The following is a 131058-nucleotide window of genomic DNA, read 5'->3' on the forward strand; positions in this document are numbered from 1 at the left end:
TCCGCCTGCACGCTGGCTGCTTATTGGTCATTCGGCGAAGATTCAGAAGTGAGTGACAGAACGCTTCAACAGTTCCGTTTCCGCTCCCAGCCGACAAGCTCGCCTCACGGCGGCGGGTGGCGGCCAAGCTAAAAGAACGAATCATTTCATAAACTGATTCGGTTTTGTTCGTTCACTAAAAAGATTCATTCATCTGAACGAAACATTCGCGAATAAAACAACTTGTGCGCCGCATTGCAAACATGCAGAGAATTAGACAAATACCATTTTATAGAATTGGATTAAGCATCAAGTGGTTGCAAAGGTTTTCTTCATAAATTAAGATAAGATAAAGAAGCGAGGCAGCACAGTGAACAAGAGATTAGCGTGTGCTGTTCCACAGTTCTGAGGTTTTGGATTTGAATCCCTGGTCCCACATTCCAAAACCATGCATATTATTACATTTGACGATTTACAGCGAAAGACCAGAAAATATATATTAACATATATTTTATTCAGGGTCACTGATGGTGTTGTGGTACACTCGCCTGACTTTGGTGCGGGTGGGCGTGGGCTCAGTTCCCACTCAGTGACCGTGTGGGTGTAAATGTGAGTGCGAATGGTTGTCCGTGTCTATATGTGCCCTGCGACTGACTGGCGACCAGTTCAGGGTGTAGTCCGCCTTTCGCCCCAAGTCAGCTGGGATAGGCTCCCGTGACCCAAACCAGGATAAGCGGTGTTGAAAATGGGATGGATATCTTTTATTCATATTGAATTTCTTTTACAATATTTGGTGTTGGAGTGATCCAAAAGTAATTAAGTTACATTACTTTAATATTGTGGTACTTGGATTACGTTTCTGACTACCTTTTTTAACAGGTAACAAGTAACTGTATTTGAATACATTTTTAAAGTAACCCTCCCAACCCTGTAAATTTGTTACCGAAACCTTGACGCTTTACTCGAGAAATTCCCGTGATGTTTAAAAGGGCCATTTTCAGATTTTTCAATGGCGGCGTCCACTCGAGCCATCTCATTCCTAACCACGCCGAGAACTAATCTTAAGAATTACAGCAAACTTCACAGAAAACAAGAATAACAATAGTTCATCACATCAATAAACTTGGGACAGGTGGCAAAAAGACTGAGTAAGTTGAGGGATGCTCATCAAACACCTGTTTGGAACATCCCACAGGTGAACAGGCTCATTGGGAACAGGCGGGCGCCATGATTGGGTAGAAAAGGAGCTTCCCTGAATTGCTCAGCCATTCACAAGCAAAGATGGGGCGAGGTTTTTTTACCTCTTTGTGAACAAGTGTGTGAGAAAATAGTCGAACAGTTTCAGGACAATGTTCCACAATGTACCATTGCAAGGAATTTATGGATTTCATCATCTACGGTCCATAATATCATCAAAAGGTTCAGAGAATCTGGAGAAATCACTGCATGTAAGCGGCAAGGCCGAAAACCAACATTGAATGCCCGTGACCTTCGATCCCTCAGGCGGCACTGCATCAAAAACCAACATCAATGTGGAAAGGGTATCACCACATGGGCTCAGGAACACTTCAGAAAACCAATGTCAGTAAATACAGTTCGGCGCTACATCCGTAAGTGCAACTTAAAACTCTACTATGCAAAGCAAAAGCCATTTATCAACAATGGGCCCGAGCTCATCTAAGATGGACTGATGCAAAGTGGAAAAGTGTTCTGTAGTCCGACGAGTCCACATTTCAAATTGTTTTTGGAAATTGTGGACGTCGTGTCCTCCGGGCCAAAGAGGAAAAGAACCCTCCGGACTGTTATGGACGCAAAGTTCTAAAGTCAGCATCTGTGATGGTATGGGGCCGTGTTAGTGCCAATGGCACGGGTAACTTACATATCTGCGAAGGCACCATTAATGCTGCAAGGTACATACAGGTTTTAGAGAAACATATGCGGCCATCCTATAAAGCTTCAACAATTAGTATCCTCAGTTCCAAAACGTTTATTGAATGTTGTTAAAAGAAATGGTGATGTAACACAGTAGTAAAAATGACTCTGTCCCAGCTTTTTTGGAACATGTTGCAGCCATAAAATTCTAAGTTAATGATTATTTTGCTAAAACCAATCAACTTTATCAGTTTGAACATTAAATATCTTGTCTTTGTAGTGTATTCAATTTAATACAGGTTGAAGATGATTTGCAAAACATTGTATTCTGTTTTTATTTATGTTTAACACAACGTCCCAACTTCATTCGAATTGGGGTCGTACAAGAGAATAATAATAATATCAACACATTTTATTTGAAAGCACCTTTTGAGGCCATCAAGGACACTACATAAATGCAACAATGAAAACAGAATTTACAGAAAATAAAAATAGGCGGCAGTGTGGATAAAGTGAGTTGGTGTTACTCAATAAGTAATGACTTCTTGCGAGTATATCAGCTTTGTGTTCAGTTAAACGAGCCAAGATTTCACACTAAATCTATTTGTGAGTAAATTAAGACGAGATAATCATCATTTCAGTATTCTTACTTTTTGTGATATTTTTGTTTGGTATTGGTCTTTGATTTAAAACAAATGTATCTAAAATGTATCCTTGGCTCAATAAAGGTTGGGAAACAAGTAAACTTTTACAATATTACCATGTATTACATTTTTAAATCTCACTGCATCACATCGCATATTATTTTACATTTAAATTAAAATTTGACATTTAAAACAGCTTTTTTTTTTTTTTTTATGTTATGCCATTACCTTGAAGAAAGTGAACTGTGCTCAAATGTCGCATTGAGAGGCAGAGTAAAGTTGCACTCAGTAAAAGTCACAGTACCCTGTTAACCAAAAGGTCAAAGATATGGTCAAAACAAACGAGTGTGGTGATATATAAACTGCAGACACCGGCATGTGATGTAGCACTTTGCTGGCAGGGGTTTATAGGCCATGTTATTTTTGTCATGACATCTTCATCTTCAAATATTCTGCGTGCTTTGTTATTGCTGCCGTTTGGATGTTTCTAGTTCACTGTCCCCATAGACGGAGACCGGAACATTATGTTTGCCGATTTCGGGTCCGAAACAAGAGTACAGGATGTGGGAGGAAACCGGAGTGCCCGGAGAAAACTTGTTCAAATGTTTCAAACAAACAAAAAAATCGAAGTTTGACACTTTCCCTGAAGCTGCACACGCTCAAGACTGGAGAGATGATCGTGGACTTCAGGAGGCATCCTTTCCCACAGTTGCCCCTCAAGCTGTCCAACCGCCCCATGTCAACCTGTCGAGAACTTCCAAGTTCTGGAAATTACAGTCTCTCAGGACCTGAAGTGGGAGATCAACATCAACTCCATCCTCAAAAAGGCCCAGCAGAGGATGTACTTCCTGTGGCTTCCGAGGAAGCACGGCCTGCCACATCAAAAAAATTGTACCAGCATTGCCACATTACTGGCAACCTTTTATTGCTCAGTGACTGATATTTTTTTTAATGTCTCAAACGTATTCTCTGTCAATTGACTGTCTGTTGTCGTACTAGAGCGGCTCCAACTACCGGAAACGAATTCCTTGTGCGTTTCTGACAGACTTGGCAAATAAAGATGATTCTGATTCAGCGTCAACAACTGATGTTGCTATGTTTCAAAAAATAGAAATTAAATCAACCAGTTCTACCTGTTAAAGGTTGAGTTTAAACCTACTCCAGAGATTCCCAGTCTATGTGACAAAGTAACATCTCACTGCAGACTCAACCAAAAGGTCACACAGCACACTGCCAGTTCCTTCAGGGAGCTTTTCATGACACTGTGGGGTTTCACTTGAATATTTTAACTTGCTGGTCACAGAAATAACTCATGGGGCCAAACCAGTGGCGCACTTCTCATGTTACAGTGAAGCATTTCTACATACAGTAAATATTGCATCCACCCTACAGTAGATTTCCAAAGACTTTTAGAATCTGTGCCATAAGACATTGAATAAAAGTACAGGTAATCCTTGACTGGTTCCTGGTATTCCTGGAAAATGGATGCATGGATACGTCTGTCCAAGCCTGTGGTTTTCCTCAATCTTATAAAATCCCTTTTACACGCTAGGAATATTTAATCTCGTGCAAGGCCAGCTCTACTTTGCAGGTCTTAATGCCAGTTTCAATTAAGTAACGATTCACATCTGATTTATCTGACAGGTGCATAGGTTTGATGAACACTAAAAAGAACCCCCATGCCCACACACACCCCCAAACACACCAAAATAAACAACCTCACATGACACAGAAATGGAAATGACAACTATATGAGCATCTTAGTATTTAAGTAAATGAAAATTATATGAAACCTTTCTGAATTTTGAATGGCCCTAAGTGACTCTTCCCCATAACCTCAAAAGAAATTTGAGCCATTTTCCCTCTTAAAAGAAACTTTTTCTGAACCTTTGGTTTATTTTGGTAACTGTGTATAGAGACATTACTTTGTTATCATATTTTAATTATGCCTGGCTTACAATTACAGGATTTGGCAAATGAGTCTACTTTAACTTGTCATCCATATCATCCATCCGTCCATTCTCGACACCGCTTATCCTATTCAGGGTCACGGGGCGCTGGAGGCTGTCCTAGCTTACTTCGGGCGATAGGCAGACCACACTCCGAACTGGTCGCCAGTCAGTCACAGGGCACATACAGAGACAGACAACCATTCAGACTCACATTCGCACCGTAACTGAGTGGGAACTGAACCCACGCTGCCTGTAGCGAAGTCACGCGACTGTACCACTACACGATCACTTGTCATTCATATTACGATCTTTTAAATGGGACAGACCCCATTCATGACAAAAAAATAAAAAATAAAAGAAATCACCATGTGTCTTCTCACTGCTCTTATAGTGTGGGGAGCACCCCAACACAGCACCCCACACACATAACCATCTCTCCAGTCGACAATTGTAATACCAGCACCTGGAGTATGTGAGCGGCAGCCAGATAAGAAACCGTAGTATTGGTCGTAATCATTTATGAGTTGTAGGCAGGGGCAATTCTAGGATCAGATGTTTTTATGACACTCCGCGTCCCTAGAGCCAGCTTTTGTAGCCGGGGGTCGGATCGCCAAGGTCCCCGCCTTCGGCCACCGCCCAGCTCACATTGCACCTGACCCCTATGGCCCCTCCCACAGGTGGTGAGCCCATGGGAAGGGGGACCCACCTTACCCTTTCGGGCCAACTACAGGGGGATCACACTCCTCAGCCTCCCTGGTAAGGTCTATTCAGGGGTGCTGGAGAGGAGGGTCCGTCGGGAAGTTGAATCTCAGATTCAGGAGGATCAGTGGGGTTTTCGTCCTGGCCGTGGAACAGTGGACCAGCTCTTCACCCTCAGCAGGGTCCTTGAGGGTGCATGGGAGTTCGCCCTACATGTGTTTTGTGGACTTGGAGAAGGCGTGTCCCTCGGGGAGTCCTGTGGTGGGTGCTTCTGGAGTATGGGGTACCAAACTTCCTGATACAGGCTGATCGGTGTCAAAGCTTGGTCCTCATTGCCGGCAGTAAGTCGGACTCATTTCTGGTGAGGGTTGGACTCCGCCAAGGCTGCTCTTTGTCACTGATTCTGTTCATACCTTTTATGGACAGAAATTCTAGGCGCAGCCGAGGCGTAGAGGGGGTCCGGTTGGGTGGCCTCAGTATTGCATGTCTGCTTTTTGCAGATGATGTGGTTCTGTTGGCTTCATCAACCCATGAAACACTGACCTGAGATTACATGCCACATAAATGAGGACTGGTAATGATAATAATGTGTTGTTATTGACGGGTTGATTTTCTTTTGTGATTACCATTATTAGCAGTTAAATTGATATGCTTTGAAAAAGTATTTACCCCCTTTTCAAAGTCTTACAAAACTCAGCCCGGGAATTTAAATGGAGAGGCCCCTGGTGCGTACACCACTGAAGACCGTTTTGTTCCTCCTGTCTTGCAACAAAGCCCCAAATACTAACCAATGAGAGGTGACCATGATTTAAGGTATCATCATTTTTACTGTATACACTGTATGCATAATCCAATTGCCTACCCAGTATGGCAGCCTTACACACGGCATCTCTACCGGTCTGGTTATTGCGGCTTCCTGTTCCATTCTCTTCCTTCCCCCCCATTAAGACCTCCTCCTCCACCTCCTTCCCCAAGGCCAGCATCACCTCCTCACTGCCACCATGGCGCCACCCAGTTCCTCTAAAACCCTCTGCTCGTGACCTTCACCCCTGATGCTGCTGCTGCGAATAATAATAACAATAATAATCATAACAAGACTTCTGTTCGTAATACACAAAGGTAATCCATGTAAGACAATGCCATAAATCACACACACGCATGCACACACACACACACACACACACACACGCTCACTCTGTTGGAGGGTTTACGCTTTCTTACTGTACATCACAGTACTCACGGTCATTTATTCACATATCAAACAATATGTAAGTATCCCTTAATTGCTTAAAGTGTAAATTACAAAGTCAGGTCACAGAGACTTGATCATTTTCTGATGGTGAGCAACGACAGGAAACAATGACGCTTGCAATACATAAGAACTAAAGTATTTAATAATTTTAAATACAAAATCAGGCGGCACGGTGAGCGACTGGTTAGCACATCTGCCTCACAGTTCTGAGGACCGGGGTTTAAATCCCGGCCCCGCCTGTGTGGAGTTTGCATGTTCTCCCCGTGCCTGCGTGGGTTTTCTCCGGGCACTCTGGTTTCCTCCCACATTCCAAAAACATGCACGGTAGGTTGATTGAAGACTCTAAATTGCCCATAGGTGTGAATGTGAGTGCTGATGGTGCCTTGCGTTTGACTGGCGACCAGTTCAGGGTGTACCCCGTCTCTCGCCCGAAGATAGCTGGGATAGACTGCAGCACGCCAGCGACCCTAGTGAGGATAAGCAGTACAGAAAATTCTTCTTCAAGATTTTCTGGTAAACACCAGAATTAATGGCTCCACCAATCACAGCAAGTCATCCAGGTCCTGATTGGGCAAAACAGCCAGACCAGACCATTACACTACCACCACCATGTTGTTGTTGATGTTGATTGTTGGTATGATGTTCTTTTTCAGAAATATTGCGTTTTATGCCAGATTTAACGAGACACACCTTCCAATAAGTTCAACTTTCGGCTTGTCAGACCATACAATATTCTCCCAAAAGTCTTGGGAAACATTGAGATGTTTTTTTTAATGTGTCTTTTTTTTTTTCTAAATTAAGATGAGCCTTTATGTTGTTTTTCGTCAGCAATGGTTTTCGCCTTGGAACTCCGCCATGGATGCCATTTTTGCCCAGTCTCTCCCTTATTGTTGCGTCATGAACACTGACCTGAACTGAGGCAAGGCAGTTCTTTAGTTCTCCTGGGTTTCTTTCGGACCTCCTGGATGAGTTGTCAGTGTGTTCTTGGGGCCAATTTTGTAGGCTGGCTCCTCTTGGGAAGGTTCACCACTGTTACATGTTTTCCCCAGTTGTGGATAATGGTTCTCACAGTGATTCGCTGGAGTCCTAAAGGTTTAAAAATGCTTTGTAACCCTTTCCGCACTGATAGATGTCAAATACTTTATTTGTCATCTGTTCTTGAATTTCTTTGGCTCATTCCGTTTTGTTGCAGCTTTTTGAGATCTTTTGGCCGAATTCATTTTGTCAGACAGGTTCCATTAAAGCGGTTTGTTGATTGAACAGGTCTGGATGTAATCAGGCTTGGGTGTGGTCATTGAAAATGAACTCAGCTTTCCAAAAAATGTGATTAGCCAGTTAATTTATGATTTGACAATGGGGGCAATTACCTTTTCACACAGGGCCAAGTGGTTTTATTTTTCCTTAATCAATAAAATCAGCATTTAAAAAGTGCATATTATGTTTACTTGGGTTGTCTTTGTCTGATATTTACATCTGTTTGATGATCTTAAAGATTAAAGCGGGGAACCGCAAAAAAAAAAAAAAAAAAAAAAAAAATATATATATATATATATATAGAGAGAGAGAGAGAGAGAGAGAGAGAGAGAGAGAGAGAGAGAGATTTTTTCTCACTTAATTGTATGTGTGTAAGTTTTGTACAATAATTATTCATCACATAAACGTTAGTACTCTCTATTCAGAAAACCCACATTTCACATAGACATTTCTGGATTTGGTTATTGGAAACAGATGAAATATTTAATATTTAAATCTCTATCATCACAGTAACAGTGTTACATACACTGGTTGCTTTAAACGCCACTGGTGTGCAGTGACGGCATACAAGGCCTTCTCTGCTGGTGTAAACGCTATCAGAAGCACTGACCTATATTTAAAAGTTAAATGAAATTGTATTAATTTATATTATCCCCATTCCATAGCCATTTTCTTGGTTGCCCAGCTTCCCGTAATCTAGTGTGTATGTTCGATATATATTTTTTTTAATATAATGACACACTCTTACCAGCTTCAGCCAGCATCTTCACAAAGTCTTTTACTTTTGGTCTTGGGTTGATATGCAAATTTAGGACCAAAGCGCCGACATCACCGGGACACAAATCTGCTTCCTGAGGAGTATGATGGATTGAAATTTCCAAGGTGTTTATACTTGAGTATAATTGTTTGAACAGATAAAAGTGGCACCATTAGGGATCTGGAAATTGCACCCAAGGATGACCCAGACTTGTGTAAGTCCACAATTCTCGTCCCGATATCTTGGTTGATTTAAAAAAAAAAAATAATTTTTTGACTTTCCCATGATGTTACACAAAGAAGCAGTGTGTTGAAGGTATATCTAGTTCAAATAAATCAATAGGTGTGTCTCTAATTGAGTCAGATGTTGTCAATAACCCTATCAGAACCTTCCAAAGAAATGACATCATCATCTGGGTTTTCTAAAATTGTTTAAAGGCATAGTAATCCTACTGTATGTAAACTTCTGACTTCGAAGAAAGTACCCTTACACAGTAAATATCCCTCATTTCCGCTCAAATGGACTCCGGCAACCCCCACCTCACCGAATCCCCCGTGAGTATTCCTCCCGAACCTCCTGCCTTCAACCCCCCCCCCCCCCCCTTCCCCCCTTACAAGTAACCTCACGTTCCCCCTGCCGAACCGTTCTCTGGGGATTTAACCTTTGTTAGAGAGAGTGAGAAGGAGAGACCTGATCCAAGCACCCTCTGCGGGCACAAACCCCACACCAAACCTGCTGTCTACAGAAGTCCCAGCAGACAACTCATCACCCCCCCACTGGACGCAATGCAATTGGGTAAGACCCGTCTGGACCCTCTGGAGCGTCAGCGCCGCCTTAGTCACAGGCTCTGTATAAACTGTGGACAGCCAGGCCATTTCATCGTCTCCTGTCCACAGAAGCCAGAAGACCGGAATCCCCATGGGCTGAGAGCGCCGTGGTGAGCCAAGCCAGTTCCATACCCAGCTCTCCCTCTCGCATGACCATTCCTGTTTGTATCCTTGGACACCACCCTCATCGACTCCGGAGCAGACGACAGTTTCATTCATGAGGGTTTGGCATGCCAACTCTGGCTGCTTCTCGAACCCCTCCCTTTCCCCAAAAAGGTTACTGCCTAAGATGGGGGCCTCATATCCTCTGTGAATCATCAGACAGCTCCTATCATCCTCTTCATCTCTGGCAACCACCGTGAAACTCTCCAATTGTTCATCATCCCCTCTCCAGAAACCCCATTAGTCGTTGGACTTCCCTGGCTAAAAAGACACAATCCCACTATCGACTGGACCCACCTTTCAATGACAGGTTGGAGCCATTATTGCCACTATTATTGTCTTTGCTCTGCAATCCCAGCCTCCAGTGAACCTCAGCCACTCGCATCATCACTCGATCTCTCCCTGGTTCCCGAAGAGTACCACGATTTCTCCCCGGTTTTCTGCAAGGATTTGGCCATATCTCATCCCCTCCACCGCCCTTATGACTGCGCTATCGACCTCCTTCCTGGAGCCGCTCTCCCCTCCCGTCGCCTCTACAACCTTTCCTGCCCTGACAAAAATTGCCATGGAGAATTACATCCGTGAATCCCTAGCCTTTGGAGTCATCCGGCCCTCCTCTTCCCCCTTGGGGGCATGTTTTGGGGGCATGTTTTCTTCTTTGTTGAGAAAAAAGATTCCACTCTCCACCATTGCATTGACTTCCGTGGATTCAACGACATCACCCCTCATCGACCCCTCATTTGAACCCCTCTGCAACGCTCAGATCTTCACCAAGTTGGACCTGAGCAACACCTAATCACCTCATCTGCATTAAGGAGGGGGATGAGTGGAAAACAGCATTCAATACCCCCGTTGGACATTTCAAATAGCTTGTCATGCCCTTTTGGATTAACCAACACCCCCGCTATTTTTCAAATATTAATCAACAACGTCCTCCGAGATATACTTAACCGGTTCGTCTTCATCTACTTAGACGACATCCTAATTTTCTCCCGCTCACTGGAGGAACATCGACAACATGTCCGCCAAGTACTCCAGAAAATCGCCTCTATGTCAAACCCGAAAAGTGTGCATTCCATCTCACCTCTGTACAGTTTTTGGAATACATCATTGCTAAGGGACAACTACAAACAGACCCATCCAAAATCGAGGCAGTCGCCTACTGGCCCAAACGCTCCACCCGCAAAGAGCTGCAATGCTTCCTGGGTTACGCAAACGTCTACCACAGATTCATCAGGGACTACAGCAAAGTGGCCGAAGTTTCCCTCACTAGCCTTACCTCGACCAACTCCCCATTTCAATGGGCACCTGCTGCTTCTCAAGCTTTCAACTGCCTCAAAGAACTGTTCACCAGTGCCCCTATCCTGGAACACCCTGACCCCTCCCTCCAGTTCATGGTTGACGTTGACGCCTCAGGCACTGGAGCTGGAACAGTCCTTTCCCAGTGGGACCCCAAGACCCAGAAACTCCACCGCTGTGCCTTCTTTTCCAGTCGCCTGTCACCCGCCGAATGTAACTATGACTTTAGTCATCGTGAATTGTTGGTAATTGTATGGGTCTTGGAGGAATGGAGGCACTGGTTGGAGGGTTCCGGAACTCCTTTCATTATTTGGACAGATCACAACCTGATCTCCCTACGCACTGCAAAGCGCCTAAACCCCCGCCAAGCTCGCTGGGCACTATTCCTCAGCCGCTCCAATTTCAACCTCTCTTTTATTTGGAGGGACGTCAGGGCAGCTCTCACTCATTTGGCTGAAAGAAACAAGCGGTTGGCGGATCTTCATCGTTCCCGAATACAAGGTGGGCCACCTTGTATTCATCGAATACAAGGTGGGCCAGATGGTGTGGCTCTCCTCCCATGACCTCCCTCTCTGAACTGAATAAAGTAAACTCGCACCACGCTTCATTGGGCTTTTTTTTTTTTTTTTTTTACAAATTACAAAAAAAAATGATTTATTTACAAAAACTGGCAAATAAGGCACATGGAATAATCTAACTAAACAAGGTCCCAAAACTAACAATAAAAGTAACAACACGGGAAACAAGAACTGACTGGAGATATACTGATCGCAACAACTGACATCGACATATGACGATGAACCGTCAAGCATTGAAAGAAACTAGGGAACCAAAGATAAACAAATTGACGAGACAACGAGGAACACCTGAACGAGACACAAGTGGCTGGAGGGAGCTGATGGGTCGACACAAGGTAGAGGGTTGACGAGAACATGTGGATACAATAACTACCTGAGCACACAAGACATGTACAACATGGGATACAGGAAAACAGGAAACAACACCAAACAAAAACCAAACCAAAACAAAGACCATGACACAAAATGATGCTTACTTTTGTTTAATATTTGGAATCATTTTCATTTCAACCAACTCATCATTCATACTCTGTGCAGTTTGGTTGGGTTCATCTGTTTTTAGTTAAAAAAAAAAGGTGTTATTTTGCTTTGTGTTTGTTGCTAGAGAGTTATACTGGCACGTGTGAGGATGGCAGTAGATGAAAACAGCAGTTGTTGTTTTGGAACGAGACACACCAGCATCAGTAGACACTGAGCTGGCTTGCCCTCCATCCTCTAACAACGCTGTAGGATAGACAGTTAAGCTATCTATGGAGGTTTGTGGCTTCAGAGGCCCATAGTTGACAAAAATCGATGACATTCCCTGGTCTAAACCTCCCAACCGGACTAGGAAAAGGGGGCGGGGAGGAAGACACCCTGAGAAGTCACCCCAGATGGTGTCAACCAGTTCTGCAAAGGATGCTGATCTGGCAACATTTATTACATAATATGGTGCTGTAACAATGTTAGTTAAAACAGCATGAGAGTCTATTTAACGCAAACCTGGGCAAACTACAGACTGATCGGCTTTCACGGCCGTTATGAAGTCAAAAACAGTGTTGACAACTTCGAGATATTGTCGCTGAATTTAGTGACTTCCGCGCATTCGGGCAACTATTTAAAATCAATCAATCAATAAATAACAATAAAATTGTGTCAGAGCGAACTGTGGTCCTCATGTTAGCAACATTCATATTTCCTGCATATATGAATGTTGCGATTGGCTGGCGGCCAGTACAAGGTGTACCCTGCCTCTTACCGCCACTGCAAATAGCGAACCTGACCTTTCTTCGCATCATCAGAAGTAAAGCACCTTGCTTCCTCAGGTGTCATCCCCATGAGAAGCCTTGCGTGCCTGTTGGACTGTACTGGAATCTTCCATCACGCTGCTCTAAGCTGGTAGCCAACGCCATCTGCTACCGGTACCACTAACATGGTGCCTTAGAGGGAACGGGGGGGGGGGAAAAAAGTGCCACCGTTGCGTTCAAGTCGTTTGGACGGAGTTGTCGTCACATTCAAGCTGAGCAGGCTATTGTAAAGCTGGAAAAGAAAACCAAACAAATGAAGAACGTGAAGACAAAGCAAGCGGGTTGCCATCACAGGCAGTATGCGGGTGAAAATATTTCCGGACATTCACACAACTATATAGGCCTATCATAAAGTGTATTGCACAAGAAGTCAAGAGTGATGCTGCGAGCGAAATGATATATTTACAGTAAATGTTTCTGGTCAAAATAGAAGAGGCTAATGGCAAAATATCTTCAAAAACTTTTGCTACAGCTGTTTATCTTTTTGAAGGTCTCCTTCCAACCATAATCCATTTTTTTTCGACTGTTTCATGCACAACATACTGGAGGTCAAAATGTGTCGGTGACAGACTTTAAAGCTGACATCCATGCGGTTTTGTCGTTTGAATGCATAAGCCTTTGAACATAAAAAGGCATAAGCCTTTTTTTTTTTCTGTCAGGTGGAAGCAAGGTGAATTTTTTTTGTCTCGGGTGCCGAGGTGGACAATTGGAGCACATAAAATCTAGACCACATGGGACGAAAGAGTTCAAATTTTCAGGACTTGGCCATCAAATCAAATTCATTTGTGTAACAAATCCGCAGCTGTAGAAATGGGGGTTGCAATAATTTTGGGTCACCCTGTACAACAATCCTTAACTATGTCATTTTGAATGTAACTGCGGTGGATGAAATAGCATCGCATTCATTTTCGCCAGTGATGGTCATCGCGGCCAGTTCAATGCACATACAGTGGGTACGCAAAGTATTCAGACCCCCTTAAAATGTTCGCTCTTTGTTATATTGCAGCCATTTGCTAAAATCTTTATTTTCCTAATTAATGTACACACAGCACCCCATATTGACAGAAAAACTGGAATTAGTATTCATAAGTATAAGTATTCAGACCCTTTGCTCAGTATTTGGTAGAAGCACCCTTTTGAGCTAATACAGCCATGAGTCTTTTTGGGGAATGATGCAACAAGTTTTCCACACCCGGATTTGGGGATCCTTTGCCATTCCTCCTTGCAGATCCTCTCCAGTTCTGTCAGGTTGGATGGTGAACGTCGGGGGACAGCCATTTTCAGGTCTCTCCAGAGATGCTCAATTGGGTTTAAATCAGGGATCTGCCTGGGCCATTCAAAAACAGTCATGGAGTTGTTCTGAAGCCACTCCTTCATTATCTTAGCTGTGTGCTTAGGGTCTCTCTTGTTGGAAGGTGAACCTTCGGCCCAGTCTGAAGAAGGTTTTCGTCCAGGATATCCATGTACTTAGCCGCATTCATCTTTCCTTCGATTGCAACCAGTCGTCCTGTCCCTGCCGCTGAAAAACACCCCCACAGCATGATGCTGCCACCACCCTGCTTCACTGTTTGGATTGTATTGGACAGGTGATGACAGTGCATGGTTTTCTCCACACATACCGCTTAGAATTAAGGCCAAAAGTTTTTTCTTGGTCTCATCAGACCAGAGAATCTTATTTCTCACCGTCTTAGAGTCCTTCAGGTGTTTTTTTTTTTTTTTTTAGCAAACTCCATGTGGGCATTCATGTGTCTTGCACTGAGGAGATAAAGCCCCGACTGGTGGAGGGCTGCAGTGATGGTTGACTTTGTAGAACCTTCTCCAATCTCCTGACTGCATCTCTGGAGCTCAGCCACAGTGATCTTTGGGTTCTTCTTGACCTCTTCTCCCCGATTGCTCAGTTTGGCCGGACGACCAGCTCTAGGAAGGGTTCTGGTCGTCCCAAACAGCTTCCATTTAAGGATTACGGAGGCCACTGTGCTCTTAGGAACCTTAAGTGCAGCAGAATTTTCTTTGTAACCTTGGTCAGATCTGTGCCTTCCCACAATTCTGTCTCTGAGCTCTTCAGGCAGTTCTTTTGACCTCATGATTCTCATTTGCTGTGACATGCACTGTGAGCTGTAAGGTGTGTGGCTTTCCTAATCAAGTCCAATCAAAATAATCAAATACGGCTGGACTCCAGTGAAGGTGTAGAACCATCTCAAGGATGATCAGAAAAAATAGACAGCACCCGAGTTAAATATAAGTGTGTCACAGCAAAGGGTCTGAATACTTATATACGTATGGCTGTGTGATGTTTCAGTTTTTCTTTGTTTAATAAATGTGCTAAAATTGCAACAATTCGGTTTTTGGGGGGGAACATGGGGTACTGTGTGTACATTAATGAGGGAAAAAAAATGAACTTATATAATTTTAGCAAATGGCTGCAATATAACAAAGAGTGAAAAACTTAAGGGGGTCTGAGTGCCCCACCACAGTGCTCTCTGACTGGGCGTGGGACATGCCTCCACCACCTCGGTACTTTCCAGCGGGCCACCTGGGAAGACTGAGATGGAGGAGGCATGTCCTGCGCCTGGCGTAATGAGTCAATCAAACAGTTCGTTTACCGGAAGAGATTTGCTGGATTGATGCCACAGTTGGCTTGTTCAAAAGCTTCTAAAGTTGACTCTGACAACAGATATTTGAAATATGAAAAGAAGGACCAGTACTTTTTGTCATCTTCTGGTTATCTACCGTTGTCTCATGTTGCGAGACCATGGCAGTTGTAAAAAAGGGACAACGTTTCAAACGAAACACGAATCATTCACATCTTCACGCCACAGTACCGGTCTTGAAGAGCACAGGTAAAACCAATATCTCTGTCAACCTGTTAGATATATCTTAGTAGTTATCATTTATTTGCTTAGCTTGCATTAGTATTTTGCATTAGTAGCTTGCATTAGTATTATGGACAATATTTAGATAGAAAGATGTCTCGCCTTCAAGAAGATGACTCAGCAACATTTGATGGAAGGGCGCCTTGACCAAGGACGCGATCGGATGTGGTCGGGGACGGGACAGGTGTCGGCTGGTCCTATGTTTTGTGTTGTGTCTTAATGCTTAGAATATTATGTCTTGTAGAACTCTCCTATTTTCAAATAAATGTAGGAGCGACGGGGGAGATTGTTTAGAGCGTGTTGAGAGGCTGTAACCTGAACAATCTCCCATGCGCCCTCCTCATGAGTAAAATGACCAACGTCTTCATTCCTTTTGTGTTTATTCATAATAATGTTTGGTGAGATAAATCCAACACAACCTCAAAAGGCTAAATGAGGCCGGACTGCTGTAAACTAACTACTTTCATCACACCCTTTGGCTGTTTCAACTCCAAAATGGCTGCCGTTTGGAATCACAAGTGTACCTTCCAGAGGAAGACGATGGAGACCCTCCAAGGTCTTGAAGGGCTTTGAGGTCTTCATGGATGACATCCATGTGTACGGAGTCACAGAAGAGGAACTTGACAACTGCCTGGAGAAGGTAATGCGATGCATAGAGACTCCTGGTTTGTACCTCAACAGAGAGAAGTGCTCCCTGAAACAGTGCAAGCACCTCATTGACAGGTCCGGGATCTGGCCGGACCCGTGCAATGTGGAGGCTATACAGCAGCTGTCATCACCAGCTAATGTGAAGGCGCTGAAGAGGATACGTGAAATTGTGAATTACCTCGGAAGGCACATTCCAAACCTCTTAATAGTGGGACACCAACGCATGAGAGAGAAAATATGAGAATAGGGTTCTAGTCCAAATGATCGATTGCCTATGACATCACCTCCTGGCACGCTGCCAGCACGCGAAGGTCGCAAAGGCAGCTGCGAAGGATTATCGCCTATGGATATTTCTCAGGTCAAACCTACGTTTTTCCAAGGTCATAACCCCACGTCTGCAACGAATTGGGTACTCACGAGGCCTGTGCACGTGACATCGGGTGTCCAAGATGATCTCCGCGGTAAAACAAATTTACAGGTTTGCTTTTCAATGTGTTTGTTGTACATCTCAGATGTGGGACGCACATCAAAACGAGATCTCTCTCTCTCTCTCCCTATATATATATATATATATATATATATATATATACATATATATATATATATATATATATACATATATATATATATATATATATATATACATGTATATATATATATATATATACATATATATATATATATATATATACATATATATATATATATATATATATATATATATATATATATATACATATATATATATATATATATATATACATATATATATATATATATATATATATATATATACATATATATATATACATATGTATATATTTACAGAAGAATACACAAGATTTGAAGACTGCTTGTGTGGAGGAATGGGCCACAATCACACCACAGCAATGCATGCGACTAGTTTCTCCATACTGGAGGTGTCATGAAGCTGTCATTGCAAAAACAAAAGTATGAAATAAATACCAATTGGCGTGTTCAATACTTTTTCTCCGTGCCATTTCACATTATTACTCATAACTAAATTTCGGAGCGTATTTGTTCTTCTTTACTCTCCTTCCCTTGATGTACGGATTACTTGGGTTTTTTTTCCCAGCATCTGGTAAAATGTTCATGTCAGTAGCACCTTTGGAAATATATTTAGTGAGAAGAATGGTGACGTGTTAAATACTTATTTCAGCCGCTGCATTAATCATGATTAATTAATTACCCAAAAGTGCGTGTGTGAAAAATATTGACGCATTTTAATCATAATTTGCTTTTCTTACACTGACGCACAAGTCAGAGTTTGGTGGACCATATCGCTAAACCAAACTTGAGCAAGTGACTGGATTCAAGACCGAAACTAGTAAGGCAACATCAGAGAAAATCAGAGATTGTTCTGGACTGTAGACCACAATTAGTAGTAGAGGACAAAGGATTAGAAAATGTGCTACGTATAGCGACATGCGATCCAAGTTTTCAACTACCATACATAGAAACTATTTCAGGCAGAATTCAACAACTTTATGACACCAAAAAGCAAGTCAAATTGGATGCATTGCAGAAGGCTCAATATTGGCTCTGACTGGGGTTTCTCCTCACTAGGGTCGCGGCCGTGCTGGAGCCTATCCCAGCTATCAACGGGCAGGAGGCGGGGTACATCCTGAACAGGTTGCCAGCCAATCGCAGGGCACATTTAAACATATATATATATATATATATATATATATATATATCCTCCTTGAGCCGTCACCTTATTGTGGTGGAGGGGCTTGTTAGGAGCTAAGTTGGAGCTAAGTTGTCTGGGGCATATCTGGCTGTAAGTCAGACTCGTTTCCGGTGAGGGTTGGACTCCGCCCACAGCTTTTATGGACAGAATTTCTAGGTGCAGCCGAGGCGTAGAGGGGGTCCGGTTTGGTGGCCCCAGTATTGCATCTCTGCATTTTGCAGATGATGTGGTTCTGTTGGCTTCATCAAGTCGTGACCTCCAACTCTCACTGGAGCAGTTCGCAGCCGAGTGGGAAGCGGCTGGGATGAGAATCAGCACCTCCAAATCTGAGACCGTGGTCCTCAGTCGGAAAAGGGTGGCGTGCCCTCTCCGGGTCGGGGATGAGATCCTGCCCCAAGTGGAGGAGTTCAAGTATCTTGGGGTCTTGTTCACGAGTGAGGGAAGCGGATCGGTGCGGCGTCTGCAGTGATGCGGACTTTGTATCGATCCGTTGTGGTAAAGAAGGAGCTAAGCCGAAAGGCGAAGCTATCGATTTACCGGTCGATCTACGTTCCTACCCTCACCTATGGTCACGAGCTGCGGGTCGTGACCCAAAGAACGAGATCCCGGATACAAGCGGCCGAAATGGGTTTCCTCCGCAGGGTGTCATCCGGGAGAATCTCAAAGTAGAGCCGCTGCTCCTCCACATCGAGAGGAGCCAGATGAGGTGGCTGGGGCATGTGATTCGGATGCTTCCCGGACGCCTCTCCGGTGAGGTGTTTCGGGCACGTCCCACCGGGAGGAGACCCCGGGGACGACCCAGGACACGCCGGAGAGACTACATCCTTCGTCTGGCCTGGGAACGCCTCGGGATCCCCCCGGAAGAGATGGATGAAGTGGCTGGGGAGAGGGAAGTCTGGGCGTCGCTGCTAAAGCTACTGCCCCGCGACCCGACCTCGGCTAAGCGGTAGAAAATGGATGGATGGATATATATATATATATATATATATATATATATATATATATATATATATATATATATATATATATATAAATTAACCTACCAGGCATGTTTTTGGGATGGGTGAGGAAACCTGAGTACCTGGATGGATGTGCTAACCAGTTATGTGGGACTCTATTAATAAAGTGTATGAAATGTTTATTTGTGCCAGCAGGCTGTCTGTCGTATAAAACAAAACAAAAAAACGGATTTCATGCGGCCAAGAAACAATATATATATAGTCGTCTACTCTGCAAGAGGCGGCGGAACGTCCCCGTCAGCTCCTGTTGTGCGCGCTGGGTGTGTGCAAGTGATTGACAGACTATTGGGTCACGCCTCCTGTAACTACAAGCTCTGATTGGCTAGTCTTGTCCCACCGTGGCCTGGCAAACGACTCCGCTGACAACCAGCCACCCGGAGGAGCCCACAGGGACCCGATGCCCGTAGGTGCGAATGTGAGTGTGAATGGTTGTTTGTTTACTATATGTGCCCTGCGATTGGCTGGCGACTAGCACCCCGCCTCCTGCGCGAAGATGGCTGGGATAGGCTCCAGCCTGCCCGTGAGCCGAGAGAGGATAAGCGGTACAGAAAATGGATGGATAGATGTTTGTAATGCATGGGGAGAGTGTTTTTTGAGAGTTTGGAGTGTTTCAACAATTCCGTTTTTTTTTCTGTCAATATGGGGTTGCTGTGTGTAAGTTAATGAGGGGGGAAAATAACAATATAACAGAGTGAAAAAGGTAGACGACTGGTTAGAGCGTCTGCCTTGCAGTTCTGAGGAGCGGGGTTCAATCCCCGGCCCCTGCCTGTGTGGAGTTTGCATGTCCTCCCCGTGCCTGCGTGGGTTTTCTCCGGGCGCTCCGGTTTCCTCCCACATCGCAAAAACATGCATGCTAGGTTAAAACTCTAAATTGCCCATAGGTGTGAATGGTTGTTTGTTTATATGTGCCCTGCGATTGGCTGGCAACCAGTTCAGGTAGGTATCTTCCACACAGGGGGCAGGTAACTTTGACTAGTTTTTTTCCCCCCTCATGAAATAAAATCACCATTTAAAAATGCCATTTTATGCTTACTTTGGTTAACTCGAGCTGATATTCAGATTTGTTTGATGATCTAAAGAATTAAAGTGGGGGAAATATGCAAAACAAAGAATTTGAGAAAGGGAAAGTATATTCTTCTGAAAAATACATTCATGGTCATCGACCAACCAATTGATGGCACGTGTTTTAACTCCATATCCTGTCCACACCCTCAAACAGTCAGACTCCAACCTCTCCACCATGGCCAAGACCAGAGAGCTGTCTAAGGACACCAAGGACAAAACTGTAAACCTGTACAAGATTTGGATGAGCTACTCTACAAGACGCAAGCAGCTTGGTGAGAAGAGATAAACCGTTGGCGTAATTATTAAAAGATGGAGGAAATACAGTACAAGATGATTGATACTCTCCCTCGACCTGGGGCTCCATGCAAGATCTCACCTTGTGGGATATCAATGATCTGGACAATGGTGCGAGGATCAACCCACAACTACACGGGGGGACCTGGTTAATGACCTAAAGAGAGCAGGGACCAGTCACAGAGGTTACCATTAGTAACACACTGCGTCGTCATGAATTCAAATCCTGGAGTGGCCGAAAGGTACCCTGGTGAAGCCAGCAGATGTCCAGGCCTGTCTAAAGTTTGCCAGTGACCGCCTGGATGATCCAGAGAAAAATTGGGAGAGTGTCATATGGGACCAAATGGAACTTTTTGGTATTGACTCCACTCGCCGTGCTTGGAAGAAGAATGATGAGTGGCAGTGTGGTTTTCGTCCTGGCAAATGGAACAGTGGACTAGCTCTACACCCTCAGCAGGGTCCTCGAGGGTGCATGGGCGTTCGCCCGACCAGTCCACATCTGTTTTGTGGACTCGGAGAAGGCGTTCGATCGTGTCTCTCGGGGAGTCCTGCGGGGGGGTACTTCGGGACTATGGTCTACCGAAGTCCCCTAATACGGGCTGTTCGGGTGTCTGGGTTCTCGCTTAGCGATAGGGTCAGAAGCTCGGGTCATCCTTCACATTGAGAGGAGCCAGATGAGGTGGCTGGGGCATCTAATAAGGATGCCTCCTGGACGCTTCCCTTGTGAGGTGTTCCGGGCACGTCCCACCGGGAGGAGAGCCTAGGGTCGACCCAGGAAACACCTATGTCTCCTGGTTGGCCTGGGAACGCCTCGGGATCCCCGTGGAAGAGCTGTCTGGATTGGCTGGAGAGAGGGAAGTCTGGGCTTCCCTGCTAAAGCTGCTGCCCCCGCATCACGGTGGACGACTGGTTAGCACATCTGCCTCACAGTTCTGAGGACTCGGGATCAAATCCCGGTCTCACCTGTGTGGAGCTTGCATGTTCTTCCTGTGGATGGGTGGGCTTTCCCCGGGTACTCTGGTTTCCTCCCACATCCCAGAAAAACATGTGTGGTAGGTTGATTGAAGACTCTAAATTGCCCGTAGGTGTAAATGTGAGCGTGAATCGTTGTTTGTTTATGTGTCCTGCGATTGGCTGACGACCAGTTAAGGGTGTACCCCGCCTCTTGCCCGAAGATAACTGGTATAGGCTCCAGCATACCCGCGACCCTAATGAGAATAAGTGGTACAAAAAAATGGATGGTTATTCATCTCTGTAAAGACACTGGTCATATTAATGACTCTCCACAATAATGATCAACAAGGAGTTAACAAAGTAGGAAACAGATCAATATTTTAAAAATGCAAATTTATTTTTAACAAATCTCTGCATGTGTTTACATTTTCAAATGATCAGTTCTTTCACATTACTAGGAAGTGAGCAATTTTTAGAACAGGACCGTAGGCTACTCATGTGGTCTTCTTGATCTAAAGGCAATTTTAGAGCCAGTCACCCTTGACTAAACTGCTTTCAACTTTGCATTTCTCGTGTCTGGGTCATTTCATTGGACTGCGACAACTGTCTGGCGCTGGCCTCTCCCAGTGCAGTTTTTCGAGTGGGCTTTCCCAAGTTTTCCACGCAATGACGGAGGATGGGCACCCGAGACAAGTTAAATCAAACAAAGACTTTCTTCTTTTCGGTCATAGAGTTCACCAAAATTACCGGAGCGAGAGATCTTCTTCCACTAGCACTTCCAATTCCATCACTTTGAACTTCATTTTGCACTTGTGGTACTTTCCCACAAACCAATCAGCGCTACCTATAACATAACATCCTCCCCCCATGGTGGTCTCCACCACTTTTACACGTATTACCAACAGTGTACGCAATCTGTTTGTGAGCGAACGTGCAATTTAGCGCCGGCTATATGGGTTCGTAGTAAAAGATCGCAATCTTAGTAGATCGGGTGCAACGATGCCCACTAACAACACGTGCAGCAGAGTGAACACATAACCATTAGAGATCTTATGGAAGAGACTATTTGTTGAAGTTGGTGGACAGATTATTCAAATTCGCTTGTTCAAATGAGTTTAAATGTGTCGAAAGTTCTTTGAGGTTTAGGGGTACCTTTTTTCATGTATATTCACATATGGATTTGTTTTTCCCCCCAACAAAAAATATATCACAATGGATTTGAAATATCGTCCAAAAATATTTCATGCTCAGATAAAATTCACTTTCGATTTGATCTCTGCAAAATAACAACAACTTTGTGGGGGAAAGGTCTCAAGGTTCATTCTGAACAAAGGCGCATCCACAGTTATAAGACGTATTTTTTTCTCTTCCCAATTGACTTGTATTAATGACCGTAATATTTTTGAAATGTTTTATCTCAGTCAGATTTTTTTTTTTTTTAGTGTCACGAAACCTGGAATTTGAGACCGGGCGTGTGAACTTTTCATAACAACTGGACGGTATATAGTATATGAACATGTGACGTTGTTAAATACGGCATTTGTTATCGTTTAAAAAAAAAAAAAAAACAGTTGTGGTTGATTAAAAAAAAAAAAAAAAAAAAAAAAAAAAAAAAAAAAAAAACACCCAGAGGCATGTTAGACACAAACATTACAACAACCACATTATTCTGTTCACATTGATGTACCACAAGATTGAGTAGTTCATTGTGATACTTAACAGTATATGAAACTAATACTTGATGAGTCCTGAACACATCCCTACATCAATCAATAAGGTGAGTATTTGTACAACAGGGTGGGGCTGAGTGGATCTGACTGAAACTAAAAGATTTTAAACATGTTTTCATGAAAAAAAAAATAAAAAAATCAAGTAATTTGTCATCGATAATAATTTTGTTAATGCTACTAACAGAAAGGTCTGTCAAAGTGAGTATACGAAGAATGGAAAAACAGTGTAACATAACATTACACCGCAACTACCAAGTCAAAGATGAGTGCAAGTTTAAACTCTGGATCAGCTGAGTCATGACAAAGCTTCAATTATTAAAAAAAAAATAAAAATGAAAATGACACGGTTCTTGCAGATGTTTTGAAAAGCATTCACATTTAATCACAAATGAAGGGCCTTCTCACATACTGAACACATTTAGTAATTTCTTTAGCTTTTGAACGTTTGTAAATCACTAATAATTTGATTTGGTATTTATGCAGTTCAAATTACGAGCATTATCCGAGGGCACTTTTCACGCAAAGTGAGACTTACATTGCATAGCGGCACATCAAGCAAACAAACTTTTTTCCCGATTTAAACTTCAAACTGGGCTGAACGCGAGCATTGCTGTGACAACAACGTGAGAGACCGCGTGATTTCCAGAGACAAAAACACGGTGCCGCCTCTTATGTAGATCTGGAAGAAAGCAGCTACTACAAGACAAACTTTGTCTTTTTCCTTTTTCAGCTGCGGTTTCTCCCCCTTTTTTTTTTCTCCCCCAGGACTAAATGCTAATTATTCTTTTTGATATTACAATGGCAGCCCCCGTTGATACCTTCACCTCCTAGCTTACCCAGAGGACGTATTGTCCTGCAAACGGTCCCGAGAATGCAATTGCCTTCTTTGAAGTAGGTAGTTCAAAGAGAAAGACCGTTGACGCAATCACTCTCTTACATGCTGTACTGCGAAAACGTCTCAATAAGGTACTCTTAAAAAGATTCTCACCGACAGCTACGTCAACGCAAACCCATCTGTCGTGGAGAATCCCAGTTCCTGCACTCAGCAGCCGCTGATGAGGAGGAAGACAGATTCATCTAGCTCGACAGAAGATCTTCTCGGTCCACTAGAAAACTAGAAACACAGGCCACGCTCCGATCAAACATGATGTCAACGACAGGGGAATTAAAAACTCTCAGGTTGGAATATAAAATCAGGAAAGAAACCACGCTGGACATCCACGTGGCATGCACGACAATCTCATTTCCTCAGGCATTCCGGAAAATGCACCGGAAGACCTCGAGGCGCAGATTAAAAAGTTCATCGTGTCCATGCTCAAGATACAGCAAGATACAGTCGACAAGATTACCTTTTACCGTATTCATTGATTAGAAGGCTCCCGTTGAGGAAACCGACCACATCCCATTCATAGCAAAGTCTGAAGACGTCCAACAAAAATCTTTTGTGAAAACAAAAGATCGTGAGCTCAAAGGGACATGCTTCGGAATGAACGACCAGTTCCCCAAGGAAATCAACGAGAGGCGTAAGATTTTGTTGAAGAGCAACCGTGAGAAAGGCAAACGAGCGTAGTTGTCGACAAGCTGTTTGTCGACGGTCAACTGTTTCGTGATGCTAACGTCACCCCGTGGCTCTTCGAGAAAAGTACTTTTGTTTCCCTTTTTCCTTTTGCTTGGACAAACAAAAGAACGGAACCACACATCCCACCAGCATGTATCCTCACTCCTTTCTGTCTGATTCTCTGCTCTTCTTCTTCTCAGAAGGACGAGAGCCTATCCCAGCCATCTTCTCGCAGGAGGCGAGGTACACCCTTAACTGGTCGCCAGCCAATCGCAGGGAACATACAGTAAACAAACAACCATTCACACTCACATTCACACCTAAGGGCATTGAGACCCTGGAGCCTCCTCCGGCTGGCTGGTTTTCAGGGCGCCTCGGTGGGGCCGGTGGACTGCCCTGGGTCCCTCAGTGCGGGACGTGTCCCATCCACCGGGCTGCTCTCGGGCGGACTCCTGGGCCCGACCCCGCCTCTCAATTGATTGGGTGGGGTCTTCTGCCTCCGCCGTGCAGGCACAGCAATTACAGAACACTTCTGTCAGTCATTGTGCATGCAAAACAGTGTCAATTTACTTGCATGTGTCCACAGACACACACCCCCGAGACTTATTTTCTGGGTGTGGGGCCACTCACTGATTGCGACAAATACGAAAATATGCGAAATGCTTGGGTATCCTCTCAGTCACACTCTGGTTCTACAGACATTTATACAGTAATTTACAGAGCCACTCCCAGCACACTTCAGTTGTCCAGCCAGGTTCACGACCCTGGTCCTGCATATTTCCCCTCCTGTCCTTGTCCTGCTGTATCATGTCCTGTCCTTCCCTCACAGGGTGTAAGCACAACTGCACCATGCAAAGCTCATATCTAACGTGTCATTGTTCTAGGTATATAATGATTTAGTTTAATCTGTTTTGATAAATGACGTATTTTACAATTGTTATAGCAGCTTCCACGCATCGTCAAGCAACCCAGACCAAAAAGAAATGGAAATCTTTTATTAACGATCTAAACATTCCTCAATTAAACATAGAAACTAAATACAGTCTTTATGCTCCTTTAATTATCACAGCACTACATAATGGATTCCAAAAATATGCAATCAGGAAGAGTGCCTGGCCCGGACGGACACTTGTCTCATTTATACGTCGGATAGCGGGATTATACAACTCGCCAAAAGCGACAGTCACCACATCGCAACGTTTTACTCTACAAAGAGGAACCAGAGAAGGGTGTGTCCACTTTCACCAATGCTATTTGCCATATTCATCGAACCTCTAGCTACCGCCACACGCCAGAGTATTAATAATATAAAAGTATCTGCTCGCCAGTGACAGAACACAAAATCTTCTTTATTTACAGGAACCCGAGTCATCTCTTCAAGCAGTCTTCAATCTCATTAAAACATTTTCACAATTATCAGATGACTCTATCAAATTGGACAAAATCAACCATACTCCCAATAACAGAAAACCCGTGGAATCCTGCAGATCAAATCCCAGATGACCCCATTGCTATCGGAAATATTAAGTATTTAGGTATTAATATTTTGCCAGAGCTAACCAATCTAAATTACTGGTACACACCACTTCTGGAATAACCTCCCTATGTCACTACTTGGGAAAAATAGCCACAATCAAAATGAAAACATGACATCAAATGAATTACTCGCAACGATTCCATTTAAGACCACATTAAAAATGGTTCCAACCCTTTTATTCTGCCATAATACATTTTGATGAAAAAAATACAAAAACTCGAATTAGTTGATCCACTGTTTAGAAAAGTGAACACGAGGGAGGCCTAAATGCTACCAACTCTAAGCACAATTATTTAGCTAACCCACTACGGGTTAGCTAAATCATCAAATGAATACACCACACTCTTGGCTAGAATTGGAACACACAGACTGCAACAACATCAAACTCTCAAAACTCCGATTTATTTCTACAAGTCTTAAACGCTATAAGTGTTTCAAAAACTCCAATAATCGCATCCACGTTAACGGCTTGGTGGAGAAAGTCTTGAAACTACCGAATCTCAATTAGCTCCCAGTATGCTCGCCCCAATCTGGCGCAATCTAGATTTCGAAATTAACACACAAATTCATTACTTTTGGACTTCGGTTATGCAGAAACTCTCGTTGATTTTGAACTGCTGGATTCCACTTTCCCCAAGATTGTGCGTGATTGGTGACTTAAGCAGAATTGACCTCCCAAATAAATATTCACAAAACAATTTTATTAAACTCGGAAAAATAAACCATCTATTAATATTAATCACTGGTTAAATGCGACCATACAGTATATTGCATTCGAAAAAAATATACGCGGAATGAAAAAGAAATCGATGACATAATTACACAAAGAGCTGGTCACCCTTCTTCAACCTGCTGAATCTAGATCTTTTGTCCCTCTGCCAGGGTAGCGTGCCATCTGATAATAACAATACTATATTGTAAATATAAAAGTAAACGGGCCTCACGGGCCAGTCCAGATTTTAATGCACCACTTAGACAAGGGGCCAATGACTGCCAGGTGGGTTCTCACTCGGCTCATGGTGGTGCTCCTGGAGCCAAGCCCCTCTGGCCGGATGGCTGTTTGGTGTGGGGGCCCGGGGTGGCGTTGGGTCCCTGCGGCCTCTTCCGGGTGGCCGGTTTTCGGGGCGCGTTGGTGAGGCCGCTGGACCACCCTGGATCAAATAACAATACAAATGTCTTGTGGATCCCCACACTTACACTCGGGTCCTCCAGATGTTTATCATTTACAAAGCCACTTCTACCACACTTGAGTTGTACAAAAACAATTTGAAATGTGAATACTTTTCCACTTTGGGTCAGTCCATCCTAGATGAGCTCGGGCCCAGAGAAGCCGGCGGCGTTTCTGGGTGTTGTTGACAAATGGCTTTTGCTTTGCATAGTAGAGTTTCAAGTTGCACTTACGGATGTACTGTATACTGACATTGGTTTTCTGAAGTGTTCCTGAGCCCATGTGGTGATATCCTTTACAGATTGATTTCGTTTTTGATGCAGTGCCGCCTGAGGGATCGAAGGTCACGGCCGTTCAATGTTGGTTTTGGGCCTTGCCAGTTACAAACAGTGATTTCTCCAGATTCGCCGAACCATTTGATGATATTATGGACCGTAGATGATGAAATCCCTAAATTCCTTGCAATTGCACGTTGGGGAACATTGTCAAACTGTTCGACTATTTTCTCACGCACTTGTTCACAAAGAGGTGAACCTTGCCCCGTCTCTGCTTGTGAATGACTGAGCAATTCAGGGAAGCTCCTTTTATACCAAATCATGGCACCCACCTGTTCCCAATGAGCCTGTTCACCTGTGGAATGTTGGTGCATCGATGATGCAATCCTGTACCTGCTGGACAAAGCTCACTCTCACCTCGACAGTGGAACTGGTACCGTGACAATGTTTGTGTTGTCTTTAACATTATCAAGCCAATCCTACTGAAAGACTAGCTAAAAAATCCATTTTTTAGCTAGTTTTTAGCATTTACCACAGGGGACAGTGCGCAGCCCCGTCCTGTTCACACGCTAGATACACAATCAGATTTCCGGAATGAGTCTGACGATTCAGAAATACTCAGATGACTCCGTGCTTGTTGGTTCCAAAATAGGTGAAAAGGAGGAGTAGTACAGGATCCTGATGGAGGACTCCTGGGAATGATGCAGGACATACTGTACATCTGCAGCTGAACATCTCCATATCCAACTTCAGGAGGAATATAACCCTTCAGCCCGTACTATCGACTGCATGGAGGTGGTCACCACCTAAATAACCGCGGCTACAGCTCAACAACACAATGGACTGGTCGGACAACACAGACAGCATCCACAGGAAGGGAAAGACACATTGAGACTTCCTGAGGCGAATGGGATTCTTCAACAATGAAATAAGGCTGCTGGATATGTTTTACCACTGATGTTGTCAGCATTCTTTTGCTTTCATGCTGTAGTGTGCTGGGGATGCAGCATTAAAGAGAAGGACACTCTGCGACCGGACAGGCTGGTGGTATCTGTGACGGGTACCGAGATGGACTCCTGGGTCGAGGTGACAGAGCTGACTGTGGATAAGATCCTCTCCATCCTGGACAATACCCAGCGCCATCTACACCGGACTCTGATCAGGCAGAGGAGTACGTTCAGCACCAGGCTTTTGTGACCGCCTCCACAAAACACCTCACAAACACTTTTGTCCCATTGCCATGGCTTGACAGCCAAACTGTGGCTGGCCTGAAGGGGACACAGTCATGATCACAGTCACTTTGTTAGAGGAACTCAAAAGCCAGGTTTACATGCAGACTTGTTTTTTGTTTTTTTTCCCCCAATTCTGATAGAAATCATTCCGATTGAAAATGTCAGGTCAAAGGTTTCACGTGACGTGATCTAGGGTTGGGCGACATGACCTAAAATATATATCACGGTATGAATTGAATCCCCCACGGTAACGGTATATACAGTACAGTGTTCCCTCGTCTTTCGCGGTTAATGGGGACCGGAACCCCCCACGAAAGATGAAAAACCGTGAAGTAGGATTTGCCCCCCACCCCTAAGAATTTTCATGGATGTGGGTACCAGAATGTTTATAAATGTAAGATTACAACAGTACACGTATTTACTTAAATCTTTCATTATAAAACCTTATACAGTAATTAACATTGATTATACAGTAATAAACATTCATCAGCACCTTCTTAAGCCTCTTCATTGTCGTCATCGGGCAAGATTTGGTCGTAGAGAGCTTTGGCCTTTGTCCTGATAATATTTGTAATCTTTTCCCTGCAATCAGCAATCCACAATGCCAACGCAGCTTCCATTTTCACAATTCTCTTATTTTATTCTCTTATTATTATCATACCACACGTTTCGCTTCCTTATTGAAGGTTATTGAAGCAGTTTTGCGGATGTTTGCTTCCTCTTTCTTGATGTACCGCACTGTAGATTCATGCACGCCATAATGGCGTGCCACAGATGCATAACTTCTGCCCTCTATGGCTGTATTTTGATGAATTTTTTGATGACTATTTTGGAAAAACCCGCGAAGTGTTGAAGCCGCAAAACGTGAAGCGCGAAGTGGCAAGGGAACACTGTATATGCTGATATAAATAGTGTAAAAATGATAATGGAAGTATTTCTGAATGGGTTGTACAATAATTTTACAAAGCTAAATTGAAAAAAAACAAAACAACAAAAACAAACACATTTTTATGTAATTTTAATTAATTGCGCAGATCTCAAAACTCAAAATTAAACTTCAGCACGGTGTAGTGCAAACAAACACAATTAACTTTGCTGATATATTAATATTTTATGATATCATATTGATAACATACATTTGACCTTATAGGGTCATCCTCCTAGCTGACGTGTGCTGTAAGTTACTGATCCATTTCGTGATTTCGGACATGTGCGCTTTGCTACCTAGTCCATAGTTAGTTACTCTCCACTGTGATGGGGTTATAGCCACAATTGTGTCAAGCACCGAGTTTGTTTTTTTGCGATTACTCGATAGTTTAGAGGATAGCATGGCTTTTACGTTAATTACTCCTAATCCAACTTTAGTGAGAGCAATATTTTTCAGAAGTGTTGCTTGTTATCTGCCATGGAGGTGAGGCTTAGGGAGTACACCAGCGCAAACTCCCAGACCCTAAGCAGATTTTTTCCAGTCCCACATTCCATTATTTTCTTAACCAGCTTGGAGCTGTTTAATCCATCCATCCATCCATTTTCTCCCGCTTATCTGAGGTCGGTCACGGGGGCAGTCGCTTTAGCAGCAAAGCCCAGACTTCCCTCTCCCTAGCCACTTCGTCCGGCTCTTCCGGGGGATCCCGAGGTGTTCCCAGGCCAGCCGAAGGACGTAGTCTCTCCGGCGTGTCCTGTGTCGTCCCCGGGGTCTCCTCCTGGTGGGACGTGCCCTGAACACCTCACCAGGGAGGCGTCCGGGAGGCATCCGAATCAGATGCCCCAGCCACCTCATCTGGCTCCTTGATGTGGAGGAGCAGCGGCTCTCCTCTGAGCCCCTCCCAAATGACAGAGCTTCTCACCCTCTCTCTCAGGGAGAGCCCGGTCACCCTGCGGAGGATACTCATTTCGGCCGCTTGTATCCGGGATCTTGTTCTTTCGGTCACGACCCACACCTCGTGACCATAGGTGAGGGTGGGAACGTAGATCGACCGGTAAATCGAGAGCTTCGCCTTTCGGCTTAGCTCCTTCTTTACCACAATGGATCGATACAAAGTCCACACCACTGCAGACGCTGTCGATCTCCCGTTCCATTCTTCCCTCACTCGTGAACAAGACCCCAAGATACTTGAACTCCTCCACATGGGGCAGGATCTCATCCCCGACCTACAGAGGGCATGCCACCCTTTTCCGACTGAGGACCATGGTCTCAGATTTGGAGGTGCTGATTCTCATCCCAGCCGCTTCACACTCAGCTGCGAACTGCTCCAGTGAGAGTTGGAGCTCACGGCTTGATGAAGCCAACAGAACCACATCATCTGCAAAAAGCAGAGATGCAATACTGAGGCCACCAAACAGGACCCCCTCTACACCTCGGCTGCGCCTTGATATTCAGTCCATAAAAGTTCTGAACAGAATCGGTGACAAGGGGGAGCCTTGGCGGAGTCCAACCCTCACTGGAAACAAGTCCGACTTACTGCCGGATATGCGGATCAAACTCTGATTCCGATCGTACAGGGACCGAACAGCCCGTATCAGGAGGTTCGGTACCCCATACTCCCGAAGCACCCCCCACAGGATCCCCCAAGGGACACGGTCGAACGCCTGCTCGTAGTCCACACATGTAGACTGGTTGGGCGAACTCCCATGCACCCTCGAGGACCCTGCTGAGGGTGTCGAGCTGGTCCACTGTTCCATGGCCAGGACGAAAACCACACTGCTCCTACTGAATCTGAGATTCGACTTCCCGACGGGCCCTCCTCTCCAGCACCCCTGAATAGACCTTACCAGGTAGACTGAGGAGTGTGATAGTTGGAAGACACCCCCCGGTCCCCCTTCTTAAAAAGGGGGACCACCACCCCAGTCTGCCAATCCAGAGGCACTGTCCCTGATGTTCATGCGATGTTTCAGAGGCGTGTCAACCAGGACAGCCCCACAACATCCAGAGCCTTTAGGAACTGTGGGCGAATCTCATCCACCCCGGGGCTAGACTCTGCTTCCTCATGGGAAGGCGTGTCGGTGGAATTGAGGAGGTCTTCGAAGTATTCTCCCCACCGATTCACAACGTCCCGAGTTGAGGTCAGCAGTGCACCATCAACACCCCACTAAACACAGTGTTGATGGTCCACTGCTTCCCCCTCCTGAGACGTCGGATTGGTGGACCAGAATTTCCTCGAAGCCGTCCGGAGGTCTTTCTCCACGGCCTCACCGAACTCCTCTCATGCCCGAGTTGTTGCCCAGCGACCACCAAAGCTGCATTCTGTTTGGCCAGCCGGTACCAGGTGCCTCAGGAGTCCCACAAGCCAAACAGGCCCGATAGGACTCCTTCTTCAGCTTGACGGCATCCCTCACCGTTGGTGTCCACCAACGGGTTCAGGGATTGCCGCCATGACAGGCACCCGACCACCTTACGGCCACAGCTGCGGTCGTCCGCCTCAGCAATGGAGGCGCGGAACATGGTCCACTCGGACTCGATGTCCCCCGCCACCCCCGGAACATGAGCAAAGTTCTGTCGGAGGTGGGAGTTGAAAATCCTTCTGACCCGGGATTCTGCCAGACGTTCCCAGCACACCCTCACAATACGTTTGGGTCTGCCACGTCGGACCGGCATTTTCCACCACCATTGGAGCCAACTCACCACCAGGTGGTGATCAGTTGACAGCTCCGCCCCTCTCTTCACCAGAGTGTCCAAGACATGCGGCCACAAGTCCGATGACACGGCCACAAACTCGATCATCAAACTGCGACCAAGGGTGTCCTGGTGTCAAGTGCACGTGTGGACACCCTTATGCTTGAACATGGTGTTCGTTATGGACAATCGGTGGTGAGCACAGAAGTCCAATCACAGAACACCGCTCGGGTTCTGATTGGGGGGGGCCGTTCCTCCCAATCACGCCCTTCCAGGTCTCACTGTCATTGCCCACGTGAGCATTGAAGTCCCCCAGCAGAACGATGGAGTTCCCAGCTGGAGCGCTCTCCAGCACCCCATCCAAGAACTCCAAAAAGGGTGGGTACTCTGAACTGCTGTTTGGTGCATAGGCACAAACAACAGTTAGGACCCGTCCCCCCCACCCGAAGGCGGAGGGAGGCTACCCTCTTGTCCACTGGGGTGAACCTCAAGGTAGAGGTGCTGAGCCGGGGGGGGGGGGGAATAAGTATACCCACACCTGCTTGGTGCCTCTCACCACGGGCAACTCCAGAGTGGAAGAGAGTCCAACCCCTCTCGAGAGGACAAGCACCAGAGCCCAAGCTGTGTGTGGAGGCGAGTCCAACTATATCTAATCTGAATTTCTCGACCTCACACACCAGCTCGGGCTCCTTCCCTGCCACAGAGGTGACATTCCACGTCCCTAGAGCCTTCTGTAGCCGGGGATCGGATCGCCAAGGTCCCTGCCTTCGGCCACCGCCCAGCTCGCACTGCACCCTACCCCTATGGCCCTCCCACTGGTGGTGAGCCCATGGGAAGGGGGACCCACGTTACCGGGCAAGGGAACCCTAGATCCATTAATAGTTTTCATCATAGGGGTTACAGCTGTTTTAAAAAAAAAAAACAGTGCTTGGACCTAAGTGATCATACGTGCTTGAGCCATTTTTATACTGAGACAGATGCCATGACGTCATTAACAAGCCTTATAACGATTGGTGGATAAAGTCCAAATCTCTACCTTTGGCTAAATTTGTACCGCCTATCGAGTATACTGTTTATAGCGCACCCCTAACGTGATCTATTCCGGTCTGGTGTTTACGTGTATTCAATCAGAATTGACATTTTACAGACGTGTGACATGAGCAGAATTATGTCAACATCAGGAGCACTCACGGCCGATGGAGGTGCACTCTAAGGTGGCCAGGCAAGCGCGACACACCAGTCCCTTCCTGGATTCCCCCCCCCCCCCCTAACTTTTATTTTTTCCTAAGTCCTCCTTCGGGCCAATTAAAGCAGGCAGTCAGCGCATTCGCGGCCGACCGAGATGGCCAGGGGAGCGAGACGTGCCGATTCCTTCCTGGATTGTGTTTCTTTTCCAATTTGCTTCTAACCGGAATATTAAGCTCCATGTAAACCAGGTGTGACTCTGAATTTGTACTGATTGATTTTTAAAAATGTTTGCAACTTAAATACTACCTGCACTTTAATATCAACGTTTAACATTTTTATTTTCTGACTTGTAAACTTTTTTTTGTAATATAGGCTCCTGTATCCTGGAATTTCTATCGATCTTGAAATATGAACAACTGCAAGAAGCAAGGCTCAATTATAAAATCATACTGTGCTTGGATCTCTACCTTTACGCTCACTCGTATTCACAGTCCTATAGCTTGCGTTCTCCACAGAGGATACTCTGGTAGACATTTTTTGTTAAAGGGATATAGGTGTTCTGGTGATAATCCAACACATAAAGAGGATCTGATATTGTTGAGGGATTAAATCCACTCTGGACCAGCTGGAACTTCTGCTGTTTAAAGGTGCTGGTCATTTCCATTACTACCTGAGGAGAAAGAAAAAAAATACCAATCAGTGTGGCTGGTGGAATTACAATGAATAGCAGATAACGCAATGTGCAAAAGGTCATAGAATGTATCCTTCTGAACATTTAGTTAGAATAGATTTTACATATTATGAGCAGTACTATCAGTCAGGTTGTAAATTGAACCTTGGAGTCTGATGGCACAATGTGGTTTTCATCCTAGTTGTTGTAGACTAGACCAGCTAGCTTCACCTGGGTACTGAAGGGCGCATAGAACTTTGCCCAATCACTCCACATGTTACTTTGTGAATTTCAAACACATATTTGAACACCGTCCCTCAGTGACCTTTGTGGGTTTTCCAGGAGTAAAATCCATTGGTTTGGTTTGTTGGGTTCTGTTGGACTCAAGCTGCAACATTAAGCATTTATTTGGCCAATTCTAGCTAGGTTTGTCAGAATCAGGCTGCTGTTCTATGTCAAAACTGTTGGCTTGCACCCTCGATCCAGTCGAGCTGGCTCTGGCATCTACTGTATTTGCGCTTCTTGGATGCCTCCCTGGTGAGGTGTTTCAGCCAACGCTGGCCGGGGAATAACTCGAGGCCCACAAGTTGAACTTGGAGGAGGCATGGCTAGTGAAATGATCACCTCACATGGACCAATTTAATTTCTAACCATGCAATATTCTGTGAACAACTGAAACTTTATAACAAGACTGTAAAAGATGCCAGAAATGCATATTTCTCCACTATTATCTTAAACATCAATAACCCCAAAGTTTCATTCCCCACTATGAGCCATTTATTTTATTGTGATTTTAACAGCTTCCCGTTAACCCCAACTGACTCTCTGTGATGATTTTGCAGTTCACTTTGGAGGAAAGATTGACACTATCGGATGCAACATTTTATCAAATCAATAAAATAGTTTTAAACACGTCTGAGTGCCTGTCTTTACCTGAGGAAACACTGCACAGTTTTGTCATGATTGATGCTGAGATGGTTGACAAAGTTCTCTCCAGAGTGAAGCCCACCATGTCTTTTAGACCCAATTCCAACATCAATTTTTAAAACATTTCATGGATTTTGTCTGAAAAAAGGTTTTTAAACAATCAAATTGCTCTTCCCTGTGGCCTTCAAAGCAGCAGTGGTAAGGCCCCTTCTGAAGCAGAGCAATTTTGATTTGAATGACTTTAACCACAACTGACCTCTATCTAACTTCAAATTTTCAAGCAAGATTTTAGGGGAAACATTTTTTTTTATTCAACTCCCTGACCTTTTAGAAAACTTTTATATTCTTGAAAATTATCTGTCTGGTTTTAGGTTGAATCACAGCACTGAGACGGCACCGCCTCGAAATTTTAAATGATTTTAGAGTCAATGCTGATAACCGTAAATTAACTGTGTTGGTTCTGTTGGATCTTAAGCGCTGCCTTCGACACAGTAGACCACACTATTCTTTTAAACAGTCTTAAACACCTGGTTGGCCTCTCTGGGACTATACACAAATCGTTCTTATTTTACCTTAGTAACAGAACCTTTATGGTAAGAAATCCATGAAATAACGTGTGAAGCCACTCGTGTCTTGTCCAGGTGTTCCTCATTGTCTCGTCAGTTTGTATTTAGTTGCCTGGTTTCTTTCAGTCGTTGTTGTTTAATTGCCATACGTCATCTGTTGTTGTCAGTTAACTCTCGTCTTGCTTCCTGTTTTTTTTTTTTGGTTGACTCTAAGTGTTTTTTTTGTTACTTTGATGATTAATTTTTGGGACTTTGTAAAGTTAGTCTTTAGATTTTTCCATGTGTTTGGTTGCCTGTTTTAAAATTATTTTTTGGGAGATTCCTGCAGTCCTGCCTTGCCTCCCTGCTTCACTGCAATTGGGTCCTCCACTTTCCTGCCTCCAACACCTCAAAAACCCGAACTTGACACACATGGGCCCTTTTGGGAAATTAATTTGTACAATATCTCGGTCTACTGCCATGTAACAAAACAACCAACTTACTGAAGTAAACCTAGAGTTTCTAGTTTGATGTTGTTGAATGATTCACTCCATGTGATTAAATACAGTATGGTGAAGGAGAAAACAAATTACAAGTGGCAGCATGGAAAATGGCAACTGTTTGACAGGGGTACCTTTGGTGAGGTTCCTTACCTGAAGCCTGATGAAGAGAGGTCGAGCATACGTGGGTAGCTCCATCACCACATGTTCAAAGAATTTGTTCCCATCAAACATGAAGCCTGGTCTTAAGATAATGGAACCCATTGCAGCTCTTCCCTCATGCCCTGTATATATATTAAAAAAAAACATTGTTCAGAGTTGACATATCACTCGCGAGCAGCAAAGTTTTAAGAATCCTGAAAGCATTGAAATATTTTCATTTGATTTCCTTTTTTGTGGGTTCTGTAGATATGACCTATTTGGGAGTACTGAAGAGGCTGATATTTAGATGTATTATGTGCAACCCCAATTCCAATGAAGTTGGGACGTTGTGTTAAACATAAATAAAAACAATACAATGATTTGCAAATTATGCTCAACCTACATTTAATTGAATACACTACAAAGACAAGATATGCAATGTTCAAACTGATAAACTTGATTGTTTTTAGCAAATAATCATTAACTTTGAATTTTATGGCTGCAGCACGTTCCAAAAAGCTGGGTGAAGTGGCAAAAAAGACTGAGAAAGTTGAGGAATGCTCATCAAACACGTGTTTGGAACATCCCACCGGTGAACAGGCTAATTGGGAACAGGTGGGTGCCATGATTGGGTATAAAAGGAGCTTCCCTGAATTGCTCAGTCATTCACAAGCAAAGATGGGGCAAGGTTCACCTCTTTGTGAACAAGTGTGTGAGAAAATTGTCGAACAGTTAAAGGACAATGTTCCTCAATGTAAATTTGCAAGGAATTTAGGGATTTCATCATCTACGGTCCATAATCTCATCAAAAGGTTCAGAGAATCTGGAGAAATCACTGCATGTAAGAGGCGAGGCCGAAAACCAACATTGAATGCCCGTGACCTTCGATCCCTCAGGCAGCACTGCATCAAAAACCGACATCAATGTGTAAAGGATATCACCACATGGGCTCAGGAACACGTCAGAAAACCAATGTTAGTAAATTACAGCGCTACAACCGTAAGTGCAACTTGAAACTCTACTATGCAAAGCAAAAGCCATTTATCAACAACACCCAGAAATGCCGCTGGCTTCTCTGGGCCCAAGCTCATCCAAGATGGACTGATGCAAAGTGGAAAAGTGTTCTGTAGTCCGACGAGTCCACATTTCAAATTGTTTTTGGAAATTGTGGACGTCGTGTCCTCTGAGCCAAAGAGGAAAAGAAATGGAGTTAAAAGAAGAGTTTGCTAAGAATGTCTTGGAGGTGAAAAGAGTATCAGATCGAGTGATGAGGCTGAAACTTGAAATTGAGGGCATTATGTATAATGTGATTAGTGGCTGTGCCCCACAGGTCGGATGTGACCTAGAGGAATTCTGCTGTGCCCCACAGGTCGGATGTGACCTAGAGGAAAGAGAAATTCTGGAAGGAGCTAGACGAAGTAGTTTTGAGCATCCCAGACAGAGAGAGAGTCGTGATTGGTGCAGATTGTAATGGACATGTTGGTGAAGGAAATAGGGGTGATGAAGAAGTGATGGGCAAGTACGGGATCCAGGAAAGGAACTTGGAGGGAGAGATGGTGCTAGACTTTGCAAAAAGGATGCAAATGGCTGTAGTGAACACTTTTTTCCAGAAGAGGCACGAACATAGGGTGACCTACAAGAGCGGAGGTAAAAGCACGCAGGTGGATTACATTTTGTGCCGACGATGTAATCTGAAGGAGGTTACTGACTGCAAGGTAGTGGTAGGGGAGAGTGTGGCTAGACAGCATAGGATGGTGGTGTGTAAAATGACTCTGGTGGTGGGGAGGAAGACTAGGAAGACAAAGGCCGAGCAGAGAACCATGTGGTGGAAGCTGAGACAGGACGAGTGTTGTGCAGCTTTTCGGGAAGAGGTGAAACAGGCTCTCGGTGGACGGGAGAAGCTTCCAGAAGACTGGAGCACTGCAGCGAAGGTGATCAGAGAGACAGGCAGGAGAGTACTTGGTGTACTTTCTGAGAGGAGACTAGATGGCGGAACCTCACAGCACAGGAAATCATAGAAGGAAAGTGGTTAGCTAAGAAGAAAGAAGTGGGACACTGAGAGGATCGAGGAGAGGCGAAAGGAATACATTGAGATGCGACGTAGGGCAAAGGTAGAGGTGGCAAAGGCCAAACAAGAGGCATATGATGACATTTATGGCAGGTTGGACACTAAAGAAGGAGAAAAGGATCTATACAGGTTGGCCAGACAGAGAGATAGAGATGGGAAGGATGTGTAGCAGGTTAGGGTGATTAAGGATAGAGATGGAACTATGTTGACTGGTGCCAGCAGTGTGCTAGCTAGATGGAAAGAATACTTCGAGGAGTTGATGAATGAGGAAAGTGAGAGAGAAGGAAGAGTAGAAGAGGCAAGTGTGGTGGACCAGGAAGTGGCAATGATTAGTAAGGGGGAAGTTAGAAAAGAGGATGAAAAATGGAAAGGCAGTTGGTCCTGATGACATTCCTGTGGAGGTATGGAAGCATCTAGGAGAGGTGGCTGTGGAGGTTTTGACCAGCTTGTTCAATAGAATTATAAAGCGTGAAAAGATGCCTGAGGAAAAGTGTGCTGGTGCCCATTTTTAAGAACAAGGATGATATGCAGAGCTCTGGGAACTATAGAGGAATAAAGTTGATGAGCCACACAATGAAGTTATGGGAAAGAGTAACGGACTCTAGATTCAGGACAGAAGTGAGTATTTGCGAGCAACAGTATGGGTTCATGCTTAGAAAGAGTACCACAGATGCATTATTTGCCTTTTGGATGTTGATGTAAAAGTACAGAGAAGGTCAGAAGGAGCGACATTGTGTCTTTCTAGATCTAGTGAAAGCCTATGACAGAGTACCCAGGGAGGAACTGTGGTACTGCATGCGGAAGTTTTTGGAGTGGCAGAGAAGTATGTTAACAGTGGTGAGGTGTGCTGTAGGTATGACAGACACATTTAAGGTGGAGGTGGGCCTGCATCAGGGATCAGCCCCTGAGCCCCTTCCGGTTTGCAGTCGTGATGGATAGGCTGACAGATGAGGTTAGACTGGAATCCCCGTGGACCATGATGTTTGCAGATGACATTGGATCTGCAGTGAAAGCAGGGAGCAGGTGGAGGAACAGTTAGAAAGGTGGAGGGATGCACTGGAAATTAGAGGAATGAAGAATAGCCGAAGTAAGACAGAATATATGTGTGAGAGGGGTAGTGGGGGAAGAGTGAGGCTACAGGGAGAAGAGATAGCAAGGGTGGAGGACTTCAAATACTTGGGGTCAACCATCCAGAGCAATGGTGAGTGTGGTCAGGAAGTGAAGAAACGGGTCCAAGCAGGTTGGAATGGGTGGAGGAAGGTGTCAGGTGTGTTATGTGACAGAAGAGTCTCTGCTAGGATGAAGGGCAAAGTTCATAAAACAGTGGTGAGGCAAGACATGATGTACGGATTAGATGCAGTGGCACTGAAGAGACAACAGGAAGCAGAGCTGGAGGTGGCAGAAATGAAGATGTTGAGGTTCGCTCTAGGAGTGGACAGATTGGATAAAATTATAAATTAGCTGATCAGAGGGACAGCCAAGGTTCGATGTTTTGGAGACAAAGTTAGAGAGAGCAGACTTCGATGGTTTGGACATGTCCAGAGGAGAGAGAGTCAGTATATAGAAGGATGATGAGGATGTAGCTGCCAGGCAAGAGAGCTAGAGGAAGACCAAAGAGAAGGTTGATGGATGTCGTGAGGGAAGACATGATGGCAGTTGGTGTTCGAGAGGACAATGCAGGAGATAGGCTTACATGCAAAAGGACGCGCTGTGGCGACCCCTAACCAAGAAGAAGTTTGAACATTAAATATCTTGTCTTTGTACTGTATTCAATTAAATATAGGTTGAACATGATTTGCAAATCATTGTATTCTGTTTTTATTTATGTTTAACACAACATCCCAACTTCATTGGAATTGGGCTTGTAGAACTGGTCCATATAAATTCATACCTGGTATTTCCACTCCATACACATTGACTTCTTGGATAAAATCAACTGACCCAAGGGTTTGTGCCACCTCTGTTGTTGCTACATTTTCACCTTTCCATCTGAATCAAAGAAAACATAGAATTAGTCAGAGTTAATAACAGTGCTACTAACACACAGTTTGCAGTGCATAATGACTCGGGATGTCGAAATCCACATTTTTCACTTCTGATCAGACACTGATATTACAGCCTTGAGTTTTGGCCCATACCAATATCAGTCCGATCTGATATCAGCAATAAGCATCCATACTTTACTGATTTGGAGTATGGAATGTTAGAAAAGGCTTGATTAAATGGTATTACTCAGAGAACAATAATCAGCAACAGTAGTTACGAGAAAAACCAACCCATTTATTATTAACCAATGGGTCACATAAATCAGAATCAGAATCATCTTTATTTGCCAAGTATGTCCAAAACACACAAGGAATTTGTCTCCGGTAGTTGGAGCCGCTCTAGTACAACAGACAGTCAATTTACAGAACACTTTGGGGACATCAAGACATTGACAAAAAACAATTGTGCAAAAAGATGCACAGTCCTCTAGCACTTAGAGCAGTTTGAATGACTAATATTGCAATAGTCCGGTGCAATGACCATTGTGCAAAGGGCGCTGAGACTTCAAGGAGTGTATGCGGTTTAAAGTGACGAGTAGTGCGATCATCTGGGACAATGTTGGTTGTGCAAATGTTACAGATACTCCTCAATCAGTGTGCAAATGGAGCAGATGCTAATCTGGCATGAGTGGCCAGTATATGCAAATAGTGCAGCATGGCGAGACAACTACAGTGAGTGCACGAGTAATACATAATTGGCCCCATAGAAATGTGACAACGAACTCAAGTCAAACAATTTCCAGCTTGTTGTAATGGAATTATAGGTTAGGTGTTTAAGAAGTTGATCGCAAAAGGGAAGAAGCTGTCGGAATGTCTACTAGTTCTAGTTTGCGTTGATCGGTAGCGCCTACCTGAGGGAAGGAGCTGGAAGAGCTGGTGACCGGGGTGCAGACGGTCTGAGAGGATTTTGCACGCCCTTGTCTTAGTTCTGGCAGCGTGCAAGTCCTCAATGGTGGGTACCGACAATCCTTTCAGCAGTTTTGATTGTCCGTTGCAGTCGGAGTTTGTCCTTTTTTGTAGCAGCACCAAACCAGACTGTGATGGAAGAACACAGGACTGATTCGATGACCGCTGTGTAGAACTGTCTCAGCAGCTCCTGTGGCAGGCCGTGCTTCCTCAGAAGCCGCAGGAAGTACATCCTCTGCTGGGCCTTTTTGAGGACGGAGTTGATGTTGGTCGCCCAATTCAGGTCCTGAGAGATTGTAATTCCCAGGAACTTGAAGGTCTCGACGGTTGACACAAGGCAGCTGGACAACGTGAGGGGCAGCTGTGGCGAAGGATGCCTCCTGAAGTCCACGATCATCTCTACCGTCTTGAGCGTGTTCAGCTACAGGTTGTGTCAGCCGCACCACAGCTCCAGCCGCTCCGCTTCCTGTCGATATGCAGACTTGTCACCGTCCTTGATGAGGCCGATGACAGTGGTGTCATCTGCAAACTTCAGGAGCTTGGCAGTCGGGTTCGCTGAGTTGCAGTCGTTCGTGTAGAGAGAGAAGAGCAGCGGAGAGAGGACACAACCTTGGGGCGCCCCAGTGGTGATGCTGCGTGTGGATGAGGTGGCCTCCCCCAGCCTGACCTGCTGTGTCCTGCCCGTCAGAAAGCTGTAAATCCACTGGCAGATGGCAGGTGAGACGCTGAGCTGGAGAAGCTTGGTTGAAAGGAGTTCAGGGATGATGGTGTTGAACGCTGAGCTGAAGTCCACGAACAGGATCCTCGCGTAGGTCCCTGCACTGTCGAGGTGTTCTCGGATGAAGTGCAGTCCCATGTTGACTGCATCATCCGCAGACCTGTTCGATTGGTAGGCAAACTGCAGGGGGTCCAGCAGGGGACCTGTGACACTCTTGAGGTGGTCCAGCACGAGACGTTCAAAGGACTTCATGACCACAGATGTCAAAGCGACAGGCCTGTAGTCATTCAGACCAGAGATTGCAGGTTTCTTGGGGACTGGAATGATGGTGGAGCGTTTGAAACAGGATGGAACTTCGCACATTTTTAAAGATCTGTTGAAGATCTGAGTGAAGACTGGAGCGAGCTGGTCCGCGCAGACTTTGAGGTAGGATGGGGACACATGGTCCGGTCCTGCCGCTTTGTTAATCTTCTGTTGTTTGAAGATGCGTCTCACATCCTGTTCATGGATGGTTAACGCAGAAGTCAGGTGTGTGGTTGTGGTCGCGGGTGCGGCCGGGTGGGTGTGTGGAGTGAAACTGTCCTTTTCAAATCTGCAGTAGAAGGTATTCAAGTCGTTGGCTAGTGTGCTATTGTTCTCAGCTTGGGGGGATCGTCGCTTGTAAGTAGTCAGCGATTGGAATGCATGCCAGACTGATTTTGAGTCGTTCGCGCGAAACTGTTTTTCCAACTTTGCTGCATAGATCCTCTTTGCAATGTTAATTTCTTAATTTCTAAGCTGGTTTCTAGCTCGATTATACAGGGCCCTGTCCCCGCTCTGATATGCATCTTCCTTAGCTTGGCGAAGCTGCTTAAGTTTAGCAGTGAACCACGGCTTGTTGTGGTTGAATGTCCGAAATGATTTTGTTGGTACACAAACCTCTTCACAGAAACTGATATAGGATGCGACAGCGTCCGTATATTCATCCAGGCTGCCGGCTGAATCTTCAAAGACACTCCAGTCTGTGCAGTCTAAACAGCTTTGAAGTTCCATCTTGGCTTCATTGGTCCACTTTTTGACTGTTTTCACTGTAGGCTTCGCACATTTAAGTTCTTGCTTGTACGTCGGTATTAAGTGAATTAAGCAGTGATCAGACGAGCCCAGGGCTGCACGAGGTATAGGACGGTATGCGTTTTTTACCGTCGTGTAGCAGTGGTCTAAAGTATTATTTTCCCTGGTAGGACAGTCGATGTGCTGCTTGTATTTAGGGAGTTCGTGGTTGAGTTTAGCTTTGTTAAAGTCCCCGAGAATAATGAGGGGTGAGTCCGGGTGTTTTTTTTCAATTTCGTTGACTTGTTCGGCGAGCGTTAGCAATGCGGCGTTCGTGTTAGCTTGAGGCGTAATATAGACTCCAGCCAGTATGAACGATGCAAACTCACGTGGCGAGTAGAATGGTTTACGGTTCAAAAACAGCAACTCCAAATGCGGGCTGCAGTGTGTGCTGAGCACGGTGACGTCCGTACACCATTTTTCGTTGATATGGAGGCATATCCCGCCGCCCTTCGTTTTCCCCGATGATTCCATGTCGCGGTCCGCTCGATGAATGTTGAAGCCGGGAAGCGCGACGGCGCCATCGGGTACGGCGTCGCAAAGCCGGGTCTCCGTGAAGCGCATGGCCGCGGAACGTCCGAAGTCTTTACTGGTCTTTAACAGAAGATGAAGCTCGTCCATTTTGTTGGTTGGGAGCGTACATTCGCGAGGTGGATCGACGGGAACGCCAATCTGTGTCCTCTCTTGCAGAGTTTCACCTGATTGCCGGCTCGTTTTCCTCTGTGGCGCCGCTTCCGCCTCCGTGCGCCTAAAACCGCGGACGCCGCTCCGGTGAGTAACTTGGGGAAAAAACTGAGCGGATATTCGAAAGTTGGTGACAGAAAGTCCGGAGTAGCCTCCTTGATGGTTAGCAGATCTCCCCTTGTGTAAGTGAGTCGTGTAAGGTCTCCAAAGACGGACGAAAAACACAAACAATACTAGAGAGCGCGTTACCGAGGCGACCACACTGGTAGGCGCTATCTTGGTTAATTAACTTTAAATATAAGACTGTATTACAATTGAATAAAATAAATATTATATTATAAAATCTTGAAAAATAACTTCAATTAAAACCATCAATCCATTTTCTGAGCCGCTTATCCTCACTTGGGTCACGGGCATGCTGGAGCCTATCCCAGCTGTCATCGGGCAGGAGGCGGGGTACACCCTGAACTGGTTGCCAGCCAATCGCAGGGCACATACAAACAGACAACCATTCGCACTCACATGCACACCTACGGGCAATTTAGAGTCTCCAATTTATGCATGTTTTTTGGGATGTGGGAGGAAACTGGAGTGCCCGGAGAAAACCCACGCAGGCACGGGGAGAACATGCAAACTCCACACAGGCAGGGACGGGGATTGAACCCGGGTCCTCAGAACTGTGAGGCTGACGCTCTAGCCAGTCGGCCACCTTGCCGCCTCAATAAAACCAATAACAAAAAATACATTTTTAAATGCACCATAACCACTGCTAAATTCAAACATAATCATATTCTACATTTGAATAGATTAAATTAAAAAAAATAGCAAAACCAAGAAAAATAACCTAAAAAAATTATGTAGACAGGCCTTTGAGATACAGCATCTGAGGTTTAGTCGCAATTCCCAGGCCGACCACTAAGGGACGCGGCTGAGTGGGGAAGTTATCGCTGTGTTTTGTCAGTTTTGCCCCGTGCATCGGTCAAGTTGGCATGGTCCGTCGTTTGTGAATTATTGTTAGAGTGTGCGTCCATATGACAAAACCACAAACACAAACAACACACACACACCAAGTTGGATCTCATAAAGAAGCTGAAAGATCCATCCAGTGTAGACCTTACATTCTCGCTGATGCACACGCCGCGATCACAACACTACTGAACCAGATAGTAAAGTTTCCACAACAAGATTAATAAATACAAATGATACTTTTTAGTTGCAAAAAAATATATTTTTGTTATTTTTTTACTGTCTCCATACGGTTGGAACTGTGCAAATGTGCTTTCTGCACGTGTCGCAATACACTTTTGAACTTCTTGATACAACTGGGGTTTAGTTTTATTGTCATGGCAGACAGGATCCATGCACTGAGGCTCGAGGTGCTTAGGTGTCTCTGTGTGCCTGGTTTGACTTGCTGTGCACGTCTTGACCTCGGAGGGTCAGTGCGGTGCACGCAATGAGATAAACAATTGCGGAAACAAAGAAAGTAGAAGAAGTTGCGATTAAATATTGTTAATATAAATTGTGCTTCACAGTTTAAAGAATATAACCCAGAGAGTATTGTTATATTGCCTGTTTGTACGTGTTTGTGTACCAATATTCATTATTTTGACAGATATGAGTGCGGCAAAGTCCATGGTAATTTTCGTGAGGTCGTCAATGGCGTTTTTCATTTATTGTGTGTTAGCTTTGAGCTAGCAATTTTTGTGAACAAAAATTAAGAAAGAAACTAAGTCTGTGATGTATTTGAACATTCACTAGGTGTTGTAACGTACACGCCATTAAAGTTGATACCCAGCACCTCCAGTCTCATGCCGTTCCGCATACCAGCCTGGAGAGCCTCAACAACAAAGACTTCTCCTTCCTGTTGTGTTCCGTGACACCTGCACATCTGGGCTGGGACAATGGACGGGACACTAGCGACATCCACAGGTGGCGCAAAGCCACTGCAAACCTGGATTAGCTAGACACAGTCTTCACTGGACTTAAATGAGACATGGTTCCCCTTAACTAGATAAAATAGCTTGATTGATAACGCTGTAATTTAAAATGACTCTAAACCGGAAGTAACGCAGGCGTCGCTTCCAACTCATTATTTTCTCCTAAATTAATTACGCTTCCCTCATGCTTGAACATGGTGTTCGTTATGGACAATCCGTGATGTGCACAGAAGTCCAATAACAGAACACCGCTTGGGTTCTGATCGGGGGAGCCGTTCCTCACAATCACGCCCTTCTAGGTCTCACTGTCATTGCCCACGTGAGCATTGAAGTCTCCCAGCACCCCCTCCAAAAAGGGTGGGTACACTGAACTGCTGTTTGGTGCATAGGCACAAACTACAGTCAGGACCTGTCCCCCCACCCGAAGGCGGAGGGAGGCTACCCTCTCGTCCACCGGCGTGAACCCCAATGTACTGGCGTCGAGCCGGGGGGCATTAAGTATACCCACACCAGCTCGACGCCTTTCACCGTGGGCAACTCCAGAGTGGAAGAGAGTCCAACCCCTCTCAAGAGGACTGGTACCAGAGCCCAAGCTGTGTGTAGAGGCGAGTCCAACTATATCTAGTCGGAACTTCTCAACCTCACACACCAGCTCGGGTCCTTCCCTGCCAGAGAGGTGACATTCCACATACCTGGACCCAGCTTCTGTAGCCGGGGATTGGATCGCCAAGGTCCCTGCCTTCGGCCACCGCCCAGTTCGCGCTGCACCCGACCCCTATGGCCCCTCCCACAGGTGGTGAGCCCATGGGAAGAGGGACTCACGCTACCCTTTCGGGCTCTGCCCGGCCGGGCCCCATGGGTGCAGTCCGGGCCACCAGGCGCTCGCCTTCGAGCCCCACCTCTAGGCCTGCCTCCAGAAGGGGGCTACGGTGGCCCGCGTCCGGGCAAGGGAAAACTGAGTCGTTTGTAGTCATCATAAGGGGTCTTTGAGCCGTGCTTTGTCTGGTCCCTCGCCTAGGACCACATGCACTTGGCGCCAGGACACCCTAAGTCGTAGTTCAATGATTGACTTTGTGGTCATGTCATCAGACTTGCGGCCGCATGTCTTGGACACTTGGGTGAAGAGAGGGGCGGAGCTGTCAACTGATCACCACCTGGTGGTGAGTTGGCTCCGATGGTGGGGAAAGATGCTGGTCCGACGTGGCAGGCCCAAGTGTATTGGACGGGTCTGCTGGGAACGTCTTGCAGAATCCCCTGTCAGAAGGCGTTTCAACTCCCACCTCCGACAGAACTTTGCTCATGTTCCGGGCGAGGCGGGAGTCATCGAGTTCGAGTGGACCATGTTCCGTGCCTCCATGGCTGAGGCGGTCAACTAGAGCTGTGTCCGTAAGGTGGTCGGTACCTGTCGTGGCGGCAATATATCGTCAAGCTGAAGAAGGAGTCCTATCGGGCCTGTGGGACTGATAGGACTCCCCATTAGCTGCCTCAGTAGGCAGTTAATGGGTACCGGCTGGCCAAGCGGAATCCAGCTTTGGTGGTCGCTGAAGCAAAAACTCTGGTATGGGAGGAGTTTGGTGAGGCCATGGAGAAAGACCTCCGGATGGCTTCGAGGAAATTCTGGTCCACCATCCGGCGTCTCAGGTGGGGGAAGCAGTCCACCATCAACACTGTGTATAGTGGGAATGGGGCGCTGCTGACCTCACATTAGGACGTTGCGAGTGGGTGGGGAGAATACTTCGAAGACCTCCTCAATTCCACCGACACGCCTTCCCATGAGGAAGCAGAGTCTGGGTTCTCTGAGGCGGGCTCTCCTATCTCTGGGGTTGAGGTCACCCAGGTGGTTAAAAAGCTCCTCGGTGGCTCCAGGATGAGATTCACCCCGAGTTTCTAAATGTTCTGGATGTTGTGGGGCTGTCCTGGTTGACACGCCTCTGCAACATTGCGTGGACATCGGGCAGAGTGCCTCTGGATTGGCAGACTGGGGTGGTGGTCCCCCTTTTTAAGAAGGGGGAGCGGAGGGTGTGTTCCAACTACAGGGGGATCTCACTCCTCAGCCTCCCTGGTAAGGTCTATTCAGGGGTGCTGGAGAGGAGGGTCCATCGGGAAGTCTTATCTCAGATCCAGGAGGGGCAGTGTGGTTTTCGTCCAGGCTGTGGAACAGTGGACCAGCTCTACACCCTCGGCAGGGTCTTCGAGGATGCAGGGGAGTTCGCCCAACCAGTGTACATGTGTTTTGTGGACTTGGAGAAGGCGTTCGACCGTGTCCCTCGGGGAGTCCTGTGTGGGGTGCTTCGGGAGTATGGGGTACGGAACCCCCTGATACAGGCTGTTCGGTCCCTGTACGACCAGAGTCAGAGTTTGGTCCGCATATCCGGCAGTAAGTCAGACCCGTTCCGGGTGAGGGTTGGACTCCGCCAAGGCTGCCCTTTGTCACCGATTCTGTTCATAACCTTTATGGACAGAATTTCAAGGCACAGCCGAGGCATAGAGGGGGTCCGGTTTGGTGGCCTCAGTATTGCATCTCTGCTTTTTGATTATGTCGTTCTGTTGGCTTCATCAAGCCGTGATCACCAACTCTCACTGGAGCAGTTCACAGCAGAGTTTGAAGCGGCTGGGATGAGAAGCAGCACCTCCAAAACTGAGACCATGGTCCTCAATCGGAAAAGGGTGGCGTGCCCTCTCCAGGTCGGGGATGAGATCCTGCCCCAAGTGGAGGAGTTCAAGTATTTTGGGGTCTTGTTCACGAGTGAGGGAAGAATGGAACGGGAGATCGACAGGAGACCCCGGGGATGACCCAGGACACGCTGGAGAGACTATGCCTTTTGGCTGGCCTGGGAACGCCTCGGGATCCCCCCGGAAGAGCTGGATGAAGTGGCTGGGGAGAGGGAAGTCTGGGTGTCCCTGCTAAAGCTACTGCCCCCGCGACCCGACCTCGGATAAGCGGTAGAAAATGGATGGATAATTACATTTTTATTCAACTCATATACGCTACAGGTGTATATCTTTTTTGCGTGTTTAGTTTTAGAGTGAACTTCAACTGGATTGTCAATAAATGACTTTAAGCAAGAAACATTCACTCTTACTCCTTGCTAATATGCTAGCACCTTAGCAACCTGTTGTCGTCATCACATGGGCTCTGCATGGCGTCTGGGCGCTGCTGGATACAAGTGCTGGAGTGGGTCATTGAATGGACTGCTAGTACAAGAGTAAAATTGGAGATTTTAGATCCAGTCTGATCCAATCTGATACTCGTTTTTTTTGCTGACCTTTTAAAAGATCGGACCGGGACACCCCTAATAATGACGATTAGAATTCTCACAATTCTACATTATACCCCACTACAATGAAGTGAAAAAAAACTATTTTAAAAACACTTGCATATCCCACGCGCGTACAGTGGGTACAGAAAGTATTCAGACCCCCTTAAAATTTCCACTCTTTGTTATATTGCAGCCATTTACTAAAATCATTTAAGTTCATTTTCCCCCTCATTAATGTACACAGAGCATCCCATATTGACGGGAAAAAAAATCTGAATTGCTGAAATTTTTGCAGATTTATTAAAAAAGAAATAAAATATCACATAGCTTTAAGTATTCAGACCCTTTGCTCAGGATTTAGTCGACGCACCCTTTTGATATAATACAACCATGAGTCTTTTTGGAGAATGATGCAACAAGTTTTCCTGGATTTTGGGATCCTCTGCACTTCCTCCTTGCAGATTCTCTCCAGTTCTTTCAGGTTGGATGGTGAATGTTGGTGGACAGCCATTTTCAGGTCTCTCTAGAGATCCTCAATTGGCTTTAAGTCAGGGCTCTGGCTGGGCCATTCAAGAACAGTAACGGAGTTGTTCTGAAGCCACCCCTTTGTTATTTTAGCTCTGTGCTTAGGGTCATTGTCTTGTTGGAAGGTGACCCTTCGCCCCAGTCTGAGGTCCTGAGCACTCTGGAGAAGGTTTTCGTCCAGGATATCCCTGTACTTAGTCGCATTCATTTTTCCTTCGATTGCAACCGGTCGTCCTGCCCCTGCAGCTGAAAAACACACCCACACCATGATGCCGCCACCACCATGCTTCACTGTGGGGACTGTATTGGACAGGTGATGAGCAGTGCCTGCTTTTCTCCACACATACCGCTTAGAATTAAAGCCAAAAGTTGTATCTTGGTCTCATCAGACCAGAGAATCTTATTTCTCACCATCTTGGAGTCCTTCAGGTGTTTTTTTTTTTAGCAAACTCCATGCAGGCTTTCATGTGTCTTGCACTGAGGAGGGGCTTCCATCGGCCCACTCTGCCATAAAGTCCCGACTGGGGGAGGGCTGCAGTCATGGTTGACTTTCTCGAACTTTCTTCCATCTCCCAACTGCATCTCTGGAGCTCAGCCACAGTGATCAGTGGTATCTTCCTTACCTCTCTCACCAAGGCTCTTCTCCCCCGATTGCTCAGTTTGGCCAGACGGTCAGCTCTTGGAAGGGTTGTAGTCGTCCCAAATGTCGTCCATTTAAGGATAATGGAGGCCATTTTGCTCTTAAGAACCTTAAATGCAGTAGAATCTCTTTTGTAACCTTGGCCAGATCTGTCCCTTGCCACAATGTTGTCTCTGAGCTCTTCAGGCAGTTCCTTTGACCTCATGATTCTCATTTCCTCTGACATGCACCGTGAGCTTTAAGGTCTTATATAGACAGGTGTGTGGCTTTCCTAATCAAGTCCAATCAGTATAATCAAACACAGCTGGACTCCAGTGAAGGTGTAGAACCATCTCAAGGATGATCAGAAGAAATGGACCGTATCGCTAAAGGGGAGCCCAGGCACCCGGCGACTGAAACTCATTTCTGCTGCTTGCATGTGTTCTTTTGGTCACATCCTACAGCTCGTGACCATAGGTAAGGGTAGTAGCGTAGCTCAACCGGTAAATAGAGTGCTTTGCCTTTCGGGTCCACATCACTGCAGACGCTGCGCCAATCCACCTGTTGATCTCCAGCTCCATTTCTTCCCTCACTCGTGAACAAGACCCCAAGATACTTGAACCCCTTCACTTGGGGTAGGATCTTATTCCTGACCTGGAGAGGGCACTAAGTATGCCCACACCTCCTCGGCACCTCTCCCCGGGGGCAAATTCAAAATGGAGAGTCCAACTCCTCTCATGAGAACTGGTACCAGACCCCAAGGCTCTTTACCTGTTATGACCCCAAGGCTCTTTACCTGGCCAGAGAGGTGACTTTCCACATCCAGAGAGCCAGCTTCACCCCAAAAAAAAATATTGTTCTTGTCTTTAATCTACATGATGAGGGACATCACTGCTGTGCTGCAGACAGCAAAAAATAAAAAAATAAATAAATAAATGTACCGGCATTACCAGAGAACTCGCAACCCTTTATTGCCCAGTGACGGTTTTTCTCAGTCTTTATGTCTCCAAAGTGTTCTCTGTCAATTGACTGTCTGTTGTCGTACTCGAGCGGCTCCAATTACCGGAGACAAATTCCTTGTGTGTTTTTTGGACATACTGGGCAAATAACGATGATTCTGATTCTGAACAACACAACTTCGACAGTCGATTAATTGTTCGTTTTCCACTATACCTTAAAGGGTGCCTACACTTCCAGAGGTGCAGCCTCAGAGTAACGTTTTTACATCTGCTATCATTAATTTGAAAGTGGTAATAATCTTAATACTGCTCATGACCATGGCATTATTGTCGCTAATGCAAATGATGCTCTACACATTTCTTCCTTCTCCCTTCTGAAATCGAATTATTTTATTTCTCTCTTGCCTTTTCTTTCAGCCCAATTGGTCAACTGTTGTGGAAAATAATTTTGAACTGTATTCTCTGACTGATTAAAAATATACTGCTGTCATTATTGTGGTTTTCCATCCATCCATAGTTTTGTTTGATAAAATCTTGACCATTATAGAAGCTAATACAATTGTCGATGAAAACGTTTCCTTTGCCTATAAATCAAATCATATACAACTGTACCTGAATGTGTCTCCCACTCTGTCTTTGAAAGAGATGAAGCCTTCGTGGTCTTCAGCCATCAGGTCACCAGTGTTAAAGTAGGTATCGCCCTTGACAAACACATTCCTTATCAGCTTCTTTTCAGTCAGCTGCTTGCTTCCAGCGTACCCAAAGAAAGGGGTCAGGGCGTTCACTTTAGATAGTAAAAGCCCTGTCTCGCCTGAGAAATAACATGACAGGAAAATAGAGCTCAGTCGTGACGCAATTAAGACGAAAGCCACTCCGAATGGAACTCTCACCCAATCTTACCCTTTTTCACTCGCTGACAGAAACCATACTGATCTTTCATTGGCTTGTCTTCCATCATGTCATACTTTACCAGATCATACTTGAACAGGAGCTGCAGAAAAAGACAAGCAAACATTATACAGTGATATACAGTAACAAGTATCGTGATCTGTGTTTTGTTTATCTTTGGTTTTTGGTTTCACACAACATTGGTACAGCACAACAGGTTATTTGAAACTTCGGAGGAAGTTGACCCTGAGATGAGGGAAACCAGGGATGTGCACATATCCCCGAAACAGCAATTAGGCCAATTTACTGTAGTTGTAACAGGTTCAGTGCGTTCTACATTCTTCCTGCTCATTTTGTACATTTTCCTGACAAATAAAAAAACTGCAGAGTCACTGAAAATCACTGGCAACAATTTGTTGAGGAAATGGAAAAAATGCAACTTTTTAAAAATGAAATTACAATAAAAGGTCTTGAACTCTTGTGACTAACGCTCTCTGAGCTTTGTATCTTTTTGTTTGAAACTTGTTAGGTATTTTCCCTCTTTGCTTTTCCTTTTTTCCTTATAGCAGCAACCTTCTAAGCAGGCTATATCCCTGTCGATCATATATGTCAAACTCAGGCCCGGGGGCCAAATTTGGCCCACGATGTAATTATATTCGGCCCGCAAGACCATATTTAAATGGGTATTAGAGCTGGCTCGCCATTATATTGCACATGTGCCACTTATATTACAAATCCCAGAATGCTTTGCTGGTGTGTTGGCCCATCAGTCTTGACCAGCGAGCGCCCCTTCCCTTTCTGTTGCAGTCGTTAGCAAATATGCTACCAGTCTCCTCGAGCAAATTTACACTCCCCCTTCCCAAAAATGGCCAAACGAAAGACGGACAACGGTTAACTTCCAAGACAGGTGGGAGGCAGATTATCTGTTCACTCAAGTAAAAGACAGAACTGTTTGTTGTGTGCGGAGCAACGTGGCTGTAACAACGAATATAACATAATATAATTAATTAATTAATTAATTTATTTATTGATTTTTAAATGTCCTTTATCAACTCCTAGGCAGGGACTGTTAATAGTTTGAAGTTTGGATTTTTATTGAAGCACATTCTTATTTTTTTGGGTTGTTTTGTTGTTGGCCTTTGAAAAAAGATTTACATAAAAAAGAAAGGCAGTTGGAGATAGATAAATAGAAGATAGAGAGACAGAAGAATTCATGTTATCTATTTAAATACAAAACAACAAACAAATACCACTGATGTCTTTCATCGCTAATTTGATTTCTCGTGTTTATAACATTAAAGGTTGTTTATTCCAGATTCAGTGTTTAAGCAAAATGTAAGTTTGTTGTCATATGACAAACTTTAACGCAACATTTCTGCAGAAAAGGGAATAAAATATATCATTAAATATTGCGTTGTCCCAATTTAAAATTTTGGCCCACCGTGAATTTGAGTTTGACACCCCTGCTGTAGATGTTTACAATCAAAATGATTCAATACCTGTTTAAGAGCTGACTCATCAGATAAAAAACGTGTTTTCATGTTCTAGTCATTTTGAGATGAACGTTTATGGATTGATGCTCTCTTTCACTCTAAAACAGGAAAACCTCTCAAAATACGAAAATATCGAAATACATATCCCTAAACATGTCAGCGGAATAACTGAATAACTGTTTTGTGGTGATTTGTTTTCCTTTATTTTTTTTCCTGCAATGTCTTGTCAATGTAAATGCATCAAACGTTGATAGCATATATTACACATAGGTATAGGGAAAAATGAAAAAAATCTTTCACATTGTATAAAGGTATACCAGTATATAGTGGTTGTGAAAATGGTGAACTTCATTCCAATATATGTAATGTTACTAATGTTACTGTATATATTTGCTGTTCACCCAAGAATCATGATTTGTTCGCGCGCGCCGCCATATTGATATTGTTAGCATATCGTATCTGTTGCTACTGCACTAAACAGAAGAAACATTAACCCATGAGTTTATAGGCTACCTTATACTGTACCTAAAGGTAAAAAGAAAATGTCAATAAAAGGGCGAGTTACTCAGCTGCTTTTAAAAAGAAAGTAATCACTGTTGCCGAAGGCGTAGTGGCATGACACGGAGAGACAGTCGCTTAACGTCACAAAACCACTAAGTTTCGCTAAAACAGCATTAGCTTTGCCGAACATTAGCCTGAAGGCTAAATTGCAGTTGGGAGTTTGTTGCTATTCCGGTCATCAATGAATCCTACATTACTGATGTGTATGTATGTTTAATATAATATCACTCCAACAATCGACTGATATCCAATATTGATATCTAATAGAAGACATTTTATAAATCCGTGTGCACTGAATTAAATTGTAAACACTGAAAATAGAGATACATACTGTATGGGAAAAGTATCTATATGTTAGCCTACCAACTGTTAGCATGTTAGATTGAACTACTGTACTGTAAGAACTGGCTGTGTCAGCAGATGCCAGTTTGGCTTTGCTAAGCGTACAATCAGCTGTAAAATGTCACTAAATGTACAATCGAAAATTATATTTAAAATAATTTGTCACAGAGTACAACTGGTTAGCACATCTGCCTCACAGTTCTGTGGACTCGGGTTCAAATCCGGCGTCGCATGTGTGGAGTTTGCGTGTTCTTCTTGTGCCGCCGTGGGTTTTCTCTGGGTACTCCAGCTTCCTCCCACATCCCAAAAACATGCATGGTAGATTAATTGAAGACTTTAAATTGTCTGTAGATGTGAATGGTTGTTTGTTTATACATATGTGCCCTGCAATTGGCTGGTAACCAGTTCAGGGTGCACCTCGCCTCTCGCCCAGAGTCAGCTGGGATACGCTCCAACAAACCCACGACCCCAGTGAGGATAAGCGATATAGAAAATGGATGAATGGATCGATGGATAATTGATCATCATGTAAAATATCCACAGCCACGGTTGCTCCTCAATTAATTTGGGGATTTTTTTTTCTGAATTGAAAACATTTGTTGTTGTTGAAAACATTAAATGTGGTTGAGGCAATGTGGTCGGCGCCCACACTCGGGAGTTGCCCCTAGTTTAATGTAAAAAAAAAAAAAAAAAAAAAAAATTATGAATAAGTTTCCTCTTCCATAACAGAGCAGTTTTGGGTTTTAATTTTAACACCATTCACCACTGGAGAGCAGACATCGCTTATTATAGCGACGACATGATAAAAATCAGCAGGAAGATAGAGTAATCACAGATACAGTATGAACACTAGTTAGTTTCCAGGCAGGACACGCCCCGCTGCAACATGATGGTTCGTACGTCGTGGAAAGGGCATGTCCTGGAGCCAGTAATATTGGAGCAGGGCGTGTCTTGCCCTTAAACAATGTGGGAATCCTAATAACGCGCGTGATGGAGCCGCCCGGCTAACCTACGTGCCTATGTGACAGCCATGTTTGGGAGGTCAACATTCCCATAGAAGGCAATACATGGACATCAAGTCGTAATTTGGTCATTCCTCAAGCTATTTTCATGAGGGTTACTGTTTTGTCAATGTCAAAACAATCTACCGGCATCCTTGGACTTTTGGTTTTCTTGCTGTCCGCACACATGAAATGTGCTGACGATGTTGACGTCGCTAGCTTAGCGTTGCCGTTGGCACAGAGCTTAAAATGGGCGTATCAAAGCTACCAATACATATCTGTGAGAGTAATGACGCAATGCCGAAAGGATGTGGTCAGAGAAAACTTGACCAAGGAAATCAGGGTGCCATGTGGCCCCCTGGCAGCGCTGACAAAAAACTGTGGCCTCCGCCATCATTTACTTTGTCTATCCCTGCCTGATAGGATAAATACACATTGTCTACTATCCTCGTATCAGTGGTGAGCGGTGCATTTGGGACGTGGGCCTTCAGTGGAGATTGAAGTGACCCAATCCAGCCCTTAATTGTGACATCAACACATCTGTGAAGGCACCATTAATGCTGAAAGGTACGTACAGGTTTTGGAGAAACATATGCTGCCATCCAAGCAACGTCTTTTTCATGGACACCCCTGCTTATTTCAGCAAGACAATGCCAAAGCACATTCTGCACGTGTTACAACAGCGTGGCTTCGTAGTAAAAGAGTGCGGGTACTAGACTGGCCTGCCTGCAGTCCAGACCTGTCTCCCATTGAAAATGTGTGGCGCATTATGAAGCATTATGAACGGAAACCCCGGACTGTTGAACAGCTGAAGCTGTACATCAAGCAAAAAGGGGAAATAATTCCACCTACAAAGCTTCAACAATTAGTGTCCTCAGTTCCCAAACGTTTATTGAATGTTGTTAAAAGAAAAGTTGATGCAACACAGTGGTAAACATGATCCTGTCCTAGCTTTTTGGGAACATGTTGCAGGCATAAAATCCTAAATTAATGATTATTTGCTAAAAACAATTTTAAAAAATCTGGTCTCGCCTCTGAGTTTGCAGTCATACATTTTATCAAGGGTAACAACACAACAATATACTGTTTACCAATGTACTACTACAATAGACATTGGAATTGCCATCCACTCACCTTGTAGAAGAAGTTTGAACGCCCCACTGTGCCAATCTTGCCAATGTGATTCATGAAACACAGGTTTCCCTCAGTGGAGCCGTATACCTCACACATTTTTATGTTTCCATAGCGTCGCTGGAACTCCTGCCAGACATCCTGACGCAGCCCGTTCCCGACTCCCATCCGCACTACGTGAACCTTGTCCATCTCTGTCTGAGGGTGGTAAAAATCACATAATAATCTTTGGTGATTAGTACACACATATGACAGTTTGTACATTTGATTTGCATTCATAATTATCGATGCATACCACTATGAATCTGTTCTACTATTGTCCTCTTTTCACATCTACAGTGTGTACACTATTACCTATACCATCCATCCATTCTCCATACTGCTTATTCTACCTATACATTTTTTGAAACTCTCCTTTCTATCCCTAAGTACATAACCCTTGACCCTCAAACAAACTCAAAATACCAGAACAAAATATAAAAAAACTGTAGGGCTAAATCAATCTTCAGTTTCTTGAATTGCAGGTATCCATAATTCCTCAAATATATTCATTTTAACCTGCAAGCTTGCTGTCACTCTTTCCATGTCCGTCACATCTTTAACTCTGTCCCATCATTTTTCCATGCTAGGAGGTTGTGGTTTTGGCCAGGGAACAATTATTATTTTCAATGCTATTGTAATCAATATTAGAATAATTGTCTTATTTTTTATTAACATAATTTTTGGTATAATCCATCCGTCCATTTTCTTCCACGGGTCGCGGAGGGCAGTAGCTTTTAGGGAAGTCTGGTCTTCCCTCTCCCCAGCCACTTCATCGAGCTCTTCCGGGGGCATCCCGAGTCATTCCCAGGCCAGCCGGGAGTCATAGTCTCTCCAGTGTGTCCTGGGTCGTTCCCGGGGTCTCTTCCCGGTGGGACATGCCCGGAACACCTCACCAGGGAGGCGTCCAGAAGGCATCCTAAACAGATGCACGAGCCACCTCATCTGGCTCCTCTCAATGCGGAGGAGCAGCGACTCGACTCTGAATCCTCTCCCGGAATGCTATAAGCTTCTCACCCTATCTCAAAGGGAGAGCCTGGACACCCTGCGGGGGAAACCCATTTCGGCCACTTGTATCCACAATCTTGTTCTTTCGGTCACGACCCACAACTCGTGACCATAGGTGAGAGTAGGAACGTAGATCGACAGGTAAATTGAATGCTTTACTTTTCGGCTTACCTCCTTCACCACAACGGACCGATAGAAAGTCTGCGTCACTGTAGACGCTGCACCAATCCGCCTGTCAAGCTCAGATAGATAAGAGACACCAACTTTGTTTTTGTCGTCGTTTTTATTTTATTTTTTTTGTCCTATTCGACTGTTAGGTCAAGCAGAAAGGAAGATCTGTATCCCTTTTATGCCGGAACAGTTTTACTGTGTCACAGTGGACCTTTTAAGCTGCCACTGTGGTTTCTTTGTATTCTGATGTACATTTATTGAGAATTAGTCGTTCAGTCAAACAAAGTTTTTAAAGGGGAGTGACAGAAAAAACAAAGGCGAGAGAGTGAAAAAGTAACTAAATAATATAAGAAAAGAAGACAACAAAAGACAAAGCACTAGCTGTAAACAAGATGAGGAAAGTAAAGCCTTTTATAAGTAGTACAATGACACATTGGAATCGAGTGTGGTATGGGTCAGTAGTGCTACAGCCTGTGAGGGAAGGACAGGACAATATAGGACACGATGGAACAGGACAGGAGGCGAAGCATGCAGGACAGGTGCCGTGGACCCAGCTGCACAACTGAAGTGTGGTGGGATTGGCTATGTAAATTATAAACGTGTTGGATCAGAGTGTAAGTGAGGGGATACCCAAGAAATTCACATATTTATAAGTTAATTGTCACAATGAGAGGGAGTGGCCCCACACCCAGCGAATAAGTCCCAGAGGTGTGTGTCTGCAGACACATGCAAGTGAATTGACACCGTTTTCGTATGCACAATAAGCATCAGAAGTGTCCTGTAATTGCTGTGCCTGCACCACGGGGGTTGAGGACCCCATCCCACCCAATCGAGAAGCGGGGTCCGGCCCAGGAGTGCACCCGAGAGCAGCCCGGTGGACGGGACACCTCCCACATTATGATCCATCAACTTTGAGTACAATTATAAAATTTCAAATTTCTTGCAAACCAACTTCAACGCAATAAAGAAAAACAGCTATTCAAGATACAAAGGGCCACTGTACACAGTCACCGCTAGAAATAAATGAAATATTTTACAATTATTACAAGTATATGAGCTTATATGGATCTTCGAACAACCCAGACCAAAAAGAAATTGAAACTTTTTTTAATGATCTAAACATTCCTCACTTAAACACTGAAACTAAGGAGAGTCTTGATGCCACATTAACTATCACAGAATTCCATACATACACAGTGCATTAAAAATATATGCAGTCAGGAAGGGCGCCTGGCCTGGACGGAATTTTGGTCGAATTTATTAAACATTTCTGGTCAATACAAGCGCTTCTATTTTTCAGAGCAGTCAAGGAGAGAAAAGATAAAGGTCAAATTTGTAACCATATGAACACAGCTGCAATCAAACAACTACTAATACCAGAAAAAGAACATACTCTCCTGGCTAATTATCGGTCTGCCCTTATCTGGCCTCCGCTTTGGTTTCCCGTTCCGGCTGCTGGTGGGGGACGGTGGGGACCCCCATCGCTTCTCGGGCCTCTTTCCGCCTTTTCTCTTCGGTCCTTGCGTCCGGCTGAAGTCGCCTCCCCCTCTTCTCGCGTAGGGCGGGGGGTTCTCTGCTGACCATGGGGCCCGCTGTTGGGTTTTGTCGCTGCCTGGTCTGGGGGCAGGTCCACCTCCCGCACTCTGGGGCAGGTAGCGGGTGCCGGCTGGGATGGGGAGGTTCTGGGGGGGGGGGGGGTACTGTGGGGCTGGGTGTGATGGTCCTCTCTGCCTGTGGTTGTCCCACCGGATGGGCCTGACCTGCAGGAGCCCTGCCTCTTAATCACTCAGTAGACGCACACCATTTACTGTAAATATTTCGGTCTAGACGCGTTGCTTTCTGGGAATGATGCAAGTTTTTCACACGTGGATTTGGGGATCCTCTGCCATTCCTCCTTGCAGATCCTCTCCAGTTCTGTCAGTTTGGATGGTGAACATTGGTGAACAGCCATTTTCAGGTCTCTCCAGAGATGCGCAATTGGGTTTAAGTCAGGGCTCTCGCTGGGCCATTCAAGAACAGTAACGGAGTTGTTTCTGAAGCCACTCCTTTGTTATTTTAGCTGTGTGCAGAGGGTCATTGGCTTGTTGGAAGGTGAACCTTCAGTCCAGTCTGTGATCCTGAGCACTCTGGAGAAGGTTTTCTTCCAGGATATCCCTATCCTCAGCCACATTTATCTTTCCTTCGATTGCAACCAGTCGCCCTGTCCCTGCGGCTGAAAAACACACCCACAGCATGATGCTTCACTGTTGGGACTGTATTGGACAGGTGATGAGCAGTGCCTGGTTTTGTCCATGCATACCGCTTAGAATTAAAGCCAAAAGTTGTATCTTGGTCTCATCAGACCAGAGAATCTTATTGCTCACTATCTTGGAGTCCTTCAGGTGTTTTTTAGCAAACTCCATGCAGGCTTTCATGTATCTTGCCCTGAGGCGGGTCTTCCGTTGGGCCACTCTGCCATAAAGCCCCGGCTAGTGGAGGTCTGCACTGATGGTTGACTTTCTAGAACTTTCTCCCATCTCCCGACTGCATCTCTGGAGCTCAGCCACAGTGATCTTTGTGTTCTCCTTTACCTCTCTCACCAAGGCTCTTCTCCCCCGATTGCTCACTTTGGCCGGACGGCCAGTTCTAGGAAGGGTTCTGGTCATCCCAAACGTCGTCCATTTAAGAATTATGGAGGCCACTGTGCTCTTATGAACCTTAAGTGCAGCATAATTTTTTTTGTAACCTTGGTCCGATCTGTGCCGTGCCACAATTCTGTCTCTGAGCTCTTCAGGCAGTTCCTTTGACCTCATGATTCTCATTTGGTCTGACATGCACTGTGAGTTGTAAGGTCTTCTATAGACAGGTGTGTGGCTTTCCTAATCAAGTCCAATCAGTATAATCAAACACATATGGACTCCAATGAAGGTGTAGAACCATCTCAAGGATGATCAGAAGAAATGGAGAGCACCCGAGTTAAATATGAGTGTGACAGTAAAGGGTCTGAATACTTATGGCTGTGTGATATTTCAATTTTTCTTTTTTTAATAAATCTGCAAAATTTTCAACAATTCTATTTTTTTTCTGTCAATATGGGGTGTTGTGTGTACATTGATGAGGGGGGAAAATGAACTTACATTTTTTTAGCAAATGGCTGCAATATAACAAAGAGTGAATACTTTTCCCAACCCAGTGGGAAAGTAGCCTCACAGTTCTGAGGACCCGGGTTCAATCCCCGGCCCCGCCTGTGTGGAGTTTGCATGTTCTCCCCCGTGCCTGCGTGGGTTTTCTCCGGGCGCTCCGGTTTCCTCCCACATCCGAAAAACATGCATGAATTGGTGAGTCTAAATTGCCCGTAGGTGTGACTGTGAGTGCGAATGGTTTGTTTGTATGTGCCCTGTGATTGGCTGGCAACCAGTTTAGGGTGTACCCCGCCTCCTGCCCGATGACAGCTGGGATAGGCTCCAGCACGCCCGCGACCCTAGTGAGGAGAAGCGGCTCAGAAAATGGATGGATGTATGGATATATATATATATAAAACTGTTTTCTTTTGTATTACTGTGCTATTCTTTTGTGAAATAAATTCGAGTTCCTAAAGAATGTAAAAAAAAAAATTGGGTTGTGACTTAATGAGACCAAATTAAATTTTGGGTCCAGTATGGAACCACTGATTAACTGAAAGTTTGAATATTAAACATGCATTTACAGTGGTCTATTTCCCCTCACATTTTTTAGGCTTGAAGTGGGGATTTGATAACATTGTGCAATTGTAAGTGATGCAAAGAGCGTAAGCATCTTATAAGTGAAATCTTTAACATTCGTATTTCAATAGAAGGCCCTTGAATAAAAGAGAGGAAAACATCATTGTCTTACATTTATACACAGTTTCACTGTGTGCTGTATCTCCTTTGATGGGTGTCATTCATGTGTGTAAATCGTTAATGTTCGAATTACCGATACTCAGATGACCACTAATGAGGACAGTACCATGGCCAAGGTTTCACCCACGCAACAAAATGGTAGCGGAACAGTGGACAAAGAGGACTTTCAGTCTTGCATCAATAAGGAGCTCTGCCATCGTATTATGTGTACGTGCAATGTCATGTGTCCACTTTGGGAGGATCAAACAAAGACAACAAAAGATGTTTTTCTTTGGTCCGCAGGGAATAGTGTGATTCACGAATCAGTGATTGTGGACTAGAAAACGGATGACAGTGCATAATCTCCACAAAAAGAAATAATTGCTGGCACAGTGTAACGAAATATGATATGATCCTTGACCCTTGGAAACGCGAACATTGTGCATCATTGAGGAAATGAAATCCCTGTGGTCCTTGCTTTGAAAATGTTCAGTTCCGTGAAAAAGTATTTGTCCCCTTTTCAAATTCTTATTTTTGCATAATTTCCCCACTTTAATGTTTAATATCACCAAACAAATATAAACATCAGACAAAAATAACCCAACTAAACATAAAATGCAGTTTTTAAACGGTGATTGTATTCATTAAGTACAAAAAAGTATTCAAAGCTACCTGGCCACTCCAAAACCATTGTTTTTTTTTTTTTTTTTTTTTTTTAAAGCCATTCAGAAGTTGAGATGCTAGTGTGTTTTGGATTGTTGTCCTGGCTGAGGTCACAAACTGATGGCTGAACCCTTTCCTTCAGGATTTTCCAGTAAAGAGCAGAATTCATGGTTCCATCAATCACAGCAAGTCATCCAAGTCCTGAAGTCGCAAAGTAGACCCAGACCATCAAACTACCACCACGTTCAGAGGTGGAAAGTCATGAAATACATGTACTGTACTTTCAATAGATTTTTCAGGTATCTGTACTTGAGTATTTATTTTTCTCGTGACTTTTACTGCTTACTTTCCAAACTCAACTATCTGGACAAGGGCTGTCAAATTTAAAACACATAATTTATTTCCACCACACACACTCCTTTACCTTAACCGCGGATGGATATCTGAAATGTGGCGCAGATTGCCGTAACATCAGTGATCAGGTCAATGCTTATGCCAGTACAAAGATAAGTGAGGACACTCAGACTGGTGTGCTTGGTGTCAAAATTTGCTTCAAAATTCACCGCGATGGGACTTTCGAAAAATACAAAGGTCATTTGTACAGTATCGAGTACAGCGGTGAACTCTCTTTTCATCGAAGCGCAACAAGTTTAAAAAAAAAAAAAAAAAAAGCCAAAACAAAGCAAAATGCGGTACACTGTGATATATTTGGCGCCTGTGATTAATCGCAGTTATTCAAAATTCAAGTGTGATTAATCTGATCCAAAAAGCCCTGAAGGAACTGTACATCATTTTATTTCAATAGTACAAATAAATGTTTGTCATCAAAATGTCATCAACTTTTCTTTTAACAACATTCAATAAACGTTTGGGAACTGAGGACACTAATTGTTCAAGCGTTGTAGGTGGGATTCTTTCCCATTCTTGCTCGATGTACAGCTTCAGCCGTTCAACAGTCCGGGGTCTCCGTTGTCGAATTTTACGCTTCATAATGCGCCACGCAGGCGGCACGGTGGGCGACTGGTTAGAGCGTCAGCCTCACAGTTCTGAGGACCCGGGTTCAATCCCCGGCCCCGCCTGTGTGGAGTTTGCATGTTCTCCCCGTGCCTGCGTGGGTTTTCTCCGGGCACTCCGGTTTCCTCCCACATCCCAAAAACATGCATTAATTGACAACTCTAAATTGCCCGTAGGTGTGACTGTGAGTGCGAATGGTTGTTTGTTTGTATGTGCCCTGCGATTGGCTGGCAGCCAGTTCCGGGTGTACCCCGCCTCCTGCCCGATGACAGCTGGGATAGGCTCCAGCATGCCCGCGACCCTAGTGAGGAGAAGCGGCTCAGAAAATGGATGGATGGATGGATGCGCCATGCATTTTAAATGAGGGACAGCTCTGGACTGCAGGCAGGCCAGTCTAGTACCCGCACTCTTTTACTACGAAGCCACACAGTTGTAACACGTGCAGAATGTGGTTTGGCATTGTCTTGCTGAAATAAGCAGGGGCGTCCATGAAAAAGATGTTGCTTGGATGGCAGCATATGTTTCTCCAAAACCTGTATGTACCTTTCAGCATTAATGATGCCTTCACAGATGTGTAAGTTACCCATGCCATTGGCACTAACACAGCCCCATACCATCACAGATGCTGGCTTTCGAACTTATGTCCATGACAGTCTGGATGGTTCTTTTCCTCTTTGGCTCAGAGGACACGACGTCCACAATTTCCAAAAACAATTTGAAATGTGGACTCGTCGGACTACAGAACACTTTTCCACTTTGCATCAGTCCATCTTGGATGAGCTCGGGCCCAGAGAAGCCAGCGGCGTTTCTGGGTGTTGTTGATAAATGGCTTTTGCTTTGCATAGTAGAGTTTCAAGTTGCACTTACGGTTGTAGCGCCGAACTGTATTTACTAACATTGGTTTTCTGACGTGTTCCTGAGCCCATGTGGTGATATCCTTTACACATTGATGTCGGTTTTTGATGCAATGCCGCCCGAGGGGTCGAAGGTCACGGGCATTCAATGTCGGTTTTCGGCCTTGCCGCTTACTTGCAGTGATTTCTCCAGATTCTCTGAACCTTTTGATGATATTATTGACCGTCGATGATGACATTCCTAAATTCCTTGCAATTGTACGTTGAGGAACATTGTCCTTAAACCGTTGGACTATTTTCTCACGCACTTGTTCCCAAAGAGGTGAACCTCGCCCCATCTTTGCTTGTGAATGACTGAGCAATTCAGGGAAGCTCCTTTTCTACCCAATCATGGCGCCCGCCTGTTCCCAATGAGCCTGTTCACCTGTGGGATGTTCCAAACACGTGTTTGATGAGCATTCCTCAACTTTTTTGCCACCTGTCTCAGCTTTTTTGGAACGTGTTACAGCCATAAAATTCTAAGTTAATGATTATTTGCTCAAAACAATCAGGTTTATCAGTTTGAACATTAAATATCTTGTCTTTGTAGTATATTCAATTGAACATATCCATCCATTTTCTGAGCCGCTTCTCCTCACTAGGGTCGCGGGTGTGCTGCAGCCTATCCCAGCTGTCATCGGGCAGGAGGCGGGGTACACCCTGAACTGGTTGCCAGCCAATCGCAGGGCACATAGAAACAAACAATCATTCGCACTCACAGTCATGCCTACGGGTAATTTAGAGTCTCCAATTAACGCATGTTGTTGGGATGTGGGAGGAAACCGGAGTGCCCGGAGAAAACCCACGCAGGCACGGGGAGAACATGCAAACTCCACACAGGCGGGCCCGGGGATTGAACCCGGGTCCTCAGAACTGTGAGGCTGACGCTCTAACCAGTCGGCCACCGTGCCGCCCCAATTAAATATATGTTGAACATTATTTGCAAATCATTGCATTCTGTTTTTATTTGTTGAACACAACGTCCCATCTTCATTGGAATTGGGGTTGTATTATTGTGTTGAAAAAAAAGTCAATGAGATTTAATTTTTTCTTTTTTAATAAATCTGCCAAAATGTCAACAATTGAATTTTTTTTCTGTCAATATGGGGTGCTGTGTGTGCATTAATGAGGGGAAAAAAATTAACTTAAATGATTTTGGCAAATGGCTGCAATATAACAAAGAGTGAAATATTAAAGGGGTTCTGAATACTTTCCTTATCCACTGTATATAAATTCTAATAATTAAAAAAACTTGGGGGGTTTGCAGCACAGATAGAAAGTCTGTTATGGTATTACGTCAATGTTTACGTTGTTGCACTTTGTGGCACAGACAGCAAGTTTGTTTCCTAAACTTCACAGTGTCATTTAGTTAACATTTTAAACAGTAGCTATTTTGTTCGAGTTGTTCTTTGTTTTTACATATTTTGTTACTTAATTTCTATTTTACAGCACAGACCGGAGACTATTATTATTTTATTCTTTCACGATCATAATGTCCGTTTTTTGTTTGTTTTTTGTTTTATAAATATAAATATACCTGATAAGTACGTCTCAGCGTGATCATGTAAACGCAATTGTTTTGTCACTAGAGGCAGAAAACGCTTTTGACAGAGTTAACTGGGCTTTTCTTTGTGCAGTACTTCACAAATTTGCCTTTGGTGATTCATATGTTCACCGGATCGCAACGTCATACAACTCACCCAAAGCAACTATCGCCACGAATGGGGTCACATCACAAAGTTTCACTTTACAACGAGGACCTCGACAAGGATTGCCACCCAATCTCACTTTTAGGGCATATAGCAAGGGGTAAAAAATAAAAATGTTACCTCAAATTACCCATTCAAACCCACTTTAAAGTGGTTCCCAAATGCTAAAACTCTGCCATTTTAAATTTTTGACTCTAAAAATAAGAAAAATAGAATCAGGCGAGCGACTCTTTAGAAAGGTGAAGCAGAAGGGGCGACTTGACGCACCTAACTTCAAACACTATTACTAAGCTAGCCAAATACAGTACCTCATTAAATGGTTACATCCAAATGTTGAACAACAATCTTGGCTGGAACTAGAACAGAAAGACTGCAACAGCACCAAACTGTCAGACGACATCACTTATTCAAAAATAATGCATTCATGTCATGTGAAAGCTTATTCCAAGAATTTCCCTCTGTCTGTCCCCTAAAACCTTTTTTTTCTGTCCAGCTGCATTTTCAATAAACGTCATAATATATATATTTTTTTTTTTAAATGGTCACGTGATGTTCCACATTTAATGGCAGCAACACTTGACAGTGTAGTTGTGACGTTCATTTCGGTCAACAGCAGAGGGGGATGTTGCCCAAAATGGAGGCCCCCTTAGACCGATGAAGATGGATGACTTGTTTTGTTGAATTCTGATTGCACTAACACAATATTAATCAGACTTCACTACTGCTGGCACATACAACGTATACTTGCACAAAAAGATTTTTTTTCGTTCCCCTTTGACTGCACTGCAGATGCCGCGGAGAAACGATACCAGGGGGTCATCATATGTTTACATATACACAACAAATTGATGGATAACTAGTTTTGAAATCAAGGATAATATGTTTGTTCAACTGTTGTTCGAGGTATTCAACAATAAAAAAGGGGGTCGGTAACAATGTTATTATTCATTAAATCTGACAATTCAAAGTTTTTGGACAGATTTTAGCAAGAATCGTGGCAGTTGTCGCATATGATTTGCATTCACGGGCCACATAAAACGATGTGGTGCACCAGATCTTGCGTTTGACACCCGTGGCCAACACCAATCTATATTTATCAACAGTCACCGTGCAATAACAAACACAAGTGTTACCTTTGGCTGGTTGCAGAGGTATCTGCACAGTTCACCAATATACTGGAAAACTGTCACTTTATGTTCTCGACAGTCACTCCAGAATTGTGAGGCTGAGAACTTCTTCTTTAGAATACATGTTGCACCTGCGATAGATCAACAGCATGACAAAGATAACATTATTAAACGGTAATCCCCCTCAATATCACGGTTCAGACTTTGCGGTTCAATTTTGACGAAATTTTGCCTTAGTTCACGATCTATGCTCCAGTTCATAAACATTCTTAGCATGGACGCGGAAGGGTCCGTGTGTCGCACATTACAGGTATTTTTGCTTTTTGCTCTAGATTAGCCATCAATAATTCCAAAGAAACGAAAAAAACAAACACCTTGCAATTGTTATTAGGAAGGCTAATTGTATTGCTATTGAAAAAAAAAAAGAAGGAAATGGCAAAATGTAAGAATGGTGTTCGTGTTTGTGATTTCACTGCACAGTTTTTTGTTTGGCAAAATCTACCATCTGTTTATTGTAATAATCAATGCATCCATCCAATTTTCTGTATCCTCATTAGGGTCAAAGGCGGCTGGAGCCTTGGCGAGCTGACTTTGGGTGAGAGGCGGGGTACACTCCGGATTGGTCGGCAGCCAATCCCAGGGCACATATAAACAAACAACCATTCACACCTCAGGACAATTTGGAGTCTTCACTTCAAGAGGAGGATGCCACATGAATAGCATCCTCCTCTTTAAGCACTCTCATTCTGGAAAAGAATTGACGAACGTAATTAGTAAAGTAATTCAGTTACCTTTTCAAGGTAACTGTGGCAACAGTGCTAAAACGTGAGAGTAACAATAGAGGATGTCCGTTGCAGAGGTGGGTAGAGTAGCCAAACATTGCACTCAAGTAAGCGTAACTGTTACTTGAAAATAATGCGACTCAAGTAAATGTAAAAAGTAGTCCTCCAGAAAATACTTGAGTAAGAGTAAAAAGTACACAGTGAAATAATTACTCAAGTACTGAGTGAATAGCACAACATTTTGTGGAAATAAAACATTTGCAATTTACTGTATGTATGTATGTGTTCCATGTGTTTATCTAGTGTTAATACCAATGCCATGGAAGCCCAGTAGAAGACGACGTGTGAGGTCATGTGACTTTCTTTTGTCGTTTGATTGTTGAACGAGATTTAAACGTCACTCGTGCCTAAATTAGATTGGCACGGAAGTCGAAGTCATAGTCTCGCGCACGAAATAGTTGATAAATAAGCAGTAATTGATCAATAAAAGGTAGCGAGCGACATTTAGATCATCGTAACGGAGTAAAAGTACCGTTACCGCTAGCTGTCAGCGTTCAAGGAGTACGAAACAGCCTATGACGACGGCGAGCCCCCCACAGGAAAAACTCATCGCATCGATACGATTCACGTAAATGAGTTTCGCCTATTATGAGTTCAAAATGGCGAATTTCGCAAAGGCAAATCCCCAACCTCAGAACTGTGCGGTAAGGCACTAAACCATCCATCCATCCATTTTCTGAACCGCTTCTCCTCACGCGGGTCGCCAATCCCAGCTAACTGCGGGTGAGAGGCGGGGTATACCCTGAACTCATTGTCAGCCAATCGCAGGGCACATATAATCAACCATTCGCAATCACATTCACACCTACGGGCAATTTAAAATCTTCAATTAACCTAGCCTGCATGTTTTTGGGATGTTGAAGGAAACCGACGAGTGTGAACTGAATGGGTGGCAACAATGGGAAAATGAAATGTCAGTATTTTGAGGGTAGTAGCCCGTCAGCAACATACTGAGCAAAAAAAGAGCTGAACTATGTTTTTGGACCTTTGAACTTAAATGAAAATTTTGAATTATGAACTGAACTAGTTTGCGCAGAAAGAGAAAGAAACTTTCCACCTGTCGCCAAACATTCGGGAGATCGGCCAGCTTGCCTAAATTGTGTTCCACGCACGCAAGTCCAACTTGCGGTCTATTAAAAGTACAGATTGCCGCATATTTGGGTTTAAATTAACGAGTACAGGAACCCCCAGCTCCATGCATGCTGTAGATTCCCCTGTTAGATCCAGTCAAATTTTCGATACAAATTCACTACCTGTATCATTTGTGCGTGTTTGGGTTCGACAAAAAAAACCTCTGGTTATCGAGAACTCTTATCTAATCCCTGTAGCAGCCTTCAGATTACGAGACATAGAGGTTTTCGTCACTTTGTCCTGATGTTTTCGACATCTAAAAAGAGATGTGGTGACCCTTTTATGAGATAAAATAATTTGATTTTAATGCCAACCGGAAATAGAATTAATTATTTACGTTTTTATCCAAACCAATTATACAGTGGGTACGGAAAGTATTTTTCACTCTTTGTTATAGTGCAGCCATTTGCTAAAAAAAAATCTGTACATTTTTTTTTTCCTCATTAATGTACACACAGCACCCCATATTGACGGAAAAAAGAAAATATTGAACTTTTTGCAATTTATTAAAAAAGAATAACTCAAATATCACACAGCCATAAGTATTTCGACCCTTTGCTCAGTATTTACTAGAAACACCCTTTTGTGCGAATACAGCCATGAGTCTTTTGGGGAATGATGCAACAAGTTTTTCCTGGATTTTGGGATCCTCTGCACTTCCTCCTTGCAGATCCTCTCCGGTTCTTTCATGTTGGATGGTGAATGTTGGTGGACAGCCATTTTCAGGTCTTTCTAGAGATCCTCAATTGGCTTTAAGTCAGGGCTCTGGCTGGGCCATTCAAGAACAGTAACGGAGTTGTTCTGAAGCCACCCCTTTGTTATTTTAGCTGTGTGCTGAGGGTCATTGTCTTGTTGGAAGGTGAACCTTCGGCCCAGTCCGGGTTTTTCGTCCAGGATATCCCTGTACCTGGCCGCATTCATTTTTCCTTCGATTGCAACCGGTCGTCCTGCCCCTGCAGCTGAAAAACACACCCACAGCATGATGCCGCCACCACCATGCTTCACTATTGGGACTGTATTGGACAGGTGATGAGCAGTGCAGTTTTTAGCAAACTCCATGCAGGCTTTCCATGTAGAGGGGCTTCCGACGGGCCACTCTGCCATAAAGTCCCGACGGGGGGAGGGCAGCAGTCATTGTTGACTTTCTCGAACTTTCTTCCATCTCCCAACTGCATCTCTGGAGCTCAGCCACAGTGATCTGTGGTATCTTCCTTACCTCTCTCACCAAGGCTCTTCTCCCCCGATTGCTCAGTTTGGCCAGACGGTCAGCTCTAGGAAGGGTTGTGGTCGTTCCAAACGTCGTCCATTTAAGGATAATGGAGGCCATTGTGCTCTTAGGAACCTTAAATGCAGTAGCACTTTTAAATGCACTTTTCTAACCTTGGCCAGATCTGTCCCTTGCCACAATTTTGTCTCTGAGCTCTTCAGGCAGTTCTTAAGGCAGGCAGTAATTGTTTAAATGTTTGCTGATTTATTTAAAAAGACAAACTGAAATATCACACAGCCTTGAGTATTCAGACCCTTTGCTGTGACACTTATATATTTGACTGGGGGGCTGTCCATTTCTTCTGATCATCCTTTAGATGGTTCTACACCTTCATTGGAGTCCATTTGTGTTTGATTATACTGATTCGACTTGATTAGGAAATCCACGCTGTCTAAGACCTTACAGCTCACAGTGCATGTCAGAGCAAATGAGAATCATGAGGTCAAAGGAACTGCCTGAAGAGCTCAAAAACAGAATTGTGGTAAGGCACAGATCTGGCCAAGGCTAAAAAAAATATTCTGCTGCACTTAAGATTCCTAAGAGCACAGTGGCCTCCATGATCGAAATGGAAGACGTTTGGGACGATGAGAACCCTTCCTAGAGCTGTCTGTCCGGCCAAACTGAGCAATTGGGGGAGAACCCAAAGATCACTGTGGCTCATCCACACGCAGCATCAGCACTGGAGCACCCCAAGGTTGTGTCCTCTCTCCCCTGCTCTTCTCTCTCTACACGAACGACTGCACCTCAACGCACCCGGCTGTCAAACTCCTCAAGTTTGCAGATGACAAAACTGTCATCGGCCTCATCAAGGATGGTGACAAGTCTGCATATCGACAGGAAGTGGAGAGGCTGGAGCTGTGGTGCGGCCCACACAACCTGGAGCTGAAGACGCTCAAGATTGTAGAGATGATCGTGGACTTCAGGAGGAATCCTTCGCCACAGCTGCCCCTCACGCTGTCCAGCTTGCCTTGTGTCAACCGTCGAGACCTTCGAGTTCCTGGGAATTACAATCTCTCAGGACCTGAAGTGGGCGACCAACATCAACTCCGTCCTCAAAAAGGCCCAGCAGAGGATGTACTTCATCCGGCTTCTGAGAAAGCACGGCCTGCCACGGGAGCTGCTGAGGCAGTTCTACACAGCGGTCATCGAATCAGTCCTGTGTTCTTCCATCACAGTCTGGTTTGGTGTTGCTACAAAAAAGGACAAACTCCGACTGCAACCGACAATCAAAACTGCTGAAAAGATTGTTGGTAACCCCCTACCCACCCTTGAGGACTTGCATGCTACCACAACTCAGACAAGAGTGTCCAAAATCCTCTCGGACCCTCCACATCCCGGTCACCAGCTCTTCCAGCTCCTTCCCTCAGGTAAGCGCTACCGATCAATGTAAACTAGAACTAGTTTACATTGACATTCCAACAGCTTCTTCCCTCTTGCCATCACCTTCTTAAACAGCTAATTTATAATTCCATTGGAACATGCCACCAATTCTTGACTTGAGTTCGTTGTCACATTTCTGTGGGGCCAATTATATATTATTCGTGCACTCACTGTAGTTGTCTCGCCACGCTACACTATTTGCATGTGTGTTGTTGACCAATACTGGCCACTCATGCCAGAGTAGCATCTGCTCCATTTGCACACTGACTGAGGAGTATCTGCAACATTTGCACAATCAACATTATCCCAGATTATCGTACTACTCGCTTGAGGTCTCGGCGCCCTTTGCACAATGATCATTGTACCGGATTATTGCAATATTAGTTATTCGAACTGCTCTAAGTGATAGAGGACTCTGCATCTTTTTGCACAATTGTCAAATTTTTTTTTTAAAAATGTACCGGCATTACCAGATAACTAGGAACCCTTTATTGCCCAGTGACTGTTTTTCTCAATGTCTTTATGTCTCAAAAGTGTTCTCTGTCAATTGACTGTCTGTTGTCGTACTAGAACGGCTCCAATTACCGGAGACAAATTCCTTGTGTTTTTTCTGGACATACTTGGCAAATAAAGATGATTCTGATTCTGATTAAACTAGTAGTGTCGCTCGTGCACACCACTGCTATTTTTGATTGTAAGCATAAAGACATTAGCCGCAGAGCACGAGAGCATTCTTGCTCGTTTTAAGAGATGAAAACTGTAACGCCTCAGGCTACCGAGTCCTAGCCTCGCAATATCCGGTCCACAGCCCTACAACTGATGCACGTAAGGATCCCTGGAGGATTATGCATAAATTATGAAGTATACAGTCATATTTCACGCCTTTACGAACAGATATCCGGTCACATCGGTTTACTGTTCCCAAATGCTATCTCCCATCAGGTGGGGAAAGCATGTCAAAGAATGTACTTCCTCAGGAAACTACATCAAGCCCAGCTCCCTAAACACCTACTGATTCTACAGATCCACCATGGAGAGCCTCCTCACCGACTGCTGCACAAGTTGGTTCAGTAGCTGTACTGCGAAGCACAAGACGAACCTGCAGCGGATGGTGAAAGCAGCAGAGTCGGTGATTGGAGTTACACTACCGACTCTCAGACACACCTACGCTGGCAGACTACTGCTGAAAGTCACTGGATTCATTGAGGACCCCTCCCACCCTGGACACTCACCTTTCTCTCCCCTTCCCTATGGAAAACACCACAGGACATTAAAGTCAAGAACCAGGAGGCTCAAAAACGTCTACCACCAAGCTGTGAAATGCATTTGCCTCTCACACCCAGCCTCCCGCCCCCACTCACCTCCAACAGTAAGAATTAATGACTACACCCATCTTTACACATAAGTGCAATATAATGAAGATCTGTGCAGTATTGTCTGGTCATAAATCTGTGCAATACAGTACCTGAATGTACAGTAAATGATCCCACTACTACCATATCATATTATGGAATATGGGCATTCTCCTAAATGTGAATAACTGTTTATTAAATAAGTGTGTCTTTATCATTGTGTGCTTATATTTTTCACCTCAACACTCCAAATTGTGAGATGACCAGCTGATTTTCATTGTTACTGTGACAGTGATAATAACGTTCTATATAGGGCTGCACAATTAATCGAATTTTAATGGTGATCGCAATTTTGGCTGCCACGATTAAATAAGCCTGATCGTCTGAGATTATTATTATTTTTTTTTTACATTTAAAATGCGTGCTCTGCGGCATATACAGCACATTCTGAACTTAGTCAACCAGCCACCAGGGAGCGAAGGCTTCATTGATCTCCCTAAACAAGCGAGCGGGTCCGAGCACTCTGCAGCAGTAGCCTCTCAGTCACTCTCGGTGGAATTACAAGAGTGAATCATGCCTGGAGAAGCAAGCACAGCAAAGATTGTAGGTAGCGCCTTGGAAAGGGATGGACATCTGTTTTCTGGACCTGTTTTGATTCAAGGCAACAGACTTTAATGAGAAGCCATGATATGTCAACAAGTCAGCAGAGTTGTCTGCCCCAGATTATAAATCTGTTCAGGCATCTGGGAAAAAAAAAACAGGCTGAAAAACATGTGATCCCCACTATTTCTCCAAAGTGACATTAAGCACACTGAACGAAGGCTAGCCAGCCTGCAGTCGAAGAGTTCAAGTTCATACTGTAGCGTACAGTGGGTATGGAAAGTATTCAGACCCCCTTACATTTTTCACTCTTTGTTATATTGCAGCCATTTGCTAAAATCATTTAAGTTCATTTTTTCCCTCATTAATGTACACACAGAAAAAACGGAGTTGTTGCACTCTGCAGATTTATTAAAAAAGAAAAAACTTAAATGTCACACAGCCATAAGTATTCAGACCCTTTGCTGTGACACTTATATATTTAACTCGTTGTGTTGTCCATCCTTGAGATGCTTCTACACCTTCATTGGAGTCCAGCTGTTTGATTATACTGATTGGTCTTTATTAGGAAAGCCACACACAGTCTATATAAGACCTTGCAGCTCAAAGGGCATATCAGAGCAAATGAGAATCATGAGGTCAAAGGAACTGCGTGAACAGCTCAGACATAATTGTGGCAAGGCACAGATCTGGCCAAGGTTACAAAAACATTTCTGCTGCACTTAAGGTTCCTAAGAGCACAGTGGCCTCCGTAATCCTTAAATGGAAGACATTTGGGACGACCATAACCCTTCCTAGAGCTGGCCGTCCGGCCAAACTGAGCAGTCAAGGGAGAAGAGCCTTGGTGAGAGAGGTAAAGAAAGGTCACTGTGGCTGAGCACCAGAGATGCAGTCGGGAGATGGGAGAAAGTTCTAGAAAGTCAACCATCAATGCAGCCCTCCACCAGTCAGGGCTTTATGGCAGAGTGGCCCGACGGAAGCCTCTCCTCAGTGCAAGACACATGAAAGCCCGCATAGAATTCGCTAAAAAACACTTGAAGGACTCCAAGATGGTGAGAAATAAGATTATCTGGTCTCATGAGACAAATATATAACAAAGATATAACGTGTTTTAGAACTAGTGCCCTGGTTCTAAAACACATAGACCCCCCCCCCACTGCAGTTTATGGTAGAGGTTGACGCCCTGGACACCGGAGCCGGAGCCATCCTCTCCCAGCGGGACCCTGAAACCCACAAACTCCACCCCTGTGCCTTCTTTTCTCTCCACCTGTCACCCTCCGAGCGGAACTACGACGTAGGAAACCGTGAGCTACTGGCAGTTGTGTGGGCCTTGCAAGAGTTCACCTCCCTCCAGCTCTGTGGAACCTGAGTCCATCCTTCCCCCTCCTGCTTTGTTGGGGCCACCACTTGGGAGATTGAACTGGTGGTTAAGGAGGCTCAGAGGACCCAACCCCGGACCTCCAGACAGTCTCTTCATGCCCGATTCTGCCAGTTCTCAGGTGCTTCAGTGGGGCCACAGCTCTAAACCCATCTGCCATCCCGGAATCGCCTGAACCATCCAATTCATCAAACAGCACTTCTGGTGGCCCAGCCTGGCTAAAGACACCCTGGAGTTTGTCCTAGCCTGCTCTGTCTGTGGCCGGGGAAAGGCTTCACATCAGCCTCAAGCTGGTCTGCTGCACACCTTACCCATCTCGAGCCGCCCCTGGTCCCACATCGCCCTGGACTTTGTTACCGGCCTTCCCCCCTCTGAAGGTAACACCATCATTCTTACCATCATAGATCATTTCTCTAAGTGTGTTCACTACGGGCCCCTTCCCAAGTTACCTTCTGCTCTCAAGACCACTGACCTTCTTGTCATCCACGTGTTCAACTGTTTATTGTACTTTTTCCTGTTACCGAGATCATCCATCCCACATCTGTACAGTTAAATTTACCCCAATCTCTCAAGATCCATCCCACGTTTCATGTATCCCTGGTCAACCCTGTCTCCACTAGTGTTCTCAGCCCTCTGGCTGTACCACCTCCACCACCCTGACTCGTCAACGATCATCCTGCCTTCACGGCGTCACGCATCCTGGTTGTACGGGCCCGGGGGTTTCAGTTCCTCATGGACTGGGAGGGTTATGGTCTGGAGGAACCTTTTTTGATTCCACGTAAGATCTTCCTGGATGACTTGCTTATTAAGGATTTTTATCCAGCTCACCCGGGGAAGCCCGGGAGGATGCCAAGGATCGGCACTGTGGTGATCAGCACTCTGAGCCCCCTGTGCAGAGCATGGGCGCCGCACCGTTCCTCTCTCTCCTTCCCTCTCCACCACTGGTCATCTCCTCGCCTGCGCACCTGGTTTCCATCAGCACTCATCACAGCCTGCACTTAAGCCTGGCAATCCCAGTGTTCCAGCGCCAGAGTATTCCTGCACCTCCTTGGTACACCGGCCAACTCTTCGCTTGAGTATCACTTTCTGAAGAAAGTTATTTAACTACCAGTGCTCATATTTACCCTTGTGGCTTCTCCTCCTCCTCCTCCAATGCCTTCCAGTGTCTCCTGCAACGCCAGCCGCCTCACCACACTACAAGGCTCACTTACCTGCTCATTTATCATCCTCCTGCACTCTCATTCTCCCATGGACCACCCTCACAGACCACCCTCTGGATTCTGGATCTCGCACAGCACACAATAAAAGCCCTTCCCACGACTTTTCTGTCTCAGTCCGCTTTTGGGTCCAATGTAACACCTTTGGTTTCAAACGATAACACGACCCCTAGTCTGGCCACCGGTCCATGGTGTACCTCGCTTTATGCTTGAAGACAGCTGGGATACGCTCCAGCTCACCCGTAACACTAATGAGGACAAGCAGTATAGAAATTGGATGGCTGAATGCTACCTTTCTTTGCATCATTTAACCTTTTCAGAATAAAGGATTTAAACTGAATCAAAATCAAATCAACAGCCTGATATTGAGCTGCTAAAGACAGGATTTAGAGATCTTCAAAGTGAAAGCGTGAGATTGGCAAAAATGGCAAGCTTAAAAGAATATCATGGAAGCTGTAACAGCTTTCATCACAACACATTAAAAGCAAAGCAAACAACAGTTGTAAGAGTTCTTGTTCATGGAAAGGATTTCTTCCCACAAAGGATTTGTCAAGAGACGCTGCCTGAAATCTAAGATGATATACGCAGACATATATTCGCAATATAGTGCAATTTACACACTCACTGCCACTGACTGCTTTTGAAGTCAAATAACGATGTTAACTGGGAGAGCTGGCACTGAATGAGTTAAGGCACATTTCCAAGAATACCACATATAGAGTTTGGCATTTTATTGACTTCTCTGAATTGTTAAAGTTGTTTTACAAACGTAGAAATAGGTTTTTGTCAAAAGTCAAGTGTGCCTTCATCTTTAGCCTGCTACGCAAAGCACTGCAAATATTGTTGTCCAACAAAATTGTGGCAAAAGGTCAACAGCCCATTTTTATACAGCTGTTAGACAGGTAAAAGTCACAGATGCACTTTCCCCCCGTTTATTGAAGAGGGCAGAGTCAAAGACACAAATACAAAATGAGAACACTCACGAGCAAAAGGCCAAAACTCACGTCCAGACATGCCCTCTTTGGATTCTCGTTTTTGCTTCGGAACTTTCCTTTCCTATCCTTTCCGAGCGAGATGATACTTGGAGGATAGGTCGTTCGAATTCCACAAAATGCTTAGGAAAGGTGTCCCAATGCTACCTTTAAACCACCTTTCACATAGGTTACTCCCTGCGCAACCTTTACAACAGGAAAGGAAATGTATTACCCATAATCCTTTAGTACAGCCGCAATATATAAAGCAACAGACAACCGACGAGGTTTACAGACTGCACGAAGATGCTTGAGCGTCCCGGCTTGTCCCAATGTACAGTAATTATATGTTGAACCGGTTTATTTCTTTACATTCTCGTTGCGTATGTTTTTATACGTTACAATTCAATTGTTCTTTTATTGATGGGATTTCAATTCATTGTCATGGTGAATATTGACGTAAACGCAAACCGAGGAACGAATTCAACTTGTAAGTCAAGGTACCATTGTAAATTCTTTGTGATGGACTGGCAACAGTCCGAGGTATACCCCCCACCTCTCATTCGATGGAATAGGCACCAGACTGCCTGTGACTCTGAACAGGATAAGCGGTATAAAATGGATGGATGGGTTACGTATCTGTTACGTATCAGTGCTGAGCATGTGTTAGGCCTTATGGCATTTTTTGTTTGTTTGTTTTTTTTTTTTACATTTTTTTTTTCTTGGTGCTGCCCAGTCAATGTCCTCAGAGGTAACAGAGAGAACTTTTTGACCGCCCCCTTAACCTCTGCCCTCACATCTAATCAATTAAATATGCGAGGACAACAACCTGTTCAAGGTTTATCAGATCAGTCTGGACATTTACCTCTACCAGTTAAGGACATTGAACTTTTCTTGGAAAAGGGTTCTGTTTATGCAGACCATGATTTTGGAGCAGCATATACTGCATTCAAGAGACTGCCCACACAAGAATATTTCAACAAGAGAATGAACACATTGTGCACAAATTGTGCATACCTGTAGCTTCAGAAGGTTTAAAATGACCCTCACAGTCCATTTCCAATTTACCCAAACTGAAGAGCGTAACGGCCTTCCACAGGGCCATAGCAACAAATACGCAAGAAACAATGCAATATTAGCATTCATTTCCTGCTTAAAAGCGAAAGCCGGTCCTCCATGGGTTCCCATTTTGGCAGCGACACTGTGACGAGTGGACAGAAATTATCACACTTTCGCAGCTAAACTTTCCTTCCTTAAGAATAACACGCACCCTAGAATTGCTGGTATCCATCCTCAAAAATCTATGCATTATCCGCATAGTAATTTGTATGTTTTAGGTTTTTGAAAGAAATGTTATAGTTCTCGTCAGTCAAGCGGAAATTCCTACCTTTCAATTTTGGCGCTCACGACTCTGATACGTCGGTCTACGGAAGCAGTTACTTAGTCTAAACTGTCTACATTAGTCTGAGAATTATATTTAAATGCGTGCGCAAGGTATATGACAAATTCACAGGAGAGCGTTTCTGTCAGTAAACTAAGACGCTAAATTCGATGCCATGTTACTTCAAAGACACCTAGGTTCCTGGTATACATCAAAAGGTAGCAGCAGGGAAGTTTGTGGCGTTGATTTTTGCCAGTTTAAGGCTGGCTAATTTTGGCAATTTTTCTTACACCTATATATAATACGCACCCTCGATTTTTATGACATTTTTAGCAAAATTTGTTTTTATTATACACGAGAAACTACGATGTGCTCAGATTATTTTTTTTCCTTATTAAACTGCCTTTGAAAAGTAGTTCATCGGCTGTCACGAGCCTACCAGGCACTGGGTGCTCGCAACAGCTGAGCACCCAGCTGGCTGGCCAGACGAGGGCAAGAGGCTGGGCAGCTAATTGCTAGCCGCTAACACCAGCAAGCTGCTGTTGTATTCTACAAGTTTAATCAGTGACAGCATAATTAATTAGCAGTATTTTGGATGTTTCTTTTTTTTTGCATATTAAAGTATCGATCGAACATTATTTCGGGATGGTGTTGTTGCGATGTTGGTGGCAACAGTATATAAGAGCAATATAAGGTATAATACCCACTTGAACAATGCGAGAACACCCGCCAGCCGGGATTCCGCCATTAGGTGGTTCGATAAGTGGATCAAATTCATTTTTTCCTCATTAATGTACACACAGCACCACAGTGACAGAAAACAATGAAATTGTTGACATTTTTGCAGATTTACTAAAGAAGAAAAACTGAAATCTCACACAACCAAAAGTATTCAGACCCAGCTTGTAGGTGTGAATGTGAGTGCGAATGGTTGTCTGTTCATATACGCCCTGCGATTGGCTGGCGACCAGTTCAGGGTGTACCCGGGGGCGGCGCCAGAGGAGAGGCCGGGGTAGCACTGGACCCCCCTGAAATCTGATTGGACCCCCCCAGGTGCCCCTCCAGATGACTAACATATCATGGCACAGTCTACGCCGTCATTCTAAAGTAAGTTTTTTTTTTCCGTCCAGGATATCCCTGTACTTGTACAAGTTTACAACATTTTTTAAAAATGTGTTCAAATGAATAGTATTGTCTTTTAAAAAAGCGAGTAAAGCTCACAATTCTTATACCGTAAAGTGCCGACTATGAACCGTGACTATTTTAACTGCTGCGGCTTAAATAACGGTTCGGCTAATCTGCGGACTTTCCAAATCCCAGAGGTTCACGGTCTATTCTTATCTTCTCTTTGACTTATCAAAATAGCGTTTAGTGCTCACAAACCTTTCCATAGCTGGGATAGGATCCAGCACGCCCGTGACCCGAGTGAGGAGAAGCGGTTCGGAAAATGGATGGATGGATGAATAATTTCCCACGGCACACGACGATGCCACGGCAAAATTACTTTCGGACTATTTTTTTGTTGTTCTAAGCTTTGTGTAGGCAACATGGTGATCAAGCACGTCTCCCAAACAGCTCTGAGGTTTGGGGTTCCTGTGTGGCGTTTGCATGTTCTTCCCGTGCTTGAGTGGATTTACCGCGAGGAAAAACAAAACATGCAAGTTAGGTTAATAAAGACTCCAAATTGTCCAGAGGTGTAACTGTGAGTGTGGAAGGTTTTTTTTTTTCCCCAAAAATAATGAATTAATCAATTAATTGATTGATTTATTGATTGATTTATTAAATTATGTGCCCCGCAATCTTCTACATGCAAAACATCACATGACCAAACCTGGAAAACAGGTCGGCGGACTTCCTTGTGTATGCTTCTTTGACGAGCATGACGACAGTTTAATGACATTGTTTGACGCGGAACGAGCCAAAGTTTTGTTTTCCTTATGGCTAGTGTCTTCAGACAAAAGTTACATTCATGTGTAACATTTATTTATACAAATATATGACAGATGTAAACACAAACAAAGCCGAAACATTGAATATTGCCATCTTTGGTGGCATCTTCTGTTAAAAAAAAAAAAAAAAAAAAAAAGACACGTCAAACATTGAAAGTTCCTATTCGGTTTCGTCCCAGTCCCCTTTGCCGTTCACCCGAGCTGGGAGGAAGTGGTTCGACCTGTTTTGCCGAAAGCAGGTTGCGCATGGACCCGATTGGTTGGTCCAGGGTGCAGCCGGCCCCTCATCCAAAATTAGCTAGGATAGGCTCCAGCTAATCTGCGACCCTAATGCAATTTAAGTCCAGTAGGGCTCTGAGATCTGGCGAATCGGATCGGATCACGTAGCACAGATCAAATGAGTTACCTTGTGTATTAAATGCGTTATATATGCGTTGTGTATTAAATGTGTGTATATATATATATATATATATATATATATATATTGGCCTGTGTGGAGCTTGCGTGCTCTACCTGTGCTTGTGTGGGATTTCTCCTGGGATACTTCGTCCCAAATTTCCAAAATCATTACACATTAGGTTGACTGAAAACCCTCCGTAGGTTCGAACGTGAGTGTGAGTATTTTTGGCTGCCGACCTGTCCAGCGCGTACCACGCCTCTCGTCAAAAAGCCGCTAGAACGGGCTCCAGCTCAGCTGCAAATTTGAGGATAAGCAGGATAGAAAATGGCCGGATGGATGTTTGCATCGTTATTTTGTGCTTCACCACTGCTGTGCTGTAAAAATATTTGTATTGGTTTAATTGGTTTGAACCACTGCTGCACTAGATGTATAGTCAAATCAAAAAAAAAAAAAATCATGTTGGCTTACTTTTATTCAAATTCGATTTTATTTTATTTTTTTACCAATTTGGGTGCACGCTCATTTTATTTTGAATGCATTGGCGCTGTATCGGATAAGCACTCGGTATCTCTGAATCAAGGGACTTAGACTCGGGTGCCGGATTCCAAAGTGGAAATGCATCAGTAGTATACGTGTACATATTGTGCAGCGCAAAATGGCCTTTTAGTTTCTCAACTTCCCAACACAGAACAACATCTGCATATGTTGCATTCTATCATCTTGCATGCTATTAACTGCATGGCAAATGACAATGACAATCCATCCTCCCATTGCGAAATCATTCATCCACCTTCGCTCCTATTTTTCTCACCAGTCTACTCACCAAGCTCAATGGTTCCCCCTATACCGATCAGTGAAGCTGCACTGTGGTAAAGCGGCAAAGGGATATAGATCACGTCCTTTTCCGTCACCCCAAATGCCCAGAATCCTCCTGCTCCCTTCAAGCTTTGGAGGTGAGTGATCACTGCTGCCTTCGGAAGCCCTGTGGAGGGAGAAAAAAAAAAAACACACACAGACTGGCCTTAATGATAATTTTTAAATCAAATTCAGCAGCAGCAATGGTACCCTGTTGGAGTTGATGTTAACGAAATGTAAGAACATGCTAGGCATATATTTTTTTTATCCTTTGCAAAGAACGACTAATATTACCGCCGTACTGAGAAGCTAAGAGAGGAGCACGCGTGACGAGAAGGTGCGCTCCTCAAATGTACTAACAGTCGGACATCTGTATGGCAAAAATCGACTTTTTTCATGAATCGATTTCGACAATTTCAGACTTGCTCAAAACTACCAAACTTGAAATACTTTTAGAATTTCAACCCTTTAAAATGCCAGTTTTATTATTTGAATTATTGAATTGTCATACAAAATAACACAAAAGCTCCATTAATTAATTACAATGGGGCTTTGGTGGTGAATAATCTTGGATATGTCAAAGATTAGCAACAAAAGGGATGTGACTTTATTATTATTATTTTTTTTTTATTAAATCCAGTTTGATTGGGGGGGATATATTGGTCTGCATGATTGTGCAATTTAGACAGACTAATGCCCAAACTGACAAGTGTATGTCGTGAGAGGTACTGACTACTTGAGTGAAAATGCTTCAATTGTCTTTATGGGCGCTTGATTTTTTTTCTCCACATTCTTGGCTCCACTCTGATAATTCTTTATCAAGCATAATCTGTTCATATGTACGGCTTCCGTAGTACGGACGCGTATTGCATTCACTTGGATAAAAAAAAACTTTCAATTTTCTTTGAGGGCTTTGTTTTTCTGACTATTTTGTTCTGTTTTTCGGACAAATTTTTTTTTCCACCTGTTTTTCTGACTATTGTTTTTCGGACAAGTTTTTTTGTCCGAAAAAAAAAAAAAAAAAAAAACAGGTGGAAAAAGAATTGTCAGAAAAACAGAAAAAATAGTCAGAAAAACAGGTGGAAAAACATTTTGTCAGAAAAACAGAAAAAAAATAGAAAAACAGGTGGAAAATAAATTGTCAGAAAAACAGAAAACAATTGTCAGAAAAACAGGTGGAAAAGAATTTTGTCAGGAAAACAGAAACAAAATGTCAGAAAAACAGAAATAAATAGTCAGAAAAACAGGTGGAAAAACATTTTGTCAGAAAAACAGAAAAAAAATAGAAAAACAGGTGGAAAAAAAATTGTCAGAAAAACAGGTGGAAAAGAATTTTGTCAGAAAAACAGAAAAGAATTGTCAGAAAAACAGGTGGAAAAGAATTTTGTCAGAAAAACAAGTGGAAAAACATTTTGTCAGAAAAACAGAAAAAAATAGAAAAACAGGTGGGAAAAAAATTGTCAGAAAAACAGAAAACAATTGTCAGAAAAACAGGTGGAAAATAATTTTGTCAGAAAAACAAAAAAAAATTGTCAGAAAAACTGAAATAAATAGTCAGAAAAACAGGTGGAAAAACATTTTGTCAGAAAAACAAAAAATAGAAAAACAGGTGGAAAAAAAATTGTCAGAAAAACAGAAAAAAATTGTCAGAAAAACAGGTGGAAAAGAATTTTGTCAGAAAAACAGAAAAAAATTGTCAGAAAAACAGGTGGAAAAGAATTTTGTCAGAAAAACAGAAATAAATAGTCAGAAAAAACAGGTGGAAAAACATTTTGTCAGAAAAACTGAAAAAATAGAAAAACAGGTGGAAAAAAAATTGTCAGAAAAACAGAAAAAAATTGTCAGAAAAACAGGTGGAAAAGAATTTTGTCAGAAAAACAGAAAAAAAATTGTCAGAAAAACAGGTGGAAAAGAATTTTGTCAGAAAAACAGAAATAAATAGTCAGAAAAAACAGGTGGAAAAACATTTTGTCAGAAAAACTGAAAAACGGGTGGAAAAAAAATTGTCAGAAAAACAGGTGGAAAATGTTTTTGTCAGAAAAACAGAAAAAAATAGTCAGAAAAACAAAGCCCTCAAAAAAATGACTCAGAAAAACAGGATTGTTTTTTTTATCCAAGTGAATGCAATACGCTTCCGTACATATGCCAGTTTAAAGAGATTGCTGGAGAAGGTACCAGAAGAACTTGGGAAACTAAAATTGTGGTTGGCTATAAACAAGATTTTATTTGACCAAAAAAAAAAAAAAAAAAAAAAAAAAAAAAAAGGTTGATGATATTTCGAAATCGACAAAATCATTTCACCCATTTATAGTTGTAATAATTTAATACTTGACCACAAACACAATTGGAAACCCGAGGTAAATTATCGATAAGTATAGGCTTCAGTATTGTTGAAAAAGTAATTAAGTCATTACAAAATACAAATATTTATTATTATCTATTGTATTAATACAGGCTTGAATATTAATTTATAAAAAGTAATAAATGAAAACTATGATGGTTGTAATAGTGATAATAACGGTGATAACGATGATGGTAATGGTATCATTTGTTTGCTTAAAGCCAGGAATAATGTAATAATAATCATAATAATTCCGCGCCATCATTCATTCATAAATTCATTAATTCCTTCTCTTTGGGGTATTTTATTACTCTTTGGGGTATTTTATTATATTAAGCAATGCCACAGACATGTCAATACGATAGTTGCAAAGTGAGGGGGGAAAAAAATGCAAAATATGTAGTCTGCTACAGTGACGAGGTATCGACTAGCATCCATGAAAAGATTGCGTTTGACCTTGTAGTTCCCCCATGCGCGTTGACCTCACAACATAGCAGGGGACACTCACCAGTGGTTCCAGAGGTGAAGATGTAGAGGGTGGGGGATTTGAGAGAGGGGGCGGCACGTAAAATTGCTGGTAAAGGTTTGTCAGAGGCAGCATCGATGTGATCCAGCACGGACTCCACCTTTGTGTCCCCACAATGGCTCGTCATTGCCAACACCTGAATGTTGTCCTCCAGTAGGTTGCTTAAGATGCCACGAAGACACTCTGCTAAATCTAAGAGAAGGAAACAGCCATGTTACAATTTCTAAGAATATTAGTACAATGGAACCTTGGTTCAAGAATTCATGTGTTCTGTGAAATGAAGACTTTCCAGGGCATCCAGTAGCACAAATCACTTGCACCTTCCAATTTCTTGGGAGACATATTGTGATCTAATTTACAGCAAAAAAAAAAAAAATATATATATATATATATACCTGATAACCTACCATGCATGTTTTTGGGATGTGGGAGGAAAACGCAGTACCCGGATAAAACCCACACAGGCACAGAGAAATCATGCAAACTCCACACAGGCAAGGATGGACTTGAACCCGGGTCCTCAGAACTGTGAGGCAGATGTGCTAACGGTTCGCAGCTAACCAGTTGGTCACCATGCCAAAATGTAGCAACCTATTTTTTTTATGATATAAATGTATTGTATAAGATTCATTTGTGCAATTCAATACCAATACGTGACACTTTAGAGAGGTGCAAGTATTTAATTTGTCCATTTGAGGTCACCATCCACACACTCTCGACAAGCACGTGCCTACTAAGGCAGGGTGTGCTCTGCTTAAATGACGTGAACAAGAGCCCATGCGGACATGGTCTTCTTCTTTTCCTTTCGGTTTGTCCCGTCAGGGGCCGCCACAGCGCGTCATCCTTTTCCATGGAAGCCTATCTCCTGCATCCTCCTCTCGAACACCAACTGCCATCGTGTCTTCCCTCACGACATCCATCAACCTTCTCTTTGGTCTTCCTCTAAGCTCTCTTGCCTGGCAGCTCCATCCTCATCACCCTTCTACCAATATACTCACTATTTCTCCTCTGGACGTGTCCGAACCATCGAAGTCTGCTCTCTCTAACTTTGTTTCCTAAACATCGAACCTCGGCTGTCCCTCGGATGAGCTCGTTTCTAATTTGATCCAAGCCGGTCACTCCGAGAGCGAACCTCAACATCTTCATTTCCGCCACCTCCAGCTCTGCTTCCTGTTGTCTCTTCAGTGCCACTGCCTCGAATCCGTCCATCATGGCTGGCCTCACCACTGTTTTATCAACTTTGCAGAGACTCTTCTGTCACATAACACACCTGACACCTCCCTCCACCCGTTCCAACCTGCTTGGACTCGTTTCTTCACTTCCTGACCACACTCACCATTGCTCTGGACGGTTGACCCCAAGTATTTAAAGTCCTCCACCCTTGCTATCTCTTCTCCGTAGCCTCACTCCCACCCGCCACCACCCCTCTCATTCATGCACATATATTCTGTTTTACTTCGGCTAACCTTCATTCCTCTGCTTTCCAGTGCATGCCTCCACCTTTCTAACTGTTCCTCCACCTGCTCCCTGCTTTCACTGCAGATCACAATGTCATCTGCAAACATCATGGTCCACGGGGATTCCAGTCTAACCTCATCTGTCAGCCTATCCGTCACCACTGCAAACAGAAAGGGGCTCAGGGCTGATCCCTGATGCAGTCCCACCTCCACCTTAAATTCGTCTGTCACACCTACAGCAACGGCACGGTGGACGACTGGTTAGAGCGTCTGCCTCACAGTTCTGAGGACCCGGGTTCAATCCCCGACCTCACCTGTGTGGAGTTTGCATGTTCTCCCCGTGGCTGTGTGGGTTTTCCAGGCACTCCGGTTTCCTCCCACATCCCAAAAACATGCAAGGTAGGTTAATTGAACACTCTAAATTGCCCGTAGGTGTGAATGTGAGTTTGTTTATATGTGTCCTGCGATTGGCTGGCACCCAGTTCAGGGTGCACCCCCCCCCTCCCCTCCCCCCTCCTGCCCGATGATAGCTGGGATTGGCTCCAGCACTCCCGCGAGGATACTTGAACTTTTGTACTTGAACTGATAGGTACCCCCCATACATACTGCATCACAAATTATTATGCAAATGATCTTTTTCTCAGATATTCCTAAATAGTTGATACAAATGATCAACCGTCATACTGTAATTCAAATGTTTTTGAATAAACTTCCAAATGACAACAGCATTTCAACGAAATATGCAAAAGCACGTTTTTTTTGTTGTTGTTGTTTTTTTTTAACTGTTCTTTGTAACCACGGTGCCGGTTAAGGAAAAGAAACATCACAAGACTGCGATTGGCTGGCGACCAGTTCAGGGTGGATGGATGATTTTAGATATTATTTCATCTTTTAAATTGGGCGACATTATAAACTAAACACAACGGTAAAAAACATCCATCCATCCATTTTCTTTCCCGCTTCTCCTCACTCGGGTCGCAGGCGGGCTTGGAGCCTATCCCAGCTATCATCGGGCAGGAGGCGGAGTCCACCCTGAACTGGTCGCCAGCCAATCGCAGGGCACATGCAAACAAACAACCATTCGCACTCACATTCACACCTACGGGCAATTTACAGTTATGGTAAAAACAATGATTTTTTTTTTTTTTTACTTATTTTGTAAGCTAATGTATAAATATTTTGGAAGCTGAATCACAGATGGAGGGGGGTACTATCTAAAATCTCACCGAGGACGACACTTTGGGTAGGACCAGCTTTGCGTTGTCTGCTGTAGTTGACTTGTTGCAGTCCCAAAAACGAACCGAACAAAACTCAATTTGGCCCAAAGAATCTTGAGGTTTGTTTGTTTGTTCAACAAACCCAATTCCAATGAAGTTGGGAGGTTGTGTTAAACATCAATAAAAACGGAGTACAATGATTTGCAAATCATGTTCAACCTATATTTCATTTAATACACTACAAAGACAAGATATTTCATGTTCAAACTGATCAACATGATTGTTTTTAGCAAATAATTATTCACTTGGAATTTTATTGCTGCAACACATTCCAAAAAAGACTGAGAAAGTTGAGGGATGCTCATCAAACACCTGTTTGGAACATCCCAGAGGTGAACAGGTGAATTGGGAACAGGTGGGGGCCGTGATTGGGTAGAAAAGGAGCTTCCCTGAATTGCTCAGTCATTCACAAGCAGAGACGGGGCAAGGTTCACCTCTTTGTGAGCAAGTGCGTGAGAAAATAGTCGAACAGTTTGACAACGTTCCCCAACGTGCAATTGCAAGCGGCACTGCATCAAAAACCGACATCAATGTGGAAAGGGTATCACCACATGAGCTCAGGAACACTTCAGAAAACCAATGTCAGTATACAGTTCGGCGCTACATCCGTAAGTGCAACTTGAAACTCTACTATGCAAAGCAAAAGCCATTTATCAACAACACCCAGAAACGCCGCCGGCTTCTCTGGGCCCGAGCTAATCTAAGACGGACTGACGCAAAGTGGAAAAGTATTCACATTTCAAATTGTTTTTGGAAATTGTGGACGTCGTATCCTGCGGGCCAAAGAGGAATGAACCATCCGGACTGTTATGGACGCAAAGTTCAAAAGCCAGCATCTGTGATGGTATGGGGCTGTGTTAGTGCCAATGGCATGGGTAACTTACACATCTGTCAAGGCACCATTAATGCTGAGAGGTACATACAGGTTTTGGAGAAACATATGCTGCCATCCAAGCAACGTCTTTTTCATGGACGCCCCTGCTTATTTCAGAAAGACAATGCCAAACCACATTCTGCACGTGTTACAACAGCGTGGCTTCGCAGTAAAAGAGGGCGGGTACGAGACTGGCCTGCCTGCAGTCCAGACCTGTCTCCCATTGGAAAATGTGTGGCTCATTATGAAAAGAAACATACGACAACGGAGACCCCGGTCTGTTGAACAGCTGAAGCTGTACATCAAGCAAGCATGGAATGAATTCCACCTCCAAAGCTTCAACAATGAGTGTCCTCAGTTCCCAAACGTTTCTTGAACGTTGTTCAAAGAAAAGGTGATGCAACACAGTGGTAAACACGACCCTGGCCCAGCTTTTTTGGAACGTGCTTTTGGATTTTTAATTATTATAATAATTTATTGTCTCATTTGACAGGAAGAACATGTTTCTTTTTGAATACGGGGCAATCTAGGTAAGGCCAAGAGTCACATCTTATTTTTGCTTGATATTCAAGACTTTCCCAACCAGATTTTTTTTTTTGCCACAATTTGCTACGTGACATCAAAGGACTGCTCTGTTATGCTCACAAACTCGACTGATATGAAAAGTCTGAAATGATTGTGGAGCCATGTCCTCTTGATCGGGCTGCTGTTGGAATGTTAGTTACCTTCCGCAACAATCTGATTTTAGAGGCACTATGAAAGATGGAAAGAAATCTTGCATCTTGGTACTCAAATGCTACTTGATTATCAAAGTTGTTTTTAAAGAAAAATGGGCAATTATTATATACAGTGGACTAGGGTTGCACAATATATCGTTTAAGAATCGGCATAGCGGTGTACGTGTGTGCCATAATCACATCGTAGGGTCCTGCGCAATGTTGGTGGACAGATATGCAGTCGATCAACTGTAACATTCATAAGTAACCAGCAGCAGAGGGACCTGGGAGTCTAGGATCTCTGAGGCGGCCTTTCAGGTCACCAAGGTGGTTAAAAAGCTCCTCGGTGGCAAGGCCCCGGGGGTGGATGAGATTGGCCCGGAGTTCCTAAAGGCTCTGGATGTTGTTGGGCTGTCCTGGTTGGTTGACACGCCTCTGCAACATTGCGTGGTCATCGGGGACAGTGCCTCTGGATTGTCAGACTGGGGTGGTGGTCCCCCACATTCCTCAGCCTCTATGGTAAGGTCTATTCAGGGGTGCTGGAGAGGAGGCTCCACCAGGAAGTCGAATCCCAGATTCAGGGGGAGGAGTGGGGTTTCCGTCCTGGCCATGGAACAGTGGACCAGCTCTACACCCTCATCAGGGTCCTCAAGGGTGCTCAAGTTCACCCAGCCAGTCAGGTGCTTCGGGAGTATGGGGTACCGAACCCCCTGATACGGGCTGTCCGGTCCCTGTACGACCGGAGTCAGAGTTTGCTCCGCATATCCGGCGGTAAGCCGGACTCGTTTCCAGTGAGGGTTGGACTCCGCCAAGGCCGCCCTTTGTCACCGATTCTGTTCCTAACTTTTATGGACAGAATTTCTCGGCGCAGCCGAGGCGGAGAGGGGGTCCGGTTGGGTGGCCTCAGTATTGCATCTCTGCTTTTTGCAGATGATGTGGTTCTGTTGGCTTCATCAAGCCGTGACCTCCAACTCTCACTGGAGCGGTTCTCAGCCGAGTGTGAAGCGGCTGGGATCAAAATCAGCACCTTTAAATCTGAGACCGTGGTCCTCAGTCGGAAAAGGGTGGCGTGCCCTCTCCGGGTCGGGGATGAGATCGTGCCCCAAGTGAAGGAGTTCAAGTATCTCGGGGTCTTGTTCACGAGTGAGGGAAGAACGGAACGGGAGATCGACAGGCGGATCGGCGCGGCGTCCGCAGCGATGCGGACTTTGTATCGGTCCGTCGTGGTGAAGGAGGAGCTAAGCCGAAAGGCGAAGCTCTCGATTTACCGGTCGATCTTCGTTCCTACCCTCACCTATGGTCACGAGCTGCGGGTCGTGACCCAAAGAACGAGATCCCGGACACGAGCGGCCGAAACGGGTTTCCTCCGCAGGGTGTCGGGGGCTGTCCCTTAAAGATGGGGCGATAAACTCGGTCATCCGGGAGGGGGTCAGAGTCGCGCTGCTGCTCCTCCAGATTGAGAGGAGTCAGATGAGGTGGCTGGGGCATCCGATTAGGATGCCTCCTGGATGCTTCACCGGTGAGGTGTTCCGTGCATGCCCCTACCGGACCGGAGGAGACCGACCCAGGACTACAGCCTGAAATGTCACTACATAAGAGCATTTCAACATTTTGAACAAGTCCTGCTGGGTTAGTTCTTGAAGCACTTGTCTTCTCACTGATCCGTTTTCTTCCCGAAATGACGAAGTAGCCATAAGAGAGAAGATAATTACCTGCGCCCACGACCACAGCTTTGGCTCCGCAGCAGCCGAAGCAGTGCAGCAGCGCCCTGGATTTCAGGTTCGTATTGAGAAAAGCAACAGGGCAGCCGAGCTTCGCCAAGCCGAACCAAACGCAGAGGAAGTCGGGCTCGTTGTTCATGAGCAAGGCGACGCAGTCGCCTGCGCTCACGTCGAGTTTGCGCAGGAAAACATTTGCCAGTCTGTTGCTGCGCTGCTCGACGTCCTTGTAGGTGTGGACGCTCCCTTCGTAGATCACAAAAGGCTTGTCGGGGATGCGTTGCGCCTGTTGCGTGAACCTGTCCAGGACTGTGCGCACTCGACAAGTCAGCCGGAACAGCTCCAGTTTAAGACCGTACCGGCTCAAACTGAACAGAAAGGAGAAGTCTTTCCAAAAGTGCGGAAAACAAAGTCTCTGCAAAACATGCGCTGAAAAAACCCCCGCGGCCGCAGCCGAGATCCAGACCCAGCACATGATGTCGTCTGCCGTGGACGCGCTGAGCTGCGCTGTCTACTGCCGCGCACCACGTGATCAACGGCCAGAGTCGCCGTGACGTCACCAACAGCGGCGTGACTCCCGGGACAACGCTTTTGATTTTCAAAATAAAATCCAGAGCCCGTTTAGAACAACAACCCCGCCGATTACTTCCGTAATAAGTACATTCAAAATAATCCCCCCCCAAAAAAAAACTTCGGTGAGCTTTCCTCCCACCACAAGCCTTATGGGTAATGTAGTCATTTATCAAATAAATGAATTGTTATGTACATTAACTGCAAGCACGGACTTTACATACAAACAGCAAAATATGTCAGCTCGGATATTTTTGGTTATTCACATTAATTGTAACACGGGGTCAAACCCTAGTTCCATTTGTAGACATATTTGAGCATTATTTCATGCTGAAATGTCTTTCGTTACACTGGCTCATGGGTTGCTCCGCAATGAACGTCTGTCAAAATGCGGATGCCATTTTGTCGAATGCATTTCATCCACGCGAGACAATCAAAACAGTCGGGCGATTTGACGCACACTAACCCTTGAGGCAGGTGAGACCTGCAGCTCTTTGGCTGTTCTTGTGGGGTCTTCCGTCACCTCTTGGATGAGTCGTCGCTGCGCTCTCGGCGTGATTTTGGTCGGCTGGCCACTCCTGGGAAAGTTTCACCGCTGTTCTAGGTTCTCGCCGTTTGTGGACAATGGCTCTTACTGTGGTTCTCTGGAGTCCCGAAGCTTTAGAAATGGCTTGAAAACCTTTTGATAGATCTGTTACTTCTAATTTTAAATTCGGAAGGGGGAAACCCCTTTTTACACCATTGAATATCGCATCTCCAAGCAGCTTTATGTGCCTGTGACAGAAATTTAAGATCCGCGGGACATTAGCCAACCTCCCTGGATGTGGCCTGTGTGGCGGCCTGCGGCCCGAGGCGGTCTGTGTCCGCGGCCTACGGTACTGCCTTCGTACAGGTAGCTCCTCCTTGAGACGGTGTTTCCTCACCTGGATGCTTCGTGGCCAGCTTCAGGTTTGTTATTTTGTTATTATTTGTTTGTTATTATACTTAGTTCGCATTTCATTGAGCGAACTAAGTATTTGATCCCCTACCAACAATAAAGGATTCTGGCTCCATCAGACTATTCTTCTCACTTTATTAAAGTACTCCTAATCGAAACTGTTTAGCTACCTGTAGAAAGACACCTGTCCGCAGAAATCAATCAATCAGACACTAACCTCTCCATCATGGGCAAGACCAAGAAACCTTCTAAGGACATCAGGGAGAAGATTGTAGGCATGCACAAGGCTGGATTGGGCTACAAGACCACTGGCGAGAGGAATGTGTGTAGGAGACAACGGTTGGTGCAATAATTAGAAAACGGAAGAAACGTAAAATGACTTGTCACTCTTTCGGCTCCAAGCATGATTTCACCTCGTGGCGTATCAATGATCATGAGAAAGGTTCGGCCTCAGCCCAGAACTACGTGGGAGGAGCTCGTTAATGATCTCAAGGCAGCTGGGACCACAGTTACCAAGAAGAACATTAGTAACACGCTACGCCAGAGTGGATTAAAATCCTGGAGTGCCTGTAAGGTCCCCCCCTGCTCAAGCATGGCGGTGGAAGCAGTATGCTTTGGGGGCAGTTCTCTGCAAAGGGGAAAGGTCAACTTCACCGCATCAAGGGAAAGCTGGATGGCGCCTTGATGACCCAGAGCACACAACCAAGGAAATTAAATTCAAGAGAGGCGGGGCTACACCCTGAACTGAGCGCCAGCCAATCGCAGGGCACATATAAACAAACAACCATCCTCACTCACATTCAAACCTACGGGCAATTTAGAGTCTTCAATTAACCTACCATCCATGTTTTTGGGATGTGGGAGGAAACCGCAGTCCCCGGAGAAAAGCCACGCAGGCACGGGGAGAACATGCAAACGCCACACAGGAGAGGCCAGATTTGAACCCGGTCCTCAGAACTGTGAGGCAGATGTGCTAACCAGTCGTTCACCGTGCCGCCACCTCAGTCGTGGCGGGGTAAGTAGCTAGGTGGGTGGGTGGGTGGAGGCGCGAACCCGGGGGAGGGCTCCGCATCCGCCCGCCTGACGACCTGACCGGCCGGTCAGGTCGCAGAGCCTTATTTCCCTCGATGAATTGCAAAATAATTTGGATATATAGATTTTTGATATTCTTTCTCTCCCTGTTAAAATGCACCTACCATTAAAATTAAGACCAAAAAAAAAAAAAGATGAAAAAGAGACAAAAGTTCAGAATTCCAGCTTTTATTTCATGGTATTTCCATCTAGATGTGTTAAAACAACTCAGGACAGAGCACCTTTTGTTTGAACCTTCCCACTTTTCAAGTGAGCAATAGTATAAGAACAGACATGATTCAATTAACTTAAAGTGGATAACATTTAATATTTGGTGGCATAACCCTCACTTGTAATAAATGCGTCAAGCCTGTGACCCATTGCCTTGACCAGACTGTTGCATTCTTTGCATTTGAAATGCTTTTCCAGGCCTTTACTGCAGCCTCTTTCAGTTCTAGTTCGTTTGTGGGGGGTTCTCCCTTCAGTCTCCTCTTCAGGACGAAAATGCATGCTCTATTGAGTTAAGGTCCAGTGATTGACTTGGCCAGTCTAAGACCTTCCACCTTTTCCCCTGATGAAGTCCATTGTTGTGTTGACTGTGGGTTTTGGGTCATTGCCTTGTTGCCTGATGAAGCTTCTCCCGGTTAGTGTGGATCCCTTTTCCTGTCATCGAGGGGGAAAAGTGGAAGGTCTTAGACTGGCCAAGTCAGTCACTGGACCTAAACCAAATAGAGCATGCATTTTACCTCCTGAAGACGAGACTGAAGGGAGAAACCCCCAGAAACAAACAAGAACTGAAAGAGGCTGCAGTAAAGGCCTGGAAAAGCATTTCAAATGAAGAATGATTGTGTCAGTCGTGGCAGAGGTCATGTTGGGAGGCTATACTAGATGAAGACCAGAGGTGGGTAGAGTAGCCAAATATTGTACTCAAGTAAGAGTACTGTTACTTGACAATAATGTTACTCAAATAAAAGTAAAAAGTAGTCCTCCAAAAAAAACAAAATACAAACCCCCCCCCCTAAAAACTACACAGTGTATAAACTACTCAAGTACTGAGTAAATGGTAACTTCTGATTTTTATCACTATCCTCACTTAAGAGTCTTCAATTAACCTATCCCGCATGTTTTTGGGGTGTGGTTTGGAAACCGGAGTACCTGGAGAAAACCCGCGCAGGCACGGGGAGAGCATGCAAACTCCACACAGGCGGGGCCGGGATTTGAACCCCGGGTCCTCAGAACTGTGAGGCAGATGTGCTAACCAGTTGGCCACCGAGCCGCTGCATGAACATCAATAAAATAAAAATAACAAAATAGAAAGCGAATGTGCACATTCTGATATTGCGACGTGTGTGTGCGTACAGTGTGAGCCGGAGTCGCACGCACTCCAAGAGATGCGTGTTTTACGGGTTGACAAAATCGAGCTAATGTGTAATATACACAGCCAAAACAGCTGTAATTTACTGGAAGGTGTTTTCTCAAGTTAGAAGTGAGCTGAAATATCCACATTTGGGCAGTGCCAGACAAATACAACACGAACGCTATTGATTGTCTTCGCCTTCACGTAAACACGAGTCGCGCAAAACGACGACGGCCTTCCCAACATGGTCGCCACATCGGGGTGGGGGTTGGGGGACTGACTCTCAAATGTCTATAAATTAACGTACAAAATTAATCACAAAATGGGAAGTAGACCTCCCTTTGTCTGCTGACCTGAATCCCTGGCCGCAGATATGCGCCGTTTAGAATGACAACAAACACAAATTTACAGCTTATACAATATAAAGTGCTCCACAGAACACACTTCACTCAGTACACTACGCATTAAAATGGGCCTTCTCTTCTTATGTACGCGCGCAACGCACGGAAAAATACGCTCGACACCTCTTTTCACGCTATATGGGAACGCACAGCAATTCAATGCTTTTGAACTTCGGTCAAAAATAACAGCAAAATGTTTCATTCAACGATGGCAAATTACTGCCATAGCACACTGTTAAGACCGTACCAAGGAGTACTTCAATGACGCCGTGTTAATGGAGAAGAACACAACTGTTGTGCACTTCCATCAAAGATCAGTCCCAACAAACTCACATTTTCGATACGAATAAAACCCAAAGCTGTATCTTGCAGAATAAGTTAACATTTAGGCACACATAGCGCACACGAGGGTTTTAAAGTACATGATTAACTAAAACATTTTAACTGTATTTTGCCTCGATAAAATGCCATCATGGTTTCTCCAGGTGACATTGAGTCAAAAGTCCTTATCGGGGATATTTAAGATTCTTATGGTCTCGGCTCACAGTCATTTCAACATTGTACTCAAGTTGTGCTCTTGACGTAAATTGTTCATACATTCTCCTAAAATACATAAAGAGATAAATAAAAATAACATAAGTCCCTGATTTGAAACTAGAGGGTATAAAGCCTTCATGAAAAACAAAAACACAAAACAATTCCACACAAGAAAATCTCCGGAAGATACAGGAAATAGAATCCCCCCGCCCCCAGAAAAGGGGGGGGGGGGGGGATGTTTCAATCTACAAATGTATTTTGGTTTCAAGAAGAAATGCATCTTAATAAAGAAAAAATGTTGCACTTAAAGCAAAATGCCAAGTAAAATCCAAATAGTACTGAAAAAGCTTTTTGTTTTTTAAAAAATAACAGTTGGCAGCAGACTGGCGGCTCAGTTGATGACTGGTCGCTTGGGTGGGATCACATGACGGCACAGCCTCTCTGGGGACTGCGAGGGTCTCTGGGGACTCTCTGGGGACTGCGAGGGTCATCCTGCATAGAAGTCAAGACAGTTTGCATCCCATGACGTATTTAGTTGATGTTCGTTTGCGTTGACGACGTTAAAATTGGCAAAGATTTCTCTTGGGCGGTTTAAAGGAACAGTGGCAAACAACTAAAGGCAAGCAGACTCCTCATTGAATCATACACACTCCATATTATGAATTAAAGCTACAGTAACTGCGAGGGAGTCATGTAAAAATCAGTAGACCGCCGAAAGTCATAAGCAAAGCTGCAACTGTTTTTGTTTTTGAAGGATTGGCACCACCAGTTCGCCAAAATAGCACTCAGGAATCATCCTGCCAGCCCCGCTCCCATTGGAGGAGCTTATTGACATCACTGTGTCGACGCTTCAGAAAAGAACATTTTTCGACCCGATGGCGCAACGCCGAGTGTCAAGACACCGTCTGCTTTGACACGACACTCGGCGCTGCGTAAAGAAACGCACCTTTTGCCACCCACTTTTCAATTGAGCAAAATTGACTGATGGGTGTTTCTAGTTGCACAAAGAATGACATTTAAATAAGCCATGGGATGTAGCGTGTTCGTGAATAGAATTCATAAAGTTGCGGCTTGTCGCTATTGCCTTTGCGAAGGAAACTAGTGTACACAAATATTTCTAAACTAAAACGTGGGGGTTGAGTTGTAAAAACCAAACATCGTTGATCAAGAACATCAAAAACCGTGGATCGGCTTTGTTGCACGCATACCGAATCATGGGACAATTGGCGGGTGTCCTGTGGGATGCATTGTGGTCATATACGAGCGTGCAAGTTCTAGTCTCCTTTTCAGACTTTGTGCATTGGAATTGTCTTTATTCTTCCAGGGATATGCTCCCATGTCATCGACTGGCAGTCATAAGGGGTGTCAAGATTGGGGTTTCGCGGGATGAGGAGGAGTTTTCAGTGTGGAGTGGATCTGCAAGGGGAAAAAAATGTACCTTTCCAGTGCACGCAACGTATCCTCAACCCATTGAACGACAACAAGAAGGTCCAAATCAGCAGAGATGGACAGGTGAGTTTTTGCTTCTTAAAGGCCTCTTTATACTCCTGCGCCCGCATCGCATCACGTGACCGACACGTAGGGCCGCGCGGCATCATCTGGTCATCTAGGTGCATTTGGTCTAGCAGACACTGTTCCACGGTCGCCACTGTTGTTGCTTTGTTCCTTGTTCCGCAAAGTTAGAAAACAGCTCCCGGAAATGGCCAAAAAACGCAGCGGAAACTCCACCCTGTGGTGTCCTAGCCAACACCAGCCGATACCCCCGACTTGGAGGAGAACTGCAGTAACATTATCAACAGCGAGCGTGGGTTGCGCTCAAGTGCAAAGGCAAACTGCGAGCGGGATAGCCGCAGTGACGTCAGCGCGGTCGCCGCCCGCGCGAGTATAAAGAAGCCTTCAGTCTTATAATGAAAGCCCCATGTGATGGCGACAGTGGAATTTCAGGCTCGAACACACTACATTTTGTGACCTAATTGATTTTCAAGTTACTGAAAAGATTCACCCTAACATTAGCCTGACTAGGTTATGCTGTAAAAAAAAAAAAAAAAAAAAAATTTTTAAATGAATGGTCGACATTCACATTTTAACATTCCTAACTTACATTTAGATATATAACCCCAATTCCAATGTAGTTGGGATGTAGTGTTAAACATCAATAAAAACAGAATACAATGAGTTGCAAATCATGTTCGACCTATATTTACTTGAATACACGACAAAGATATTTCATGTTCAAACGGATAAACTTGACTGTTTTTAGCAAATAATCATTAACTTGGAATTTTTTTGGCTGCAACACGTTTCAAAAAAGCTGGGACAGGTGGCAAAAAAGACTGAGAAAGTTGAGGAATGCTCATCAAACACGCGTTTGGAACAGGTGGGGGCCATGATTGGGTAGAAAAGGAGCTTGCCTAAATTGCTCAGTCATTCACAAGAAAAGATGGGGCGAGGTTCACCTCTTTGTGAACAAGTATGTGAGGAAATAGTCGAACAGTTTAAGGACAATGTTCCTCAATGTACAGTTGCAAGGAATTTAGGGATTTCATCATCCATTGTCCATATCATCATGAAAAGGTTCAGAGAATCTGGAGAAATCACTGCATGTAAGTGGCAAGGCCGAAAACCAACACTGAACGCGCGTGACCTCCGATCCCTCAGGTGGCACTGCGTCAAAAACCAACATCAATGTGGAAAGGATATCATCACAAGGGCTCAGGAACACTTCAGAAAACCAATGTCAGTAAATACAGTTTGGCGCTACATCCGTAAGTGCAACTTAAAACCCGACTATGCAAAACAAAAGCCATTTATCAACAACACCCAGAAACGCCGTCGGCTTTTCTGGGCCCGAGGTCGTCTAAGATGGACTGATGCAAAGTGGAAAAGTGTTCTGTGGTCCGACGAGTCCACATTTCAATTTGTTTTGGGAAATTGTGGACGTCGTGTCCTCCGGGCCAAAGGGGAAAAGAACCATCCGGACTGTTATGGACGCAAAGTTCTAAAGCCAGCATCTGTGATGGTATGGGGCTGTGTTAGTGCACGTGTAACTTACACATCTGTGAAGGCACCGTTAATGCTGAAAGGTACATACAGGTTTTGGAGAAACATATGATGCCATCCAAGCAACGTCTTTTTCATGGACGCCCCTGTAAAAGAGTGCGGGTACGAGATTGGCCTGCCTGCAGTCCAGACCTGTCTCCCATTGAAAACGTGTGGCGCATTATGAAGCGTAAAATACGACAACGGAGACCCCGGACCGTTGAACAGCTGAAGCTGTACATCAAGCGAGAATGGGAAAGAATTCCACCTACAAAGCTTCAACAATTAGTGTCCTCAGTTCCGAAACATTTATTGAATGTTGTTAAAAGAAAAGGTGATGCAACACAGTGGTAAACACGACCCTAAACACGACCCTGTCCCAGCTTTTGTGGAACCCAGGACTTAAAGTTCTCCATTGCTATGACAGATTTCCGTTAAATGGAAAACTTTGCGAAAGCACAATGGAGTAGTTTGTTGTTTGTTGCAACCACTCATTAAATGCATTAAGGCCTCTTCACGCTGCACTTGGCCACACGTCTTGACGCACTTGACTTTCCCATCCATTCACGGTATGCGTGCTGATGGGGCGACAGCACGCGAGCGTCGCGTCAACGCAGAGGGGTGCCTTGTCACTCGGCGTCGTGTCATCAGAGAAAAACAAAATAAATGTTCGCTTCTGAAGCGTTGACGTAGTGATGTCAAAAAGCTCCTCCAACGGGGAGCGAGGCGAGTGGAGTGATTTTGACTTGCACTGTAAACAGCAAGGGGGAAATGGAGAACGCTCATACATATGGCTTCTCTTTGTCCCGAAATATACCTCAAAGCGGTCTTGGTAAAATTGTAGCGCTTGAACAAGACTAAAACATTGAGGTTCCGACGAGCCATTACAACGGGATGAATCCATATCCTTTTTTTCTGCAGCTCGTCTCCTTAAAATGAAAAATGCCAGGGCTTTCTTTTGTGAAAAAGGTCTACTTCTTCAGCGGCGGAAAACCTCTCTGTTTTACTTCCTGGTTGACTGTGAAAAGGCCTTTATACTCTTGCTTTTATACAGTGGGGTTCATGGTAAAGCCATGCAGTAGTTCCAACACTTTCACAATTTCAAACATATTCATTCATATCTCAAACTATTTTGGTGTCTGCTTTTGCAAAATGGCTGCCTAAAGGCTTCTTTATAATCGCATGGGGCGGCGACCACGCTGACGTCACTGTTTTGAAAATGTGCCGCAGTTCTCCAACTCGGGGGTGTCGCTACGGCTGGTATTGGCAAGGACGCCACAGGGTGGAGTTTCCTCTGCATTTTATCGCCACTTCCAGTTGCCGCTTTTACGTTCCGGAACAATGAACAAAGCAACAACAATGGCCATCGTGGAACAGTGCCGAGATCACCAGATGATGCGTTTAATTATATTGCAAAATCGATCAAGAAGGCAGCGGCGTAGGTGCTATGTGCGGCCACTAAATGAAAGTCGGGATGGGGAAAGCTGAGTACATCATCACAGCATGTGACTAAAACGGACCAATCACGAGAGATGATCTTTGCGGTATTCTGCCGGCGGCCCAATGCGTCGGTCACGTGACGCAAGGTGGGCGCTGTCGCCCGCGGGGGTATAAAGAGGCCTTAATCCTGGCACTTGAATTCACAGAATTCATTCTTGTTGTGTCTTGAACGCGCGAGTTGCAAGCCGTGCAGGTTGCCGGCCTCTTTTTCGCACACTTCATCGACGTTCATGCAGGTAGGCTACGTCACACCGGCAAGTGGGCAACAATGAATTGCTTAATTGCTCCAAAATTTATATTTACAATAAATAATGTATCTTTGTTCATCTGTTTATGCCAGTGAGGCATAGTGACAGACAGAACAAATGAATGGTCTTCTATGAGATGGCAGGAAGTACATACAGTAATTAATGTATCCACTTTTTGTGACATTTTTGTTTGTCGGTGTGCCGTGAGGTTTTTCAATTGTAAAATATGTTTCTTGGCTCCATAAAGGTTGGAAATCCCTGCTCTCGTCAGATCGTGTATTCTAATCAGTCAGGTCAAACCAACATTACAACATGACAGAAATAATAGGTGCTAACTTACTGCAATTACTTTATTGTAATTGAATTACTTCAACCACACCAAAACTTTAGACCATGATTCGACAGAACGGCAGCATGTTTACGTACAACCGTGCGTGACGTTTTGTGTCCTGCTTGCGAGCCGTATCGTATTCAAAGTACGTGAACATACCTCAAGCAAGCCTTAAACTGTTGCCTTTGAAAGGATAAAGCCCAATGATCGTAAAAAAACGGGATGCGGTGGTATCGGAATACAAGATTTTATTGCAGTAGTCTGACAATGCAATCGTGAAAAAGAACATTTGTCTTGCAAGTCTGCATTACGTGTTGTCTGTCCCACACTTCCAACATGTTTATATAAAAAAAAAAAAAAAAAACTTTATCTGATGGCCAACTTTATTAATCAGTCAATCAATTCACATATACTGTGCACGATGGCGACGCGGAGTAAATGTCTTTGGCGGAGCCGAATAATGGCGAATTATGACACGAAAGCCGATCAGCATGAAATGCTAATTTCATGCTGATCGGCTTGATCGTCACTTTACATGACGTCAGCGCGTTAACCCAGCCCACAGTCCGGACTCCGGACAAAAGTTGAGCGTTCTCACTTTTCATTGTAAATATTGAGTATCGTAAGTCCTTCAGTGAGTCACTCCTTCACCTCCATGACCGATTTATGACCGCGCATAATTACCCCACAATGCATTGCGCGCTTAACACGCCAGTAAAACTATCTTCTTCATGTGTAAATAAAAAAGTAACAACAATCAAATCCACATTTACACAGGAAAATAACAAAAAAACGTGGCGATACTGAAATTGTGCATTTCTTTGCACTTTTATGGTGCTGCACCGTCACTGTGCACTCCAGAATCAACATTCACCTCCCAAACGCTTTCTTCAGCGGTCGATGTGAACGGTTAAATGCTATTGAATGGCTGGACTGCGGTTTTTCGAGACACCAGCCACAAATCAGTAATTGGTAAGAGACATTGATCACTCAAAAGCAACTATTGCTGGGTTGAAAAAGTAACTGTAGTCTGATTACTTTCCCGGGGAAAGTAACATGTTACTTTGCTCGTTACTCAAAACGGCAGAATTTTGGAGGATCGCGTTACAAAGTAACGCTGTTGTCAAGTCATGTAGTTCAGGTCAAAGTCAAATCAAGTCATTTGGCTACCAAGTCAAAGTCAAGTCTTTCTGAAGTATTTGGCAAGTAAGTTGCAGGACAAAACTGTCAACTCGAGTCAGGTTATTTGATTCGAGTCCCCCCATATCTGGGAATTTATGAAGGTGAACACAAAAGACTGGCTCTCAGTTTCTACTCGAATTCTAAAAGTGTTCTCAAACCCTCTCATCCATGTCTTTGATTGAACCTTGATTTGTGCACTGATGCACAGTCGTGTTGGAACAGGAAGGGGCCATCTCCAAACTGTTCCCACAAAGTTGGAAATGTCCAAAATATTTGTCCCTGAGCTAAAGTGAAAGGAACTCTGAATGATTCAGCATACCAAGAGATTTTGGACAGTCAACAGTTTGAGGATTACTCCTTCCTGTTCAAACATGTCGGTGCACCAGTGCACAAAGCCTCAACCTGAAAGAACACCTTTGGGTTGATTTCGAGTGGACAGTGAGCTAGGCCTTTTCGTCCAACATCACTGTGTGTGACCTCAAAAATATGCCCATGGAAGGATGGACAAAAATTCCTATAAACTCACTCCGAAACCTTGTTGAAAGCCTTCCCACAAGAGTGGAAGCTGTTATAGCTGCAAGGGGTAGACGAAAGTCATATTAAACCATTTGGATTTAGAATGGGATATCACTTAAAATCATGCGTCAGCAAATACTTTTGGCAATATAGTGTATTTTGTTGGCAACGACAAAACTTAGAAGTGTGACATGAAACCACGACCAACAATTTGGCCCTACGATAGCCCTACGACGGAAAATCGAAAAAGTCTACCATGTTTCAGTTTTTGGATATCTTCCGTGTAGCGTGACCTATCAACGACAACTCTCCGACAGTGCACCTTGACGTGTCGACCAATAGGATTGCGTATTGTGACCGGCGCATCACCTCCCGTGCTGGCCGTTGTCATCAAACTTGTTCGCTGTTGTCAACATTTATTCACACGCCCAAACCAATGTCTACTGAAGCTTTTGAGCATGATTCTACAGACCGTCGGCATGTTTACGGACAAACGTTAGTGCTAGCACTAGCTTGCTAGGCTACATAATGTTTTGTTGCCTACTTGCAAGCCGTATCGTATCAAAGAGTATTTGAACATACCTCAAACCCTTCTTGAATGGACAGCCCAAAACGTCCTCTCCTGAGCATGTTTTTTTTAAAAATGTTTTTGTATCCGGTTGACTGACATACCGCAAGACTTTATGGCAGTAGTCTGGCATAGTGCACTCGAGAAAGACCAAATTTGTCTTGTAGTCTGATCTTTAAGCAATAGGATAACAATCCTATACACCCCAAAGTTTTATTCGCATCACAAATTACAAACGCTCAGATTTCATATGATCTTGTAGTTTGCTCGAAGGCATTAAACGACAGGTGTTAATCGCAGTATGGGAGAGGAAAAACAAAGACAGGTGAGCAAGCTTTTGTCACAGTATAACGTTAGTTAAATGACCGATGATATTTATCACCAGCTGCAGTAAGGAATGCTGGTTGGAATAAAGACTACTGGGCAAAAATGCCAGAAAAAAATATCTTCTCTAGTAACCACTGTTTGTATTCAATATTACCTACTAAAAACCTCTACAAGGTTTTGTACTCACTTGCTGCTGGTGGGGGTCATCCTGGATCGTCTCCTCTCCGTAATCAGCATCATCTTCAGCATCGCCTTCATCGGCTGTTTTGTAAGTAGTGTTTCTCTTTGCCACCTCCTGACACGCATGCATGCACACAAACAAAATATCAAATTCAATGCGCTGACTGACAGTGCTTTAATACACATTAACAAATACTCGTCCTTTATATTTGCAACACAATGAATCTTGTCATTTGTCAATTCGGTTTTCTCCAGTTGACATAAAATGACAGTTTCAAAATGGCACAGTATGGGGCGCTGTTTCCAACCACGACCTTAAAGACATTCCTATGCTGTCATGTTATGAAGTATCTCAACTGCTGTTGCTCTAAATGGTAACATGCATACTGTACATGTTATGGACAGGAACAATGTCGTTCGGATTTGAGTTTACTGACGCCCACTTGAAACATGCAAGCATAAAGTAGTGGCTTGCAAAAGTATTCCGCATTTTGTCGTGTTAAAACCAAAAATGTAAAAGCCTTTTATTTTCATGTCATAGACCAACAAAAAGTGATGCAAAATTCTGATTTGAAAACGAAATGACACTTAGTTTTCAGTTTTTAATACAATTCTGACAGGTGTGACGTATTTCGGGAACCAACTGCCTTCAGAAATCACATAATTAATAGTTTACCTTTACCACACCGAGCGACGCTGCCAAACACCACTGAACAATTCCGTCGCGTCGTGCGGTGCGGAATTCTGCAACTAGTTTTCATGAGTAGTCAACCGTCTACTAAAAGTACAGCTGCGATTCCAAAGGACCAATCGCAGTTGAATGGCTTCGCAACAGCACAGACGTTATGGACAATCAGTATCATTGCACTCACATCGCATTGCCATTGCACTCCTGCACTGCAGAAACAAATATTGTATTGATTCCGATTTGTATTCTTGAAGATAATATTTTACTCCCGCTTCATCGACAACCTAGAATCACAGTAAAATAAATGTGGGACGTTGTAATGTCATAAAAGGTGGAAAAGTCCAAGGGATATGAATACTTTTGCAAGCTTCTGTATGTTATGATTGTAACAATTCAGTCACAGAGGCAATTCCTCTGACACATAATCTTTAAGGTCTAGAACGTCTAATTTCTCAAATATTTTCCCCTGCTCACGAATGCGAGTGATTTAGTCAACTCCTTGAACTGCTGGTGGGAGGAGCTAATATGTCAACCGAGAAGCTCACACATAATTAACAAGCGATTCACCCATGGTCTCACCTCTCCCTGACAGTTGATCAAAACCACACGGACATCTTCCCCAAAGCTCCAGGAGGACTGGTTTTTCCAAATCAGTTCAGTGGGGGGTTTGCAGCTCATGCCAGCATCAGATGCCCAAAGCTGCAAACAGAGAACATTCCCCCCCCCCCCTCACACTTCCTTAAGTTGCCATAAAAATTATATTGTGCTGAATTCTGCTTCACCTGACACTCTTGAACTGCAATCCTACCAAAATGGCCAGAAGACAAATACGGTTCTTCAGTCACACATGACTTCTGATGCTGAACCCTACCACATTATTCACCGCTATTGATGACGTACGACACGTGTCCTAGTTTTAATCACAACTTCAAAATTTCTCGACGCGTTCAAATTCTCAGACATTCCCCAAATTTATAGTTGACAAACCCCCCTCCAAAACCTCTAGGTGAATAAGATCGTTTTCAAATCCATACGACAATCTGTATTATCTTTTTTTTTCTATGCTTCTGCCAAACACATTTTTGGGAACCGCCACTGATCAGCTCCCTTGTGATGTTGCTCTGACCCGCCATGATGGCTCATACAGTATTTTCTGTCACTTCCAACGCTAATGTCGATAATTTATTACAAGTCACCCAATCTGGACCCATATTGTCATTACAGTAAGATGTTGGCCAGAAATTGGAGCATTTTCACCGATTTTAAAGATTCAAAACTTTCGTATTATTTGTCACAGGAAAATGATATCCAGATCAGTCTGATAATGCTGGTCTCATGTATATCAATTAAGGTTTGAAAATGTACACACATGCATACTTTCATCTCTCTTAATATCTCATCTCTCCTGTAAAAATGTGGGATTGCCATTTTTTTTATTGTATTCTATTTGACGTTCATGCTCTGATTTTTTATTTTGATTTTTTTTTTTTTTTTTTTTTTATTACTCAGAAGTTACTCACGGGTTACTCGAGTAGTTTTTTCACTGAGTACTTGTTTACTCTTACTCAAGTAAATATTTGGAGGTCTACTTTTTACTTTTACTTGAGTCATATTCAGTATCAGTACTCTTAATTGGGTACTCTACCCACCTCTACTTAGAGGCGAGAGACGAGGAAAACCAACATGCTGCACATGGCAATATTTGGAAGCCAGGAAAATTCGGGTTGCGGGCTGTGTTAAATTTTATTTTAAGTGCATTGCTGTGGGTCACAAAAAATAGATGGCAAGCCGCAAATGGCCCGCGGGCCGTAGTTTGGACACCACCAGTTTATACATAAATATTTTCAGTCTAGAACACAAATACTCTGTTTCACAACTAATAATCTACAGTGAATATATAAAGAGTCCACACACCCCTGTTAAAATACCAGGTTTTTGTGATATAAAAGATAAAACCCAAGCTTAGATGTTCTAGTAGGCTTCTTTTTACATTATGGCTATAGTTAATTGTTCATTTTGTGATTTTCAATTGCCAATTGAAAATGTAAACAAATGACACACAGATAGATGTGTTCATCTTTTTTGGGGGGGGGGATTACTGTAAGCGCTAAGCCAGTGATTCTTAAAGTGAGTCGCAAATGAGTCAATGCTCAAGTGCAGTTCAATTTTATTTAACTTTTAAGTTCAATACAGTCCCATTTGTCTTTAAACTTTTATTTAGGTCCAATTGTTATTTACCTTTTATGTGCAATGTGTTTGGGCAAATCTTTTTCTGGCAGAATAATTACCAAAGTGATATTGTCTTTGCGGTTATTATTACAAAGAGGGATAATAAATTCTGTTGACAAAAAGGTCACGTGTGAGGGGAGGGAGGGAGGACAGAAACATTCTGCCGAAAGTAAACTCTCTCTCTCTCTCTCTCTCTCTCTCTCTCTCTCTCTGCAATGCCCAAGGTCAAAACACAGCTTTAAGAGGGGCGTTCTTTCAGATTCAATACATTTTCATGAGAGAAAATTCACGCAGCCTCCCAGTCAGCTGCAGTCGTATCAGAAGATATCGACGGAACCAAGAGCTTGCTGTTCTACATATAGGATGTCCGACTCAGCAAAGTCAACACACTGGCGTGAATTATGGAACAAAGAGAGATTATACAAAACATGTTTTCAACCGTATAAAAGTTAATCTAAGTAATTTTATCAACTCAAATACCGTATTTTCACGACCATAAGGCGCACCGTGTTAAAAGGAGCAGTCTCACTTACGGGGTCTATTTCTGTATGTAACACGTACCCAAGGCCCGTCGTATTATTGGGCGCAGGCATGGTAAAACATACGCTAGCGTATGTGCCATTTTCGGGGATCCTTAGCCAAACAGATGTTGTTCTGCACAATGCACATACCGGCGCTATATACTGGGGGCGTGGCCTTAGCGTCCTCCTTCACGCGCACCTTCCCCCCTTTATCGTCCGCCTGCCGTCCTCAGTCACGTCCGCCTTTCCTCGATATAAGCAGCGCGTCGGCAGGAAATGCTCCCAGTCAGTCAAGCGGAGCGCTCATCAAAGTCACACATTTTCAGATTTTGGAACTCGGTGCACACAAGGCACCCCCCCCACCCCCGTTCCCCCCGTCCATTTGGGAGAAAATTTAAGACTTTTAAGTGCGCCTTACGGTTGTGAAAGTACGGTACATTGAATTGAATCATTATACTTGGGTACATGCTTGTAACATTCTGACTGTATTCCGGCAAAATAAAAATAAAAAAAATATTATATTTGACTTTATTATTGTTAGACTATTATTTATTTAAATGTTTTTCATGTAAAAAACATATATATATATGTTTAATTAGATTTTATTTTAAAAATATTTAATGTAGTATTACATCTTTAGTCTTAATTTTTTTAAAAAAAAAATGATTGTAATATTTTGACTTGATTCCCTTAAGCCTTAGGGTAGTCATGTCTAAAGTCTGTCCCGCGGGCCAAATGCAGCCCACGTCCAAATTTCCACCGGCACGCCTCTGTCATAAACTCAATTATATGCGGCCCGCCAGCATTGTTGGCTAGTGGCGGTCCTGGACTAAATATGGGACTACTTTTTCCGGTGGGAATTCACCGGCGGCACTCGTTTTTGATAAATACGCTCTTCTATTTTAATGTCGATCACTATCGTGGTACTTGGAGAGACAATCATTTATTTTTTTGGGTGGTACTTGGTGGAAAAAGATTGAGAACTGCTGTGCTAAGCCATAGAAAAACTAAGCTGGCCATTTTATACTTGCTCAAGTGTGTTCATCCTTAAACTGAACACAATTATATACTTTTCGCCTTCTTTTTTGTTTTCTTTGGGTGTTTAAACTTTTATAACCTTGGGTGCCTCGGTGATTTTCAAACTCTTACCGTGACTTTTTGTCCGGCTTTGATGACATATTCGGGTGCGAATTCGAAAGTGGCCGTCACACTTCCAATAGTTTTAATTAATTCACAGCCCACCATGGCCTGGTCCTTCAACAAAGACAGAGGTTCACAGTGTATCTCGATGAACACAGTGAGGCTGAAAAGAATTCTTTTCCATTTCTTCACACATCGAAAAGTGCAGCATTCGATGTTACCTCATCACCAGTGTTGTGGAGGCTTATGAATTTGCCATCAGTGTCGATCTCATCGATAACTACGGATCCTGTGGCTGAGGAGGAATGAGCAATGGACACTGAGCTGCTAGCTTCCTGTTCCTCAACATCAACACGCTTCCTTTTCCCCTGCGTAGTCCGAACACTACGGCTGCTGGATGAGACTCGAGACACGGTGACACGCGAAGAAGGGCTGGGATGCAGTTTCAATCTGCAAATGAAAGACAGGAGGGTCAAATACAGAGGCTGAGCCAGACAGAATATGGTAAAAGTTGTTATTCGGCACTCACCTTTCTTCTTCTCCCTCCAGAAGTTTGCGGTATGCATTGATCTCCATGTCAAGAGCAAATTTAACATCCAGCAACTGTTCATATTCATTCAACTGTTGCAGCATCTTTGCCTGAATCTCAGCCACTTCATGGTCTTTTTCGGCGAGTAGTTTGCGGCTTGTGTCTTTCTCCCGAGCGAGTGCCGCCTCCAGGTCTGCTATGCGATCCTGCCAACCGCGACTCTGTAGGACGTCATCAGAGGGTGGGGACAATAATAACTATACAGGTTGGGTACGTCTGAGTTCGAACCGCAAAATAATCCAACTGCAAAATAATCCAAATCTAATTTTTTTTTTTGATTTAATTCATTCATATTGTCAGAGTCGGAACATCTAAGTGAAGGGAAATGTATTTTTTTTTTATTCATCACAGTAGAGGCCTCCCTAATCCTGTGAGGAAATAAAGGCTATCCCACAGATCTCGGTAGTGAACAGCCCCTAAATTTGGACGTTTTGGAGATTCAGAATATTAGAATTGGTTCTGTTATTTTTAGGTTTTGTTTTTGTTGTAGGGGACCATTCACAACTGCTTTACTGTTGAACTAATTTTGAAGGAAAGATTAGATGCAAGTTGTGTATGTGAAAATAATTTCTTTCAACATGAACAGAGTTTTAAATGAAATGACCTCTCTAATGCTGTGAACATTGGCACACATTCCATAGTTGTGGACTATCCTAAAAATCCTCCAAAAAAGAGTTAGTAGTACGTTTTGGCTTGTTTTCTGAGGAAATATTTGCTTTTCAGCCAGATTTTGGCCCGCCCACATTTTTGTCACGTCAGCCTGACACATCAAGTGCAAAGGCCGAGGACATTTCCTCATTGAGCTACTAACTGTTCTGCGGTCTAATTGTCACCTATATTGAAAGTCCGGATGTTTTTTAAGACCACAACAAGTGAAATTATCCATCCATCCATCCATCCATTTTCTACCGCTTATCCGAGTCGGGTCGCGGGGGCAGTAGCTTTAGCAGGGACGCCCAGACTTCCCTCTCCCCAGCCACTTCATCCAGCTCTTCCGGGGGGATCCTGAGGCGTTCCCAGGCCAGCCGAAGGACGTAGTCTATCCAGCGTGTCCTGGGTCGTCCCCGGGGTCTCCTCCCGGTGGGACATGCCCAGAACACCTCGGTGACAAAGGGCAGCCTTGGCGGAGTCCCACCCTCACCGGGAACAAGTCCGACTTACTGCCGGATATGCGGACCAAACTCTTCCGGTCGTACAGGGACCGAACAGCCCCTATCAGGGGGTTCGGTACCCCATACTCCCGAAGCACCCTCCACAGGACTCCCCGAGGGACACGGTCAAACGCCTTCTTCAAGTCCACAAAACATATGTAGATTGGTTGGGACCAGAACTTCCTCGAAGCCGTCCAGAAGTCTTTCTCCATGGCCGAACCGAACTCCTCCCATTCCCGAGTTTTTGCTTCAGCGACCACCAGAGCTGCATTCCGCTTGGCCAGCCGGTACCCATCAGCTGCCTCAGGAGTCCCACAGGCCAAAAAGACCCGGTAGGACTCCTCCTTCAGCTTGACAGCATCCCTCACCGTTGGTGTCCACCAACGGGTACGGGGATTTCCGCAACGACAGGCACCGACCAACTTACGGCCACAGCGCCGGTCGGCCGCCTCAGCAATGGAGGCGCGGAACATGGTCCACTCGGACTCGATGTCCCGCGCCTCCCCCGGAACTTGAACAAAGTTCTGTCGGAGGTGGGAGTTGAAACTCCTTCTGACAGGGGATTTTGCCTGACGTTCCAAGCAGACACTCACAATACGTTTGGGCCTGCCGCGTCGGACCGGCATCTTCCCAGTTTACAGCTCCGCCCCTCTCTTCCCCCGAGTGTCCAAGACATGCGGCCGCAAGTCCGATGACACGACCACAAAGTCGATCATCGAACTGCGACCTATGGTGTCCTGGTGCCAAGTGCACGTGTGGACACCCTTATGCTTGAACATGGTGTTCGTTATGGACAATCCGTGACGAGCACAGAAGTCCAATAACAGAACACCGCTCGGGTTCTGATCGGGGGGCCTTCCTCCCAATCAAGCCCTTCCAGGTCTCACTGTCATTACCCACGTGAGCATTGAAGTCCCCCAGCAGAACGATGGAGTCCCCAGTGGGAGCGCTCTCTAGCACCTCTCTAGCGCCAAGGACTCCAAAAGGGTGGGTTCTCTGAACTGCTGTTTGGTGCATAGGCACAAACTACAGTCAGGACCCTTCGCCCCCACCCGAAGGCGGAGGTAGGCTACCCTCTCGTCCACCGGGGTGAACCCCAATGTACAGGCGACAAGCCGGGGGGCAACAAGTATACCCACACCTGCTCGGCGCCTCTCACCGTGGGCAACTCCAAAGTGGAAGAGAATCCAACCCCTCTCGAGAGGACTGGTACCAGAGCCCAAGCTGTGTGTGGAGGCGAGTCCGACTATATCTAGTCAAAACGTCTCGACCTCACACACCAGTTCGGGCTCCTTCCCTGCCAGAGAGGTGACATTCCACGTCCCTAGAGCCAGCTTCTGAAGCCGGGGATCGGATCGCCAAGGTCCCCGCCTTCGGCCACCACCCAGCTCATATTGCACCCGACCCCTATGGCCCCTCCCACAGGTGGTGAGTCCATGGGAAGGGTGACCCACGTTACCCTTTCGGGCTGTGCCTGGCCGGGGCCCATGGGTGCAGGCCCGGCCACCAGGCGCTCGCCTTCGAGCCCCACCACACGGGGGGGGGGGTCGGTGACCCGCGTCCGGGCAAGGGAAAACCAGGTCCATTGTTTGTCGTCATCATAAGGGGGTCTTTGAGCCGTGCTTTGTCTGGTCCCTCACCTAGGACCTGTTTGTCATGGGTGACCATGGGTGACCATGACAAACATTGGGACACCCTTCCACCACGCTAAGGTGACGGCTCAAGCAGGGTCAAGTGAAATTAGGGATAGGAATACATTTCAGTGGGCTTGCTTTGTTAAAATCAATCGTTGAAATGAATGGTTGAAGAAAGACAGCCAGATCATCCCACATGAGCTAAGTGCTTGCAGATTCATTTCCCCCTAAATACACTGGTTTTGTCAGCTCAATGTTGTATTGATTGCATCACTAATGCCTCGAAGATCTTTGAAAAGAGTTTGGATGGATGATGTGACACAGGTGTTTGCTTTTAAAGTCTTTCTGTAGGGTGGTGGCATCGTGTGACTTCGGCGGACTTTGTTGGCCACGGTTGGCTAAGGCAGTGTTCGTATCATTTTAAATCAATGAGACCCTAATAAATTTGTGATTTTTCAGCATATTAAATTAACGATTGGCCATAATTTTGGGGCTCTAGCTGTTGTGTTCATAAGATGGTGCAAAGGTATATGATAGTAATATAAGGCATAATACCAATTTGAACAAAGCAATGTTTGGAAACTCAAGCAAGATGTAGCCTTTTTTTATTGGATTTTTAATTTTCTGAATAGTTGTCATTTTGGAGGTGAGGGGATTCTCCCAGACAGCGATGATGTATAAAATATGACTAAATGCTGCCATTTTATTGTATATTACATTGCTTATTCCACACCGGCTACACAGTGAATTTAGTCTCCACTTCTGCCACTGAGTCACACCAAGACATGGGGGGGACTTGGGCGTGTCAATTTTGGCATGAAAAGAGCAAGTGCAAATCAGTTATTTACCAATTGTTCCAAAGCAGATTGATACTCTTGGAAATGATTGGCAGTTTCATTTTCTTGAGCAAAGAAATACCATCAAATCAACTTGAAATACACACCATTTAGACCCCAGAGATGAAATTCTGTCTTAAATAAAATACGAAAAACCCATTTCTCTTTGCTGGAGAATAAATCTGAACATTTTAAGTTAAAAAAAAAATATATATATAATTATTTATTTATTTACACAAGCATTCTTTTCTGTATTCTAACAGAAAACACATTCAGTTATGAATACATAAATTGGATTTAAAAAGTCTACACGCCCGTGTTCAAATGCCAGGTTTTGTGATGTAGAAAAATGAGAAATCATTTCCCAACTTTTTGCACATTGAATGTGACCAATTAACTGTACAACGGAATTGAAAAACAAACTGAAATCTTTTAAAGAGAAAAAAATAAATAAAGGTACAATAACCCGGTAGCATAAGTATGCCCACCTTCAAAATCATACTTTGCTGCAGCACCTTTGGCTTTTATCACAGCACACAGTCTTTTTGGGTAAGGGTCTATCAGTGTGGCACATCTTGATGTGGCAGTATTTGCCCACTCTTCTTTGCAAAAAAGCTCCAAAACCCTTCAGATATTGAGGGCAAATACTACAGCGCTCTTATGAAGTTCCTCTTCATCTTCAGCTTTCTGAAAGTCTTGTTCTAATGCACACCCATGTATAATGCGCACCCCCAAAGTTGACCTCAAAATTCTGGAAAACCCTTCTATGTAAAATGCATTTTTACAATGCTTGTACCCATATGATCAGAACGAAGTATTATCTGTATTTTCTTATTGTTTTTTTTCAAAGAATTATTCTGAAGTTAAACACCTTATTTGAACACACAATACTTTATTTTTATTTACTTGCTCTTATTTTGAAATTCACAGCCCTACTTTTATTTAGTAAATGAGAAAACACACAGTTGTGCTCATATGTTTGATTACCCAGGCAGGATTTGTAAAATGTGTACAATTCTTTTAAGAAAACATGAAGGACCAGGCGAAACATTTCATTTTATTTTAATGGGATTCAAATTAAACGGTGAAGCATTTCAGAAAAGCATTATCATTTAACAAAACATAATGACCAGTTTTGCTCTCTGAAAATGAGTTCTTGCTGTGGCAATAGTTAAAAAAATGTGCAGTTACAGTAATACCTCATTTATCGTGGGGGTTAGGTTCCGGTGACCACATATTTTCCGGATTATTTATACATATTTTACAGATATATGAACCTCCCCAGACTCATCAATCTTCCCCACTCCTATTATCGTACACCATACTCTTATAAACACTTTCTATTTTCTTAAACAACTTTTAAATTCTTAAACATACAGTAATGCACAGTAGGACTGTACACTATGTACATTTTATTCCTTGTAATGAGTTTTTTGTCTGTTGTTATTTTTTTTTATAGTTTTAATGCTGTCGTTTTATGTTAGCAAGTGTTTTATTTTACCACAAAAAAATACATCAAACGCTCAAAATCCAGTGATATGGCGAATTATGTGAGATATGAATATGAAGAAAAAAAAAAAAAAAAAAAAATCCACATCATAGAGTGAGGGAACACTAATTGTTAGTCAACAGCTTTACTACAGAAGAGTTTGGTGTAATCCTATTGTTCATGCAATGCCATCAAATACATCTGTGAATTTTATGTTAATGTTTCAAAAAAAAAAAAAAGGATAAAAAGCATTACACCATGTACTTGTTTTGCTTAGCAGTAAAACAAAGGGGAAAACACCAGTTATTGTTATTTATCTAAATTATGCTATGATTTTACTGATCCAGCCCTCTGAACAGCAAATTAGGCTGTGGCCTCTGAACTACAGCTAATAAAAGTTGAATTAATCTATAAAATCAATACAATTGCCCCGGGTAGGCCGAGAACACCATCATCCATTTTCCCTTTCACTGTTGAGGTTTTCAAAACCGGACATGTCCAGGATATTGCAGTTCTTTCCTGTCTTGACCTGCTTTGCTTAAAACCTAAGCTTTCGCAGTCCAAGTTAACCAAGTTTTATCTTCTGCATCGTTTGCTTCTGTGTTTATCTCAAAAGTGGAAGTTTTGTGCCGCTTCTCCGACTTGATTACTCCATTTTCCAAAACTGTCCCTGTGGAGTCATAATGTGGACCATGGACAATTATCCACGTGTGTATGACAGTGTTCTATTTCAGAGGACACATCTTTGTTTTTACAACAGCCCCTGCACGAGAACGCAGTTGATGCATATGACGACGCCACACACTGGTTCCAACAACTCCACTTACTGTTTCGTTTTAGTCGGGGGCTAAAGGCAAACCTACAGCAGGTTTTGTCTGAATCTTTTGCATCTGTCACAGTCATTTTACTATGTGTTGCAAAACAGTGATACCTTTTTTTTTTTTTTTTAAATAATTCTAATAGAGCTGCAATGGCAGCATCCATACTCGGCCCCGTCATTTGATTACAAGTTTGCAATCACTTTGTGCTTTCATTATTCAAAGCCACCCCAAGCATGTAGCTTGTGTGTGTGCGCCTCCAGTCATCCAAGAACACGAGTGGTTGTGCACCAACAACAACTCAATTTTACTCAACCTCTTTTTGTAGTTCTTCCAGTTGGACGGTGAGGCTCTCAATCCTTAAGGTTGACTCTCTCAGCTCCTCTCGGGCAATGCTGGCTGACGCTCCATTCATTTCAGACAAGCGACGCACGTTATCCATCTTCAGCCACAAACATAAACTCAATGTGATTTGCGACATATTTACACAATGAAAGAGGAAGTGCCCTGACTTGGTTTCTTCCTGACAAGCAGGAAGTTAGTCACTTAAGTATTGGTTATGTCAGCTCATTTGTTCATTTTGTTTGCCTTGTTGCCAGTAGTTTATGACTACATTTTTGCCTTCAGAACCAAGTCATGTGTTCCCTTACACTTTTCTTTGATTACCTGTAGAAATTGTTTCAGACAGGTAATTTTCTGAGGACTCATTTTTTTCCCCTTTGGAAGAGGATACACTACTTAATACAGCAGTAAAGTAAATCAACTCAACTTTTAACTTAACACAAAGCAAGAAATGCACGTGAACTTCTGCAAAGTCAAAGGTGCTAAGTAGAATCTTATTAAAGTACAATTGTAATAATTAGGCAACCACACTGTTATTATATGTTTTTAACTACTGTTATTCTAAATGACCTCTTTTGTGAAAGTAGAAGATTGTTATTGTACAGACTGTGCAATGGATCCTTACTTTGGCGATGTAAGTGCTCTCAATGCTGTCTTTGTAGATCTTCATCTGCTCCTCATTCTGAATCCTCATGTCTCCAAGGGCCTGACTCAGTTTAGACTCATACTCCTCCTTACGCCCAGAGTCCACCTCCACCAGACGTGTCTCATACCGCTGCCGTACTTCCTTCACTTCCTGAAACAAGAAATAAACCTCATGACAACTGTGGTTTTACCGATGATTTTTAAAAAACAATTACGCCTGAGGAAGCCAAAAGTATTCGCTCACCCGTCTTGACAGCAATATGAACTTAAGTGACAGTGATGTTAGACGAGATGGCCTTGCTCTGAGTCTCCGTTGTAATTCGAGTTGCGGTCAGGACTCTGTGCAGGCCAGTCAACTTCATCCTTCCTAAACTTGCTCATCCACATCTTCATGAGCCTTGCTTTGTGCACTGGTATGTTAGAAATGGAAGAACTGTTCCCAAGACGTTGGGAGCATGGAATTGTCCAAATTATTGGTTCCTTAGTTCCAGTGAAAGGAATTCTGAAGGATTTAGCATACCAAGAGCATTTGGACAATTCATTGCTCCCAACATTGTGTGAACAGTTTGGGTATGTCCCCTTCCTGTTCCAACATGACTGTGCACCAGTGCACAAAGCAAGGTGGATCAAGCCCTGGATGAGAGAGTTTGGTACAAATGGCCTGTAGAGAGTCCTGACACCAACCTGACAGAACACTTTTGGGATGAATTAGAGTGCAGACTGAGAGACAGGCCTTCTCATCCAACATTACGGTGTGACCACACAATTGTGCTTGTGGAAGAATGGTCAGAAATTCCCTACACACACTCCTGAACCTTGTGGAAAGCCTTTTCAGATGAGTTAAAGGTGTTATAGCTGGAAAAGGTGGGCAGATGTCATATTAAAACCTACTGATTAAGAAGGGGATGTCACTTCAGATCATATGAGAGTCAAAGCAGGTGAGCACATACACACACACACACACATATATATATATATATGTATATGTATATATATATATATATGTATATGTATATGTATATATATATATATATATATATGTATATATGTATATATGTATATATATATATATATATATATATATATATATATATGTATATATGTATATGTATATATATATATATATATATATATGTATATATGTATGTATATATATATATGCAGTGTGAGTGCAGTGTGAGCTGGGCGGTGCCCGAAGGCGGGAACTTTGGCGATCCGATCCCCGGCTACAGAAGCTGGCTCTAGGGACGTGGAATGTCACCTCTCTGGCAAGGAAGGAGCCCGAGCTGGTGTGTGAGGTCGAGAAGTTCCGACTAGATATAGTCGGACTCGCCTCCACACACAGCTTGGGCTCTGGTACCAGTCCTCTCGAGAGGGGTTGGACTCTCTTCCACTCTGGAGTTGCCCACGGTGAGAGGCGCCGAGCAGGTGTGGGTATACTTATTGCCCCCCGGCTCGACGCCTGTACGTTGGGGTTCACCCCGGTGGACGAGATGGTAGCCTCCCTCCACCTTCGGGTGGGGGGACATGTCCTGACTGTTGTTTGTGCCTATGCACCAAACAGCAGTTCAGAGTACCCACCCTTTTTGGAGTCCTTGGAGGGGGTTCTGTTGAGGAACTTCAATGCTCACGTGGGCAATGACAGTGAGACCTGGAAGGGCGTGATCGGGAGGAACGGCCCCCCCGATCAGAACCCGAGCGGTGTTCTGTTATTGGACTTCTGTGCTCGTCATGGATTGTCCATAAGGAACACCATGTTCAAGCATAAGGGTGTCCACACGTGCACTTGGCACCAGGACACCCTAGGTCGCAGTTCGATGATCGGCTTTGTGGTCGTGTCATCGGACTTGCGGTCACATGTCTTGGACACTCGGGTGAAGAGAGGGGCGGAGCTGTCAACTGATCACTACCTGGTGGTGAGTTGGCTCCGATGGTGGGGGAAGATGCCGGTCCGACGTGGCAGGCCCAAACGTATTGTGAGGGTCTGCTGGGAACGTCTGGCAGAATCCCCTGTCAGAAGGAGTTTCAACTCTCACCTCCGACAGAACTTTGCTCATGTTCCGGGGGAGGCTTGGGACATCGAGTCCGAGTGGACCATGTTCCACGCCTCCATTGCTGAGGCGGCCGACCGGAACTGTGGCCGTAAGGTGGTCGGTGCCTGTCGTGGCGGAAATCCCCGAACCCGTTGGTGTGCTGTCAAGCTGAAGAAGGAGTCCTATTGGGCATTTTTGGCCTGTGGGACTCCTGAGGCAGCTGATGGGTACCGCCTGGCCAAGCGGAATGCAGCTCTGGTGGTCGCTGAAGCAAAAACTCGGGTATGGGAGGAGTTCGGTGAGGCCATGGAGAAAGACTTCCGGACGGCTTCAAGGAAATTCTGGTCCACCATCCGACGTCTCAGGAGAGGAAAGCAGTGCACCACCAACACTGTGTAAAGTGGGGATAGGGCGCTGCTGACCTCGACTCGGGACGTTGTGAGTCGGTTGGGAGAATACTTCGAAGACCTCCTCAATTCCACCGACACGCCTTCCCATGAGGAAGCAGAGTCTGGGTTCTCTGAGGCGGGCTCTCCTATCTCTGGGTTTGAGGTCACCGAGGTAGTTAAAAAGCTCCTCGGTGGCAGGGCCCCGGGGGTGGATGAGATTCGCCCGGAGTTCCTAAAGGCTCTGGATGTTGTGGGGCTGTCCTGGTTGACACACCTCTGCAACATCGCATGGACATCGGGGACAGTGCCTCTGGATTGGCAGACTGGAGTGGTGATTATTGATTTATTGATGTTTATTGATTTCATCTAGCCATCCACTTATATATATATATATATATATACATACACACACAACCACTTGAAACATTCAGCTTGTTCAAAAAACGCTTGAAGCGGGACATGGAATAAAAAATGTAAAACGTGCATTAATTCGCCACAAGAAAATAATTTTTGGTTTGAAAATGGAAGATGGAACGATATGTCACAGCCGCCAAGAAATCGATCCATCCATCCATTTTCTGAGCCGCTTCTCCTCACTAGGGTCGCGGGCGTGCTGGAGCCTATCCCAGCTTCATCGGGCAGGAGGCAGGGTACACCCTGAACTGGTTGCCAGCCAATCGCAGGGCACATACAAACAAACAACCATTTGCACTCACAGTCATACCTACGGGCAATTGAGAGTCTCCAATTAATGCATGTTTTTGGGATGTGGGAGGAAACCGGAGTGCCCGGAGAAAACCCACACAGGCACGGGGAGAACATGCAAACTCCCCAAAGGCTGGGCCGGGGATTGAACCCGGGTCCTCAGAACTGTGAGACTGACGCTCTAACCAGTCGTCACCGTGCCGCCCGCCAAGAAATCATATGCGTTAAAGAATTTTATACAAGCCTACACAGTGACCCTCACCGAGTGATTACTGGAAAGCTAGAAGCAGACCCAGTTCCATGTATCCTGAAAGAAGAGGTTGAAAATGCTATTAGTTCACTTAAGGCCGGAAAAGCTTGTGGTCTGGATGAAATTTCTGTTGAAATGCTCAAAGCCAGAGGGAACGAACGTAATAAGATCCTTGTATAACTATTTCAACGCTGCTTGGACTTGCAAGAAGTACAGGCGACATGCGAAGACGCAGAAATCACTTGGCTCCATAAATCAGGCAATAAAATGGACCTAAGAAATTATCGCCCGATAAGCCTGCTTTCAGCGATTTATGGAATCTTTGGAAAGATATTGGACACACGAATTGGAATCCAACTCAGTGAAGCACAGCTGATAGAACAAGCAGGTTTTCGTTGCGGTTTTAATACTATGCACCACATACAGACAGTTCAACAAATAATCGAACGACAAGTACGAAATGCCTGTGTGTAGCCTTCATCGACTATGAAAAAGCATTTGACTGAGTCAACACCACTTCGATACTTCAGGCGCTAATAAATCAAGGGATAGGCTCGACCTATAGCTAACATTCTACAATAGCCAACGATTCTTCAGGTTTGATACGAATTGATGATGAAAGAGGAAAAGGGGCCAGGCCAGACAACACACTCTCTCCGAAGCTATTTACAGCTTGCCTTGAAGAAATATTTAAAAAGCTCAATTGGGAAAAAGAAGGACTAAAAATTAACGGCGCTTATTTGAGCCATCTTCGTTTTGCAGACGACAGTTGGTGAAGACAGAAGACGCGAGTTACCGACATCATTCAAAAAATAAAAACCCTTAAACCCTTAAATGGAAATGGGCTGGCCACGTTGCCCAAAGAGCTGACAAAAAGGTGGACCACAGAAACTATCAATTGGATCCCACTGGACACAAAGCGACCACGGCGAAGACCGAAAAGTAGATGGCTAGATGAAATCAATAAACACACCGGAATACACTGGCAACAAATTGCGAAATGTCGTAGTAGTTGGACACGTGAAGAACAGGCCTTCATCCTGCAGTGGATACATAACGGCTGATGATGATGATGATGATGATGATACACACACAGCGGCTGAAATACGTATTTAACACGTCAACATTTTTCTCACTAAACATATTTCCAAAGGTGGTATCGACATGAAATTTTCACCAGATGTTGGGAATAACCCAAGTAATCCATGCATAAAAAGAAAGTAGAACAAATAAGATCAGTAATTAAGTGGTGTGTAATAATGTGAAATGACACAGGGAAAAAGTATTTAACACATGAAGAAAGGCAGGTGCAAAAAGGCATGGAAAGTCAAGACAACACCTAAAATCTATCAATAATCAATCCAGTCCCTTGTCAGTGCAAATGAATATCAGCTGGTTCAGTCCTAATTGATGGCCTACAAAAAGGTCTCATTGCCAAGGTGTGAGTCAAGACACATCTCATGATGGGTAAGAGCAAAGAGCTCTCTCAAGACCCTCGCAAAGTAATTGTCGCAAAACATAACGATGGCATTGGTTATAGGCTCATATCTAAGCTTCTGAATGTTCCACTGAGCATGGCTAGGGCCATAATACGTAAGTGGAAAGCCAATCATGTCACCATAAATTTGCCTCGATCCTCGCAAGATTTCTGACAGAGGAGTGCAAAGACGAATCAGAAGAGTTGTCCAAGAGCCAAGGACCACCTGTGGAGAGTTTTAAAAAGACCTGGAATTAGCAGGTACTGTTGTAATAAGGAAAACAGGGAGTAATGTCCTCCACCGCCATGGCCTGTATGCACGCTCATCACACAAGACCCCATTGCTGAAAAAAAGCATGTCAAAGCTCGTTGAAAGTTTGCATGCCATAATGCACACCACGTTTTGAGGAGAAATGGCACTGCACATCACCCGAAAAACACCATAACAACAATGAAGTTCGGAGGTGGGAACATGATGGTGTGAGGATGCTTTTCAGAAAATGGTAAACTTCACATTACTGAAAGAAGGATGAATGGGCAAATCTATGAAGACATTCTCGATAAAAATCTGCTGCCATCTACGAGGATGATGAAAATTAAACGAGGGTGGACATTTCATCTGGCTAACGATTCAAAACATACTGCCAAGGAAACTCTCAAATGGTTTCAAAGTAAAATAAAGAAATAAATAAAGCTGCTAGAATGGCCCAGCCAATCGCCTGACTTGAATCCATCCGCAAATCAATGGAAAAAACTGAAAGTCAAGGTCCATAAAAGAAGCCCACGGAACCTTCAAGATTTGAAGACTGCTTGGGTGGAGGAATGAGCCAAAATCACATCAGAGCAATGCAGCAGACTAGTTTCTCCATACAAGAGGCATCTTGAACCTGCCATTGCAAACAAAGGCTTTCGTACAAAGTATTAAATAAGTACCAGCTGGTGTGTTCAATACTTTTTCCCTGTGTCATTTCACATAATTACACATAACTTAATTTCTGATCTTATTTGTTCTACTTTGTTTGTATGGATTACTTGTGTTGCTCCCAACATCTGGTTACATTTTTATGTCAATAGCACCTGTAGAAATTTGTTTAGTCAGAAAAATGGTGATGTGTTAAATATTTAGTTCAGCTGGTGTATGTGTGTGCGTGCGTGTGTGTGTGCACGTTCAAAGTGTCTGTTGTAATGACACCAATCAAAAGTGAAAGGGATTGGCAAGAAGGTGACGCGCTCGTTTCTTGTCCCGCCTTCCATCTCGCTGTATTTCATCTTCTGACAATATCGACAAAAATGCCCACACCCCCTGAGTTGACCACAGAACTTTTTCTTTTATTCCTTTCGGCTTGTCCCTTTAGGGGTCTCCACAGCGCGTCATTCTTTTCCATGGAAGCCTATCTCCTGCATCCTCCTCTCAAACACCAACTGCCCTCATGTCTTCCCTCACGACATCCATCAACCTTCTTTTTGGTCTTCCTCGAGCTCTCTTGCCTGGCAGCTCCATCATCATCATCATCCTACTACCAATATACTCAATATTTCTCCTCTGGACGTGTCCAAACCATCCAAGTCTGCTCTCTCTAACTTTGTTTCCAAAACATCGAACCTTGGCTGTCCCTCTGATCAGCTCCTTTCGAATTTCATCCAACCTGATCACTCCGAGAGCAAACCTCAACATCTTCATTTCCGCCACCTCCAGCTCTGCTTCCTGTTGTCTCTTCAGTGCCACTGTCTCGATTCCGTACATCATGGCCGGCCTCACCACTGTCTTATAAACTTTGCCCTTCATCCTGGCAGAGACTCTTGTCACATACACACCTGACACCTTCCTCCACCCGTTCCAACCTGCTTGGACCCGTTTTTTCACTTCCTGACCACACTCACCATTGCTCTGGACGGTTGACCCCAAGTATTTGAAGTCCTCCACCCTTGCTATCTCTTCTCCCTGTAGCCTCACTCTTCCCCCACCAACCCTCTCATTCATGCATATATATTCTGTCTTACTTCGGCTAACCTTCATTTCTCTTCTTTCCAGTGCATGCCTCCATCTTTCTAACTGTTCCTCCACCTGCTCCCTGCAGATCACAATGTCATGTGCAAACATCCTGGTCCACGGGATTTCCAGTCTAACCTCATCTGTCAGCCTATCCATCACCACTGTAAACAGGAAGGGGCTCAGGGCTGACCCCTGATGCAGTCCCATGTCCACCTTAAATTCGTCTGTCACACCTACAGCACACCTCACCGCTGTTCTGCTGCCCTCGTACATGTCCTGTATTATTCTAACATACTTCTCTGCCACGCCAAACCTCCGCATGCAGTTCCACAGTTCCTCTGTGGGTACTCTGTCATAGGCTTTCTCTAGATCTACAAAGACACCATGTAGCTCCTTTTGACCTTCTCTGTACTTTTCCATCAACATCCTCAAGGCAAATAATGCATCTGTGGTACTCTTTCTAGGCATGAAACCATACTGTTGCTCGCAAATACTCACTTCTGTCCCGAGTCTAGCCTCCACTACTCTTTCCCATAACGTCATTGTGTGGCGCATCAACTTTATTCCTCTACAGTTCCCACAGCTCTCCACATCACCCTTGTTCTTAAAAATGGGCACCAGCACACTTTTCCTCCATTCCTCAGGCATCTTCTCACACGCTAGAATTCTATTGAACAAGCTCGTCAAAAAATCCAAAGCCACCTCTCCTAGATGCTTCCATACCGCCACAGGAATGTCATCAGGACAAACTGCATTTCCATTTTTCATCCTCTTTAATGCCTTTCTAACTTCTCCCTTACTAATCATTGCCACTTCCTGGTCCACCACACTTGCCTCTTCTATCCTCATTTTCCTCATTCATCAACTCCTCAAAGTATTCTTTCCATCTCGCTAGCACACTGCTGGCACCAGTCAACATATTTCCATCTCTATCCTTAATCATCCTAACCTGCTGCACATCCTTTCCATCTCTACCTGGCCAGCCTGTATAGATCATTTTCTCCTTCTTTAGTGTCCAACCTGGCATAAATGTCATCATATGCCTCTTGTTTGGCCTTTGCCACCTCTACCTTTGCCGTGTCGCATCTCAATGTATTCCTTTCGCCTCTCCTCGGACCGCTCTTCTTCTTAGCTAACCTTTTTCCTTGTATGATTTCCTGTGAGGTTCCACCAGCAAGTCTCCTCCTCTCCTTTCCTGCCAGAAGATACACCAAACACTCTCCTGCCTGCCTCTCTGATCACCTTGGGTGCAGTGGTCCAGTCTTCTGGAAGGTCTTCCTGTCCACCAACAGCCTGTCTCACCTCTTCCTGAAAAACTGCACAACACTCGTCCTGTCTCAGCTTCCACCACATGGTTCTCTTCTCTGCCTTTGTCTTCCTAATTTTCCTCCCCACCAGATTCATCTTACACACCACCATCCTATGCTGTCTAGCCACACTCTCCCCTACCACAACCTTACAGTCGGTAACCTCCTTCAGATTACATCGTCTGCACAAAATGTAATCCACCTGCGTGCTTCTACCTCCGCTCTTTTAGGTCACCCTTTGTTCCTGCCTTTTCTGGAAAAAAGGGTTCACTACAGCCATTTGCATCCTTGTTGCAAAGTCTACCACCATCTGTCCCTCCAAGTTCCTTTCCTGCATGCCGTACTTACCCATTACTTCTTCATCACCCCTTGTTCCTTCACCAACATGTCCATTACAATCTGCACCAATCACGACTCTCTCTTTGTCAGGAATGCTCAGAACTACTTTGTCTAGCTCCTTCCAGAATGTCTCTTTCACCTCTAGGTCACATCCTATCTGTGGGGCATAGCCGCTAATCACATTATACATTACACCCTCAAGTTCAAGTTTCAGCCTCATCACTCGATCTGATACTCTTTTCGCCTCAAAGACATTCTTAGCCAACTCTTCTTTTAAAATAACCCCGACTCCATTTCTCTTCCCAATCTACACCACGGTAAAATAATTTAAACCCTGCCCCTAAACTTCTACCCTTACTGCCTTTCCACCTGGGCTCCTGGACACACAATATAATCAACCAACTCACGAGATTTCCCTGTCATAGTCCCAACATTCAAAGTCTCCACATTCAGTTCTAGGGTCTGTGCTTTCCTCTTCTCTTTCTGCCAAAGAACCCACTTTCCACCTCTTCTACTTCTTCTTCGACACACAGTAGCTGAATTTCCAACGGCGCCCTGCAGGTTGACGGAGCCGGTGGCGGACGTTGTTAACCCGGGCCACGACCGATCTGGTGTGGAATTCTTTGGATGAACGCTCATATTTGTTTGGCAAAGTTTTAAGCCGGATGCCCTTCCTGCATTTATCCGGGCTTGGGACCGGCCTACAGTTTGCACTGGCTTGTGCCGCCCATAGGGCCGCATTAGTTGACCACAGAACAAAAGCTGCTTTAAGCCTGCCGCACACTGCGCGACATGGTCGAACCCACTGGACCGGACCATTGTGTGGAGTTGCCGACCCACCCCCGCACATGAGCGATTCACAAGTGGATGACTGGCGAGCCTGTATTCAGTATCTTGTACTTCATCACATTCCTTAAAGCATAAAAAGATAGATTAATAGTTAAGGAAGAAGCTGGGTGGTGAAGAGAGAGAATAAAGAGAGAATTGGTGAGAATAAAAGCGAGAGTATGAATATTTGAAAGGAGGCTCGCTGGCTCCATTCGTTTGAACGTACCCACCGTGTACGTACGCTCGCGTACATTCTGGTCACAAGCTTTGCTTTTTCATCCACAGGTACATTATACATTATGAATCTAGTTTATTGATGTAAAATAATATTTGATGCTTTATATACTATTGATATGTCTTGCTCAGACGTGGCTCGCTAAACCCAGAAATGTGTCTTTCCCGTGAGGGAAATCTTATCTGCTGCAACGTTAAGACGGCAATTCAAATTTTGTGGCAGACTGACCGGCCAATCATGGAAACAGTCGCCAAATCCCACACACAGTTCACTTCAGTCGGGTTCAGCGGGGTCGCTCGTTGCCCGGCAGCCTTTAGACGCCATGATTGTGAACGTGACAAAGAAACGCCTCCACCTGTCGGCCAATCAGATGACAGTTATGTCACGGCCATCCTCGGCCTGTGTTTTAGAACCATGTCAGAGGAGGTTCTGAAAAGCGGTGCCTTGAAAAAGTGTAATGGAGAAATGACCAACCACATGAGGCAGGGCGAGGCTGGTTGGAGGTAGAACCGGTACAATGGCCGAGGGGCATTACTTGCAAAAGCAGTCCTATACGGACCCACACCTATAGTCAAAAAAGAAAGGCTGTACTTTGATACATACATGTGTTTCTATTTTAAAGGTCCCATATTTTGGCTATTTAGTCCTCCATAGAGTGACTCTCTAACATGGACCGAGTATAAAAGCGTCAATTTCATTTCCAAAAAAACATTTTATCATACAAGTGTCCAGAAAAGACCCCCCTGACAGTGACTTCTGTTTGACCCAGTTTTGCATCCACTTTGTCCATATTTGGCTAAGACCGCGCCCTTTCCTCTGATTGGTCGCCTCCGTGTAGAAGACCCATTTGTAAAGGAACACGTTTGTGATGTTTACAGCGCTGGCTCGGGCGCGGAGAGGTAGGCTGAGATCTTCGCGAGTGACGTAGATAAGCTCGAGAAATGCCAATGACCTGATTTCAGGCCTCTCTGCAGAAAAACGTCGAACTCAGGAATGTCTTGACAATTTTCATATTTCACGTTTACTGACACACCATCGAGCCAATATAACTGCCAAATGCGAGAAAAAGTTGGTTTGGTAAAATTTGGGGCATTTAAGCAGCGCAGCATTACAAGGCTCTACGCTACTGACGAAACGTACAGACCAATCACACGCAAGTTAAGCCATCCCACGTGACCTTATTCCGCCAATCAAGTCTGGATCTCAGGCAGATCACTGACCGTGCAGAGAGTAGGGGAGAGAGATAGGGAGTCAGCGTGGAAGTTGCGTTAAAGGCACAGAAAGCGAGAAGGTTCAGACAATGCCCAATAAAGGAAGAGTAAATTTGGAACAAAGGGCACCCCCCTTAAAATTACAATTTAAAAAAATAAATACCTTCATAATCGTGATTTGTTCCAAAAATGTATTTTTGTGTAAATCATTGTTTTTAGTTGTTTGTTTTACATCAATGTTATTGCAGTTAAAAATAAATAAATAAATTAAGCAGTTTTATTTCTGTTTTTTGTTTTAGTGTTTTTCAAAAAGAAAAAAAAAAAGAAAAACATTCTGAAAAGCATACCGTTATAGTACTGGATAGATGAGCATTATTAAGAGTAGTAGTATCAATAAAATATTTTTTTAGGTGGTACTCGGTGTAAAAAGTTGGCTTTACAACACAATCAGGATTCTCGGGGCCGATCACCGAGTTTCAAAAAACGATAACCAATCACCGATCCCAGCAATGTTTCTATTTAACTGACCTGTTCATTTACTGTATACACTTGTGTACTTAATAGTTACAAAAAATTATATCTACAATAAATAATGTATCTTTGGTCATCCATTTATGCCAGTGAGGCATAGTGACAGACAGAACAAATGAACGGTCTTTTTCAATTGTAAAATAAGTTCCTTGGCTCCATAAAGGTTGGAAATCACTGCTCTTGTCGGGTCGTGTATTCTAATCAGTAAACTGTTTGACCTTACAACATTACAACACGACAGAAATAATGGGTGCTAACTTTCTGTAATTACTTTATTGTAATTCAATTACTTCAACCACATCGAAACGTTAAGAGCATAATTCGACAGAACGGCGGCAAGTTTACGTACAAGCGTAGCGCTCGCACTCGCTTGCTACGCTACACAACGTTTTTGTTGCCTGCTTGCGAGCCGTATCGTATTAAAAGTACGTGAACGTACCTCAAGCAAGCCTTAAACGAAACGTCCTCTCCTGTTCTGAGCACCGGTGACCACTGACACTCGTTTTTCCCCATTTTGTACTTATAATACAGTCGCCGCGATCCACTCGTGTGGCCGTCGGCGCGCTAACGAGTGTATCCGGTCGCATTTGAGTTGACAAGATAAAGCCCATTGATCGTAAAAAAAAAAAAAAAAAAAAAAAAATGGGATGCGGTGGTATCGGAATACAAGATTTTATTGCAGTAGTCTGACAGTGCAATCGTGAAAGAGCAAATTTGTCTTGTAGTCTGATCCGGGCATTACGTGTTGTTTGTTCCACACCGCCGACTTTTTTTTTTTAAATTTTTTTTTTTAAATAACTTTTTGGGCCGTCAGATAAATGTACAGTACTACGTCAAAAGATATAAATAAACTGGCTATTGGATTCAAATATACTGTGCACGATTGTGACACGGAGTCAGTCAATGTCTTTTGCCGAGCCGATCGATCGGCAAATTATGACATGAAAGCCGATCAGCATAAAATGCTAATTATCGGCCAATACCGATCAGGTCGATAAAAATTGATGTAAAATCGAGCACAAAGTTTGAGAACCACTGCCCTAAAAGATTAACAACGAGACAGCTAGTTAACACGAATCTCACACACTTTCACAGACAGATGATTGCCTAACCTCACATACTGCTTACGCGCAACGACATTCTCACCTCCTGGTGTATGGTCTTACGAAAGTCCATCTCCTCTGTCAGACTCTGGTGGCGGTTTTCTACATCCACACGCAGGAGCATCTCATCAGCAAGGTGCTTCTTGGTTTGAGCAAGACCAGAATTCAACTGACAACGAAAGTGGGCAGAGGTTTCTTGAAAGCATCCATAAAAAAAAAAATTAAAAAAAGAAACAACAAAATAAATGTCATAAAACTTGTTAAAGTCAATGATTCTGAACAAAAGAAAAAAAAGAAAACTGATTTTAACCTTGTGGATTTGTTCTTGCAGGTCGACAACGGTGGCCTCCAAGATGGTCTTTTCAGACAAGGATGTAGCGAGCATGGAATCTTTTGCATTGAGCTTAGCTTCCAAGTCCTTCAACTGGGTGTGACCTTCTGCTGCCTCCGAGTCCTTTGTATGGTAGCTGGATTAATAAAAAAAAAAAAAAAAAAGAAATCAACGGGTACATTGGATGACAAGAGATAAGGTCACAGAAAGCACAGTTAATTCACCCGACCATTGCCAAAAGATTGGAGCCCCTTCATACGTTGCAAAATTATTGACCGGTTGGAAACTTTGGAAATGTGGTTTTATGTCTTTTCCGTTATTGATCAAATTATATGAAAAGGACCCTCAAATGTTATTTGTCGTATCATTGTATAAATGACAAAGGCTCTCTCAACTATTCTTATTTAGTCACCAGATTTGTGCATGTAAAGCAGCATACTGTTTTTTTTTTTTTATTTAAAAAAAAAAAAAAAAGTGAAAAGTATAAAATTGGCATGATGTTATATGATTGCGTATAAGAAATATAACTTGACAGTAATAATGACTTTTACACCTGCATGCTAATTTCCTACCGCTATTCATTTTAAATGGCGAATACAGTCTTCTCAATGCTCCCAATTTTTCCTGGCTTGCGATTGAAAAATATAAACATATATATATAAATATAAATATATATATAAAAAAATATCGACAGTATAAAAGCGCACACGCGTTTATACAACGTTATGTGCTCCGTTGCCACCATTTGACACGAAGGCGACATGTGACGCAAAGGTTTTCTTCCTAAGCATAACACACGTCACTGGAGCTGTTATGTGTTGGTTTTTTTTTTATTTTTATTTTTATTTTATTTTATTTTTTTAATACTAGTATCAGCAAATGTTTGGACAAATCAGTTGGCTCCAATGAAAAAAAAATATATATATATATATATATATATATATATATTTTTTTTTTTTTACATATGTCCCTTTTCAAGCGCACGTGTTCCACGCTTACCCGTGTAAAAGTTGCTCATAGTCGCATTTGAGTTTCCCCAGCTCAATTTGCAGCCAGGCCCGATCTTTGGAGGACTCGTCCAAACACCTTCTGGCATCGGCAAGCTCGCCGTCATACAAGGCTTTCAGCCCACATAACTCCCGGCTTCTCACCGCTTCCTCCTCAAATATTTTCACATTGAGGGTGTCTTTTTCGCACTCCACATTTCGGACTCTTTCAATGTACACGGCCAGCCGGTCGTTGAGATTTCGGAGCTGCTGCTTCTCTTGCAGTCTGGTTATTGTGTTGGGGCTGCACGTGCTTCTCTTGCCAGTCGGCGGTGCCGTTACGCTTGTCATTGTACAATTGGGACTATTCTTCGACAACCATGCGTGAATGTACTGGTTTCTATGGCACCCCCGAGCACTAATCACGTGAATGTTGTGTCTTGCCTCGGCTGAATGAAAGCGGAGCGGCTCGGCAAGATGGCGGCTCGCGGACTCCTGACGTTCAGCAGACCTAGCCAATCGCAGAGCTCGACGTTCAGTACAACTAGCCAATCGCAGAGCTCGACGTTCAGTACAACTAGCCAATCGCCTTGATCCGGACAGGAAGTTGATCGTCCCCTGCCTTTTGTGATGACGCCTCAGCTTACTTTTAAAAAGTAAAAAGACCAGATATGACTTTGGAACGGTTGTTGTAACCCTGTTGAAAATGTTCAATTTCAATTACTTTGTGAAAGTAATAGAACTGATTACATTTTGATTACTTTGAATGAATGCATCAACGGGGCCCTTGGCTAGTTCCTCTCAAAATGTGGATTCGAAGCGTTGATCATTATTTTGGAATCGGCCACATATTTCTCCTTGTCCACGTGACGACAAAACACGATGCGTTAAAAGTGTTGCAGCTTAACGTTGTATTCGAGAAAATGTAGCCCAGCGTGGCATCCTTAATAACAGCGGTGGGCTCACGCCACGTCATGACCTCATGACAAACGTGCACAATATAGACAATATCGCTTCATATGACAAAACCAGATAAGTGTTCCATTAAAAAAAAAAAAAAAAAAAAAGTCCACATTTATAAAGATGAAACGCTTCAAAAATTAGTATCCGGGTTTACGTGGAGCCTTGCATTCTGATTAGAAGCCCAAACTGAGTAAAAAATCTCCATGTCGAAATAAGCAGGCCGAATCGGAATTTCATTTCATTCCGATTCGCAGGGGCGCCTGATTCGTTTTGCCAAACCGATCAGAAGTCAATTTTCGTCGCGTGAACCGGAACGGTGCCGGGCTTGGCTCCGTCTTGACGTAAAAGGTGCAGTGACGTCATCGTTTACGCTCTTGAAAACGCGCCAGCTGCTCTGCCATGGACATGTTGAGAACTACGTCACGATCTCGTCAAATAGCCTCCTCCCCAACATTGGTCCTTCGAGCCGGATGCGGTATTCAGGATGGAGCCTGAGAATGACAGACATCTTGATGTGAGGCCGAGACGCCAGATACACCCACCACCTTGGCTACAGAACTTTGAGGCTGACTACGCGGGACATCAGTCCAGTGCCCAGTCACAGCGGATGTCGTCTACGCCACACCTGACTGGTAGACTGTGCAGCGGACGTGCTCCCCGCAAACGAAGATGACACAGGACGAACTGCATTCTTCCAAGCGGCCCTGCTGTGAGACTGCCCAAGCATCAAAGGCCAGATGTTCCCACCGAACCGCCTTGTCTGTGAAAAGGAACGATTGCCGGGACAAGGCGACACCCGCTGGTGTCGAGAGGAACTACAGGCAGTTGATTTGCCAAAACGAAAGTATAAACATTCCGTGTGCTTGCGTGTGAGAGTACCAAGTTGAGCTTATTGTATATTAATATATGATTGTAAAGCCATTTTATCAAACTTTGTAGACGAGATTCAAGCTGAAGGGTGTGGTCTTCTCCGTCCCCCTTCGACACGCCCCTGGAGTACT

The 131058-nt window shown here is 44.2% G+C and overlaps 2 protein-coding genes and 1 long non-coding RNA gene across 7 annotated transcripts in view; 1 reads left to right on the forward strand and 2 right to left on the reverse strand.

Moving 5' to 3' along the window:
* LOC133413666 (uncharacterized) overlaps nt 1–3396 on the forward strand; it is a 7813-nt gene extending 4417 nt beyond the window's left edge. The window contains exon 3 of the long non-coding RNA XR_009769904.1: nt 3145–3396. This is a non-coding gene — a long non-coding RNA (uncharacterized LOC133413666). The remainder of the gene's footprint in view (nt 1–3144) is intronic.
* A 19358-nt stretch (nt 3397–22754) lies between these two features.
* Nucleotides 22755–91041, reverse strand: slc27a6 (solute carrier family 27 member 6). 2 transcript variants are annotated; one of them, XM_061697738.1, is made up of 10 exons: nt 90525–91041; nt 84471–84680; nt 81590–81748; nt 66905–67029; nt 56439–56633; nt 51920–52010; nt 51632–51830; nt 40169–40266; nt 36222–36352; nt 22755–34096 (listed from the first exon to the last, which is right to left on the reverse strand). In XM_061697738.1, the coding sequence occupies exons 1-10, from the start codon at nt 91003–91005 to the stop codon at nt 33920–33922; spliced, it is 1866 nt and encodes a 621-aa protein (XP_061553722.1). In that variant the 5' UTR covers nt 91006–91041; the 3' UTR covers nt 22755–33919. The 2 variants fall into 2 exon arrangements, with proteins under 2 accessions (XP_061553722.1, XP_061553723.1); XM_061697739.1 differs by having other exon boundaries at nt 34008–34092.
* A 2620-nt stretch (nt 91042–93661) lies between these two features.
* lmnb1 (lamin B1) lies at nt 93662–129560 on the reverse strand. Of its 4 annotated transcripts, none has more exons than XM_061698327.1 (11): nt 129108–129560; nt 128088–128244; nt 127821–127946; nt 115357–115527; nt 114706–114831; nt 108402–108622; nt 108094–108322; nt 107882–107986; nt 104562–104681; nt 103302–103409; nt 93662–95895 (listed from the first exon to the last, which is right to left on the reverse strand). In XM_061698327.1, the coding sequence occupies exons 1-11, from the start codon at nt 129443–129445 to the stop codon at nt 95824–95826; spliced, it is 1773 nt and encodes a 590-aa protein (XP_061554311.1). In that variant the 5' UTR covers nt 129446–129560; the 3' UTR covers nt 93662–95823. The 4 variants fall into 4 exon arrangements, with proteins under 4 accessions (XP_061554311.1, XP_061554313.1, XP_061554314.1 ...); XM_061698329.1 differs by lacking the exon at nt 129108–129560 and adding an exon at nt 128681–128862; XM_061698330.1 differs by lacking the exon at nt 129108–129560 and adding an exon at nt 128681–128862 and having other exon boundaries at nt 127821–127972.
* Nucleotides 129561–131058: the final 1498 nt, after the last annotated feature.

The sequence above is a fragment of the Phycodurus eques genome, chromosome 15 (assembly GCF_024500275.1).
Source record: "Phycodurus eques isolate BA_2022a chromosome 15, UOR_Pequ_1.1, whole genome shotgun sequence".
NCBI lineage: Eukaryota > Metazoa > Chordata > Actinopteri > Syngnathiformes > Syngnathidae > Phycodurus > Phycodurus eques.

Bases quoted from the DNA above. Each gene is read 5' to 3' on its own strand.
- lmnb1 (XM_061698327.1), bottom strand. From the start codon at position 129,445: ATGACAAGCGTAACGGCACCGCCGACTGGCAAGAGAAGCACGTGCAGC. The intron at 108,623-114,705 runs GTTGAGTAAAAT...GACGTCCTACAG, and splicing joins TGGAAGAACTACAAAAAGAG to AGTCGCGGTTGGCAGGATCG. The intron at 108,323-108,401 runs GTGAGTGCCGAA...TTTCATTTGCAG, and splicing joins CTGGAGGGAGAAGAAGAAAG to ATTGAAACTGCATCCCAGCC.
- slc27a6 (XM_061697738.1), bottom strand. From the start codon at position 91,005: ATGTGCTGGGTCTGGATCTCGGCTGCGGCCGCGGGGGTTTTTTCAGCG. The intron at 67,030-81,589 runs GTGAGTAGACTG...GATCTATCGCAG, and splicing joins AGGGGGAACCATTGAGCTTG to GTGCAACATGTATTCTAAAG. The intron at 40,267-51,631 runs GTACAGTTGTAT...TCTTTGATTCAG, and splicing joins AGAGTGGGAGACACATTCAG to ATGGAAAGGTGAAAATGTAG.